At 38.8% G+C, this 125,069-nt stretch overlaps 2 long non-coding RNA genes across 2 annotated transcripts in view; both read right to left on the reverse strand.

Moving 5' to 3' along the window:
- The window catches only part of LOC129632818 (uncharacterized), a 19,469-nt gene extending 17,218 nt beyond the window's left edge, over positions 1-2,251 (reverse strand). The window contains exon 1 of the long non-coding RNA XR_008704677.1: positions 2,196-2,251. This is a non-coding gene — a long non-coding RNA (uncharacterized LOC129632818). The remainder of the gene's footprint in view (positions 1-2,195) is intronic.
- A 3,509-nt stretch (positions 2,252-5,760) lies between these two features.
- LOC129633214 (uncharacterized) lies at positions 5,761-103,355 on the reverse strand. Its single transcript, XR_008704960.1, has 3 exons — positions 103,285-103,355; positions 78,485-78,541; positions 5,761-5,804 (listed from the first exon to the last, which is right to left on the reverse strand). It is a non-coding gene; the product is annotated as an uncharacterized LOC129633214 (long non-coding RNA).
- Between the last annotated feature and the right edge of the window lie 21,714 nt (positions 103,356-125,069).

The raw sequence follows: 125,069 nt of genomic DNA on the forward strand, positions 1-125,069 counted from the left end.
GCAAAGTATTTTTTATGAATTCTGAGAGCTCAATTAGAAGAAATCACCATTCAGAAGTTGTATCATTCCAATTCTCCCAAGCAAGTTCGTTTAAACTGGTGGCTAGATTTTGTTTATTTATTTGGCTGCATCAGGTCTTAGCTGCAGCCTATGAGATCTTTGATGGTACATGTGAGCTTATTGTCCAGTGGCATATGAGATCTTAGTTCCCTGACCAGGGATTGAACGCATGTCCCCTGCATTGGAGGGTGGATTCTTCACCACTGGACCACCAGGGGAGTCCTGACTAGATTTTTAAAAAGGTTTTCTCATAGTCCAACTAGAGAATGAACAGTAAAACTATAGTGAACATATTTTACATCAAATGACTGCAGCTAAACCTTCCTCTTCAGATCCATCTAAGAACGAGATAATTAATTTTGATTCTTCTCATTTTAAGTCAGAAGTTCACCCCATGAAATCATCTGCTTCAGCATTAAACCTGTAAATCCTGACTCAGGGCCATATGTGAGATGTCTGCTCCACAAGCCATGTCATCTGATTCTGGGAGCCTGAGCCTCTGACCCTATTTCCTGTATCAGTCCTCAGAAGTACTTGCTACAACCTGTTCTGCCAACATTCTGAGAAACTGGTCTCATTTGTTCTTTCTCCCCAGAAACCTAACTTCTGCTTTGTAAATTGTAGTAGGAACTTTCAAGCAATAATAAAAGAATAATGCCAACCACCTATTGAAATAAAACAAAATCAGAACAGAGACAGAATTTCTGATTGGGGCTTGAAATACAGCTAACCTTGTTTTTGTTGAGTTGCTCAGTCATGTCTGACTCTTTGTGATGTCATGAACTGCAGCAAACCAGGTCTCCCCGTCCTTCACCAACTCGCAGGGCTGGCTCAAACTCATGTTCATCGAGTCGGTGATATCCTCCAACCATCTCATCCTCTGTCATCCCCTTCTCCTCCTGCCTTCAATCTTTCCCAGCATCAGGGTCTTTTCCAATGGGTTGGTTCTTCGTATTAAGTGGCCAAAGTATTGGAGCTTCAGCTTCAGCATCAGTATTTCCAGTGAATTTCTAGGGTTGATTTCCTTCAGGATTTACTGGTGTGATCTCCTGGCAGTCCAAGGGATTCTCAAGAGTCTGCTCCAGCACCACAGCTTGAAAGCATCAGTTCTTTGGTACTCAGCCTTCTTTATGGTCCAATGTTCACATCCAAACATGTATTTTGGCTAAGATCAAGTGTAGTACAACTAACCTTAACTGTATCCTTAATATGCAATCAGTTAATGGTTACCCTAAGGATAAGAAGGTATCAGGGCCAGTGAGGGCATTTGCAAGCTTCCAAGACTGTCTAATCTATTTTATGAAGCATGTGTTAAGATTTCCAAGGACTTCCCTGGCAGTCCAGTGGTTAAGATTTCACCTTCTGGTGCATGAGAGTGTGGGTTCGATACCTGGTTGGGGAGCTAAGATCCCACGTGCTTCTTGGTCAAAAACCAAAAACATAAGACAGAAGGAGAGTAGGAGACATGGAAACATATGTACCACCACATGTAAAATAGATAGCCCATGGGAATTTGCTGTATGATGCAGGAAACTCAAACCAGGGCTGTGTAACAACCAAGAGGGGTGTGATGGGGTAGGAGGTGGGAGGGAGGTTCAGGAGGGAGGGGACAGAACTATACCTTTGGCTGGTTCATGTTGATGTATGCCAAAAACCAGCACAATATTGCAAAGCAATTATCCTTCAATTTAAAATAAATAGACAATCAAAAAAAAAAACAGAAGGAATATTATTAGCAATTCAATAATTTAAATTTTTTTTCAACATTGACAAGTGTGTTTTATTCCTAGAAGCAATTTTTCTTACCAATCAGTTTGCTAACAAATAGGTTTTATGTGAATTGTGATTAGAATAGATTTATATCAATTGTAAAATATGGTATAACTAAAGCATATTCATATTAAAGTTGACTCTGTGATAAAATGGCCTTTCACTGCCTTGTTGAGCTAATTAAGATACAGAAAATATAAATGTCTTTAATGCCAACTTATTTTATCAGCCTTCTGTACTCATGAGTAAGTCTTTGTTGTTACCAGCAGTCACTTTTAATTCAGGACCTGGTTTTAGGAAAATAATATCAAAAATAGTTATCAGAGGAGACATTGCAGCAGTAGGTAAGTGTAAGTTGTAAGTACCTCAAGACAAGAAATGGTTGTCCTCTTGTCTAAACAATTAATCTATAAGACAACATTTCTGCAAATGAAGAAAATCAAGAATTATTACAAGTTTCCCTTTTGCAGAACTAGGAAATTTTATTAAGAACAATTCAAGGACATGACAAAAGCAATATCAAAATCTCAGCAAGTTAGCAAGTTCTCAGGAAATGAGAGTGCTCTGCTGAGAACACCTGTTTTCTAGGCAGGACACACTAATATGCTCCATTTCTGTTTAAGAACTATTTTCTTCTGAGTTAACAATTTCATTTCTCATTTTTTACAAGTTAGTTTGAATAATAATGACAATATACATATGCAGGTTTTTAAAATATATAAAAACATGTAATCAGATCAGATCAGATCAGTAACTCAGTCGTGTCCGACTCTTTGTGACCCCATGAATTGCAGCACGCCAGGCCTCCCTGTCCATCGCCAACTCCCGGAGTTCACTCAGACTCACGTCCATCGAGTCAGTGATGACATCCAGCCATCTCATCCTCTGTCGTCCCCTTCTCCTCCTGCCCCCAATCCCTCCCAGCATCAGAGTCTTTTCCAACATGTAATAAAATATAAAATTACTATAAAAATATATAATATTTATATATAATACATATTATATAGTATAATATATACTATAAAAATTATATAAAATATAAAACATGTAATAAAATATAAAATTACTTTTAAAATATGCTAATTTTAAGTACATTACAAGTGACTTATAAGTCACGTTGAATTTACCATGTTATATATAATTTAAATTTTTATAAGGAAAACTAAAGATAAGCAGAACACTGCTTTGTGACTAAGTACTTTGGTTTTCTTAGTATATGGATCTTTATCTCCCTTAGAAAGTGTCCAAATACTCAGCTTACTTATTAATCAATTTAAAACAATCCAAAATGTTGGAAATTATATTTTGGTTTGCTATCTCAGAATAACACACCCACTGTTGATAAAAAATTGTGAAAGAAATGACATTTATCAATTTTGCATGGTGACTGAATTACTCCAAAGTCGGATGCTCTGACAAAAGATAGAAGGTCAGATAATTTATTTGGAAAGTGCAGGAATCAAGAGTAGAAGAGGGGCTTCCCAGGTGGCTCAGTGGTAAAGAATCTGCCTGCCAACACAGCAGACACAAGTTCCATCCCTGATCTAGAAAGATTTCCATATGCCAAGGAGCAACTAAACCCATGTGCCACAACTATTGAGCCTGTGCTCTAGAGCCTGGGAGCTGCAACTGCTGAAGCCCACATGCTCTAGGGCCTGTGCTCTTTCCACGGGGAGTCCCAGGTGGCACTAGTGGTAAAGAACCCAGGTACTAACGCAGGAGACATAAGAGACACGGGGTCAGTCTCTGGGTCCGGAAGATCCCCTGGAGGAGGATATGGCAACCCACTCCAGTATTCTTGCCTGGAGAATCCCATGGACAGAGGAGTCTGGTGGGTTACAGTCCATGGGATCGCAGAGAGTCGGACAGACTAAAGCAACTTAGCAAACCATTTGGCTCCCAGTTGCCTAAGGTCACTTGAGGACACAGCTGTGCATTAAGAGTGCATGTGAGGGAGTTGGAGCAGTTCCTGTGGTTAGTTTGTATCCAGTGTGCACCTAGGGGGATAGCACTGGAGTTGGAAAAGTGTGGTTATTGTGTAGCACATGTGTGAGCTCTCCTGGAGGGTCTGGGGTGGGGTTTAGAGATCAGCTTGCACTCTTTTTCAGCTAGGCCACCCCTCCATGCTCATGCCTAACTTCCTATCTAACAAGATAAGTTAAAATGTTAAAGAAACTTTTTTTTTAAATGCACTTCTTGAGAAAAAGCTAAAAATTAAGCATCATAAGCCACTGACAATATTTAAATTTTGGGATTCCTTAGGTACTGCATCAGATGCCAAGCCCTCAAATGGTCTCAAAATTTTTTTTACAAACATTTAGATTTCTTAATAATAATCATTAAAAAAAGAAAAAGGAATTAACTTCCATGTCAGGGACTGGCACACTGAGGCCTGTGATTTTTTTAGTAAATTAAAAATTTCTGAACCACATCCACACCCATTCACTTGTTTGCCAGGATTGCTTTTGTACTATAATGGCAGACTTAAGTAGTTGAGATAGAAGCTGAATGACTGAAAGGTTTAACATCTTTACCCTGTGACCCATTAACCGAAAAAAATTCTGATCCCTCTTCTACCTTAATGATAATTTTTAAAGCTGATGTAAATCATGGTAGGGCTACAAAGAATTAGAGAATTTTCAATCTACTAGAGATGTCATAAATGACAACTGAATAATTTATTATATCCCTTTAAAAAAAGAGTATTGAAGTGTACTTGATTTACAATGTTATGTTAACTTACACCGTACAGAACAGTGATTCAATTATACATATACATTCTTTTTCACATTTTTTCCATTATGGTTTATCACAGGATTTTGAATATAGTTTCCAGTGTTGTACAGTAGAACCTTGCTATTTCTCCATTCCATATGTAATATTGATAGCTTTCATCTGCTAATCCCAAACTTCCAATCCTCCCCTCCCACACTCCTCTCCCCTTGGCAACCACAGGGCTCTTCTCTATGTCTGCTATCACTGTTTTTGGAGTAAGAAAATTTTACTTTGCCTCTTGACTTTCTTTTCCTTGAAATACTATAGTTTTTTTTTGGAAATATTAAAACAAAATGTTCAGGTTATTTGAAAATGGTTTTGACTCATGAACTTTTTTTTTTTTTCCCTTCTGTGATTTGAAAGATGAAACTTTTTTAGAAATTTAAGATCTATATAAGATTTGTCAAGAGCATAGTTATCTAGACCTTTCTTTGGAATCCTACTTTAGTGTGCTCTGGGTACTTCTAAAATATTAGGATGCTTGGATTCCAGCCCTGGAGATTTGGATATTAGGTTTGAAATGGAATCCTGCTTTTTGCTTACGTACCATGACTACAACGGAGAAAGCAATGGCATCCCACTCCAGTACTTTTGCCTGGGAAATCCCATGGACGGAGGAGCCTGGTGGGCTACAGTCCATGGGGTCGCTAGAGTCTGACACGACTGAGCGACTTCACTTTCACTTTGCGCTTTCATGCATTGGAGAAGGAAATGGCAACCCACTCCAGTGTTCTTGCCTGGAGAATCCCAGGGATGGGGAAGCCTGGTGGGCTGCCGTCGCTGGGGTCACACAGAGTCGGACATGACTGAAGCGACTTAGCAGCAGTAGCAGCAGCAACCATGACTACAAAAGTCTGACATGTTTGGTACATTACTTGGTTTACAATCCAACAGTATTCAGGAAACATAATATTCTTCTTGTTAGACAGCTTGCCAATTATACTCTGCTTCTTATGAATTACTTAAAATCAGAGTCAAGGGAGTCTACCAAATAAACATCAGTCATAAGATATACAGAGGTAAGTAGAGAAGCTTAAGAAACGTATTTTTGAGCCCTGCATCTTCAATTAATAAACTGTTGATGACACGTTTTAAGCAATCAGACTTACCTCTAAGTGCAGTGCAGAAAGTAGAATTATCTATCAGTGAAAGCTAGTACAAGTGGCCGTGGACGTTGGGTGACAAAAATGGAATTCTTCCTAAATAGTAGGAAAATGGAATATGATAGCATTAGTAACTAAAATTTGAGTAATATTTTATAATTCACACACAATTACCTTCTCTTTTGATCATCAAAGAAATGCAAATGACATGGTTGCTGTTGTGTTCCCACAAGGTAGATGGTCTAAGATCACAGGGGCTCTACTAATTGCCCTTCTGACCAGGAAATAAAGACACGTGGCAGGAAATGATGCTAGTCCTGTAGTAAAACCTCAGATGGATGCATAACAGAGTCAGAGTCTATTAGTTTTGGCACAGCAAGGGTGAACACCCTCCAGAGTAGCTGTAGGGCGTCTCAAAAGAAGGGCTTGGAAAGGAATTCATAGGGTGTTTGGACCTCTGCTGGATAATTCTAAAGATGGTGGTTTAAGAAAGCAGAGGTCAGTCTTCAATTATCCAGTATTCTTGCTTGGGAAATCCCATGGACAGAGGAGCCTGGTGGGTTATAGTCCATCAAGTGGCAAGAGAGTCAGACATGACTTAGAAACTAAACAACAACAACTAATTATTAATATAAATACATTTTAATAATATTTCTCTAGGACACTGAGGAATGAAATATGGTTAGCATTGTTATGGCAAAAAAAAAAAATTGTTCATGGCAAACAGAAGAGGGGATGTTTGTGCATTTCTGTGGCTGTGGAATAGCCTTGTTTCCATCTCATTCCACATACTCAGAGTCATTTTCCTCTTTCTTGATGGTATTCTTTTATTCTCATTTGGGAATATAAGGGTTTAGCAGCCATATAATGCAAACTGAGTTCTAGATTCTTGAGGCAGGCAATATTTAAAGACCACTGTAATAATAAATGATGCAGGAATCGAACCATTTTTACATGATGAATTATATTGTTAGCAGAACTTAACCAGATAAAAATTACTGGGCGAAAGAATCACTTGTGTGTACTTTCTTTAATTAATGCTGAATATTTTGCAGATTCAAACCAAAACTTAATTTATTTTACTTGTAACAAAGTTGTTCTTTTTGTTTTTTACTTGAAACATATAGTCAAAAGCGGAGAAGACAATGGCATCCCACTCCAGTACTCCTGCCTGGAAAATCCCATGGACGGAGGAGCCTGGAAGGCTGTAGTCCATGGGGTCGCTGAGGGTCAGACACGACTGAGCGACTTCACTTTCACTTTTTACTTTCATGCATTGGAGAAGGAAATGGCAACCCACTCCAGCTTTCTTGCCTGGAGAATTCCAGGGACAGGGGAGCCTGGTGGGCTGCTGTCTATGGGGTCACACAGAGTCGGACACGACTGAAGTGACTTAGCAGCAGCAGCAGCATAGTCAAAAGAGAAGCAAAGAAGTTAGCAACTGGATGTAAGAAGTAAATAAATCATACATTCACTAAGTTAGCCTGAGGCTCTGTGGGGCCAGCAATGTATGGTGAAATCAATAGTTATAAAGGAAGTTGTTAATGTCTTTTCAAAGATAGAATAAGATGACAGACACAATTCAGAAAATCAGGGACTTGAATGACAATGAATCTGAGGAAAGATGACAAAGAGTTTCTAAACATTCTAAAAGTAAACAGATACATTTCTTAATATAAGGCTTAATGTGTAGAGAAAATATCTCACACTGAACAAAATCCAAAACAAATAAATACTATTTACAAGGCCAAATGAGAAAGATGACAAACTTACAACAGAAATTCAGTTTATAAAGAATAAATCAGTTTAATTAGAAATACCTGTAAATGGTCATTATTCCTTATTTTATATAATTCAATATATTAGAAAGTTTGGAAACTTTTAACATCATATCAAGATGTAAAATATTTTGGTCCTTCAAGTTCTTAAAAATTTTGATTTACTTTTTTGATATCCTTTATCTTGTTATAATTTCATCCAAACTTTTTGATTTCTCTAAATAAAAACATTATTATGCACTAAATTAATCAAATCAAATAACTGAATCACTCAGAGTTCTAATTATTTTGATTAGACCCTTAAATTATAGAGTAATTTATAATTTTCATTATAATCAATTAATGTCACCTGTCTACAAAAACAAATATGAAAGGACATTTCAGTAAGCTTATTTCCCTAAATATACTATCATATGTTAATTAAATGAAAATTAGAAACTTTTCCAAGATGACATAATCATATTGAAAGCATAAATTTTTTAGGAAAATAGCTCTTATTCTTTTTGGTCTGATATATTCTTGCTGACACTTGGAGCATCTACATTTGAAAACAGTAACACTATTGAAACACACTGAAACAAGCCTTTGCAGTTTACATTGCAGTATATTTGACTTCTACACAAAAATATAACTCTCTAATTTTTATAACCACTTTTTATTGAATTACAGTGAATTTACAATGTTGTGTTGGTTTCAGTGGTACAGTAAAGTGGTCTAGTTATATATAAATGTATATTTTTTTTCATATTCTTTTCCATTGTAGATATATTTGGATATTGACTATATTTCCCTGTGCTATAGAGTAGGTCCTTGTTCTTTATCTATTTTATTTGTAGTAGTGTGTATGCTAAACCCAAACTCCTAATTTATCTCCCTTTCCAGTAAGTTTTATTTTATAACATGTACTCTGTAAAGAACAGAAGAGGATATTGTACATCATTTCAATAGGAAATGCTTTTCAATTAATCAGTCTCTATACTTTGTACCAAAGAAAATAGGATAGTTGCAGCTAATGAGTGTTTCACAACCCCCACTTCATGTAAGATCCACCTGAATTAATTCTAACCTTCCCTCCTAGCCTCAAAATTATTCCAGGTAAACTCTGCCCCATCTCAATTAATTTTGAAGAGTGGTATTACAAGCTGTTTCTGTTTTCCTCGAGTTGACAACAAGAGTTTACCAGATGAGTTCTAAGGTATTAATTAGTCTGTATTCCAATCTCAAAGGATCAGCCTGCCTGGTAGCTGTCATTCCAGCAGGATCACTGTTAGGGACCCACCTCACCCTCCTCACCTTTCCCAGCTTCTGTATGAATTGAATGTTATTGTTCAAACACTGTGCTTCTCTTCTCTACCTGTTGAGGCCTTGTATACTCCTATTTCTTTCTATTTACTTGTTGTTGTTGTTCAGCCACTGAATCATGCCTGACTCTTTGCAGCCCCATGGACTGCAGCATGCCAGGTTTCCCTTTCCTTCACTCTCTCCTGCTCAAATTCATGCCCATTGAGTCGGTGATACAATCATTTAATGCAAATATTTTTAAAATTTAACCTACATCAAATTACGGCTTTATCCATCATTTTCGTTTTTGCTTTTATGCAATCAATAGTTGCTAAATTTTACTTTCAGTATTAAAAAACATCTTTAGTCAACCTTCCTTCTTTTGTTAGAAACTGTCCAAGGAGGGTGGTTAATAGCAAATTCTGTTTTGTTATCTACAAATGTCCTTATTCACCTACTTTCCTAAAAGATCATTTGTTGGAAATAGCATTCTAGGTTAACACTGAATTCAATACAGATGTAATTTATGCAGATGTAACTCAATACAGGCAAATGTAATTTGATACAGATGTAACTCTACCTTCATTGTTGCCATGGTGAGACTGTCAATCCATCCTTACTCTGAAGATCACGACCCTTCCAAACTTATCCTCCACTTTTTAAGATCTTCTCTTTGGGGGTTTTACAATTTCTCTGGAACGTGAAAAATAATCTAGTCTGGGATATACTTTTTTATTTGTATTGTCCTGAAATCTCAGTTTATCCATTTTCTTGATTATCTAGTCCATCTGGATTTGGAAGGATCCATATCATCCTCCTGAGTGGTAGTGGTGGTTCTCAGTTGCTCAGTCATGTCCAACTCTTTGCAACCCCATGGACTTTAGGCCACCAGGCTCCTCTGTCCATAGGATTCTCCAGGTGAAAATACTGGAGTGGGTTGCCATTCCCTTCCTGACCAAAGATCAAACCTGCATCTCTTGTGTCTCCTGCAATGGCAGGCAGATTCTTTACCACTAGGCGCCCCACTCCACCAGCACTCTTGCTTGGAAAATCCCATGGACGGAGGAGCCTGGTAGGCTGTGGTCCACGGGGTTGCGAAGAGTCGGACACAACTGAGTGACTTCACTTTCACTTTTCACTTTCATGCATTGGAGAAGGAAATGGCAACCCACTCCAGTGTTCTTGCCTGGAGAATCCAAGGGACAGAGGAGCCTGGTGGGCTGCCGTTTATGGGGTCACACAGAGTCAGACACGACTGAAGCTACTTAGCAGCTCCACCTAGGAACCCACCCTTCTGAGTGAAAGTGAAAGTGAAGTCGCTCAGTCGTGTCCGACTCTTAGCGACCCCATGGACTGAAGCCTACCAGGCTCCTCCGTCCATGGGATCTTCCAGGCAAGAGTACTGGAGTGGGGTGCCATAAGGGTTTAATTCTTATTCATCCTATTAGCTTCACCATGTTAAGAAAATGCTAAATGTCACTTGTCATATATGGTAGAGTTAGTATTAAAGTCAAAATCCAAGGTTTTCAGAAACCCTCTGAGAGGAAATTAGATCCAGCTCTTTTGTCCTGGGGATGCTGCTTTCACTATATTTGGGGCATCTGATTATTTCTTATTTTCATGCCCATTCATAAATACAGTCTTCTTTTTAAATTGTATGTAGCATTTTACTTGCTTTAATTGCAGGGTCACTCAGTTTATCTCATACAACATCGCCCAGAAAGTTGACAAACAGAAGTCCCAACTTCTTTATCAAGAGCGTTGTGAAGCAGAAGGGAGATAGGGACTCACTCATTTGAGATGCTCCCTGAAGTGCAGGAAACCTGGGTTGGGAAGATCCCCTGGAGAGGAGAATGGCACCCTACTCCAGTATCCTTGCCTGGAGAATCCTGTGGACAGAGGAGCCTGGGGGGCTACAGTCCATGGGGTCGCAAAGTGTTGGATGTGACTGAGCAACTAACACTTTCACAGTTTTCATTTGAGATGCATAGTTTGCAATGTGTTCAGCCTCTTTCCCTTTTTCTCCAGTTCCCCTCCATGGATGGGTGGGGAGCAAGGTAGAGTGCTAAGTTAGACTTGCTCTCTTTCATTTCAAAGTCCTGACTTGAGATTTCTTACGTAGGATAACAGTGATTTAGAAGAAAAACAAGAAGGAACAATTCCATCCACTCCCTGAGTAGAGCTCATTATTTTCCATTTCTTCTTCTTCTCTCTATCTTTTTTTTTTTTTTTTTTTAAGTACAACCCTAGGAAAAATCCAGGAAGAAGAAAGTATGTGTGTGAGATGATAGACATTCACACACTTATCTCTACTACAGTCCCAATCCAATTAGTGAAGTCACAACTCCCTTGAAACCAAATGCCACAGAGGCACCTAAAATAATAAATTCATTAGCCTGGCTTGGGTTAGATGCCAATCCCTTGGTCAAGGGGAGTGAGTATCTTTGTTGATTTTCCCATCAGGAGTACTTGAAATGGGGAAAGGGTGTTTCTATAATATGCTGGCCACAAAGCCTTGAAAGGCAAAGGGAAGACTTAGCGACATGACCAGCATGGCTCACATTGAAACTAAGATGCTACTGGAACAGGGAAAAGGATAATAAAACTTGTAAGAGAATATACCTAGAAAGAAATAATGGGGGAAAAATACACAAGAAGGGGGGCTTCCCTAGTGGCTCAGTGGCAAAGAAGTCACCTTGCAAGCAGGAGATGCAGTTTTGATCCGTAGGTCAAGAAGATCCCCTGGAGAAGGAAATGGCAACCCACTCAAATTTCTCTTTTATAATTAATTAATTTATTTTAATTGGAGGATAATTACTTTATAATATTGTGGTGATTGTTGCCCATAGATAGACAGGAATCAGCAACAGGTGCAAGTGCCCCCCATCCTGAATCCGCCTCCCGCCTCCCTCCCCACCCCATGCCTGGGAAATCCCATTGACAGAGGAGCCTGGCGGACTGCAGTCCATGGGTTTGCAAAAAGTCGGACACTACTGAATGACTAAACAACAACACAAGAAGGGAGCCCAGAATATTAAGGATTAATATTTAAACATGAAAAAAAAAACTTGGACATAAAATGAATAGTCTAGTTAAAAGGAAAAAAAAATCAATCAAAAGATCACATTTTACATGAGATGTTAAACTTGTGATAAGCACATTAAGCCAAAGAAACCAACACATTTTTGTGGATGAAAAATGTGTGAATTAATTATATTTTCACCATTATTGTGTGTTTTCCCTTAAAGTCATAGTAAACAGTACTAATGGTTTAAGTAACTGTTTTATGTAACACATAGGCCTATATATAGGCATGTGTTTGGTATTTTCAGGTTGCTATTGCTAAGTCACTTCAGTCATGTCTGACTCTGTGCAACCCCATAGATGGCAGCCCACCAGGCTTCCCTGTCCCTGGGATTCTCCAGGCAAGAACACGAGTGGGTAGCCATTTCCTTCTCCAATGCATGAAAGTGAAAAGTGAAAGTGAAGTCACTCAGTCGTGTCTGACCCTCAGCAACCCCATGGACTGCAGCCTACCAGGCTCCTCCATCCATGGGATTTTCCAGGCAAAATACTGGAGTGGGGTGCCAACTGCCTTCTCCGATTTTTAAGTTAGGTATGTATATTTCCTAGAATAAAATATAAGCTTCTTAAAAACAAATAAATTATTCATCTTGAGGAAATAAATATTCTAATACTACATATATCTCTTCATAAAAAATAAATGGGTTGAATAATTAACTGATTAAATTGTGTAGGAGCTCTGATTTGGCCTTTTTAAGCAGCTTTGCTCATAGTTCTAGAAAACCATGAGCCAGTTCAGTCACTGTCAAACAAAAGTAGAAAGGAATATTCTAAAGCCTGTTGTATTTTGTTTCCTCTTTGATTTTCTCCTTCCCTTTCTTCCAAGGAAAAATTGAAAAGCTCTTTTCCACTGTCAGCCATTATTATGCATTTTTCCAGACAGGCAAAGAAGGGGAGGTAATATCATAAAAAGTAATGACTAAATTTATTTTAGAGCCTCTGCTTCTACAGCTTTGGAAAGAAGGTGATTCAGAGCTGAGAAGTCTGGTTAACGCAATAAAAACATCCCTGTGGTACCATTCTTGACCTTTAAAGCCAACACTCATTTGCAGAATGGAAAATTGAGCAGGAAGCCTGCTTTCAAACACTCGCCTACTGATGCTTGGTTTACAAGCTAAACAGTGCCCCTTATCAATATTTCAGAGCTGATGGAGTGGCCGCCCTTTGTAACCAAAGGTCATATTAAGAACTGGAAAGTAGAGTGTCTAGAAGAACAGCAACTCTAGCAATGCTAATGTCAGCTACAAAGATTTCAAAAAAAGGTATTTCTAATAGTGGACTTAGAAACTTCAAAAGCTATACTGTGTTAGTTATTGTTTAATCGCAATAAGAGAAAGACATTCATGCCAATGCAGGTATAGGAATTTCTTTTGTTAAAGTACATAGATGATCTAAATATTTGTGGGAATAGAAAATATGCACACCCAAGGTACATGGATCTGGAATTTGAACGTTAGAAACTAAAACCATCTCTTCTTTTCATCTCTGCTTTTCTCTGTATTATCTAATGCACTAGCCTATGTATGCATTTGCACTTGGTTGCTAAGTCACCTATCTCTCTACAAACACAAATTTCCCAATGAGTTATATCTTTTCTGTTCCTCAAAGACTTTAATATGTCCTAATGTCCACTGTGGCTTTACATCTAAAAGGTTGAACTCAAGTTCAGCATCTGGCTTAATTTAATTGGCCTAGACTCTAAGGTTTCTGGTTCCAATTCTTATAAAATCAGACTTAGTATTGTATATAGATTAGATGGGGGTTTCCCAGGTGGTGCAGTGATAAAGAATCCACCTGCCAAGTAGAAGACTTGGGTCCGAGCCCTGAGTAAGGAAGATCACCTGCAGGAGGAAATGGCAACCCACTCCAATATTCTTGCCTGAAAAATCCAATGGACAGAGGAGCCTGGGGGGCTACAGTCCACGGAGTCACAAAGATTTGAACAGGAATGAGCACGTCCGTACATAGGTTAGGTACCTTATGTCAAAACTTTACTTCTATTAATGGTGTTAAAGGAGTTACAAGTTACAAAAAAAAAAAAAAAACCTAAATAAAACCATGCAGGGATGGTTGGAACTTCATTTGTCTACAGATTACCGGCAAAGAGAGTACAATTAACAGCTTTAATAAGGAAGCAATTATTAGCCTCTCTACTGAAATTAGCAATGTAGATTAAGGGTAGAAAAGAGATTACTGGTCCATCAATTTCAAACCATTGAGCTAAATTTATTTTACTTAATGAGGGACAGTATTGTGACCTCCAGAATAAACAGCCTAATTCTGAAAATACCTATGGATGAACTGTTATCTGGCCTCAGTTTTTAAGGATTATCAAAAAAGCATTGGAAACTAGTGAGACATAAATAACATTACTGACCAGGATTAGAACATCTGACTATTCATTATGGTAGAGGAAAGATATATAAAGTTACAAATAAACTTGAGGAGGAGGGGAAACATCTGGAAAAAACTATAGCAATTAAACTTCCATAGATGACATTATGCTAAAATAGTGACCTTGACCTTTAAGAAATATTTCTCTTTTGATAAGACAGGAAAATTAAACTAGATTCATGTGACAGTCATTTTTTGAGCACTAACTGTGGACTGGGCTGTAAACCTAGAACTAAAATAGCAAAAACAGCAATGATAAACAAAAAACTTCCTTTCTGATATCAAGGAGAGAAAATCTAGAAATTTTCTGTCTTCTAGCTCTAAAACTCTGCTAACTCATGTGTTCAGGGCAATGGTGATATTACAGGAGACAGTATTATAAATAATATCCAAGACCCACGGGTGCCCAGACTTGCCCCAGTGCAAGCTTTCTTCTGGTGTAAGACTGTGAAATCTATTTGCACTAAAGAAATTTCAAACTGGAAATGAATTTACACTTTCTATTAATGGAACTAATGCCTGCAACTCCCATGTTAGGCTTTGGCAAACACTGAATTATGAAATGTGGAATACATTTATAGGCCTGAAATGTCCTTTGTTTAATTTCTTAAACCCAAATGGAAGTTGGGTCTTTCTGCTTTCCAGCCAACAGCATGACATGGAAGACTGAAGCAATGAAGGTTAACGGTCATAAATGAGTTCATTGACCCATGTTGCTGCTTGATTGGTGGTTGTGGCAGATAGGAGAGAGAAAGTGAAAGTGAAAGTCTCTCAGTCCTGTCCAACTCCTTGAGACCTCATGAACTATTTAGTCCATGAAATTCTCCAGGCCAAAATACTGGAGTGGGTAGCCTTTCCCTTCTCCAAAGGGTCTTCCCAACTAGGGATCAAACCCAGGTCTCCCGTATTGCAGGCGGATTATTTACCAGCTGAGACACTAGGGAAGCCCAAGAACACCAGAGTGGGTGCCCTATCCTTGCTCCTGGGGATCTTCCTGATCCAGGAATAGAACCGGGGTCTCCTGCATTGGAGGTGGAGTCTTTACCAAGAGTTATGAGGGAAGCCCAGGAGAGAGAAGCCATGGGTTTCTACAAACATTTGTACTGTTTTTCTAAAAAAAAAAAAAAAGAATGAAAAGAAAGAGGCACAAAAATTAATAAAGAAAACAGAAAATATTGCCCAATCACTTTCTTAGAGCTCAAAGTCAGATTAGTAAACACTTGGGGGAAAAAAAAATAAACAACTCATAGTGGAGGCATGGTGGGATAGGAAAAGATATGGCCTTTCACATAGAAAGGCCTTTCACAAAAGAAAAGAACTTTCACAGTCTAATCCCTGTCAAACTTCTGACTTCAACATCAGCCCTCTCCTCCTGACTGCTGGATATGCTGATTTATTTAGTGGTCCCTGTATGTAGCATACACATCCTCCCCTTTACCCTCTGTATAATGAACTCCTGTTCATCTCTAGCTGGTAATCAAGTCTTTTCATCTAATGAAATCATCCCCTAACCCCCACAGAAAGGGATAGTTCTTCCTTCACCATGATTTCCATAGTGAATTTTGCACAGCTTTTAGACAACCATGATGTATTATTTTTTTCTTTTATCTTTACTGTCTTTCTGATAAACTGAACTTACTGAATGTGAAGCAGATGGTGCTTCATCTTTGTGCGTAAAATATATTACTTGATAGGTGCTCAAAAATAAATAGGATATCAACATGAAAATTAAAAGTCATATAAAATACTTACAAGACATTTCATAGTTTGCAACTAGTAATAAGAATTAACAATAAAGAAAATGTTAAAAATAATGATGTATTGTCTTCTTTAATGCCAATGATAATTGTCTTTTTAAAAAGTCCCTTCTCAATTACTGAATGATTTGTAAGCAACTAAATTAATAAACCATATACTATGTGTTAGGATTAATGTCCAAAAATGGCCTCTATTTTTCCAAGCCTTCCTATGTCCCCTCATCCTTTGCAGCATGACTTTGAAAATTTTCCCTTTGAATCTGGACTGACTGTGTAACTTGCTTTAGCTCTTAGATGCTCACTTCTGCTGTCTCTCTTGAGGTCCTGCCCACAATAAGGAACCAGACTGGGCAAACCCTCTTGACCACATGCATGCATGCTAAGTCAGTTCAGTCATGTCTGACTCTTTGCGACCCCATGGACTGTAGCCTGCCAGGCTTCTCAATCCATGGTATTCTCCAAGCAAGAATACTGGAGTGGCTTGCCATGCCCTCCTCCAGGAGATCTTCCTGACCCAGGGATTCAACACATGTCTATCTCTTCTTGCATTGACAGGTGGGTTCTTGACCACTAGCGCCACCTAGGAAGCCCACAGGAGACCATATAACTCTGAGCAGGGTCCAGAATCTGCCTGATCTTCCAGGCAGACTAGAAGGCAGACCAAAACGTTTTTTGCTACATGTATGGTGGCCTTTGGGTTTCCCCAGTGGCCCAGTGGTAAAGAATCTGCCTGCAATCCAGCCTGGTCTTCCAGAGCAGCCAGCTCCCAGAAATCTGACCACAGATGCATGACAAGCCCATGCCAGTTAGTGAAACCATCAAATTAATGTAGATGTGCATAAAATAATAACTTTCTATGGTTTGAAGATACTAAATTTGAGAGTGATTTACTATTCAACAGTAGTAACTGACACAAAAGAATATAGAAATTTGAATGGAGAAGAAAAAGATCCTCCTACTTTAGAATAAGGTCAAGACAAATGAACTAAAATCAAAATTATAAATGTTTAAATACTTTATATAGAATAACAGATACAAGAATCAGTCAAAACCAGGATCTAAACTAGGTTAAAATTCATATAATTCTTCTTTTTCATGGGGAAGTTCTTGTCAGATTATTTTTTAAAAAACAGTTATCAGTACCTCAGGATCTTATATTCACATAAAAATAATTAAGCATCATAATAAAAGAACTTTATTCATAGGAACATAAACATCATATCAGGATCTATTTTTTATATTGCTACCTGGCATCCAATTTTCTTGTAAAGTTATATTTAGACTCACAAATGTGATTGAAAACATATCTCCTCATTTGAGTGCCTGGCATTTCTATCACTAAAAGTGAAAAACTGAAACACTGGTTTTGTGCTACTGATGCATTCTATTTTTTCTTTTTAATCTCTTGGATGAGTGACTTATTAAGGTCAATATCCATGATTTATAAAGCTATTTCATTATCTGTAGTATTAAACTATTTGAAGATGAGCAATCCTTCTATTAAAACACTACTGTCGATAAATAAATGTGTGGAAAAATTTGTTTATCTTACACATAAAGGTCACCATGCCTGTGTGCGTGCTTAGTTGCTTCAGTCATGTCTGACTCTTTGTGACCCTATGGACTGTAACTCACCCAGCTCCTCTGTCCATGGGATTCTCCAAGCAAGAACACTGCAGTGGGTTGCCATGCCCGCCTCCAGGATATCTTTCCAACACAGGGATCCAACCCATACCTTCTGTGGCTCCTGGATTGCAGGCAGATTCTTTACCAGTGGGCCACTGGGGAAACCCAAAGGTCACCATACATGTAACAAAAAACATAGTTTTATTTTGGATCATCCTTTTTATTGTACAGACTAAAAAAAAAAAATCATATGTTCCTGGTACTATGTGAGGACTTTAATATTAATTTGATTAATTCACTATGTGATTCTTTCTGTTTTTAAAATGAATCTTGAGGTATCTTTTCCTAAAGAAGACAGAGACTCAGGGCTTTTAGCAAAGGTTTTAAGATGGAAAGTTTTAAGGTATAAGGATTTCAAGCTTGATATTTATGTTTGATAACATATGTGTAGTATATGGAATTTGGAAAATTCAGAACCAGGTATGAAACAAAATAATGTATGACTGTAGAAAATGTTACTCTGCATTTAAGGTATTCTCAAAGCTTCAAGTACAGGATCACAGAGCATATAGCTTGAGACTAGAATGACATCACATACAGATAGAATCTCAAAAAGCCAAATTTGTGGAAACCGAAAGTAGAATGGTGGTTACTACAGCCTGGGAGGTGGGGTATTTGGGGAGAGGCGGTTTAAGACACAAATTTTCAACTAGGTTAAATATGTTCTGAGATCTGTTGCACAGCATAACAATTATAAGCAACAATTCTATTTTGTAAACTTCCAAGTTGCTAAGAGACTGGATCTCAATTGTTCTCATTACCAAAAAAAGAAAGAAAGAAAATGATAATTATGTGATGTGATAAAGGTGTTAGCTAACTCTATGGTGGTAATCACATTGGAGTATATAAACTTATCAAATCAACACACAGTACACCTTAACTTATACAATGGTGCATATCAATTACATCTCAATAAAAAGAAATACTAACATCATCTGTTCAGCCTCAAATTCTTCACTGAGGCTTAAACCAAAGTTTCTAAGTAATTATCCACCAGACCTATCAGTTTGAGTACACAGTGGATCAAAACTAACTAAACCCTCACCTCCCTCTTCATGCTTTAATTCTATAAGCAGCATCATAATTTATTTCTTCAGTCAAATTAGAAACCTGGGCAGCAGCTTTGATTTTTGTTTTTTTTGTCATAGTCCTCTCTCTTCAGCTTTCTCTGTTTTAAGACCTACAGTGTGGATCTCATAAATACTTCTTGAACTTGTTTGCTTCACAGTTTTATTCATCTAATTTAAAGTAACGCATCACACACAGACTCAAGCTACAACTCTTGACAAAAGTGTCACTGGAATTTTATTATTACAATCAATTCTTTAATCTCATCATCTCTGGACCAGGGAATTAGGGATTTTAAGGTGATCCACCAGGCCCTGCTGTGTTTCAAATTGTGATAAACTCAACTGGTCCAGATGTGCTGGGTGACTTTCAGGTTTCTTTGTCTCTCTCCCCTTGGAGGTCTTGCAAATTCAGTCCCCTCTTCTTGGAACACTCACATATTTCTCCCTTCAGTGGATAGATCCTACTTGTTTTCAGACATCATTTCCTCTAGGAAGTCTTCCACAAGATTAGGTAAGGACTCTCATGTTATTCACAGAGCACTCTGTGTTTATCTTACATCCAGTCCCCCAGCCTCCTGAGTGACTTTTCAACTATTATCTCTTGTATATCAAACTATACACAGAAAATATAGCCTCTTCATCTCATTCAGTTTAGTAATAGTTTAGAAATATTCTGATGCCTAGTGGAGTTCTTGGCTCAGAATGAAAGAAATTTTCTTGACTACATATAATAATGAATACATAATTGCATAATAACTTTATGTGGATAACTTGGGCTTCTCTGTTGATTATGTACATCTCCAAAGTGGATTTGTTAAATTAAATATTTTTCTTAAAAAACTTCACAAGAGTAAGTACACTGAGTGAAGCAAGGAGGCACTGCTACAATACAAAGATGATTTGAATCAAATCAGAAGAGAAGAAATCCAGTTTTGAACTACATTTACACCTGTAAAACCATCACCACAATCAACATAGTGAACATATCCCAAACTTATTGAATTGCATATAATATTTAAAATAGTGTATAGTGTATTGTATACTGTTTATGATTCAATAAAACTTTAAAAAATAGGGTTAAATTTATTAAAGGAAAATATGAAAAATCATAATTTTAAGCATAAAATATGAATATGTAATATATGGCAGAAAGTGAAGAATAACTAAAGAGTCTCTTGATGAAAGTGAAAGAAGAGAGTGAAAAAGTTGGCTTAAAGCTCAACATTCAGAAAACTAAGATCATGGCATCTGGTCCCATTACTTCATGGCAAATAGATGGAGAAACAGTGGAAACAGTGGCTGACTTTATTTTGGGGGGCTCCAAAATCACTGCAGATGGTGACTGCCATGAAATTAAAAGACGCTTACTCCTTGGAAGGAAAGTTATGACCAACCTAGATAGCATATTCAAAAGCAGAGACATTACTTTGCCAACAAAGATCCGTCTAGTCAAGGCTATGGTTTTTCAGTGGTCATGTATGGATGTGAGAGTTGGACTGTAAAGAAAGCTGAGCTCAGAAGAATTGATACTTTTGAACTGTAGTGTTGGAGAAGACTCTTGAGAGTTCCTTGGACTGCAAGGAGATCCAACCAGTCCATCCTAAAGGAAATCAGTGCTGGGTCTTCATTGGAGGGACTGATGTTGAAGCTGAAACTCCAATACTTTGGCCACCTGATGCGAACAGCTGACTCATTTGAAAACATCCTGATGCTAGGAAAGATTGAGGGCAGGAGGAGAAGGGGACGACAGAGGATGAGATGGTTGGATGGCATCACTGACACAATGGACATGGGTTTGGATGGACTCCGGAAGCTGGTGATGGACAGGGAGGCCTGGCGTGCTGTGATTCATGGGGTCGCAAAGAGTCGGACATGACTGAGTGACTGAACTGAACTGACTGAATATATGCATTCATCCATAGATGGTGGCTTTTGCTGTAATACAATGGAGAGATAATCAGATGGCAGCAGCAGGAGATAAAGTTATTAAAAACACCCATCAGCTGGATTGGTTTCATGCTGTGCTGCTTTCTGCCACACACTCTTCTATCCAGTCTCTCCTTTGAAACATTGCATGAACATAGAGAACCCTCAATATTTTTCTCTGCTACCAAAGAATATGCTGTAAACCATCCATATGATCAATTATGCTAAAATTTTAATCAATAAGAAAATAATAAAATTGCATTTAAACTTTTGAAACTGGAGTGAAGTCTACAGTTTGGTCCACACTCAACACAGATGAGCTATCTGAGATCCAGAAAATGGCCTGGGCATTTTTGTTTTGTTTTTCATTTATTTATTCATTTTAATTGGAGGTTAATTACTTTATAGCATTTTGGTGATTTTTGCCATACATTGACATGAATCAGCTGTGGGTGTACATGTGTCCCGCATTCCAAACCCCCCTTCCACCTCCCTCCCCAACCCATCCCTCTGGGTTGGTCCCAGTGCCCCGGCTTTGAGTGCCCTGTTTCATGCATCAAACTTGGACTGGTCATCTATTTCACACATGGCAATATGCATGTTTCAATGGTGTTCTCTCAAATGTTGAAGAGGGTGTGAAGAAAAGGGAACCCTCTTACACTATTGGTGGGACAGCAGACTAGTATAGCCACTACGGAGAACAGTGTGGAGATTCCTCAAAAAATGGCCTGAGCTTTCAAACAGCATACAGAGGGCAGTTGGAATTGGCATTCCAATCAGCCATATCAAAATTCACTAGTAGAACACACTATCTGAATTATTTTCTGAGTAGCTTTTTAGGTATAATTTATTTTTCAATCAAATGCTGTTATCAGTCACCTTCCCTCAATAGAGAATATAATGATATTGCATAAGGAATTCATTCTATCCACTTAGGTTAAAATTAAGAAATTCTCCTCGCTACATATACCCACTTTTACCATTGCCTTATAGTGTCTCCCATTTTTATTACTTTTATTACTCTCTCATTTTTCAGTAATAAAATTAACTTTTGCTGAACTTTCATTCTTCTTTAAATACCTAAATCATTAAATTAACATGGTAGGCAATTGGCCAATATAAATCTAAATAATGAAATTTTTGATGAAGAAAAGTCTACGAAATCTACTTCTATTTCAACTTTTAGACAAAAGCAGTCACTGAAGGTAACCTCAGTATTACATTTTCTGTCAGTACTCTGAAAACTTATTTATGGCCAACTACTTCTCTTAGGCCTGGGGGTTGGGATTATGGTCTATTACAATGGTTTACTATCAAGTTGCAATATATATGCTTTCAATCACTAGGCAGTATTCTGCTATGATAACAGAATAACTGCTTGGAAAAAAATTTTATATTAGTCATTGCTTTGAATCTTTCATTTTCATGAGCTAAGCCATATTTTACAAGACTGAAAGGCATTTCAAGAATGAAAATGTTGTTGGGTACTATTCTGACTGATTTTGTTTCTCCATAAAATCAAAAAAGCTTTTAAAATGTTATTTTCCTTTTGTCTTTTCCCTTTTCCTTTTTTTCTGTTATTATTGTTATCTCTTTTGACAGGTAGTGAGAAAAAATGTAAAAAGAAAAAATTGATTTTTTTGCTCCCAGTAATCCAAAGAGATTCATGAGGCATTCTGTAAACAGTATGTGTGTCATGATTCTAATGAAATTACAGCCCTAGGTAGGTAATTAAGTGTCAAAGTTTTTTTAACACAAAACAGCTACTGTATTTATGGCCTTTAATTATAACATTCTGGCTATTATCTTTCAATTAAGTTATGGAAAAAAATATGACACAGCAAGTTTAGCCGTATTTGAGAAGCACAAAACATGGTTTCTGTTAACCTCTAGAAATGACCACTTGCAACACCATTGCAACTCATAGCATCCCACTCGCAACATGAAAACATTAATGATTATCACAAGGTTGTAAATATTCACTTATTCACTCAGTTTAGACAATGATTCATGAATTCACATCACCTACTTGCTTCCAATGAGTAAAGTACAATAGCTATCTGTTTTAGTTATAATAGACCTTAAAACAGTAACTCACATATAACCAAAATGTTTGGTGTATCTTTACCAAATACATCCCATTAATCAGGATTCCATTTGGAAACCATAAACAAGACTAATGTGTACCTGTTATATAGGGGTAGCTTAGTAACTTTTCATAAAGTAAACACACTCAATAAGCCAGCACCTCTATCAAGAAACAAAGCATTATTGCAATTCCAGACACACACCTCCCCTTCTAGGTTCTACTTTCACCCATAGGCAATCCACTATCCTAACGTCTAAGACCCTGGTATGCTTTGTGTGTGGTTCACCTTCTGATTAACAGACTAGTATTGTATGCTCACTTTTGTATTTAGTTTCTTTTGCTCAATGTTGACAATACTTGTCTTAGTGTGTGTAGTTCTAATTGCGGGTTCTAATTATGCAGGACTTGTAAGAGTTGAAAATCAGTTCATATACATATATATATATGTATGTAAAATAAATATATTTTGTTCTATAACAGTATGTCCTGTACCAATGTAAATGTACCTGCCAATTGGCAAATAGAAATTTATTGCATTTTCTACTATGTACCATTGTTTGCCTAAAATGCTTTCCCTTTGCCTTTTGATTAGCTAGTGAGAACTATATAGACAAATGAAGCATGAAGGAAAAATCAGAAATTATTGGTTTACCATCCTTCATAAATATCTAAAATAATTACATTTCAAATTTGTAACATTCCTTGGTTTGCATTATATCTGTGTGCAACATTATAAAAGGTTTTATATTTTACATTTGCATGATGCTTGAGAGATCATAAAACATTTGCTATATTTTTTTCATTTATATTCTGTAGAACTCAACTAGTAAAAGCAGTTACATTTTAATCACCTCTTATGTGTCTTGTGCAAGACTAACTATGATGTCATATTTTTTAAAAGGCAAACATCAGCAATCACAAAATAATAATTTCTATCACAGTTGTAGTGCCTAAGGAAAATAGTTTTCAGGGCTGAATATGTCTAAGGCAACCTTGGATGTAAAGGAATAAAGGAAGATAGTTAATGAAATCAGGAGAATACAGTACTTCTTTTTTTTTTTTTAAACAATAGTTGGGTTACCCTGGTGGCTTAGATGGTAAAGAATCTACCTGCAATGCTGAAGATCTAGGTTTGATCCCTGAATTGGGAAGATCCCCTGGAGAAGGGAATGGCTACCCTCTCCAGTATTCTGGCCTGGAGAATTACACAGACTATATAGTCCATGGGGTTGCAAAGAGTCAGATATGACTGAGTGACTTTCACTTCACACTTCACTTAATTCTCTTCCACCATTTTAAATGTATCACTTTCAAGCACTGGCTTTTCTCATGCCTGACTCCTCTGTCATAACACCCAAAATAGAACTTTGAGGCTGAATTTAACCATAACATGGGCAGAAGCAGACCTATTAAGTTAGACACCATAGAAAAACATCCTTCAGACAGATGTTTAAGTCTGAAGATAAAGTTCTCGAAGATAAGTGTCCCTAGATGGTAAGATATTTGTGGAATCCCTTTGGCTTGTTGTGGAGAACCACATTTACATCCAGAAAGGTAGTCCTGACCTAATACTGGTCCACAGATGTAGAAAGACCTTCTCAGAAGAAGATCTCAAAGAAGTTAGGTTGTGAACACCTAGGAGTCTGGGAATGAGTGGTATATATCATTTTTGAGGATGAATTATGGGTCCTTGCACAGGCCATAGGGAGTTTGTGAGAAGAGAGGGACGAAAAGTGAAAAAGACAGGACCAAAGTCTGCAAGACCTTAAACAGGGTGGGGGGAAAAAAGGGAATGATTTAGGTAACTAAATAAAGTCACCCAGTCACTGACTATGGAAATGCACAAAGCAAGGACTTGGCAATAGAGTAAAATCCCAACACTCAGCTGCTAGTGGATAGATATTCAAAATTTCAGTATTAGAAATTATAATTTTAATCTGAATTATCCTTCACTCAGTCTAGGATTTCTAATACTTCCACTGACTTGGGATATAATTGGCCTGGGGTCTGCATTTCTGCTGAAGCAAGGCTTAGAGGATTTGACAGCCAACATTGGAGGGATACAAGTCTAATACTGTGTCACTTGATTGTCCTTTACCCACCTCCCTCTTTATAAACTTAGAAAGTTGAGTAAAATCATCTCTATTTCCTTGGTCTGCAAGAATATATTTTTTTCAGTTTTTTGTCATTTTTTTCACATCATCTTTTTTAAGATTAGCACTTTTTAAGGTCAACCCCACTATATGATTCTGAAAGATTCAGACTCATTGAAATAGAAGAATTAATCTTGCCATAAAAATAGACAGAGGTCAACAGAGTGTCTAAGGCCAAAAAGAAAAAGCGAAGGAAGCTGTGATGAGAAAATTATACCCGACCTCACCTTTCTCTTCCTTTGGTTTTGGTTTTTATTGGATGCTATTATTTCTGGGGGAACCATTCACATTTGCTGCAGGTAAATGCTTATGTTCTGAATTTATTGAGACAGGCAGCAGAAGGTCAAGGTTTAGACCAAGGGTAACTAAAACAGGGAACCAAAGCATTTGAGAAAGATGACCGAGGCAAACTTTAAGGTTTAGACATGTGTTGGAGAGGGAAGTCATCAAAAGCACTTACAGAAAGATGTAGCAGAACTGATTTAATACCCATAAGACAGGGAAAACATTAGGACAGTTTATTGTATTTTATTTATTTCTTCCAATTCTAAAGTTGTCCTGAGTTGATACAAACAATTCTGAAGAGATAAAGTCCTTAAAATTATAATACATTCCATGTATTACTGCAAATAATAAACATAACCCTAATAGTGTTTTATTTCTATGCTTAATCTGTCTTTAAGGGTGGAGGGAACATCCTTTATGCAAAATACAAATTCAGTCTCTAAAATGGACTCTTAGGAATCAGGTAGATAACTGATCCAGACAAATGATATCATTTTTTTTTCTTTTCCCAAATGTGAATGGTCAATATTTTTTATTTGAAATCCATTCCAGTGGGTTTTAGGAAGCAGAGATGTCCTTTAGAAAAATAGAAAAAATAAAAGAAATTAAAAATTATAGATTAAACAAGTATTATACAACTTCCTTTATAGAAGGTATATTCTGCTAGCCCAGATCAAATAGCTTTGCGATGTTTTGCTACTTAATAAATATTAAAAGCACCAAATGAGAATGCTCTTTCAAATTAATTTAATCCTGTATATAATATGTAACTATTTTTACTAGATTCCAGGATGTTTGAAGCACAAAAGTTAACAGATGGCTTTTAATTAAAAGTCAAATAGGCTTTATGAGTTTATAATTTAAGTAAGACGCTCTTACAAATGTGTATATAAGTACTTAACCTGGTTATTAGCTTGCTAAAAGAATGTATTTCCTATGTGTATATAAATTGAGGGGCTACAGTTGGAGAAAAGCAAAATTGCTTTTTCTTTAATTAAATGTTTATTGAGATAATTGTAGATTCACAAGAAGTTCTAAGTAACAATACACAGTGATCTCATGTGTATTTTGAGCTTCCCAGGTGGCTCAATGGTAAAGAATATGCCTGCCAATGCAGGAGACACAAGAGATGAGGGTTTGATCTCTTGGTGGTGAAGACCCCCTGAAGAAGAAATTAGCAACCCATTCCAATAGTCTTGCCTTGGAAACCCCGTGGACAGAGGACCTGGTGAACTATAGTCTATGAGGCACAAAAGAGCTGGACATGACTGAGCAGCTAAACGGCAGCACAGCCGCAGTGTCTTTTACTGGTTTCCTCTGGTGGTGACATCTTGCAGAACTATAGTATAAAATTATAACCATTATATTAACATTGATGCAATCAACATCTGATTCAGATTTTGCTTGTATTAGTGTATATATCTAGTTCTCTTCAATTCTATAATCTGTAGGTTTGTATTTCTACCACCACAATCAAGATACAGAATATTCCCACCATCACAAGGATCTTTCACGTTGCTCTTTTATAAGTGTAAATTATTTTTTTAACTCCCAAAAGACAGGATGTCAAAGGAAAATGAAGAAAAATATTTTAAGAAAAGTTGAAAAAGGTAAGAAAACATGAAGAATTAGTAAGACACAAAATAGAGTAATAGGAAAGAAAAACACAGATAATGAGGTCCTGACGCTGGTTTTTCACCCAGAAAGAAGAGCTTGGATATGTATATGAATATTTATTTAGGAAATTGATGCGGTAGAACACTGGGACAATTAAGACATGGAAAGTGGAAAAACAAATTTAATAGTTTGTCTTTTAAGTTGATCACTACTAGGAGCAACTGGGTCTTGATTCTCCCAGAACACATGTCACAAGGACTCATTAGAACGCATCAGAAAATTCACAAATGATGAGACAGAAAGGTGAGTATTTATCCTCCAGTATCCACTACAATGAAAAAGTTGGCTGAAAACTCAACATTCAGAAAACTAAGATCATAGCAACTGGTCCCATCACTTCATGGCAAATAGATGGGGAAACAGTGACGGACTGTATTTGGCTGGTGGTGGGGGGGGGGTGCCTCTGAAATCACTGCAGATAGTGACTGCAACCGTGAAATTAAAAGCTGCTAGCTCCCTGGAAGAGAAGTTGTGACCAACCTAGACAGCATGTTAAAAATCAGAAACATTGCTTTGCCAACAAAGATCTATCTAGTCAAGTTCAGTTCAGTTCAGTCACTCAGTCATGTCCACCTCTTTGCGACCCCATGAACCGCAGTATGCCAGGCCTCCCTGTCCACCAACTCCCGGAGTCCACCCAAATCCATGTCCATTGTGTCAGTGATGCCATCCAACCATCTTATCCTCTGTCGTCCCCTTCTCCTCCTGCCCTCAATCTTTCCCAGCATCAGGGTCTTTTCAAGTGAGTCAGCTCTTTGTGGCCAAAGTATTGGAGTTTCAGCTTCAACATCAGTCCCTCCAATGAACACCCAGGACTGATCTCCTTTAGTATGGGCTGGTTGGATCTTCTTGCAGTCCAAGGGACTCTCAAGAGTTCTCTCCAACACCACACTTCAAAAGCATCAATTCTTCTGAGCTCAGCTTTCTTTATAGTCCAACTCTCACATCCATACATGACTACTGGAAAAACCATAGCCTTGACTAGATGGACCTTTGTTGGCAAAGTAATGTCTCTGCTTTTGAATATGCTGTCTAGGTTGGTCATAACTTTCCTTCCAAGGAGTAATCATCTTTTAATTTCATGGCTGCAATCACCATCTGCAGTGATTTTGGAGCCCAAAAAAATAAAGTCTGCCACTGTTTTCACTGTTTGCCCATCTATTTGCCATGAAGTCATGGGACCAGATGCCATGATCTTAGTTTCCTGAATGTTGAGTTTTAAGCCAACTTTTTCACTCTCTTCTTTCATTTTCATCAAGAGGCTCTTTAGTTCTTCTTCACTTTCTGCCCTAAAGGTGGTGTCATCTGCATATCTGTGGTTATTGATATTTCTCCCATCTAGTCAAAGCTATGATTTTTCCAGTAGTCATGTATGGATATGAGAGTTGGACTGGAAAGAAAGCTGAACACCAAAGAACTGATGCTTCAGACTGTGGTGTTGGAGAAGACCCCTGAGAGTACCTTGCATAGCAAGGAGACCCAACCAGTCCATCCTAAAGGAAATCAGTCCTGAATATTCATTGGAAGAACTGATGCTGAATCTGAAACTCCAGTACTTTGGCTACCTGATGAGAAGAACCAACTCACTTGAACAGATTCTGATGCTGGGAATGATTGATGGCGGGAGGAGAAGGGGATGACAGAGGATGAGATGGTTGGATGGCATCACTGATTCAATGGACATGAGTTTGAATAAACTCCGGGAGTTGGCGATGGACAGGGAAGCCTGGTGTGCAGCAGTCCATGGGCTCGCAAAGAGTCAGACAAGACTAAGTTACTGAACGAAACTGAACTAAACCCACTACAGTATAGTGATGGTCATGAGCTGGCCCATGGGCTCATGAACAACTCTAGATACCTGCCTGGGTCACTGGCTGGCTGGATCCTAGAGCTCCCAGGACCTATTAGAGAAAGTCAGGGACAAGGAGATTTTGATAAGTGGTATAGGTGAGACATTTCATGCAAAGATGGGCTCGATAAAGGACAGAAATGGTATGGACTTAACAGAAGCAGAAGATATTAAGAAGAGGTGGCAAGAATACACAGAACTGTACAAAAAAGATCTTCACGACCCAGATAATCACGATGGTGTAATCACTCATCTAGAGCCAGACATCCTGGAATGTGAAGTCAAGTGGGCCTTAGAAAGCATCACTATGAACAAAGCTAGTGGAGGTGATGGAATTCCGGTTGAGCTATTTCAAATCCTGAAAGATGATGCTGTGAAGTGCTTCACTCAATATGCCAGCAAATTTGGAAAACTCAGCAGTGGCCACAGGACTGGAAAAGGTCAGTTTTCATTCCAATCCCAAAGAAAGGCAATGCCAAAGAATGCTCAAACTACCGCACAATTGCACTCATCTCACAGGCTAGTAAAGTAATGCTCAAAATTCTCCAAGCCAGGCTTCAGCAATATGTGAGCTGTAAACTTCCTGATGTTCAAGCTGGTTTTAGAAAAAGCAGAGGAACCAGAGATCAAATTGCCAACATCCACTGGATCATGGAAAAAGCAAGAGAGTTCCAGAAAAACATCTATTTCTGCTTTATCGACTATGCCAAACCCTTTGACTGTGTGGATCACAATAAACTGTGGAAAATTCTGAAAGAGATGGGAATACCAGACCACCTGACCTGCCTCTTGAGAAACCTATATGCAGGTCAGGAAGCAACAGTTAGAACTGGACATGGAACAACAGACTTGTTCTAAATAGGAAAATGAGTATGTCAAGGATGTATATTGTCACCCTGCTTATTTAACTTATAGGCAGAGTACATCATGAGAAACGCTGGACTGGAAGAAACACAAGTTGGAATCAAGATTGCCAGGAGAAATATCAATAACCTCAGATATGCAGATGGCACCACCCTTATGGCAGAAAGTGAAGAGGAACTAAAAAGCCTCTTGATGAAAGTGAAAGAGGAGAGTGAAAAACTTGGCTTAAAGCTCAACATTCAGAAAACGAAGATCATGGCATCCGGTCCCATCACTTCATGGGAAATAGATGGGGAAACAGTGGAAACAGTGTCAGACTATTTTGGGGGGCTCTAAAATCACTGCAGGTGGTGATTGCAGCCATGAAAGCATCTTTTAAGACGCTTACTCCTTGGAAGGAAAGTTATGACCAACCTAGATAGCATATTCAAAAGCAGAGACATTACTTTGCCAACAAAGGTCCGTCTAGTCAAGGCTATGGTTTTTCCAGTGGTCATGTATGGATGTGAGAGTTGGACTGTGAAGAAGGCTGAGTGCCAAAGAATTGATGCTTTTGAACTGTGGTGTTGGAGAAGACTCTTGAGAGTCCCTTGGACTGCAAGAAGATCCAACCAGCCCATACTAAAGGAGATCAGCCCTGGGATTTCTTTGGAAGGAATGATGCTAAAGCTGAAACTCCAGTACTTTGGCCACCTCATGTGAAGAGTTGACTCATTGGAAAAGACTCTGATGCTGGGAGGGATTGGGGGCAGGAGGAGAAGGGGACGACAGAGGATGAGATGGCTGGATGGCATCACTGACTCAATGGACATGAGTCTGAGTGAACTCCGGGAGTTGGTGATGGACAGGGAGGCCTGGCGTGCTGCAATTCATGGGGTCACAAGGAGTCAGACATGACTGAGCAACTGGCCTGAACTGAACTGATAGGTGAGACAAGATGTTGTTGAGTTATCTGTGAAGATGGTAGATAGAGCAAAGAGTGAGGACGTGATGGATTCAGTAGAAAGGAGGCACACAGGAAATCTCCTAGCCTGAATTTGATAGATGAGACAAAAGAATCACTACTTAATTATAAGCAAAATCCACTTAGATGAAGTGTCTAATTAAAATTCACTTACTTCCTTCCCCCTGGAGAAGACTGAGCAACTAACAAACACTTCTTTAAACAAATATGGATGAAACAATTTTAAGTAAGGAGGCATGAAAATCTATCTTTTCTAATGTTGTAATTTGTAAAATGGTTTTTGTAAAGACTGATGGATTTGTTTTAAGATGAAGAAGATAATAGATTACATTTTAAAATATTCATTGAAGTCAAAATAAACAATTAGATAGTCCAGTCACTGAATAGTTTAAATGATTTGGTTTTATATTTTTACACAACAAATAATTATTCAGTTCAGTTCAGTTCAGTTCAGTCGCTCAGTTGTGTCTGACTCTTTGCAACCCCATGAATCGCAACACACCAGGCCTCCCTGTCCATCACCAACTCCCAGAGTTCACTCAGACTCAAGTCCATTGAGTCGGTGATGCCATCCAGCCATCTTATCCTCTGTCGTCCCCTTCTCCTCCTGCCCCCAATCCCTCCCAGCATCAGAGTCTTTTCCAATGAGTCAACTCTTCACATGAGGTGGCCAAAGTACTGGAGTTTCAGCTTTAGCATCATTACTTTCAAAGAAATCCCAGGGATGATCTCCTTCAGAATGGACTGCTTGGCTCTCCTTGCAAGGGACTCTCAAGAGTCTTCTCCAACACCACAGTTCAAAAGCATCAATTCTTCGGCGCTCAGCCTTCTTCACAGTCCAACTCTCACATCCATACATGACCACTGGAAAAACCATTGCCTTGACTAGATGGACCTTTAGGGGACCCAAAATACACAATTATTAAACCAAGTAAAATCAAATTTAAAATGATCAGAATATTAGTTGGTCATGAATTTCAATACTTCCTAGACAGGTACCAGATCATATACGTGGAACTGGTGCTGAATTTTACTTTGATGGGAATAGGGTTGGTTGTGGAAAGGTCAAATTCAAGTAACATTGTTAATTATTGTTTCCAGTGACTGAAGTTTATTTTTATTTTGAGTTCCCATGCAGTGCAGGCGTGCTCAGTTGTGCAGTTGCACAACTCTTTGCAACCCCATGGTCTATAACCCACCATGCTGCTCTGTCCATTGAATTTCCCAAATAAGAATACTGGAGTGAGTTGCCATTTTCTTCTCCAGGGGATCTTCCAGACGCTGGGATTGAACCCATGTCTCTTGTGTCTCTTGCATTGGCAGGTGGATTCTTTGCCACTGAGCCACCTGGGAAGCAGTCAAGTTCCCAAGGTGAATGTAGGAAACCCAACTGCCTGAATAAGGCAAAGTTTCTTGATTTTTTTTTTTTTTTTGGAAGGAGGAATTTTGAATAATATTTCAAGGAAATATGCGTAAATAGTCATAATAAGTATGGGAAAATAGGTAACCTGAATACTATTATGATTTCCTTAAAATAAACAGATCCAAACAAACTCTTTGGGCTTCCCTGGAAGCTCAGCTGGTAAAGACTCCACCAGCAATGCAGAACTGGTTCGATTCCTGGTCGGAAAGATCTGCTGGGGAAGAGATAGGCTACCCACTGCAGTATTCTTGGGCTTCCCTGTTGGCTTAGATGGCAAAGAATCCTCCAGCAATGCAGGAAACCTGGGTTGGATCCCTGGGCTGGTAAGAGGGGAGAGGAGAGGAGAAAGGCTACCCACTTCACTATTCTGGCCTGGAGAATTCCATGGACAGAGGAGCTGGCAGGCTACAGTCCATGGGGTGGCAAAGAGTCAGACACGACTGAGCAACTTTCACTTTCACTTCTCTTTCAAACAATCTCAGATGAAATGCTTCCCCTATGGATGAGTCTTAGCAAAAAATTTCAGTGTACTAATCTATTGCTCTTCATATACTTTTCTATGGGCTCCCCCAACGGCTCAGCGGTGAAGAATCCAACTGCAATGCAGAAGCCACAGGAGACACAGGTACTATCTCTGGGTCGGAAAGATCCCCTGGAGGAAAGCATGGCAACCCATTCCAGTATTCTTGCCTAGAGAATCCCATGGACAAAGGAACCTAGAGGGCTACAGTCCTTAGGGTCACAAACAGTCAGAAACAACTGAAGCTACTTAGCAAGCACAAATACTTGTTCAGTTTAGTTCAGTTCAGTTGCTCAGTCGTGTCCGACTCTTTGCAACCCCATGAATTGCAGCACGCCAGGCCTCCCTGTTCCACATAAGGCTTCTAACACATATGTATGTATTCTAAAAAGTAGACATGCATACTTAATCAGAAAAAAGTGAAGTAATCTTCCTTGCCAGCAAAAAGAATTAAGTGTATCAGGCTCATAAATAACAATGTAATTACTTAATATTCTGATATTTGTGTACTGTGACAATAATTTTTACTGGCAATAGAAACCTCTCATTTTCTGGAGTTTGAAAAGTAATTATAATAACTTCAACCAAATGTTAATGTTATACCTTGACATTTACAAAGCATTCCTTAGCGTATTGCTGCATTTAAATTTTGTGGAGGAAATTGACTGGAAACTTTAAGTGAATCAATTTTAGTATAATAAATTATTTTAGTTTTTTACTAAAATGAAGGGTATACATGGAAGTACCATCTATTGTCCCAGGACTCCTGGCAGTAGTAACTTTATAGCAATTAAATTGCTACAGTAATCTCTAAAGCTAAAGAAATTTACTAACATCAAATCCTGTATCAATTCCACTCCAGTGGAGGCTGCATTTCATTCTGTGAAAAGTTTTAGCAGTCTTTTGCTGACTACACCCATGATCTGGAAGATTGTTTATTGCATATAAAAAACCATTTTTTAGTAGTTTCCACTATTAGAGTCAAAAATGTCATATATTTTCTTTTTATATCCTTTTGGTAACATGGCTGAAGCATTACTTCTTTGTATTCAAGAATACATTCATTTTTCCTACGTGTTTCTATGTTTCCTCCTACCTACATTGCGACAATATGTAAAATATAAATATGAAATATAAATAGTTCATCAAAACTCTGATACCTTGTCAATCAAAGTCAGGAAGGCAGCCATGTTTTAATCAACAAAGCTTAAAGAGAAAGAGAGGGAAGGAAAGAGAGAGATTCTTTTAGGATTTGTTGCATACAACTTTTTTAAACACTTCTTTCAGACACTCCAGAATTACTGGTTACATAAGGAAACAGATTAGTCTAATAACTGCAATGATAATATTTTTTAAAATGCAGTTGCAATTTGTACACTAAATGTCTTCAGTACTAATAACAATGAAAATAATTAATTTTGTATTCATGAACTTGAATATGGCTATTCAAAAATGTATTTATGGCATAATATTTCTCTAAAATTAATAAGTTATCTAACTCATTAAATCTAATGTATTGATATAGTGATACAATATACATGTATATTGTAATTGAAAGGAAAAAAGAGATTAGAAGAAAGAAATGAGTGTTTTACTTTCTTCCATGTCTGTCTTTCTTTCCTTAACCCATTTTATTGTTTTATATCATTTCCTTTTTTTATAGTGTTCACTGTAATACTAGATTTGCTTCATTAAAATTCCTTGTGATTCTTTCTCTCTCTGTATACATGTGTGTTCATGTGTCAAATGGGGTGGGAGGAAAGAGACAGAAAGAGAGACAGAGAAAGGTTTGACCTTGATATTGAATACACACTGAATGCTCATTCCAAAATAATGAGACCAGTACAATGAAGGAATTCTTTCCTCTCTCATGGTTAGTAGCAGATTTGAAAGTGACAGGAGTGCAAGGAGTTTTATGATACCAAATTTGACCATTTTCTTTTATTGTCTGATAATTCCATTGTATATATTATAACTTTACTTAATCTATCAATACTTCAATGATGTAAAATGCCATCATACGCATTGGGATCAGTCCTGCCAGGTTCTCAAAAATATATAATTTGGTGAAGACAGCATATACACAAAATAATTGTGTACCCAAGAACAACTTGACATTGGCCATGAGAATGGAAGAGAATAAAATCCCTGCAATATGGGTGAAGGGAATGTAAGAATACTTATTTGCCTAACAGTCTCCTTGGCATGGAACTGGGTTGATGAATTAAGGAAAATATTAAATTGATGCTAGACTTGTTCAGCTTATTTACATTTTGCTAAAAGACCAAGTAAAAATATCAGACAGACAAGTATATGCATGCGAATGAGAATCAGATGAAAGCCTTCACTCAGAACCCTCCTACACAGTCTTAAATGTAATAAAGGTATAGGACCTCATAGCAGTACTGCTTTCTATGGAATTTGTTTTCCACGGATCTAGTGATGATGCGAATAATTCAGTTTATTATACCAACACATTTCTCCACTTCTAAGACTAATTTTTTTTTTCTTATTTTGACATCTTCAAAGTCATGTCGTAAGATTTGTACACATACACCTATATGTATTTGTACGTATGTACACATAGTATATCTTATTTTACATGTCACTATAAAACCAAAGAAATATAGTTACATATTTTATATTTCAAGTTATATAACTTTAAATGCTGATTAGAGGAAGCACTGCTCAGAAAATATCTGGGGTTAAGCTTTTAACTTGACAAAGGTCATCCCACTGCCCATATTATTTTGGCAAGTAGAATTCAAATATTGCAAGAAAAAGGTAGAAATGTGGCCTAAGAAGTGAACAGATTGAAGCCAATATCCTTTTTATTTAGCAACTCATTCAAAGTTGCCGTGACAGCTCCCTAACTGAAAACCTGTGGCGGATTCATTTTGATATTTGGCAAAACTAATACAATTATGTAAAGTTTAAAAATAAAATAAAATTAAAATAATAAATTAATTAATTAATTAAAAAAACAAAAAGACACACCTGCCAGTGCAGGAGATGTAAGAGACATGGGTGGGATCCTCGAGTTGGGAAGCTTCCCTTGAGAAGGGAAAGGGTACCCACTCCAGTCTTCTTTCCTGGAGAATCCCGTGGACAGAGGAGCCTGGCAGGCTACAGTCCATAGAGTCGCAAAGAGTCGGACACAACTGAAGCGATTTAACACACACACACACACACACACACACACACACATGCAAGATAACAGTCTAAAGATTCATTATAAGGGGTTTTAAAGGAATGAGGAGCCTGGAGGAAAAGAAAATTTGTTTTGTTGCACTCAAGTTTCTAGTTTTGGTAATAAGGTGAATGACGCTATTAAATGGTAACAGGGAATGTGAGAGGAACCAGATGAAAAACTGGGAGGGGAGTGCAATTCAGTCTGATTTTTTTTAATTCAAATGGAAAATAAACGTTGCTATTTCTAATAATCTGCAGTAGATTTAGATCTAGGTTGCAACATATAATTGTTCATACTCTATTCTTTTGGAGAAAGTGCACAAAGCCCACCTATGCTGTCTAAACAAATTTTAGAAATATTTGCGTGCATATCCTTTAGTTACAGAGCTATGAATAGATTTTTATCAATGCAATCCTGTCTTAAGGGACTCCGCTGGCAGTCCAGAGGTTAAGAATCTGCCTTGCAATGCAGGGGATGTGGGTTCAATCCCTGGTCTGGAAACTAAGCTTCTACATGCTTCAGAGCAGCTAAGCCTGCCCTCCACAACTACTGAGCCCGCACACAGCATAACACAACAAAGATCCCCTGTGCCACAACTAAGACCCAACACAGCCAAATAAATAAATAAAAAGTTTTTAAAGTCTAGATCGGTACTATCTGTTGTATTCAAATGTCTTATTCCTTACATTCCAGATTCGAGTCTCCAATCTGATAAGGCTATCCTTTAATCAGAACATCTGGCCCATTTGTATTTAACTTTCTATTTGAGTATGAATTCAGCTCCCTTTCCTTTAGTCTTGCCTTTCTATGTTTGCCACGCTTTTCAGTGGTTACCCTGAAATTATAATATACATTCTTGACTATCAATGCTTAGGACTTTTACTATTTCCATGGCAGGTAATGATCCTGAAACACTGCAATTTCATTTGTCCTCTCGGCTTACAAGCTACTTATGTCAAGTGATTTAATTCTCTTTAACTTAATCCCATAAGTCACTGTCAATATCATTTATACTTATTGACACATTTGCCATTTTCAATGCTCTTCCTTTAAAGTTACATCTTCAGCTTTCATTTGGCATTCTTGTGCTTCCCCCACAAAAATACATTTACTCAGTAAAGTTGTGCACATAACAAATCATCTTCACTTTTATTTTCCTGAAAATGTCTTCTTTTAATCTTCACTTTTTGAATGGTATTTTGATGGCTTTGGAATTCAAAGTTGGCAGATATCTGCTTTCCTCCCTTTGAAGGTGTCATTCTGCTGTCTTCAGCTTCCCGGGCTGATGTAAGGAAGTGAGTTGTAGTCCTCCTCTTGTTCATTGGAAGACTCTCTGCCTTTTTTCTCCAGATTCTTTTAAGATTTCTTAAAGCAAACATGTTGACAAAACTTGTGTATCTGCTTTCTGGTTAGTAGTTACTTTGGGGTAAAGTAAAACAAAGCTTTTTAGTTAATTCATAACATAACTTTATCCTGTTTTCAATAAATTACAGAGAGCAACCCAAAGTCATGATACACTGACAAATTTAAGACACCCTTGACCTGCTAGGCTGACTTCTAACAGCACTTTAGTTGACTGCTCTTCCCTGGCCACCAGACCATATACATTTTCTTCCTTTCTGTATCTTATTTGTGAAAGGAATTTAAGCATAACACTGTATTATTTATCTCAACAAGTCTTCTCTCAAGTAGAATGCACTCAATGTTTTTGCAAATAAAATCAAATAAATTAAAATTTATGTCTTTTACACCTTGCTTATTACAACTTCTAGTCATTTTTATAATTAAATTACTTTGATTAAGTATGAGCCATCCACATATGCCTTCTAGGTTAATTTTAACTGAAGTTCCAGATTACAAAACAAGGTATGAAATATCCAAGCTATTGATATTTGACTGGGAAAGAATGGGATTCTGAGTATGCTGATGATCTGGCTTTTCTCTGCATCCTCAGTACGCGCGTGTTGTGTATGTGTGTGTTGTGTCGGTGAGCAGGCACATGTATGTGGTTGTGTGTAGTTTCATCTAACATTTTAAGTTTTTTTCTGAGAATTCCACCATAAGCTTTATCTTCTCTGGTATAAAGGATGCCTAAGAGCAAGGCTAGACTGTCTATGTACAGTATAGTTACTGCAACAAGTGTTTGACTTAAATGTAGAGAGCGGACATTTATAAAATTTAATTTATTGACATTTGTTGAGTTGGTGATGGTCAGGGAGGCCTGGCGTTCTGCGATTCATGGGATTCGGACATGAATGAGCAACTGATCTGATTTGATCTGATAGTGTATATAAGGAAAATGATTGTTCAAATATAAGGAAAATGAGCACAGGACTACTGAGTTGTCTCAAATGTAAATTTTAAAGATCCAGCATTCATTCTACTTATATTTCATGCTGCTGCTGCTGCTGCTAAGTCACTTCAGTCGTGTCCAACTCTGTGCTAGACTTATAATGAATAATATGTCCAATAAGCAAATATTGAACTAATGTGTAATATAGTATTATCATACACTTAACCACCAGGGAAGTCCATACACTTAACACCTATATCTAAACATTTTTTCTTCTGAATTCTTGGCAACCAATGTCTGGTAGTCTCTGACTCTTGCAATCTGCCAGTATCAGCTTCATGACAGCATCCAGAATTTTCCCAAGAGTGATTATTTTCTAGTCATTGATTTTATTAATAACTATGATTATCCTATTTGGTATGCCAATCTCCAGTTGAGGCTGGCCCACACTGATTTTCTTTCATTTTTAAATGACTTAATCTCTCATTATGTCTGCCATGTTGGGCCCATATTCTACTGTTTTTTGTTTGTTTGTTTGTTTTGTTTTTACTGTTATTATTTTTACTTTTTGGTCACACTGAAAGACATATTCCCTTACAGGGATCAAAAGCACATCCCTTTCATTGGAAGCACGGAGTCTTAACCACTAGACTGTCAGGGAAGTCTGCTACATTCTAAACTGATGTAACATAAATGCCTTTTCTGATCTATTCTTTTGTGTGTATGTTCAGTCACTAAGAGAATGGAAACCCATTCCAGTGTTCTTGGCTGGGAAATCCCATGGACAGAAGAACTTGGCAGGCTACAGTCCATGGGGTTGCAAAAGAGCTGGACAAGTCTTAGGCACTGAGTGGGTGGCCATTTCCTTCTCTTGGGGATCTTCCAGATTCAGGGATCTAACCTGTGTCCCATGCATCTCTTCCATTGCCAGGCAGATTCTTTACTGCTGAGCCATTGTGGAAGCTCTATCTATTCTTTTAATTTACCATATATATTGTAGCTTTCTCCTAAATAATCATCTTATTGTTAGAATTAAAACAAAGTTTTATTAAACTTTAGGGGTACAATGCTTGGCAGAGTAAGGATTTTATCCCCAGAGGATGGGGGGATTTTTTATAGATCTAGAAACCTTGTACTTTATGTCATAAATATTTCTTTTTGGGTAAGAATAAAAATCTAATCTTTGTTTCTAAAATTGTATCCCTGACAAGAGGTATTTTTAATCAAAAATAGTAAATGTAAATTTTTAAATTACACTTTATACATTATTTTAAACTGAACTAATTTGTTTTTCCATCTCTGCTCAGTTTTTATACCCTGTGTGCCTGGCTCAATTAAATAATTATATTAATCTTGTTAACTGAACTCAGGTGGGCTGCTTGCTGCATACTTCCCAAGACCAACTCCGAAGATTCTGCTTGGTCACGACAGTGTTTAAAGGGAAGCCATTTCAGGTAATCATTAATGTAGGAGATCAGATTTTTCATTGATTTTTCCATCGCATGCAGATCTGCTACTTCTCCTAATCTTACTTTGGATGTTTATTTGTCTATGTGCTCTGCCTGCTGCAAATGTGCTAAGCAGGAAGCAGAAGATAGAGAGATTTAGCCACTTAATTCTTTATTCTGATTCCTTTTAATCCATGAAAGGAATCAACAGGTTAGGCAGGCATTGCGTACATTCATTAGAGATAAATCAGGAATTCAGTTAAAGGTTATCTAGTGATCTCATTTTGGGAATTAAGGATAAAGGGGAACAGAATCAGGCAAACAGGAAAAGGGCACAGACTGCTTACAAATCCCCACTTGTCAGATATCATTCCGACAAAGGTCCATATAGTCAAAGCAATGGTTTTTCCAGTAGTTATGTACAGATGTGAGAGTTGGACCATAAAGAAGGCAGAGCATTGAAGACTTGATGTTTTAGAATTGTGGTGCTGGCAAGACTCTTGAGAGTCCCTTGGACAGCAAGGAGATCAAACCCGTCAATCCTAAAGGAAATCAGTCCTGAATATTCATTGGAAGGACTGATGCTGAAGCCCCAATACTTTGGCCACCTGATGTGAAGATCCAACTCATTGGAAAAGACCCTGATGCTGGGGAAGATTGAGGGCAGGAAGTAAAGGGGGTGACAGAGGATGGTTGGATGGCATCATCAACTCAATAGGCATGAGTTTGAGCAAACTCTGAGAGATAGTGAAGGACAGGGAAACCTGGAGTCCTGCAGTCCATGGGGTTGCAAAGAGTCAGACACAACTGAGCAACTGAACAACAAAGGGGCAATGGTCCATCTTCTGTAACTTCCTCATATTGACAAGGGCTGCTTCATTCTTAGAGTGGAATATGTAGACTTGGGTCTGTGGCATCACTCTGCTGATAATTTTAGCTGCCCACTTACATATACAAGCAAAGCAAACTACAATTATCTTGATACCCACAAATACATAGATTATTATGAGCAATAAGTAGGTTTGGGCTGTAAAGAACCTGCCGGCCAATGCGGGAGACACAAGAGATGAGGGTTTGATCCCATGGAGAAGAAAATGGCAACCCACTCCAGTATTCTTGCCTGGAGAATCCCATGGACAGAGGAACCTGGTGGGCTACAATCCACGAGGTCACAAAGAGTTGGACACGACTGAAGCGATTTAACACAGGCACAATATTAATCCCATTGTCTTGAGGCCAGTTCTTGGAATTATGCTAGCCATAGATTTATGTCATGGTCATAGTCTGACCAGCATACAGTTAGCATTTTTTTCCCTGGTGACAGTTATAGCATCTGTAAAAATGACTCGAATATTTTTCAGAAGCTGAATGATTCTGTGACTCTCATCTTAATCAGTACAGCTCTTTTGTGACTCCGGGAGCCCTGAGAGACTTAAGATTTTCACCAAACAAGAGGCTGGGAACGTGGATGGGCTTTTGTACTTGGGCAGGGGGCATGGTGCAGAGTTCTGCCAGTCTCAATCTCAGTAACACTTTGGGTGTGGGCATCAGTTTAGAAGCAGGGACTACCTCATGAACTTGATTTAGTCACTAGGAATCGCCAGCAGGTGAATTCTTTATTACTGAGCCACTAGGAAGCAAAACTATTAGTTAACTTTAAACTTAGAAGAATGTTGGTACTTCAACTATGTAAAAAAAAAATTGATCAGGAGATGATGAATAGAATAAAAAATATAAGTATGTGTGCAGTCACCATTATGCAGTTACTGGTTATCTTACCGAAAAATTAAGGGCTATTTTATATAGTGATTACAAATTCAGAAAGATGCTGCCTTTTCCATTTGTTCCTATAACATCCAGAATGTTTTCTCCCTGCTATGTACTCCCTGATGCCTGAGTTTATCCTTGTCATGCAAGATTCACTGAAAAAAAAAAAAGAAAAATGTGTTGTTAGCCAGACTGTAATTTATGTGAGGCCAGAGATCATTCAGTATTCAATAATCTGTCCCTCGATGCATATCTCATATATTAGGACATTGTTTCTTTAACAAACAAATTAAAGAGAAGCATTTCAGAGAGTGCAATAAAACCCTCTGATGACTCTGTGCCTTTCCATAACTCTATAAATTATAGTAATAAACTCACCTCCTGCTCTAACTCATGGTCAGTCATTCATTGAGGGGTAGGCTAATGCTCACCATTAAGGCCACTGCTGCAATTTCCAGGCTGGGGCAGCCTTGAACTAGGTTCTGAATATCCTACTTTAATGAGGCAAAGTTCCAGTATAAGCATTGCACAGCCATAATGACTTAAAAGAAATTTTAATTTTGCAGTATTTATTAAATGTTTACACTACTCTCAAAAGTCTGTGCAATAGCCTTTCAAAATATATTTTATATTCAGACTATGGATTCATGTTAGCTTAAGATCTGTTCTGCAAGTAGATTGAAAATAATATTCAAACTCAATTTTTTTACCCTTACATTATTTGTTTTTGGATGAAACAAGATATGTCATAATCTTCTAGAAATTGTATGAGATTAGAAAGAACAAAATGCACAATGTATAATATTCATGATGACTTAAAATCTGAGTTTCAAAACAGATTTGAATATCAAAATGACAGATTTTGAACAAATATGACATCATGCTGCGATTCATGGGGTCGCGAAGAGTCGGACACTACTGAGCGACTGAACTGAACTGAACTGAATTTTATGATATTCAACACACAACGATCTTACAAGTGTTGAGGTGTTCCTTTGTGATTTATTTTGCTAGATAATTAGAATTGCCAGCTCTAACAATAATTATTATTTCAGCTGTGAAAAGCAATGCTCAAAAGGCAGCTTCATTGGACTACATAATCTCTTCAAGTGTAGGTTTATATTTGTTTCACCTTTGTAATCGCTGCTGAAGTCTGGAATTTTCCAATAGTTCTTGTGAACATGTGCAATTCTGGACATATATCTGCTAAAGCTAATACTGTATGACCACAGGGAATAACAGCCCTTTAATGCAGAAGTATTCCTCTTAGCAGGAAAAAAAAAAAATGGATCGGTTGGTAATTTCAGAACTTCTAATTGCCTACACTTGAATAATTAAATGATTTGAAAGTTCAATCCTAAATTACCATGACTTTTCAAATGACTGGCACTTCAAGTGAAATTAGTCAAAGCTTCAGTGCCACTCCTCTGAGTCTGTGGTTACAACCAGGAATTCTTAGTCATGCTGGGGACCTAAGGGTATCCATAAACAGATAGCTCTGGGAAGAGAGAGTTTTATTAGCAGGCAGCCTAGTCACCTTCTTTAATCAATGAGCCTGGATTATATGTGAACATCAAATGCTTTCTCATCTTTGTAATGTAAGAGCTAAGCAGAAAGTCTTACATTAAAACTGTGGAAAATTCTTCAAGACATGAGAATACCAGACCACTTTACCAGCCTTCTGATAAATATGTGTGCAGATCAAGAACATGGAACAACAGACTGGTTCCAAATTGGGAAAGGAGTACAACAAGGCTGTATATTGTTACCCTGCTTATTTAAATTATACAGAGTATATCATGTGAAATGCCAGGCTGGATGAAGCACAAACTGGAATCAAGATTGTGGGGAGAAATATTAATAACCTCAGATATGCAAATGATGCCACCCTTATGGCAGAAAGTGAAGAGGAACTGAAAAGCCTCTCGATGAAAGTGAAAGAGAAGAGTGAAAAAGCTGGCTTAAAACTCAACATTCAAAAAAAGATCATGGCATCCAGTCCCATCTCTTAATGGCAAATAGGTGGGGAAACAATGGAAACAGTGAGAAACTTTATTTTCTTGGGCTCCAAAATCACTGCAGATGGTGACCACAGCCATGAAATTAAAAGATGCTTGCTCCTTGGAAGAAAAGCTATGACCAACCTAGACAGCATATTAAAAAACAGAGACAAAGGTCTATGTAGGCAAAGCTATGGTTTTTCCATGTATGGATGAGAGTTGGACTATAAAGAAAGCTGAGAGCTAAAGAATTGGTACTTTCAAACTCTGGTGTTGGAGAAGACTCTTGAGAGCCCCTTGGACTGCAAGGAGACCCAACCAGTCTATCCTAAAGGAGATCTGTCCTCAGTGTTCATTGGAAGGACTGATGCTAAAGCTGAAACTCCAATACTTTGTCCACCTAATTGGAAGAACTGACTCATTGGAAAAGACCCTGATGCCGGGAAAGATTGAAGACAGGGAGAGAAGGGGATGACAGAGGATGAGATGGTTGGATGACATCATTGACTTGATGGACATGAGTTTGAGCAAGCTCGAGTGTGGGTGATGGACAGGGAAGCCTGGGGTGCTGCAGTCCATGGGGTTGCAAATAGACATGACTGAGCAACTGAACTGAACTGAAGCAGATCCTCTGTGCCTCCTCTTGGAAGGACTACTTCCCCGACTCCATCCCTTTATGTGGTCGAGTCTTCCCAAGAATAGCAAATTTCCACCAGATCCTGTCATCCATACCAGCAAGGGTGACAGCACAAACTTTAAGAGTCACCAAAATAAATAAGGCAAAGGTAAAACATGAGTTCTAAAATTGTTTTGAATCTATTTGCAGACCACATCTTGAGCTAACATGATTTCATAACCTAAATATAAAGTACGTTTTGATCGACTATTTAGACTTCTCAGTGTATTGTAAACATTTAATGAATAATCCAGAATTAAAATTTCCTTTAAGTCATTATGGCTATTAACCTCATTAAAGTAAAATATTTATAAGAATGGCTTCCCAGGTGGCTCAGTGGTAAAGAATCCACCTGCCAGTGCAGGAGACTCGAGGTTGATTCCTAGGTAAAGAAAAATCCCTTGGAGAAGGGAATGGCAACTCACTCCAACATTCTTATCTAGAGAATTCCATGGACAGAGGAGTCTGGCAGGCTACAGTCCATGGGTTCGCAAAGAGTAGAACACAATTGAGCAACTAACACTTTCACTTTTCATATGGTCAATAATAATACACATTTCATACACAATTAAAATTGAAAATTGTGTAAGTTTTGATGGAAAGGCTTTCCGCATGACAATTTTATCACTTTTATAGGTACTGCTGCAAATCTTCAATATTCTTACTGATTTTTTGACTACTGGTTCCAAAAGATATTCAGAGAGTCATAATATTATTTTTGTATTTGTCTCTTTCTCTTTCATTACGGTCAATTTTCATTTATACATTTGAAGGTATATTTACTGGGTTCATACGATTTGGGAACTGATTTATCTTCCTTGGTGTATGATAATTAAACACTGAAATATTTCTCTTATAACCTCTGTTTGATGTCTACTTTGTTTTAGATTAATACTGCAATATTTCCATTCTTTTGCAAGGGTTATCTTTTTATATTCTTTAAATTTTAATATTTTGAGTAGTTATTTTAAAAGTACAATATGTATTATGTAAACAGCCAAGTATTAATTTAATGTGATATTTGTGCTTCCTTTTATGTGATGACCTGATTATTTACATTTATTATAACTATAAACACTCTTTTAAATCTACCAATTTACTACTTACTATTTGATTTCTATCAGCTCTACATTTTTCTTTCATTTCTTCTCCTCTTTAAGATTATATATTAATTTTTTGTGAATCAGTTACCCTTTGACTGTGTGGATCACAATAAACTGTGGAAAATTCTGAAAGAGATGGGAATACCAGACCACCTGATCTGCCTCTTGAGAAACCTATATGCAGGTCAGGAAGCAACAGTTAGAACTGGACATGGAACAACAGACTGGTTCCAAATAGGAAAAGGAGTACGTCAAGGCTGTATAATGTAACCCTGGTTATTTAACTTCTATGCAGAGTACATCATGAGAAATGCTGGGCTGGAAGAAGCACAAGCTGGAATCAAGATTGCCAGGAGAAATATCAATAACCTCTGATATGCAGATGACAACACCCTTATGGCAGAAAGTGAAGAGGAACTAAAAAGCCTCTTGATGAAAGTGAAAGAGGAGAGTGAAAGAGTTGGCTTAAAGCTCAACATTCAGAAAATGAAGATCATGACATCTGGTCCCATCACTTCATGGGAAATAGATGGGGAAACAGTGGAAATAGTGTCAGACTTTATTTTGGGGGGCTCTAAAATCAGTGCAGATGGTGATTGCAGCCAGGAAATTAAAAGATGCTTACTCTTTGGAAGGAAAGTTATGACCAACCTAGACAGCATATTAAAAAGCAGAGACATTACTTTGCCAACAAAGGTTTGTCTAGTCAAAGCTATGGTTTTTCCAGTGGTCATGTATGGATGTGAGAGCTGGACTGTAAAGAAAGCTGAGCACAAAGAATTGATGCTTTTGAAGTGTGGTGTTGGAGAAGACTCTTGAGAGTCCCTTGGACTGCAAGGAGATCCAACCAGTCCATCCTAAAGGAGATCAGTCCTGGGTGTTCATTGGAAGGACTGATGCTGAAGCTGATACTCCAATACTTTGGCCACCTCATGCAAAGAGTTGACTCATTGGAAAAGACCCTGATGCTGGGAGGGATTGGGGGCAGGAGGAGAAGGGGACGACAGAGGATGAGATGGCTGGATGGCATCACGGACTCAATGAACATGAGTCTGAGTGAACTCCGGGAGTTGGTGATGGACAGGGAGGCCTGGAGTATTCTGTGATTCATGGGGTTGCAAAGAGTCAGACACGACTGAGCGACTGAACTGAATGAAATGAACTGAACTACCTTTTTATTGGGGCTTCCCAGGTGATACAGTTGTAAAGAATACGCCTGCCAATGCAGGAGATGTAAGAGATGCTGGTTCGATCCCTGGGTCTGGAAGATACCCTGGAGGGGGAAATGGCAACCCACTCCAGTATTCTTGCCTGGAAAATCCAATGTACAGAGGAGCCTGGTGGCCTACAGTCCACGGGGTCACAAATAGCTGGACACGATTGAGTGACCACATCCTGTTGGAGAGTACAGACTATCAATCAGAGAAGGGTAAGGGGAGGGTGGTTCAACAGAAAAAAAATCAGCAGACTTTGATCAGGAAATTCAGAAAAACATGTAATGACTATTTAAACTAGAAAGTGATTTCTAACATTATTTAGTTAGGTTCAGCTGCTCCGTTGTGTCCAACTCTCGGCAACCTCATGAACTGAAGTATGTCAGTCTTCCTTGTCCATCACCAAATACCAGAGCTTGCTCAAACTCAGGTCCATTGAGTCTGTGATGCTATCCAACCCCCTAATCCTCTGTCATCATCTTCTACTCCCACCTTTAATCTTTCCCAGCATCAGGGTCTTTTCCGATGACTCAGTTCTTCCCATTAGGTGGCTAAAGTTTTGGAGCATCAGCTTTAGCAACAGTCCTTCCAATGAATATTCAGGACTGATTTTCTTTAGGATGGATTGGTTGGATCTCCTTGCAGTCCAAGGGACTCTCAAGAGTCTTCTCCAACACCACAGTTCAACAGCATCAATTCTTCAGTGCTCAGCTTTCTTTTTAGTCCAACTCTCACATCCATACATGTCTACAGGAAAAACCATAGCTTTGACTAGACGGAACTTTGTCAGCAAAGTAATGTCTCTGTTTTTTAATATGCTATCTAGGTTGGTCATAGTTTTCCTTCCAAAGAGTAAGTGTCACTTAATTTCAAGGCTGCAATCACTATCTGCAGTGATTTTGGAGCCCAAGAAAATAAAGTCTCTCACTCTTTCCACTGTTTCCACATCTATTTGCCATGAAATGATAGGACCAGATGCCATGATCTTGGTTTTTTGAATGTTGAGTTTTAAGCCAACTTTTTCACTCTCCTCTTTCCCTTTCATCAAGAGGGCCTTTAGTTATTCTTTGCTTTCTTCCATAATGGTGGTGTCATCTGTGTATCTGAGGTTATTGATATTTCTCCCGGCAATTTCGATTCCAGCTTATGCCTCATCATATGATGTACTCTGCATAAAAGTTAAATAAGCAAAGTGACAATATACAGCCTTGATGTAGTCCTTTTCCAATTTGGAATCAGTCTGTTGTTCCATGTTGTTCCATTGCTAACATTATTAATTTAAAATGGAAATAATATGGTAACACATCCTTACTTGAAATTTTCAAATATTAAAATTTTGAGGATGTGAAGAAACACAAGCTGGAATCAAGATTGCAGGGAGAAATATCAATAACCTCAGATATGCAGATGACACTACTCTTATGGCAGAAAGTGAAGAGGAACTAAAATGCCTCTTGATGAAAGTGAAAGTGGAGAGTGAAAAAGTTGGCTTAAAGCTCAACATTCAGAAAACGAAGATCATGGCATCTGGTCCCATCACTTCATGGAAAATAGATGGGGAAACGGTATCAGACTTTATTTTTTGGGGGCTCCAAAATCACTGCAGATTGTGACTGCAGCCATGAAATTAAAAGATGCTTACTCTTTGGAAAGGAAAGTTATGACCAACCTAGATAGCATATTCAAAAGCAGAGACATTACTTTGCCAACAAAGGTCCATCTAGTCAAGGCTATGGTTTTTCCTGTGGTCATGTATGGATGTGAGAATTGGACTGTGAAGAAAGCTGAGCGCCAAAGAATTGATGCTTTTGAACTGTGGTGTTGGAGAAGACTCTTGAGAGTCCCTTGGACTGCAAGGAGATCCAACCAGTCCATTCTGAAGGAGATCAGCCTTGGGATTTCTTTGGAGGGAATAATGCTAAAGCTGAAACTCCAGTACTTTGGCCACCTCATGCAAAGAGTTGACTCATTGGAAAAGACTCTGATGCTGGGAGGGATTGAGGGCAGGAGGAGAAGGGGACGACAGAGGATGAGATGGCTGGATGGCATCACTGAATTGATGGATGTGAATCTGGGTAAACTCCGGGAGTTGCTGATGGGCAGGGAGGCCTGGCGTGCTGCGATTCATGGGGTCGCAAAGAGCTGGACATGACTGAGCGACTGAACTGAACTGAAGCATCCATGAGACTTTGAAAATGAATATTAGCAAGCACTGCAAAGATAACTGTTTTAGAGGTCAATATAACAGAGCCCACAAAATTAAAAATCACATAATTTGTTATCCAGAAAATTTTGTTCCAGATATTTACCCCAGTAAAAATGTGTACATGTACATCAAGAGGCACATACAGAGATTCTTCTAGGAGATTCATATGTAAGAATAGAAGCCATCCACATACCCATAAATAAGAGAATTTATAAATATAATTTTGATTCCATATTTTGGACTATTATTTACAGGATTTTAAAGGAATGTACAGTCATGGAAGGGCTTCCCTGATAGCTCAGTTGGTAAAGAATCCACCTGCAATGCAGGAGATCCCCGTTAGATTCCTGGGTTGGGAAAATCCACTGGAGCTGGGATAGGTTACCGACTCCAGTATTCTTGAGCTTCTCTTGTGGCTCAGCTGGTAAAGAATCCACCTGCAATACAGGAGACCTGGGTTCCACCTCTGGGTTGGGAAGATCCCCTGGAGAAGAGAAAGGCTACCCATTCCAGTATTCTGGCCTGGAAAATTCCATGGCATTCAGTCCATGGGGTTGCAAAGAGTCAGACACAACTGAATTACTTTCATGTTTACAGTCAAGAAATTTTTTCTAAGAATTAATGTAGTGATGGTTGGGAGCAGGTGTGTACAAATGAATTTCATAGAGTCCTATTTCAATAATAAATGAATAAAGGAATTGCTGCATTCATTGAACTGTGCTATATATTTCCAAAAGATATGGAATGGGTAGAAGGGAAACACCTGGAAGATATTCAAGTTCACATCAATCCCAACTGGAGCAGGTATGAATAGCATTGGTTAAGGGCTTTGTAGTTCAGTCAGTTCAATTTAGTTGCTCAGTTGTGTCAAACTCTTTACAATGCCATGGACTGCAGCACGCCAGGCTTCCCTGTCCGTCACCAACTCCTGGAGCTTGCTCAAACTCAAGTCCATTGAGTCTGTGATGTTACTGCCACCCAACCATTTCACCCTCTGTCTTCCTCTTCTCCTCCTGCATTCAATCTTTCCCAGCATCAGGTCAGATCTTTTCCAGTGAGTCAGTTCTTTGCATCAGGTGAACAAAGTATTGGAGTTTCAGCATCAGTCCTTCCAATGAATATTCAAGACTGATTTCCTTTAAGATTGACTGGTTAGATCTCCTTGCAGTCCAAGGGACTCTCAAGAGTACTCTCCAGGAACACAGTTCAAAAGCATCAATTCTTCTGCGCTCAGCTTTCTTTATAATCCAAATCTCACATCCATACATGACTACTGGAAAAACAATAGCTTTGATTAAACAGACTTTTGTAAATTACAAAGGACTTCATAAATTGGAGCTAAAGTATTCTAGGTTTCTTTTTATATATAGTTATGTTTTATTTATTTGAAAAGTAAAAATTGTTTCCTATATAAAATAAAGATTGGATATTTTAATACAAGCCACAATGAAAATATTTATTAAGAAATTTATATTTGTCAGACTCTTTTCTACATATTTTAGAAAATGTGCCTCATTTCAATACAACTTCATCAAGTATCTATTCTGATTACGCTTATTGTACCATTAAAGGAAAGGAGGTAGAGAGATAATAAACAAATTGATCAAGGTCATATTCCTGGTAAGTGACAGAGCTTGGATTCCAAATTATGCATTCTGTCTCCAGAACTCTGCTCTTCAACTTTATTCTATATGGCACATTAAAATAATACTGGGATAGGGATCCCATCAAATGAACCATCATGTTTATTTCATTTTAACAAATTAAAGGACATACAAGCAACAAATTATTAAAGAATAAGAATTACCTGACCTTGGGTGAGAATAATTTTATAGGTTCATTTTCCTGAGTTGATGAATATGATGCGGCAATTTTACTTGCAGATTGTGCATAACATGAAATTACTCAGTTAAACTGAGCAAACATTTTCACACACTCTGAATTTCTAGTTTACAAAAATAAATAGTTTATTTCCACTCTCATGAAACTTGCATCATAACAAACTTTCCGTATCCATATATCCAGCAGCAAACAATTAATATTTAATCTTTTTATTTATTCATCTGTCAGACATGATTGAGCAACTAAGCACAGTAATGGTTGGTTAGTGCCCCCCAAAAAGACATGATAAAATGCTAACTCCCAGGACCTCAGAATGTGACCTTAAGAAAAAGGTCCTTGCAGATATTAGCAGCTAAATGAAGATGAGTTCATACTGAGAAGGGTGGACTCTAAATCTATCATCACTACTATAAAAGCGAAACTTAGACACACACACAGACAGACAGAGGAGAAGACGTTGTGAAAGTGAAACAATGGAATGAGTCATGCCAACACAACTTAGGAATGTGTGAGACTATCAGAAGCTGGAAGATAAAAGGAAACATCCTCCCCTAGAGGTTACAGAGGGTGTGTGACCCAGCTGACACCTTGCAGCCTCTAGGACTGTGGAAGAATATATTTTTTGTTGTTTTAAGCCACACAGTTGGAAAGTAATATACTATCCCAAAGAATTCACCACTGACCTAATATTTAGAATAGTAGTGTTAGTCGCTCAGTCATGTCTGACTCTTTGTGACCAGGTTTCTAGCCCACCTGGTTTCTCTGTCCATGGCATTCTCCAGGCAAGAATACTGGAGTGGGTTGCCATTTCTTTCTCCAGGGAATCTTCCCAACCCAGGGATTGAACCCAGGTCTCCTGCACTGCAGGCAGATTCTTTGCCATTTGAGCCACCAGGGAAGCCCAATATTCCTTCTTTAAAAATCAGTTTTTCTGAATCACATAGGGAAATGTAATTTCTTGGTTGAATCAACAGTTTGTTACTTGTTAAAGAAATTTTCCTTGTATAATGGAGACTACACATACATCACAATCCTTGGCTCTTAATTGTAGATAAAATTATATAAGGCAATTTGTAGGCTGATTCATGAACCATTTGCAAACAGACTCATAAAGACTTTGTACCAAGTGATCAGAGATGTAAAACAGTGTATTTTCCCACGTCAGGAAGAGCAAATGGCTGACCAGTAGTAGTCCTGGTTGTTCCTCCAAGATTTAATGTAGTTTTCTAGAATCCTTGTTGTTGTTTTTGTTCAGTGGCTAAATCATGTCCAACTCTTTGTGACCCTGTGGACTACAGCATGCCAGGCTCCTCTGTCCTCCAATAACTCCTGGAGTTTGCTCAAAATGTCCACTGAGTCAGTGATGCCATCCAACCATCTCATTCTCTGCCACCCACTTCTCCTTTTGCCTTCGATCTTTCCCAGCATCAGGGTTTTTCCCACTAAGTCAGCTCTCCTCATCAGGTGGCCAAACGATTGGAGCTGCATCTTAAGCATCAATCCTCCCAAAGAATATTCAGGGTTGATTTCCTTTAAGATTGACTGATTTGATCTCCTTGCTACCCAAGGGACTCTCAAGAGTCTTCTCCAGCACCACAAGTCAAAAGCATCAATTCTTCAATGCTCAACCTTCTTTATGGCCTAGGATCCATCCCTTTAGTCATGTCCAACTCTTTGTGACCCCATGGACTGGAGCCCACCAGGCTCCTCTGGAGCCTCTGCCTGGATTCTCCAGGTAGGAATACTGGAGTGGGTTGTCATCACCTCCTCCAGGGTATCTTCCTGACCCAGAGATTGAACCTGAGTCTCCTGCACTGCAGGCAGATTCTTTAGCCACTGGGAAAGCCCCTGGGATCCTTGGGAGCCTACAAAGACTAACAGCAAGTGATAGGAGAAAACTGGTAGTTTACTGCCTCTCCATTGTGCTCAGCCTAATAGAGTTATTCTATGCACTTTAAAGCACTACTCAAAGAACAGGAAACAGTTGGGTGTATCTTTGGGTTTCAACCGTGGTGATAATTATGTTAAGATTTATTCTCTTTTTCCAAATAATGTAATTTAAAATATCAGAGACTGCTACACTTTCTCCCTTGGAAATATGTACTAGAGATATGAAATATACTACCTCAAGTTTTTTACAAGGGCAGGTTGACTTAAAAAAAAAAATATATGCAGAACTTTAAAGTTGAGAGATTTTATTCGGGGGGTATGTTAGGACTCCAGCCCTGGAGACAGTATCTCAGGCAGCCCTGAGAGAGTTGATTACAAGGAGGTGGAGGAGCAGCCAGTCTATATAAAAGTTTGCAGCCAGGGGCAGGTAACCTGAATATTGAAAGAGTACTATTAATTAGGAGAAAACTAAATCTGTTAATGAGGAGAAAACTAAATCTCTCACAGAAAGAGATTTAGCAATTTTCTATGTTTGGGAAGATATAAGAATCTCTGCTTGCTGAAATAATTTCATTCATATGCATCTAGCTATCTGGGGCCAATTGTTTTCTTTATTGTTCACATATCAATTCCTTGTTTACCTTAAGAGATGGTGAGTGTAATGGATGACCACTTCACACATCCCCCCCTCCGCCAGTTCCTCAGCACTATGTGGGAGGAAGTAGCTGATGGATTCCAAATAGCTGGCTTTGTTGCATCTGCGCTCAGAAATTTGCATTTGGAAAAGGCTTGTTTACTGCTCACTTCTCCTGCATTGAGGTCTACAGAGCTCCAGGGTAACTTTATTTCCCTCTCATTCTATCTCATGTCTGAAAATTCTCATGTTTGGCCTTGCACCCAGGCCATACACAGATGATACCACCCTTATGGCAGAAAGCAAAGAGGAACCTCTTGATGAAGGTGAAAGAGGAAAGTGAAAGAGCTGGCTTAAAACTTAACATTAAAAAACTAAGATCATGGTATCTGGTCCCATCAGTTCAATTCAGTTCAGTCGCTCACTCATGTCCAACTCTTTGTGACCCCATGGACTGCAGCACAACAGGCTTCCCTGTTCATCACCAACTCCCAGAGCTTCCTCGAACTCATGTATACCGACTCAGTGATGCCATCCAACCATCTCATCCACTGTCATCCCCTTCGCCTCCTGTTTTCAATCTTTCCCAGCATCAGGGTCTTTTCCAATAAGTCAGTTCTTCACATCAGGTGGCCAAAGTGTTGGAACCTCAGCTTCAGCATCAGTCCTTCATCAGTGGAAAATTCTTAAAGAGATGGGAATACCAGACCACCTTACCTGCCTCCTGAGAAATCTGTATGCACATCAAGAAGCAACAGTTAGTACCAGACATGGACTGGTTCCAAATTGGGAAAGGAGTATGTCATGGCTGTGTATTGTCACCTTGATTATTTAACCTATATGCAGAGTACATCTGGTCCCAAGTACTCTATTTTCATGGCAAATAGATGGGAAAAAATGGACACAGTGGCATATTTTATATTTTATATTCTTGGACTCCAAAATCACTATGGATGGTGACTGCAGCCATGAAGTTAAAAGACACTTGCTCCTTGGAAGGAAATCTATGACAAACCTCCACAGCATATTGAAAAGCAGAGACATTACTTTGCCTACAAAGGTCTGCATAGTCAAAGCTATGGTCTTTCCAGTAGTCATGTACAGATGTGAGAGTTAGACGTAAAGAAAGCTGAGCATCAAAGACTTGGTGTTTTAGAATTGTGGTGCTGGATAAGACTCTTGAGAGTCCTTTGGACAGCAAGGAAATCAAACTTGTTAATCCTAAAGGAAATCAACCCTGAATATTCACTGGAAGGACCAACGCTAAAGCTGAAGCCTTAATACTTTGGCCACCTGATGTGAAGAACTGACTCATTAGAAAAAACCCTGATGCTGGGGAAGATTGAGGGCAGGAGGAAAAGGGGTCGACAGAAGATGGTTGGATTGTGTCATTGATTCAACGGGCATGTGTTTGAGCAAACTCTGGGAGACAGTGAAGGACAGGGAAGCCTGGCGTTCTGCAGTCTAAGGGGTTGCAAACAGCTGGACATGACTGAGCAACTCAACAACAAACAGCAACTGGTAGAGCATAAAGCAGAAAACGTTTCATTTCACAGGGAATATCTACATGAAAAATTCCAAAGTCCCGTTATACAGATCATTCCTAGGCCTAAACTAAAATATTTCCCTTGTATTGCAAACTAGTGGTTTTGCCATTCCCAACCTACATCATTTCTTAAATAATGTACTGGTCTAAGACTTTTCAACAACTGAGCCAATATCCTTAAATAGTTCAACAATAATTTTGTTGTACATGATATATACTAAAACTCTATATTGTTGTGTTACTGTCTGTGCGAAAGGGCTACTGGCTTGGAATGCATTAACTTGGACATACCAAACTGCACTAAAGTGTAATGGCACTAAAGGCTAAAGCCTTTTAGAAAAGGTTTAAAAAATCAGTCTGAATATATACACAACAAGAATTAAATTGTCTAACATATAACTCTTGTAAAAAGCAAGTGTCCAAATAATTCTGTCCAAAATTAATTGAAATGTACTATCTATCCTTCCATTTCTATGAGAATGCACTTAATGGGCTCATGATCAGAGATTTACAAGTAGGAAAGTACTATCTGATCAAAGATTTTACCTATCACTATTATTTGAAATCATTGTCATTTTAGATAATGATGATTTGAGAAAAAAACACTTTGACAACTGAATTTTTTAATGGATTATTATTTCAATATTATTTTATAACATTCAACTGTAAGAATGTATTTGATGTTTAGATTCCTGGTTAAATCATCTTAGACATTAATTTATTGGAAGTCAAAAGCCTGGTACATAATATGTAAGAATTAGAGTTAAGATCTTCAGACCTTAAGTGATTGTGCTTAATTTTATAGAAGGAATCTGATTTTAGATGAACTGTTAAATCAAAAGTGCCAAGCCTTATGTTAATAATTTATTGATGTGTAGAAATAATGATAGATTTTGAACAAGATGCTTAATTAAACTGAGGCTTAGAAAACCAAACTATTTCTTTAGGTCAGCTGGTAAATATCTGTGGGTGCCTGTGCTTGACATAGAATTACATTGCCTGCTCATTTTAACTGCTCAACTAAAAAATTAACGTAGGTTTATAATTTCCTCTAAAAGTGATTCCTCTTATTGATGTGTGGATGCAGACAACAATCTAAGAAGGCAAAAATGGGTGTTGGGGAGACCAATTAAGAGTCTGCTAGGGGCTTCCCTGGTGGTCCACTGTTTAAGAATCTGCCTTCCAATGCATGGGATGCAGGTTCAGTCCCTGGTCTGGCAATTAAGATCCCACATACCATGAGGCAACTAAGCCCACTTGCAGCAACTACTGAGCCCGAGCACTCTAGAGCCTGTGCTCCACAACTAGAGAAGACCCAGCACAGCAAAAAAAATTTTTTAAAGGCTGCTGTAGTTGTATATGGGCTTCCCACGTGGCTCAGTGGTAAGGAATCCACCTCCCAATGCAGGAGATGTGGGTTCAATCCCTAGGTCAGGGAGATGCCTAAAGGAAATGGCAATCTGCTTCAGTATACTTGCCTGGAAAACTCCATGGACAGAGGAGTCTGGTGAGCTACACTCCATGGGTCACAAAGAGTCAGACATGACTGAGTGACTGAGCACACATAGTTAATATAGCCAAGGGTGATAGACTGGACCAGGACGCTGGTGGAGGCGAGAAGTGAGAAGAAGTGAAACATACTGGGAGGAAGAATCAAAAGAGATTGATGACCAATAAGGGAGACAGAGGAGCTAAGGATTTGTAGTCTTCTGGCTAGTTCCAGTCAATGGGCAGTGATGTCATTCCCTAAAACGAAGGGTACTGAAAGCTTGAATCACCAACTATCACATGTGTAGTTCTAGACCTTCACTAATAATAAGGGGAGACCAAATTGACAGGAAAATGAATTATCCCATCACTACCAGCATCCAACACCTAACCACTTGATGAAAGTAAGGAAAAAGAAACACTCACATACAGTAGGTGAAAGTATCAATTGATAAAGCCTCCTCAAGGAGCAGTTTGACAATTCTCAGTAAATCTGAAGATACAAATAAATACATACCTAAAGACTAAGGAGTCCAGGGGTGTGTGCTAGAGAAACACACATTCACCTAAGAAGACACATTCAAGCATCTCTATAGCAGCTCTGTTTGTTGTAGCAAAGCAGGGAACATGCACCATTCCTTCTCAGGAACTACAGCCACAGCATTTTTTAAACAATGCAATATTTATGTTGTAAACAAAGAGAAGTTTGACCTGTATGTACTAGTGTGGATAAATTACTAAAACAGGATGCTATATTTAAAAGTTGCAAAGGATAGGTCCCTTACCTTACAGCATATGTAACTTCTCAGAGCAGAAGCCAATAGTATAAATTGTTAATAGTCATGCAAATTATAAAATGATAGCCAGGAACAATTAGCACCATTTTTGGGGAGTAATTACCACTAGGGAAGAAAGGCATGGGAAGTTTTATATATGCAATATAAAACATACCAAAGAATTCAAAATAATCATTTCTGGATTGTGAAAATATCAGTGAATTTTATTTCTTTAATTATACTTTTAATTATCTTTTTGTTTTAACAATAAATAATATTAATAATTGATAAAAGTGTTCTGTAAATGTTAGCTAAAATTATTTTTATTAGAATGTAACTATTGCCATCCTTTGTTACATCAAATCATTTAAACATGGTGTTCTCAGAAGTGAAATATACACTATTTCAAGAACTACACATAATTTTTTAGCACCAGTGAATGTAATGCCATGAATGCTTGTGTTCCCCACTAAACATTCAGAAGCTATACACAGATAAAGAGGTATTATTACCATAGTTTTATTTGCTTCTGTTCACCTCCACCAGCTCTGCAAAAATAACCATCAACATTACTTAGCTTCAGTCAAATCTGCCTTCCAAATCTGCAATGTATGGTTATAATACAGTTTAAAAAGTAAAAGGCAAGAAGTTGTGAATAGCCTGAAGTCAAAATTAAAAGTCAAGTTTTGTAATGTATACATTTAGACATTGCCATCGATCCAACAAATCTGGTTATTCATTCTGGCTCTGGTCCTCATACATGATGCAACTTTGCAAAAGTCATTTAATCTTAGCAAGGTAAATTTCCACAGCTAAGACACTGACTTCATCTCTCCACTGCCTACATGTTTCATGTGCTGTTTTTTGTTTGTTATTTAATTCCTAAGCAAATCTAACAGAAGATACTTTCGCCATTATTTGAAACACAGGGAAACATATGCTTCCCAGTCTAAGTCCCCAAGTTGGTTAGTGTCCCAACCAGCACTTCAACCCGTTTCCTGACCACCTGTCTCCTGTTCTTATGATCAAGACAAAGTATTTAGTCTGTTAATTGCATAGGCATATGTAAGCTTTGAGCAGAGAAAATACTCAAAGATCATTAAAAAATTAATGACCTTTAAGTACAGTACAATCCCCCTCATGGATCACAGCCTTGTCATGGTGAAGGGTCTTGCACAGCTCAGTGAAGCTATGGGCCATGCTGTGCAGGGGCCCCCAAGATGAATGGGTCATAGTGAAGAGTTTTGACAAAACGTGGTTCATTGGAGAAGGAAACAGTAACCTACTCCAGTATTCTTACTTAGGGAACACCCTGGACAGTAAGAAAGGGCAAAAAGATATCGCATCAGAAGATGAGCCCCCAAGGTCAGAAGGTGTCCCATATGCTACTGGAGAAGAGTGGAGGGCAGTTACTAATAGCTCCAGAAAGAATGAAGTGGCTGGGCCAAAGCAGAAACTACACTCAGTTGTGGATGCGTCTGGTGGTAAAAGTCTGATGCTGTAAAGAAAAATTATTAGCTTATCCATATTAACAAGCTATTAAATCAGACATAATCTACTGAAAGCCAGAGAAATTAGCCAAATCACAGCCTGCAATTAGCCAGGGGTCTTCACTGGCCTTCCATGGAGAGTCTTAATATAAAAATAGTGTTTTTGTGTCATGATTATTTTTTGAGTACCATTCATTTTGTCTGACTCAATTCTTCCTTCTTTTCTCTCTTTTTTAATATTTCCCCCTGTAAATGTGACTTTGTAGCTGATGGAGGAGTTACACTTCGGAAATAAAAGATGCTTAATATCTATAAATCATTTTGCCCTGTAATAAACCTGGAATCATAAAACTTGCTCTGGGTCACACTTACAAATAAGTAGATCAAAGTATCTGTATGCATAAGTGCTGAGGTGTGAACACTGAGGTTAGATCAAGGACACTCGGTATATAACTATGCTGAATAGCAAACACCAAGGGAAAAGCCAAACAACTAAACGTGTTATGTATTTTAATGGTGGCTCAAATGGTAAAGAGTCTGCCGGCAATGCAGGAGACCCGAGCTTGATCCCTGGATCAGGACGATCGCCTGCAGAAGGAAATGGATACTCACTCCAGTATTCTTGCCTGGAGAATTCCATGGGCAGCAGAGCCTGGTGGGCTATAGTTCATGGGAACACATAAAGTTGGACACAACTGAGTGACTAACATTTTAATGATAATATTATCTTAGGCTTTCTTTATAGAAGTATATGCCATTAGCACTTGTAAAATTATATAACTTCCAACATCACCATAGCTCATATCTATATTTTGAAAACATTTAACCTCATATTTTGCCTCAAAGAATCTTTGAATTTTTGAAAATGAAATCAATATAGGTCTCTGCAGAATGGATCTTCATAATTTATGGGTTCTTTTTTTTTTTAACAATTCCTAAGCAAACAAATTTGGCTCCAGGATAGACATGGTGATAAATTTCACTGTCCCAGAAAATATTGGAAATTTAAGCTCTATGCACTCTGAAGTTCCTTACTGATTTTACTTAACCCTCCAGGATCCAATTTAAAATAAAATTTTCTTTGCTTACAATCAAGACACAATTTTGGAGAGGAGGAATCATGGTAGCATCAATGCAAATAATATTTCATTTTCTTTTATTTATCAGTTCTTTTGTAGTTCTCTTATCTATTGCTTGCCTTTATTTTGGGGGGCAGGAATAGGACTTCAGGTGCCATTTTCAGGATCTTGGGGAAATTATAACAAAACTAGGAGATCCATCCTGACCCTGCAGTTGCAATGCAGAGTTCTCTGGCCTTTAGTAACTCTCAAAAAGATGGAAAGTCTAAGAAAAGTTATTATGTTTGAGGTGCTCCAGGATTGAAGTTATTTCTAGGTGAAAAGGTGGGTCCTGGTTGATTCCTCTTTACACAGTATTTTATTCTTTGAATTTGGAAGCACACTTTTTCCTAGGATGCATTTTATTTTTGTTTACTTAACAGAAACTATGTAGGTACTGTTCTAAGGGCTTTACGTATAAGAAACATTTTGATTATCATGTGCTTAAGATAGATACTATTATAACCCCATCTTCCCAGGTGGGGCTAGTTGTAAAGAACCTGCCTGCCAATGCAGGAGACATAAAGAGATGCAGGTTCAATCCCTGGATCAGGAAGATCCTCTGGAGGAGGGCATGGCAACCCACTCCAGTATCCTTGCCTGGAAAAATCTCATGAACAGAGGATCCTTGTGGGCTACAGTCTATAGGATTGCCAAGAGTTGGACATGAATGAAGAGTCTTAGTGCACATGCATGCATTATAAATCCAGTTTACAGATTATATAAGAAGCAGAAAGGCTGATGATTGCCCCTGGTTTGTAAAGTGAGTTAGAACACAGTCCAGGCAGTCTGCCTTTAGAACTTGTGCCCATAACTACTTGTGGTCCTAAAATAAGGATGGCTCTTCCATGAGTTTTTGGTGTACAACATTGTCTACCATTATATGTTTGTGGTGAGTTAGTCACTAAGTTGTGTCCAACTCTTGTGACCCCATGGACCAAAGTCTGCCAGGCTCATCTGTCCATGGGATTTACCAGGCAAGAATACTGAAATGGGTTGTCATTTCCTTCTCCAGGGGATCTTGCCGACCCAGGGATCGAACCCCTCTCCTGCACTGGTAGACCATCTCCCGCTGGCTCAGTCGGTAAAGAATCCAGCTGCAATGCAGGAGACTGTCTGCTAATTCAGGAGATGGATTCAATCCCTGGGTTGGGAAGATCCCCTGGAGAAGGAAATGGCAACCCACTTCAGTATTCTGGCCTGGGAAATCCCATGGACAGATTAGTCTGGTGGGCTATAGTGGATGGGGTCACAAAATTAGGACATGACTTAGCAATTAATCCACCAAAAAACCTTGTCTACCATATTGGAATGATGTAAAATAAAATAAAGTACTCTCCATGTTTTAGGAATTTTAAAATTTCACCTAATCTTGCCCCATTTGTAAAAGGCATTCCTTATTCATAAGAACACGGTCATGTGCCTCCTTGTCTTTCTGTAGTATTATACTGTCAGCCTTGCCTACCCGCCTCCCAGCCTTCATCATGATCAGAGCATGGGAAATAATGATGCCTGTGTGTCCACAGTGTGTTGAAAATTAATCACATTAGATGTATGCCTGCTACCCAGTATTAGTTCTATTCACTTTATTTTTCTGCTGGTCAAGTCCCCCTCCATCTATCACAGCTCACTCTTATTGAAAGACAGTTTTAAATGCCAATGCTTGATTCCTTCTTGATTCAGAAAAAATGATTGATTTTTCCTAACAAGAGCCGGTAGCACATCTGACCTCACCTTTTATTGCTATTCTTAGCGCTGATCCTGGTAAAGACAATGAACTGTGTAGAGAAGGCTTTTCTTTCAGATCCATGCACCCTGACCCAAAGCAAGCTCCTCAAGACACACAGCACTCAGTGATTTTTTATATTTAATTTTTTATTGGAGTACAATTTCATAATGTACTGTGTTTGTTTCTGCTGTACCACAGCGGGAATCTCCTATAAGTATACATATATTCCCTCCCTCTTGATTCTTCTTCCCACCTCCCCATCGCACCCCTCCAGGTCATCACAGAGCACAGAGCTGAGCTTCCCGTGTTATACAGCGGCTTCCCACTTGCTATCTGTTTTCCCCATGGGAGCACCTCTTTGTCAATGCTGCGGTCTCAATTCGTCCCACCCTCTCCTTCCACCACTGGTCCACACATGTCCTTTCTCTACCTCTGCCTCTCTCTTTCTGCCCTGCAAACAGGCTCATCTGTACCATCTTTCTAGTTTCCACACATATGCATTAATATGCAATATTTGTTTTTTCTCTTTCTGACTGAATTCACTCTGTATGACAGAACTGAGGTCCATTCACATCACTACACCTGATTCAATTTCTTTCCTTTATATGGTTGAGTAATATTTCATTGTATATCATGTCCAACTCTTTGCAACCCAATGGACTGTAGCCTGCCAGGCCTCTCAATCCATGGAATTCTCTGGGCAAGAATACTGGAATGGGTTGCCATTCTCTTCTCCAAGGGATCTTCCCAACCCAGGGATCGAACACAGGTCTCCTGAATTGCAGGCAGATTATTTACCTTTAAGCCACCAGGGAAGCCTTGTAGATATGTCCCACATCTACTTTATCCATTCATCTGTTGATGTACATTTAGGTTGCTTCCACACTCTGGCTATTGTAAAGTCTGTTTCAGTGAAAATTGGGATACATGTGTCCTTTTTAATTTATTTTTTAATTGAAGGAGAATTGTTTTATAAGGAACATGGTCTTTTTTTTCTTATCATCCCATCTTATCTGTCTGTCATCTGGCACTGCCAGGACCACCAGCTAATCCAAGAAACTGGTATCATGAATATATAAATAGTCATGAAACTTACATCCCTTCTAATCCAAATAGAACTCTCCTTCTGACTTTCTCATTTCTCACCATGTTATATATATCCAAATTTAGAGAATGCTGAGCCATTTGGAGGTATTGGTTCTTTCTCTTGATGTGTAGTTAGTTGCTAACTCATGAAGAATATTAATTTAAAATCTCTTTCCACCCTATTTCCAGATGTTACCAGGTCTCTCCTGCCCTATTGTAACAGTTTTCACCTGACTTGTTTCAAATTCTCCTACCCTTATCCAACTATTTAGTACTTTAATGAGAATTGTTGGCATGTACTCTGTGCTTTGCTGTTGTTCAGTTGCCAAGTTGTGTCTCACTGTTTGTGACCCCATGGAATGAAACATGCCAGGCTCCCCTGTCCCTCACCACCTCCTGGAATTTGTCCAAGTTCATGTTCATTGCATTGGTGATGCCATCCAACCATATTGTCCTCTGTCGCCCTCTTTTCCTTCTGCCTTCAATCTTTCCCAGCATCAGTGTCTTTTCCAGTGAGTTGGCTGTTTCAATCAGGTGGCCAAATTATTGGAGCATCAGCATCAGTCTTTCCAATGAGTATTCAGGGCTACTTTCCTTTAAGATTGACTGGTTTGATCTCCTTGCTGTCCAAGGGCCTCTCTAGAGTCTTCTCTGTGCTTACTCAAAACAATGTTCTGGTAAAACTGTTGCATAATATATTGTTCATCTTCTTAGAAAGCTTAATCAACTAATTGTGTATGTGTGTGTGTGTGTGTTATGCTCATACTTAACATTTCAGCCACATTAACCTTCTTGAAATATAGATTTGATTATTATACCCTGCTGTTTAAAATGTTAACCCAATGTATATATACAATTAATTTTTGACAATGAGTGCCAAAAATATGCAATGGGGAATGGATAATCTTCATCATAAAATGGTGTTGGGAAAATTATACAGCTACATGCAAAAGAATGAAACTGGATCAATGAAAGCTTACACCATATACAAATCAACTCAAAATGGATAAGATGTCAACGTAAGACCTGAAAGCATTAAACTTCTAAAAGAAACCATAGGAGAAAATTCTTTGTCATTGGGCTTTGCAAAAGTACTAGCAAGGAAAGCAAAAATAGACAAGGGGGACTACATTAAACTGAAAAGTTTTTTTTTCAGAGTAAAACAAATAATCAACAGTGTGAAATGCAATGTACAAAAATAGAGGAAATATTAGTAAACAATATATTCCTATTGGGGTTAATATCTAAAATATAAGGAACTCATCCAACTCAGTAACCAAACCAAACTAATTTTAAAATGAAGAAAAAGATATGAATAGACACTTTCCCAAAAAAGATATGCAAATTGTCAACATGCACACGAAAAGATGCTTAAAATCAGTAATCATTCACTTCAGTTCAGTTCAGTTCAGTTCAGTCGCTCAGTCATGTCCGACTTTTTGCAACCCCATGAATCGCAGCATGCCAGGCCTCCCTGTCCATCACTAACTCCCGGAGTTCACCCAGACTCACGTCCATCGAGTCAGTGATGCCATCCAGCCATCTCATCCTCTGTCGTCCCCTTCTCCTCCTGCCCCAAATCCCTCATCAGCATCAGAGAAAAGACTCATCTTTTCCAATGAGTCAACTCTTTGCATGAGGTGGCCAAAGTACTGGAGTTTCAGCTTTAGCATCTTTCCCTCCAAAGAAAATCCCAGGGCTGATCTCTTTCAGAATAGACTGGTTGGATCTCCTTGCAGTCCAAGGGACTCTCAAGAGTCTTCTCCAACACCACAGTTCAAAAGCATCAATTCTTCTGAGCTCAGCCTTCTTCACAGTCCAACTCTCACATCCATACATGACCACTGGAAAAACCATAGCCTTGACTAGATGGACCTTTGTTGGCAAAGTAATGTCTCTGCTTTTCAATATGCTATCTAGGTTGGTCATAACTTTCCTTCCAGGGAGTAAGCATCTTTTAATTTCATGGCTGCAGTCACCATCTGCAGTGATTTTGGAGCCCAGAAAAATAAAGTCAGTCACTGTTTCCACTGTCAAAGCAAAGAAATATCACCTCACATCTCCTGGAATAGCTTTTGTCAAAAATCTGAAAGATAACAAGTGTTGATTAGGATGTGGAGAAAAGTCGATCCTTCTAAGCTGTTGATGGGAATGCAAATTGGTTCAGCCACTATGAACAATTGTATGGAGGTTTCCAAAGAAATTAAAAATAGAACTACCAAGTGATTCTGTAAATCTCACTTCTGGGTATATATCCAAAGGAGTGAAACCACTATCTCAAAGAGATACCTGCACTAACTTATTCATTGCAACGTTAGTCCCAGGAGACAAAATAAGAGTGAAGAAACTCAGAAAGGGAAAAACAAATATCATACATAAATGCATATATAGGAAATCTAGAAAAATGGTACAGATGAACCTATTTGCAAAAGAGAAATCGAGACACAGATGTAGAGAACAAACACCAAGGTGGGAAAGGGGGACAGGATGAATTTGGAATTAGGATTGACATATATGCACTCAGTTCAATTCAGTTCAGTCACTCAGTTGTGTCTGACTCTTTGCAACCTCATTGAACGCAGCACGCCAGGCCTCCCTATCCATCACCAACTCCTAGAGTTTACTCTAACTCATGTTCATTGAGTCGGTGATGCCATCCAACCATCCATCCTCTGTCGTCCCTTTCTCCTCCCACCTTCAGGCTTTTCCAGCATCAGGGACTTTTCAAATGAGTCAGTTCTTCACATTAGGTGGCCAAAGTATTGGAGTATCAACTTCAGCATCAGTCCTTCCAATGAACACTCAGGAAAGATCTCCTTTAGGATAGACTGGTTGGATCTTCTTTCAGTCCAAGGGACTCTGATGAATCTTCTCCAATATCACAGTTCAAAAGCATCAATTCTTCAGTGCTCAGCTTTCCTTATAGTCCAACTCTCACATTCATACATAACTACTGGAAAAACCATAGCCTTGACTAGATGGAACTTTGTTGGCAAAGTAAGGTCTCTGCTTTTTAATATGCTATCTAGGTTGGTCATAACTTTCCTTCCAAGGAGTAAGCCTCTCTTAATTTCATGGCTGTAGTCACTATCTGCAGTGATTTTGGAGCCCAAAAAAATAAAGTCAGTCACTGTTTCCCCATCTGTTTGCCATGAAGTGATGGGACCGGATGCCATGATCTTCATTTTCTGAATGTTGAGCTTTAAGCCAACTTTTTCACTGTCCACTTTCACTTTCATCAAGAGGATATTTAGTTCTTCACTTTCTGCCATAAGGGTGGAGTCATCTGCACATCTGAGGTTATTGATATTTCTCCTGGCAATCTTGTTTCCAGCTTGTGCTTCATCCAGCCCAGCATTTCTCATGATGTACTCTGCATAGAAGTTAAATAAGCAAATCAAAACCACTATGAGATACCATTTCACACCAGTCAGAATGGCTGCGATCCAAAAGTCTACAAGTAATAAATGCTGGAGAGGGTGTGGAGAAAAGGGAACCCTCTTACACTGTTGGTGGGAATGCAAACTAATACAGCCACTATGGAGAACAGTGTGGAGATTCCTTAAAAAACTGGAAATAGAACTGCCTTATGATCCAGCAATCCCACTGCTGGGCATACACACTGAGAAAACCAGAAGGGAAAGAGACACGAGTACCCCAATGTTCATCGCAGCACTGTTTATAATAGCCAGGACATGGAAGCAACCTAGATGCCCATCAGCAGATGAATGGGTAAGAAAGCTGTGGTACATATACACAATGGAGTATTATTCAGCCATTAAAAAGAATACATTTGAATCAGTTCTAATGAGGTGGATGAAACTGGAGCCTATTATCCAGAGTGAAGTAAGCCAGAAAGAAAAACACCAATACAGTATACTAACGCATATATATGGAATTTAGAAAGATGGTAACAATAACCCTGTGTACGAGACAGCAAAAGAGACACCGATGTATAGAACAGTCTTATGGACTCTGTGGGAGAGGGAGAGGGTGGGAAGATTTGGGAGAATGGCATTGAAACATGTAAAATATCATGTATGAAATGAGTTGCCAGTCCAGGTTCGATGCACGATACTGGATGCTTGGGGCTGGTGCACTGGGACGACCCAGAGGGATGGAATGGGGAGGGAGGAGGGAGGAGGGTTCAGGATGGGGAACACATGTATACCTGTGGCGGATTCATTTTGATATTTGGCAAATCTAATACAGTTATGTTAAGTTTAAAAATAAAATAAAATTTAAAAAAAAATAAAATAAAATAAAAAAAAAAAAAGAAGTTAAATAAGCAGGGTGACAATATACAGCCTTGACATACTCTTTTTCCTATTTGGAACCAGTCTGTTGTTCCATGTCCAGTTCTAACTGTTGCTTGCTGACCTGCATACAAATTTCTCAAGAGGCAGATCAGGTGGTCTGGTATTCCCATCTCTTTCAGAATTTTCCACAGTTTATTGTGATCCACACAGTCAAAGGCTTTGCCATAGTCAATAAAGCACAAATAGATGTTTTTCTGGAACTCTCTTGTTTTTCCAATGATCCAGTGGATGTTGGCAATTTGATCTCTGATTCCTCTGCCTTTTCTAAAACCAACTGGAACATCTGAAGTTCACGGTTCACGTATTGCTGAAGCCAAGCTTGGAGAATTTTTAGCATTTCTTTACTAGTGTGTGAGATGGGTGTAATTGTACACTAGTTTGAACATTCTTTGGCATTGCACTTCTTTGGGATTGGAATGAAAACTGACCATATCCAGTCCTGTGGCCACTGCAGAGTTTTCCAAATTTGCTGGTATATTGAATGTAGCACTTTCACAGCATCATCTTTTAGGATTTGAAATAGCTCAACTGGATTCCATCACCTCCACTAGCTTTGTTCATACTGATACTTTCTAAGGCCCACTTGACTTCACATTCCAGGATATCTGGCTCTAGGTGAGTGTTCATTCCATCATGATTATCTGAGTCATGAAGATCTTTTTTGTACAGTTCTTCTGTGTATTCTTGCCACCTCTTCTTAATATCTTCCTCTTCTGTTAGGTCCATACCATTTCTTTCCTTTACTGAGCCCATCTTTGCATGAAATGTTCCCTTTGTATCTCTATGTATAAAATAGGTAACTAATGAGAACCTACTATATAACACAGGGAACTCTACTCAGTGCTCTGTGATGAATTAAATGAGAAGGAAATCTAAAAAAAAAAAAAAAAAGAGAGGATGTACATATTTGTTGTTGTTTAAGCAATAAGTTGTATTTGACTCTTTGCAACCCCATGGACTGCAGTATGCCAGGCTTCCCTGTCCTTCACTATTTCATGGAGTTTGTTGAAACTCATGTCCATTGAGTCGATGTTGCTATCCAACCATCTCATCCTTTGTTGCCCCTTTCTCCTGCTGCCCTCAATCTTCCCCAGCATCAGGGTCTCCTTAGACTGAAAGGAGATCAAACCAGTCAATCCTAAAGGAAATCCACTATGAATAATCATTAGAAGGACTGATGCTGAAGCTCCAATATTTCGGCCACCTGATGTGAAGAGCTGACTCACTGTAAAAGACCCTGATGCTGAGATATATGCATATGTATAGCTGATTCACACTGCTGTACAGCAGAAACTAACACAACATGCTGAAGTGACTATACTCCAATAAAAATTTTAAATGAATGTATCAAAAAATTGATATGTATAGATACAATGTAATATTATTAAGCCTTAAAACTGAAGGCAATCCTGTCATTTACAATGACATGTATAAACCTGGAAGACATTATGTTAAGTGAAATAAGACAGACAGTGAATGATAAAAACCACATGATCTCACGTATAAGCAGAATCTTAAAAAAAAATCAAATTCATTGGAAGAGAATATGATATTGATTATCAGGGGCTGGGAAGTAGCGAAAATGTGTATATGCTGGTGAAAGTATACAGACTTCTAGTTATAAGATGAGTAACTTCTGGAGACCTAAGGGACAGCATGTGACTACAGCTGTGTTGTGCTGTGCTCAGTCGCTCAGTCCTGTCCAACTCTCTGTGACCCCATGGACTGTAGCCTGCCAGGCTCCTCCATCTATGGGGACTTTCCAGGCAAGAATACTGGAGTGAGTTGCCATGTCCTCCTCCAGGGGATCTTCCCAACCCAGGGATCAAACCGAGGTCTCCTGCATTGAGGGCGGATCCTTCACCATCTGAGCCATCAGGGAAGCCCAAGAATGCTGGAGTGGGTAGCCTATTCCTTCTCCAGGGGATCTTCTTGACCCAGGAATTGAACCGGGGTCTCCTACTTTGCAGGCAGATTCTTTACCAGTTGAGCTACCAGGGAAGCCTGGGACTATAGTTAATACTACTCCATTGTACACTTGCAATTTGCTAAGTGTACTCAAGTGTCCTCATCTCACACACACACACACACACAAAGGGTGGCTATGTGAGATGATGGATGTGTTAATTAGCTTGATTGTTGTTATCACTACATAACATATACGTATGTCAAAACATCACACTGCACAACCTAAATATACACAATTTTTGCTTATCTATCATTCTTCAATAAAGCTAGAAGGAAACAGTCCTTACTGCAATTAATACTCAAACTAGAGATTTTCCTTGTTCCAGAATGCTCTTTAACTTCCCTGAGTCCATACAAGTGAGCCCATAATGGTTCCTCTTTGTATAAAGCTAAATACTTTTCTCACCGCACCAGAGACTTCTCTGCCCAAGTACCAGTCTGCTGCATTCACACCTTCAAACACCATCATCCACAAAAAAGACTGTCCTGCCTTCATCCTTCCAACTGAAGTGAGCTCCATTCCCTTTACTATGGTCATAATACTGTTTCTTTCTTAAGGCTATAAAACCTGCCTTTGCATATCTGACTGTAGTTTGCATTTTCACATTTCAAGAAAGTAGAACACATGTGGACCTTCCAGGTGATTTAGTGGTAAAGAATCTGCCTGCCATGCAGGAGACATAGGTTCAATCTCTGGGTCAGGAAGGTACCCTGAAGGAGGAAATGGCCATGCGCTCCAGTATTCTTGCCTGAAAAATTCCATGGACAGGAGAGCTTGGTGGGCTACAGTCCATGGGGTTGCAAAAGAGTCGGACATGACTGAGTGACTGAGCACAAAACCTAAAGTTTCCCGGGTGACACTGGAAACGAGCCTCTGTCCAGAGGGCAAGGAGACTGAAGAAGGAGGCAGATCACTCCAGGCTGGTAGGTGGCAATCTCAAGTGATCTCACAAACCAGGCTTGTCTTGGCCTCTGAAAAAGGAGTGGATCTCCAGAACCAACCACCAGAGTCTTAAGATTTTATCTTGAGCCCTTAACTGGGTTTGGTCATGTATGCTATTCAGATGATATACACAATATCTTACTTTTTCAAGGTTATGTCCTTAGAACAGCAACCCATAGGAACAATGGGTAGAATGGACATTCCAAGGACAGGGGAAGGAGTGTGGAAACTCCAGAACTTCCTGGGTCCAGCTGTGGGCCAACTGGTGGTCACACTGTCTAAATGATCTTCTCCATGAAAAGGAAAGGAGGATTGGAACTGGTTAATGAAGGTTCAAAATATCTAGCTTTGTCTCTTGCTCTCCCTGTAATCTGGGCAATTATTAAACCTCTCTATTTATAGCTGCCTTAGCTGCCCCATCTGAAATGGTTGTTCAGAAAGTGTTTGACAGCAGTTAGGTTCTCAATGAAGTCTCTTTCTTCCTGTGCAGCAGGCTTACTTGTCTCAAATTGTATGCTTCTAAGGGGCTTCCCCGGCGGCTCAGCAGTAAAGAATCTGCCTGACAATGCAGGAGATGCAGGTTTCATCCCTGCATCAGGAAGATCCCCTGGAGGAGGGCATGGCAACCCACTTCAGTATTCTTGCTTGGGACACCCCATGGACAGAGGAGCCCAGTGGACTACAGTCCATAGGGCCGCAAAGAGTTGTTCACGACTGAAATGACTGAGTACATATATGCTTCTTTAAATTCAGCCACTGCTTCAGAGAGGTTTGAATGCCCAGGAGTTCTTCACAACCTATTTTGAATATACTGATCGTTCAACACCGCATTATTGATTTAAACTGAATTTAATATTAACCTTAAGAATGTATGTATGAAACCAGATTAATTACTTCAGTAGCAGAAATTTTGCACATCTTAACACGGCAAGGAGAGGAAAGTTTCAGGGTGGAAAAATCTAGCTTTTTAACTTTTAAAGTCCTACCAAAAGAATCCCAACCTATAAAACCACTGCAGTTTGAAGTCATGATTACAGGCACAGACCTTGGGTTTTATGGTCCCTGCCTTTAGGATCCCTCTCCTGCCATTTCCAGAAGGGGTAGATCTCTTTGGCGTTACTCAGAGTAATGTTTTGACTTCTATTTCCTGCACTTGGGGAGCACAGGGGCCCCGTAGAGGACAAGGGAAGCAGGAGGAGAAAGCTAAACTGGCCTGAGGAGCAGCTGTGAGGCTACGGCATGGAGAGCTGGCTTGGATTCTGGTCAGTAGTCTGGAAGAAGCTGGAGGTGAAAGTCGGACTCCTGGAGACCTGGAATAACTGAGAAACCAGCATCCAGACTACAAGAGCATCTCTCCAGGGAAAATGAAAGGCAGCAGAGAGATGCAGAGAGATGGAAACATCACAGAGTTCACCAAGGAACAAGAAGAATGTCGGTTCTCAACTCTGCCTGTTCACGAGGGGCCTGCCACTCTTCTCACCCCTGACCGGTTCCTGGAAAAGTCAGAAACTGGCCTGTAGGCTTGAGGGGTAGAGGGTAGAGGACACTGGCACGTGGAATAACAGAGAAGAGACCAATGACAGCCTTCTCAGGAATGGAGCCCAGTCTCGGATGGCTAGAACTGGCAGAGTAACCACGTGTGGAATCAAGTTCCTGGTTGTTAACATCTCGGAAGGATCATTCTAACTGTGACATGTGGTTGCATTTGTGATGTAAGGTGACCATTGGACATTTTCCACCAATGAGGAAGCAGACAGATGAGGGAGGGGCCCTACATGAGTTTTCATCCTCTGATGGGAGAAGATTTCACCACTGAATAAATATAGCAATTAAGGTGCATTTGGGTTGGATCTCTGAGCCTAATTGTTCAATATGCTACTTTCAGTCTATGCCAGGGCTCCATGTGCCTGAGAGCAGCCATGGTTTCATCGTCTATACTTATGCCATGACCACATAGTCCCACTAAATGGGCCACACACTCAGATAATAAGCAATGGAAGAGAGGAATGAACTAAACTCTTCCAGATTGTAAGGGCACACCATTCATCTCATGCAGCTTCATATTACTTAGCTGCCTCCGAGGGCTGCATGCAAAATCAAAGGCTGAAGAATTGGAATGATTTACTGCAGCCTTCTTCCCCATTTCAGTAAAAGACATTTTATGTTGGAACAACTCAAAAGGGGAAAATCAAGGAGCCACAATTTAATGACACAGCTTTAAGTGTCCTGATGTAAATAATGCCGGGCTCAGTGACTCTGCGGTCTGTGGCCTGAGGGAAGAAATGTTCAGTTTTCAGAGAAAGGAAGTGGAGTGGAGGGTGCAGGAGATCCTTTTAACGTCCAGAGAATCTGGTTCCACCAGGGGCAAGGAATATGCAGGAGCAGAGCTACTTGGCGCCCTGGTGAGGGACTCGCCTTACATCAGCCCCTCCTGTGTTTCTTGATACTGTGGGAATACTGTCAGCAGCTTATCATCTGGGGTCTCCTTAATCACTGAAATCCAATTTCCTACAAAGCCTCTACTCTCTTTCCTATAATATCCTCTGGCTTTCTGCCCAAAATTCTATGGGAATGTTGACTTGCATTAGGTGTATAAAATTCCAAGAAAAAATTATGCTTCTACTTGAAATGCTCAGGTAATCAGATATAAAATCCAATGCATGACTCTAAGAGAAAATTAGGTCAGGGTTCCTGGCATAGACTTGTGGTTATGGGACTACTTTCCCATCCCCACTTTCACTTCCCACACCCTGAGTGGTACTCACACACCTACAAAGGTGCACACACATGTATATGCATGTACACACACGTGTGAACATGTGCTTGGATTGTACGTAGGCTGAAAGCACTAGGGATTGCACGATACATGTCAGGTAATTTACACTAATCTTTCATTTCTGGATTACATAGGGTTGATCACAATCTTCTCCGTAACACCCTGAGGACATTCATAGGCATTAAGAAGTGTATTTTTCCTAACAATCATAATTGCAAGCCCTTTATATAGACATGCCCATTTAAAAGGATTTGCTTCTAGTTTCTGTATAATTTTACTAGTTTGTTTGTTTGTTTGTTGCAAAGCAGAAACAGAAACACGGACATAGAGAACAAACATAAGACACCAAACAGGGAAAGGCAGGGTAGGCTGAGTCAAGAGATTGGGATTGGCTTATATACACTGCTATGGATGGCATCTGGAGAAGGCAATGGCAACCCACTCCAGTACTCTTGCCTGGAAAATCCCATGGATGGAGGAGTCTGGTAGGCTACAGTCCATGGGGTTGCAAAGAGTCAGACATGACTGAGCGACTTCACTTTCACTTTTCACTTTCATGCATTTGAGAAGGAAATGGCAACCTACCTCAGTGTTCTTGCCTGGAGAATCCCAGAGACAGGGGAGCCTGGTGGGCTGCCGTCTATGGGGTCGCACAGAGTCGGACACAACTGAAGGGACTTAATAGCAGCAGCAGCAGCATGGATGGCATCATCGACTCAGAGGGCTTGAGTTTGAGTAAACTCTGGGAGTTGGTGATGGACAGGGAGGCCTGGCATGCCGCAGTAGTCCACGGGGTCGCAAAGAGCCAGACAGGACTGAACGACTGAACTGAACTGAACTGATGTGTATATATGTGTACAGAACCTACTATATAGCACAGGGAACTCTACTCAATGCTCCGTGGTGACAAAGAGGGGATATATGTATATGAAGAGCTGATTCATTTGCTGTATAGCAGAAACTGAGACAACATTGTAAAGCAACTAAACTCCAATAAAAATTATATACATACATATACATATATATACCATCTCTCTTAGAATAAATAACTGAAGGCATAATTACAAAGATACTATTAACCATGTTTCTGAGAATAACAGGCCAGCTGTATTTGTTGATTGTGGGGCCAGATAAGTAGTTCATTGTTAATTTAAACCAGTCCTTCATGACCAGTACCAGAGTTTGGAGGCAACTGTCACAAGAATGGGTTTTTAAAAATTAATTTGACTGTAAATCTGCAGAATCCTTACAGCCAATAGGGAATATAGCACAATCTTCCCATTTTGGGGGAAAAAAATAAAAACAAGTCTCAGACACTGAGGTTTCTTAGCTCAACTGGATTGACTCTAGGCCTCTGGCCGTCTTCTCCATGACTGACTAGTCAGTAATATTTGTAAAACCGGATTAGACACACATTTAGACTGATTCATACACATTGCTATGCTCTGCATAGCTGTTAAATTGTTTTATGAATATTTTTGATGTACATACGTTTTAATCCGTGAATCTGGGGAGTAAATTGTGAAAACAATTGTTTTCTACACGTGTGATCAGAGATTTCCTGTGTAATCTGCTACCAAGATGGTTTATAAGGCTTGTATCTTTTTTTTCAACTTAATCGAATATGCATAGTGAAATGTCAAGCAGACGTTAAAACAGAAACACCTCTTTTCTGAAATTTTTAAATATTCTATCTGCAAAGCAGAATAGATTTCATTGTTATGGAGCCAAATGTCTTAGTTATAAATACAGGATTAAAAGAATTTTAACTGTATGGTGCCTGTAAATGAATGATGCTTAAAAACCAGGCTGGCTGTTTGCATTGAAAGTAAATAGAAAAATGTCGGTGATTGCTTTGTGAAAATTGCAAAGAAATGCAAGTTAAAATTATCTAAGAGCACTAAAACAAAATCAAATGTCAGTATAACTTATGTATAGGCACATGAATAGAGATAACTGTTTCATAGCTGTTTGATCAATTATGCACTGGCTTAGAGTGACTTGTGTAAAGTATTAATGGCTAGGGGTTTAAAAGGATATTGTATTGGTTCTGGTTTTCTATAGATGATGTAAAGCGTCCCAACCTTTTTGGTAACAGGGACCAGTTCTGTGGAAGACAATTTTTCCACAAACCAGGGTGGTGGAGGGGGAGATGGTTTGGGGATGAGTCAAGCATAAAATATTCACTGTGCCCTTTATTTCTAATCTGGGCTTCCAAGGTGGCTCAGGGATAAAGAATCTGCCTGCCAATGTAGGAGACGTGGGTTTGATCCCTGGGATTGGAAATTTCCCTAGAGCAGGAAATGGCCACCCACTCCAGTATTCTTGCCTGGGAAATCCCAAGCACAGAGGAGCCTGGCGGACTGCAGTCCATGGGGCCATAAAGAGTAGGACATGACTGAGCATGCACGCACATATGTCTAATCTAACGCTACCCTTGATCTGACAAGGAGGTACCAGTCTACACCCCAGAGGCTGGGAACATCTACTGTAAAGAAATACAAATGTTGTGACTTAAAACAATACACATTTACTCTTTTACAGTCCTCAGGACCAAAAGTCTGAAATCAGTTTACAGAATGAAGGCAGGGTTTTGAGAAGGCTTGTTCTATTTAGAGGTTCCAGAGGAGAATCTGTTCCTTGCTTCTTCTGTTTCTAAAGGTTGCCCACACTCCCTGGCTCCTGGCTGCATCACTGCAATTTGTTTCCATAGTTACATTGCCTTCTTTACCACGGTAGTCAAGTCTCCCTCTGGTTCTCTCTTTTAAGAACACTTGGGACAGCATTTAGGCACTGAAATAAATTCAACAGAATCATCCTATCTCCAAATGCTTAAATGCATTTACAAAGTTCTCTTTTGGTGTGTGAAGTAATGTTTACAGTTCCCTGCAGTTAGCATGTGAGTACCTTGGGGGTTATTATTTATCTCACCACAGAAATTTTGGAATCATTTCGAATGTACAGTTTGGAAAATGCAGTTGTTATTGTTGTGTAGTCACTATGTTGAGTCCAAACTCTTTGCGGGTCCATACGCTGTAGCCCACTAGATGCCTCTGCCCATGGGATTTCCCAGGCAAGAGTAGTGGAGTGGGTTGCCATTTCCTTCTCTAGTAGATGATCCTGACCCAGGGATTGATCTCCTGTATTGGCAGGCAGATTCTTTACCACTGAGCCACCAGGGAAACCCTGAAAATGCAATTAGAATTCCCTAAAAATCTCTGAAATAGTAGGAAATTGAACCTTCTTTGTGTCCATCCATCCTCAATAGCATCTGTAATGCTAGAACAGGCTACCTTAGGTGTATGTCAATAACTTTTTAACTCTCCTCTTTCACTTTCATCAAGAGGATCTTTAGTTCTTCTTCACTTTCTATAAGGGTGGTGTCATCTGCATATATGAGGTTATTGATATTTCTCCTGGCAATCTTGATTCCAGCTTGTGCTTCATCCAGCCCAGCATTTCTCATGATGTACTCTGCCTATAAGTTAAATAAGCAGGGTGACAATATACAGCCTTGACGTACTCCTTTTCCTATTTGGAATCAGTCTGTTGTTCCAAGTCCAATTCTAGCTGTTGCTTCCTGATCTGCATACAGATTTCTCAGGAGGCAGGTAAGGTGGTCTGCTATTCCCATCTCTTTCAGAATTTTCCACAGTTTATTGTGATCCACACAGTCAAAGGCTTTGGCATAGTCAATAAAGCAGAAATATACGTTTTTCTGGAACTCTTGTTTTTTCAATGATCCTGCAGATATTGGCAATTTGATCTCTGAAATCCTCTGCCTTTTCTAAAACCAGTTTGAACATCTGGAAATTCACTGTTCACATATTGTTGAAGCCTGGCTTGGTTAATTTTAAGCATTACTTTACCAGTGTGTGAGATGAATGGAATTGTGTGGTAGTTTGGCATTGCACTTCTTTGGGATTGGAATGAAAACTGACCTTTTCCTGTCCTGTGGCCACTGCAGAGTTTTCCAAATTTGCTGGTATATTGAATGTAGCACTTTCACAGCAACATCTGTTAGGATTTGAAATAGCTCAACTGGAATTCTATCACTTCCACTAGCTTTGTTCGTAGTGATGCTTCCTAAGGCCCACCTGACTTCACAGCCAGGATGTCTGGCTCTAGGTGAGTGATTACACCATCATGATTATCTGGGTCATGAAGATCTTTTCTGTACATTCCTTCTGGGTATTCTTGCCACCTCTTCTTAATATCTTCTGCTTCTGTTAGGTCCATACCATTTCTGTCTTTTACTGAGTCCATTTCTTTGCATGAAATGTTCCCTTGGTATCTCCAATTTTCTTGAAGAGATCTCTAGTCTTCCCCATTCTATTGTTTTCCTCTATTTCTTTGCATTGATCTCTGAGGAAGGCTTTCTTATCTCTCCTTGCTCTTCTTTGGAACTCTGCATTCAAATGAGTATATCTTTCCTTTTCTCCTTTGCTTTTCACTTCTCTTCTTTTCACAGCTATTTGTAAGGGCTCCTCAGACAGCCATTTTGCTTTTTTGCATTTCTTTTTCTTGGGGATGGTCTTGATCCCTGTCTCCTGTACAGTGTCACAAACCTCCGTCCGTAGTTTATCAGGCACTCTATCAGATCTAGTCCCTTAAATCTATTTCTCACTTCCACTGTATAATCGTTAGGGATTTGATTTAGGTCATACCTGAATGATCTATTGGTTTTCCCTACTTTCTTCAATTTAAGTCTGAATTTGGCAATAAGGAGTTCATGAGCTGAGCCACAGTCTCTCACATGGGCATGAATTTTGCAAGACCCATTGAACTTTTCACATTAGAAAGAAGTTGCAAATTCTGTAGAACATTATTTTTGAAGGTATCTATGCAGGGTCCTGTTACAGCCCCTGCAAAATAACTACATTATCGGAACTGGGAGGCTGATCTACCAAATACTCTTGGTTGCTTTGTAAAGGGGGGAAGAGAAAAAAGAGCCAGAAGGAGGAGGGAGGGAAGAGAGAGAGGAGGGAGGGAAGAGGGGGAGGGAGAAAAGAGAGGGAGAAAGAGACACTCCTTATCATGTAATTAACTAAATTCGAATCTTCCATGAACACATTCACCTGAGTTTCAAGAAATGATGGCATCTTTAATGACTTTAGGCAGCCAAATCCCCAAAGAAGACAGCCTTTTACTATGAGAATGGTAGACAAGTCTCTCTGCTAATTAAAAAGAGGCATGTTTCTCATATTATCCATATGCCAAGTTAATTTTGGAGGTGAATCCAATTAAAATATTCAGGTGAATCATTTCTGTGCATTTACTATATGAAACCTAGCTCTATTAACTGTGATAAAACAGAAATATATAATCAAAGGTAAAGATGATGACTCAGATCACTTACAAGTTAAAGAAAAAATAATAATACATTTCTTCACAATTAGAGCTTTCCCAAGCACACTAACTTTATCAAATTTTGTAGGCACAACATTAATCTGGAGACAAACCTTACTGAGTCCTTTTTTGGCCTGCCTCTCTATTATTAAATGTTTAGTTTTAATTAATTGCAAATAGGAAGTTCCAAGCTACAACATAATAACATGAAAATTATATCACAGCTAAGGTACCACTATGGTCTCAGTGCTCAAAACAATCATTATCAAAAAAAGATTCATATATAAAAGTTGTGCTGAAATATGGAGTAATCTCAAAATAAAATGTATAGAACAGCTTAGCAAAATATGGAGTAATCTTAAGATAAAATGTACATACAAAATATAATTATGAACTCCTACAGTGTTATAAGTAGATTTATACCCTACTTACTGTTTTCCTTCAGTGAATCACCACAAATTACACTTAATTAAAGCTGAATTTATTGCGCCTTATTTTAGAAATGGAAAATGGGGCATTTTTTTAGAAATCAACAACTTCATAATAAAGATAAGCTGAATTATATGTGTTTTTCCTTTTATTTCTCCTACTTACATTGATTAATGCTGTGAACATATGTCAACATATATTCTGATCTAATTTCCTTTCCAAAGACCCTAATATAACCCTCCTTTATCCTACAGAAATTAGGGTCCCCATGGTTCTTGAGCGATTAAATTAATTGTTGGTAAAGTACTCAGATCATAAAAAGCCTATAAGTGCTATTAATTAGTATTTCCATTATAAGTATGACCTTGAAAGACGAAAATTGTAGCTCACACAATTAAATGTTGGCTATACTCAGCAGCTGTAAATAGGTGAAAAATCAGATTTTGAACAAAGAGAAAATATTTTCTAAATTCATTCCATCTTCAGCTTGAGAGGAAGCAAACTGTCCTACATGTACAATATACTTCTGATATCCTACATGTATATACACACATATATAATTTTAGTCATGATCATTAATATTCTGATTGTCTAAGGAGTGGGGTTAAATAGCCGTGCTATAGTTAGCCCAACTTGTAGTAAAAGTGAGGAGGAAAAGAGTATAAATTGTAACAGATATTAATACAAACTCACCTCTACAAAAATATTATTTCATAATTTTCTGTAATCCAGCTTAAGTTCTGTTTTGACCTTTATAGGGTAGAGAAGATATAATTTTAGTAGATTTTTTTTTAATTTAAATTTATTAATTTTAATTGGAGGCTAATTACTTTACAATATTGTGTTGATTTTGCCATACATCAACATGAATCTGCCACGGGTGTACACGTGTTCCCATCCTGAACCACCCACCCCCCCCACCCTGGTCACCTCCCTCCCTGTACCATCCCTCTGGGTCATCCCAATGCACCAGCCCCAAGCATCCTGTATCCTGCATCGAACCTGGACTGGTGATTCATTTCTTATACGATATTATACATGTTTCAATGCCATTCTCCCAAATCTCCCCACCCTCTCCCTCTCCCACAGAGTCCAAAAGACTGTCCTATACATCTGTGTCTCTTTTGCTGTCTCGTATACAGGGTTATTGTTACCATCTTTCTAAATTCCATATATATGCGTTAGTATACTGTATTGGTGTTTTTCTTTCTGGCTTACTTCACTCTGTATAATAGGCTCCAGTTTCATCCACCTCATTAGAACTGATTCAAATGTATTCTTTCTAATGGCTGAGTAATACTCCATTGTGTATATGTACCACAGCTTTCTTACCCATTCATCTGCTGATGGGCATCTAGGTTGCTTCCATGTCCTGGCTATTATAAACAGTGCTGTGATGAACATTGGGGTACTCGTGTCTCTTTCCCTTCTGGTTTCCTCAGTATGTATGCCCAGCAGTGGGATTGCTGGGTCATAAGGCAGTTCTATTTCCAGTTTTTTAAGGAATCTCCACACTGTTCTCCATAGTGGCTGTACTAGTTTGCATTCCCACCAACAGTGTAAGAGGGTTCCCTTTTCTCCACACCCTCTCCAGCATTTATTGCTTGTAGACTTTTGGATCGCAGCCATTCTGACTGGCGTGAAATGGTACCTCATAGTGGTTTTGATTTGCATTTCTCTGATAATGAGTGATGTTTAGCATCTTTTCAGGTGTTTGTTAGCCATCTGTATGTCTTCTTTGGAGAAATGTCTATTTAGTTATTTAGTGGATTTAGATTCTTCTCATCCTACCAAAATTCTGGAAGACCTAACAGATAGCTAAGAAGCAGCATGCTAGGTGTTGTAGGTATATTTTTCTGTTTCTAATCCTTCAGTCTTGGCACTGTTTTTTATTATCTGATTCACAAAGGCCTCTTCTGAGCATGCTTCTTCCTACTGAATGTATCTTATTCTTGACAAGAGGACACAGAGCTTTGCTGCTCTAGAAATCAAAAAACCTCTTTTAGTCAACCATTATTTCTAACAATCCCAAAGATTTTGTTTTGAGAAAATTGAGAAAAATACTATAAAACACAAAAATAGTGTGAAAATTCTATGTACCAGCAATCTCAAATTTATATTTGTTCACATTTTGTTGTATTATCTTTTTAAAGTTTTTTTTAATATATAATATTATAAATAAAGTTCACTTCATTTAGTCTCCAGCCACTAGTTTCATTTGCTTTTCACTTTGCAGATTCAAAACCAGGCTAAATCTATATGCTCACACACAGAAATATAAAACTAACAAACATTTATCATTCTTTTTGTTTACACATGGTATAAATGTTACCCTACTATTTGCAACATTCTACAATTCATCTGTTTTTACTTAGTATACTACTGTTATATACCCTGGATTACCCTGGTTTTTCCAGTGGTCATGTATGGATGTGACAGTTGGACTATAAAGAAAGCTGAGTGATAAATAATTGATGCTTTTGAACTGTGGTGTTGGAGAAGACTCTTGAGAGTCCGTTGGACTGCAAGGAAATCCAACTGGTCAATCCTAAAGGAAATTAGGCCTGAATATTCATTGGAAGGACTGATGCTGAAGCTGAAACTCCAATACTTTGGCCACCTAATGCAAAGAACTGACTCATTGGAAAAATCCCTGATGCTGGGAAAGATTGAAGGCAGGAGAAGAAAGGGATGACAGAGGATGAGATGGTTGGATGGCATCACTGACTCAGTGGACATGAGTTTGAGCAAGCTTTGGGAGTTGGTGATGGACAGGGAAGGCTGGTGTGCTGCAATCCGTGGGGTCACAAAGAGTTGGACATGACTGAGCCACCAAACTGAACTGACCCTGGATTATAGTTGATCCTTGAATAGCACAGATTTGAATTGTGTGGGTCCATTTATACGTAGGACTTCCCTGGTGGCTCAGACAGTAAGCATCTGCCTGCAATGAGGGAGACCCAGGTTCAATCCCTGGGATTGATCCTGGGAAGATCCTCTGGAGAAGGAAATGGCAGCCCACTCCAGTATTCTTGCCTGGAAAATTCCATGGACTAAGGAGCCTGGTAGGCTACAGTCCATGGGGTCACAAAGAGAGGTTTTCTTCAAGTAAATACCACAGTACTACAGCATCTGTGTTGGTTGAACCCATGGATGCCAAATCATGGATACAGAGGGCAGATATAAAGTATATGAAGATTTTGAACTACATGGAGAGTATGTGTACATGCATGCTTGCTTAGTCATGTCTAACTCTTTGCGACCCCATGCCTCATGGGATTCTCCAGACAAGAATACTGGAGTGGGTTGCCAGGGGATCTTCCTGGTCCAGGGGCTGAACCTACGTCTCTTGCATCTCCTGCACTGGCAGGTGACTTCTTTACCACTGAGCCACCTGGAAAGCCCTACCTACAGGGTAGGCATCTCAAACAACCTGTTGTGTTCTTCAAATGTCAACTGTATATATGCATTCATTTCTGTTAGCTACCTATTCACTCTTCCCTCATATTAAGAGAGGAACATTTAGATATCTGTATCATTTTCCATGTTAATGGTCATTTTTTGTTATTATTTCCACAAGCAATTTTATAATCAATTCCACATATAGAAACTCTATTTGATTTAACTCAAATATATCAAGCTTTTTCTTTAAAGCTTACACTTTACATTCTGCATTTAGGAAGTCTTTTTCAGCCTTGATGTAAAAAACAAAGAAAGACATTTTCTTATATTTTCTTTGAGATTTTTTAAAATGTTAACTGTAATTACAGTTTGGATATTTTTGTAGTTTACATAGAAATCTAGTCTACTTTTTTCTATGTAAAGAGTAAATTATCCCAATGCTAGTTGTTTAATAGCTGATCTCTTCTCACTGTTTTGTAAAACTTCCTCTGTCATATGTGAAGCTCACATACATCCATGGATTTATTTTTAGTTTATATTTAATTGATACATCTTTCTATATCTTTTTGCAATCCACTGTATTTCAGCCATTACAGCTTTACAATTAACCTTGACGTTTGAAATAAAAACCTACAAGCCCCCTAAATACCTATATTATTGACAATTTTTAATTAATTTTAGAATTTGCTTTTCAAGTCCTGAAGTATGTCCTGCTGTGATTTGACTAAAAGTTGCATTTAACTTATAGACTCATCTCTAAAAAATTTACATCCTTAAAACAGTGCATCTTCTTAGCTTGTTTAAAGACTTCATATTTTTTCAGCATAAATCATATGCACATATGATTTACACACATTTTAAGCAATTACCTAGTTTTTGTGGCTCTTAAAAAGAGACTTAAAAAGAAAACAATTACCACATTTTTCGGGGGTGAAAATAGTCATGATTCTTGCTTGCTATCCTGTTTTCATATATTATTCATGGTTATCTTTTTAGTATTTTGTACATTTTCTTGGTTTTTATTATTTTCTTGATCTCATGTCACTTATAATTTTATTTAAATATTTTGCTTCATATGGCCTAACTTGTCTAATATTTCAAATGTGTGCTGTGCTAAGTTGTTTCAGTCATGTCTGACTCTTGGTGACCCAGTGGACCATAGGCCACAAGCCTCCTCTGTCCACGAGATTCTCCATGCAAGAATACTGGAGTGAGTTGTCATGCCCTTCTCCAGGAGATCTCCCCAACCCAGGGAGCAAACCTCTGTCACTTAGGTCTCCTGCATTGGCAAGTGAGTTCTTTACCACTAGTTCCAGCCATCTCAAATATTAATTTTAAATAATAGCTTTATGTTTAATAACATAAAATTAGCGGTATTATTAAATGTATAGTATCATTACAAAATGTATAGTGTTAAGCACAATTTTCTGTTTCCAACCTTAATGGAAATGTTTATAGTTTTCTATACAGTTGCTTAAAACTGCTTTAAGAAAATGAACTAATTCATGCATGCATATTTTTACCATAGAATGTAATATAATACCAATATGCTTTTGAAAACTGTTAGAATTATTTACATTTATCCTTCTTATTTTGTGTATACATGTGGCTGTAATAGAACTTCCCAGGAGGCACAGTAGTAAAAAATCCACCTGCCAATGCTGGAGATGCAGGTCTGATCCCTGGGTCAGGAAGATCCCCTGGAGTTGGAAATGGCAACCCACTACAGTATTCTGGAATGAAAAGCCCCATGGACAGAGGAGCCAGATTGGCAACAGTACAAGGGGTTGCAAAGAGTCAGATATCACTGAACACATATGCATGTGCACAGACATACACACGGCTGTAATATGCAGTTTTTATTATACACCTTAAGTAATAAACTACTTAATCAAAAATCCTGAGTGTTTTTGCATTTTTCCATTCATTTTATAGATATCTAAAATTAAATGAAGGTGATTCAAGATGGTAGCATCAGTTCAGTTCAGTCACTCAGTGGTGTCCAACTTGTTGCAACCCCATAAACTGAAGCTCCCCAGGCTTCCCTGTCCATCATCAACTCCCAAAGTTTGCTCAAACTCATGTCCATCGAGTCGGTGATGCCATCCAACCATCTCATCCTCTATCTTCTTTTCCTCCTGCCTTCAATCTTTCCCAGCATCAGGGTCTTTTCCAATGAGTCAGTACTTTTCTTCAGGTGACCAAAGTATTAGAGTTTCAGCTTCAGCATCAGTCCTTCCAGTGAATATTCAGGACTGATTTTCTTTAGGATGGACTGGTTTGATCTCCTTGCAGTCCAAAGGACTTTCAAGAGGAAAGGAACTCCAATACCACAGTTCAAAAGCATCAATTCTTCAGTGCTCAGCCTTTTTTATGGTCTAACTCTCACAGCCATACATGACTACTGGAACAACCATAGCCTTGACTATATGGATCTTTGTTGGCAAAGTAATGTCTCTGCTTTTTAATATGTTGTCTAGGTTGGTCATAACTTTTCTTCCAAGGAGCAAGCATCTTTTAATTTCATGGCTGCAGTCACCATCTGCAGTGATTTTGGAGTCCAAGAAAATAAAGTCTGTCACTGGTTCCATTGTCTCCCTGTCTATTTGCCATGAAGTGATGGGACCAGATGCCATGATCTTGGTTTTTTGAATGTTGAGTTTTAAGCCAACTTTTTCACTCTCCTCTTTCACTTTCATCAAGAGACTCTTTAGTTCTTCGCTTTCTGCTGTAAAGTTAGTGTCATCTGCATATCTGACTTATGATATTTCTCCCTGCAATCTTGATTCCAGCTTGTGATTCATCCAGTCTGGTGTTTTGCATGATGTACTGTGCATATAAGTTAAATAAGCAGGGTGACAATATACAGCCTTGAGGTACTCCATTCCCAATTTGGAACCAGTCTGTTGTTCCATGTCCAGTTCTAACTGTTGCTTCTTGACCTGCATGCAGGTTTCTCAGGAGGCAGGTAAGGTGGTCTGGTATTCCAATCTCTTTAAGAATTTTCCACAGTTTGTTGTGATCCACACAGTCAAAAGCTTCAGTGTAGTCAAAGAAGCAAAAGCAGATGTTTCTCTGGAATTCTTTTGCTTTTTCTATGATACAATGGATTTTGGCAATTTGATCTCTCATTCCTCTGCCTTTTCTAAATCCAACTTGAACACCTGGAAGTTCTTGCCTCACACACTGTTGAAGGAAACTGTTAAAGCTTGTTAACAAAGTCAGGAAAATTGCAAGCTATTGAAATTAATATTTTAAAAGCTTGTGTTTTTATACACTAATAACAAATCATCAAACAAAAAATTCTGAAATCAATCCCACGTACAATTGCATCAGTAAGAATAAAATACCTAGGAATAAATTTAACCAAGGAGCTTAAAGACCTGTGCTCTGAAAACCACAAACACCAATGGAAAAAAATTAAGATGATTCAAATAAATGCAAGAAATTCTGTCCTCATGGATTGAAAAAAAACTAATATTGTTAAAATATCCATCTCACCCAAAGCAATCTACCAGTTCAATGCAATCCCTATCAAAATTCCAGTGACATATTTTACAAAAATAGAAGAAACAATCCTAAAATTTGTAAAGAGCCACAAAAGATCTCAAAGAGCCAAAGCAATCTTGAGAAAGAAAAACTGGAGGCATCGCTATTACTAATTTCAAATTGTAACACAAATCTATAGTAATCCGAACAACATGGTATTGGCATGAGAACAGACACACAGATTAAGGGAGCAGAACAGAGCACCCAAAATAGACCCCTGCACACATGATCAATTAATATATGACAAAGGAGGCAAGAATACATAATGGGAAAAGGACAGTTTCTTCAAAAATGATTTTGGGAAAACTGGACAGCCGTATGGAAAAGAATAAAACTGGACCACTTTATTATGCCATTTAGAAAAATTAATTCAAAATAGATTAAAGACTTGAACGTGAGGTCCAAAATTATAAACCTTGAAAAAAATATAGACAAAAAGTTCCTTGACATTGTTTTTGATGGTATTTTCTGGATCTAACTCTGAAACCAGTCACGACAAAAGAAAATATTAAACAAATGGGACTACATCAAACTAAAAAGTTTCTGCACAGACTAGAAATCATCAACAGAATGAAAAAGCAACCCACAGAATGGAAGAAGTTATTTGCAAATTATATATCCAAAAAGATAATATCTAAAATATACAAAGAACTCAAACAACTCAATAACAAACAAATCAATCTTTTTTTTAAAATGGAAAGAGGATCTGAAAAGACATTTTTCCAAAGAAGATAAGCAGATAGCCAAGAGGCACATGAAAAGATGCTCGACATCAGAGAAGCCCAAATCAAAACCACAATGACATATCACCTCACACTTGTCAGAATGGTTATTTTCAAAAGGAAAAGAAATAACAAGTGTCGATGGGGATGTGGAGCAAAGGGAACCCTCGTACACTATTGGTGGGAATGTAAATTGGTGAAGCCACTATGGAAAACAGCTTGGGGGTAACTCAAAACATTAAAAAATAGGAAGAACTACCATATAATCCAGTAATTCCACTTCTGGGTATTTATCTGAAGAATTCAAATACACTAATTCAGAAAGATACATGTACTTCTACAAAAGCCAAGATATGAAAACAACTTAAGAACCCGTCAGTGGATGATTGGATAAAGATGTGGTATGTATATGTATACACTGGAATACTGCTCAGCCAATAATAAAAAAATGAAATCTTGCCACTTGCAACAACACAGATGGGCTTTCAGGTGTCATACTGAGTGAAGTAAGTCAGACAGAGGAAGATAAGTACCATATGTCTGACTTACATGTGGGTCTAAAATGAAAAAACAAACAAAACTCATAGATAATAGATTGGTGGCTGCCAAAGGGAGCATCAATTCAGGGTGGGCAGAATGAATGAAAGGGTTCAAGAGGTACAAACATCCAGTTATATAATGTCATAGGGAGGTAATGTATAGCATGGTGACTATAGCAAATAATACCATATTGCAAATTTGAAAGTCACCAGGAAAGTAAACCTCAAAAATTCTCACAAATAAAATCATGTGTAATTTTGTGTGGTGACAAGTTCGTTACCACAAGCAGACTCACTGTGGTGATCTTTTCCAATATATACAAATGTCAAATCATATGGTGCACACTTGAAACCAATATAATGTGGTAGTCAATTGCACTTCCATAAAAACATAGAAAAAGCATTAAATTAAGTTCAATGTTAATGCTACTCAAAATGCATGTCAATGTCTAGTTAGTACATTTCAGTGATTTAGTTCAATTGTACATATTCCCAAAAGTGTGGTGCCTTAGGCTTTGTTCCAGATCATGTAAGCTTTAATGTACAAACAAATATACTGCCTGTCTAAAATTTGTGCTAAAATGACATAGTTTTCAAATGGCCTAGTTATAGAACTACAGTGATAATAAAGAGATAAAGAGAGCTTTTTGAGTCTTAAAAACTTATGTCATCAAGCTTCTCAATTTTATGCTTCAATAATGGAAATGTGATACCTTTTGAATTCTGATTTCTCTTTCCTTAAGTACATAAGCAATAAATATGCTGACACAGAATTGCATTTTTAAAACAAAATATGTGTAAGTGTGTTTTTAAAATCGCATTTTTGAAACAGAGTATGTCACATTCATAAAAGTGACGCACATTTCAATGTTGAACACTGAATAACTATCCAAGATGTATTTTGTGTTATAAAACATCAATGTCTTAAATATTCTAAATTGCCTTGAGATGTGTCAATGGTCTTGAGAATATCATCTACCGTGCTAAACCAATTGATGTCTAGGGACTAAAGCTCTGCTTCTAATTATTCTTTGAATATAAATAAGATGATATTGGTCAAAATAAGATTTCTATGCACATGAATTTATAACTCACTTCTAAGATTTTTTAAAGTGATAATAACATGGAAATATATAGCATGCTAGAAAGGGCTTTCTGCTCCTATGTGTAAGGCAATGGTTAAATTATTTACCAAGACAAGTTTAATATTATCTGAAATGATAATATATAGCAAAAATTTTATTATTTAATTTAAATAACCCAAGTTCAAATTCCATTGGTTTGTCCAAATGTGTTTTTCATCTGTATCTTTTTTTCCCTTTTATGTCCTCTAGCAAACCCACAACCAGTCACAATATTAATCATCTTAAGACAATTTCCTACAATTTTATACCTGTGTTTATTTGCTCCCAATCGTATTTCCACCAAAAACACTTTTCTCTGTCCCAAAGCTTCCCAAACAGCCTCTGCCCAAATGTCATATCATCCTCTGAAAATTCATTGCATTCACTAACATTTATTAGGCAACGTTACTGGAATTACTTACATGTAAACTACCTGAGGTCAAGTTTCAGTGAGTAGGCAATATATATATTTTTTATTTTATTTTAGAAAATTATAATATCAAGTAAGTACTCTTTCCCCCAAGATATTCAGGCTTCTTTCAGTTCCATCACTAGCTCCTTTTGTTCTCACTGGGCGGACTTCCAGGATTTCAACTTATTCCCTGGTGGTCCATCTCCAAGTCATTCATGACATTTCCTGAGAGTCCCAGATCATATATCGATCTATATATCCTGCTTGTTGGAGAATTCCACACTAATATCCCAAGAACAACACAAATTTAACAAGCATCCGTCTGAGTTCACCATTCATTACCCATATAATTACTATTGTTGATGGTACTTGCCACTATGGTTTTGATAACCAGAGTCAAATACTTAGAAGTCATTCTTGAAGTCTTCACTTTCCCAACCTTCCCATTCACCACCAAAACCTCTGGTTTTCCTTCATATCTAGTTATGTCATTGTTGTTGTTGTTCTTCAGTCGCTAAGTCATGTCCAAATCTTCGTGAACCTATGGACTGTAGCCCACCATGCTCCTCTGTCCATGGAATTCTCCAGGAAAGAATACTGGAGTGGGTGGCCATTCTCTTCTCCAGGGGATCTTCCCAACCCAGGGATCAAACCTGGGTCCCCTGCATTGCAGGCAGATTCTTTACCATCTGAGCCACCAAGGAAGTCCAATAATCATCTCCTATATATTTGTTTTACTTCATTATCACTATTGTTACTGCTTACTTGAGGAACACACTGTGTGTTTCTAAGGTGACTGTGTTAACTCTTCATTTTATTTTCACTTCATTCTACTCCAATCCATCCTAAAGACTGCTTTCATTTCAATTCATTTCTAAGATGCCAATCTGTCAAGAGATCTGCATCACATTCTCCATGAATTTTCTTTTGCTCTCAGAAAATATTTAACCTCTATTATGCATGATTCTGGAGAAGGCAATGGCACCCCACTCCAGTACTCTTGCCTAGGAAATCCCATGGATGGAGGAGCCTGGCAGGCTGCAGAATGACATGACTTAGCAGCAGCAGTAGAGTAAGAAATGTGGGGTAATTTTTACAAAGCTGTTCATTTGGGGTTCATTTTAATGTATTCTTGCTAAAAACATTTAAAGTCATTTATTTATTGAAGACATTTATTTCTCTTTTAGCAGTTTATACAATAGCAGTTATTTTTGCAATCCTGATAAAAACTGAGTATACAACCACATGCTGCTAAGTGCTAAGTCACTTCAGTAGTGTCCAACTCTTCGCAACCCCATAGACAGCAGCCCACCAGGCTTCCCTGTCCCTGGGATTCTCCAGGCAAGAACACTGGAGTGGGTTGCCATTTCCTTCTCCAATGCATGAAAGTGAAAAGTGAAAGTGAAGTTGCTCAGTCATGTCCGATTCTTCACGACCCCATGGACTGCAGCCTACCAGACTCCTCCGTCCATGGGATTTTCTAGGCAAGAGTACTGGAGTGGGGTGCCAAACCCTAAATCATTTCAAATGACAAAGATGCATACCAAGAAGAGTATAAAAGAAATTATTATAACCTTGAAGTAATAAAGCACTGTATATATTTACTCATCTCCTGTCTGCAAAATATGATAACTACAAGGAAATGAAAAAGAGGAGAATATACAATGAAAATTACAATATCTGCATAGCAGTACTGCCAAGGTCAGTGAGGGATGAAAGACCAAAGGGAGGATCCGTGGCTTGTGGAATCTAATGGACTCTCAGAGAAAAAAGCTCTCCAGTAGGTGGCCTCATCTGAAGGACAAAAGCAAAGACTTCTTGTTTGAATCGGGGTGTGCATACACAGAATGCCATAGGAGCTACCCAGAACCCATTTGGATTGTGTAGCATGTTTAGGGAGGTTGGAAAGAGTGCAGAAACCTCTGGGCAGGCCAGCTGTGCAAGACACAGAGCAGGAAGGCCCCCATGTGGTGGTGCACAGCATTGCATGTCCAGTCTTGGTCCACGGAGGTTTATCTCACTTCCTTTGCAAACTCAATGCATACTTACTGAAATGCATTTTATGTGCCAAGCCTTAGTCTTTGGGGTGACATGAATAGACACAGCAGACAAATATCTCTTTTTATATGATTTCCCTCCCCTACACACACACACACACACACACACACACACACACACACACAGAGTCACTTACACTGTGTCTTAATGAAAAACTTGAAATCTTTCAGCAAGAATTCCTAATATTATTCGGTGGTGTTGTTTAGTTGCTGTCATGCCCGACTCTCTGGGACCCCATGGACTGTCGTCCACCAGGCTCTTCTACCCATGGAATTTTCCAGGCAAGAATACTGGAGAATGTTGCTATTTCCTTTTTATTATTCTTTAAATAGCTGTTTAAATAAGAGCTCCTCTCATTCAATACAAAATGAAATATGAAATAGAACAGGAGATCTATGAATATACTGTAAGGGAAAAAATGACATTGAATAGAAAAAAAAACAAGGCACTTTTTAGGGGGGAAAAACACTTTGTTGTGGAGCCAAAAAGAGTGATTAATCAGTTCCTTGTGGAGTCAAAAAAATATAATAAAAATAACCTCTGTGAGTAGAGTTCAAAATGAAAGCTCAAGTAAGAAATTATAAACAATGTATAATATATATAATGTAAATATATAAACAATGTAAGGGGATTTTAAAATAAGCAGACAGAGCTGAGGGAAAAAGAAGTAATCGAAGTATAAAGCCATCAGAAAACTTTTGGCCACTTTGGAAGCAGTGACAAGGAGAATGGGTACATCAGTTTAAAAAAGACATGGCAGGGGAAACTAAGAAAATGAGAGAAATGCAGCAGAATGCACAAAGAAAACATTCAATATATACTTAACTGATATCCTTTAAACAAAACAAACAAAACCAAAAAATATACAATTCAAAGAAAGTGTCAGAAAAAAAAAAATTAAAGAAGTCAACCCACTCCAGTACTCTTGCCTGGGAAGTCCCGTGGACAGAGGAGCCTGGCGGGCTACAGTCCATGGGGTCACAAAAAGAGTTGGACACAACTTAGTGACTAAACAGCAACAACATTAACTCTACAGATAGAAAGAAACTTCAATATTGGTCACAAAACCTATGTACAACAATCACACCTTGTATGATATGTACCAAACTTAAAAAGTAAAACAAAAATCATTATGAATCTCCAGACAATAAAATAAAAACAAATGAAAGTTAAAAATCTGCAAAAGGATAAAAATCAGACTGACTCCAGGCTTCTCTGCACTAATCACACAACAGTACAAAGAGATGGAGTATTTATAGTGGCTATAGTTTTTAAAAAGTGTTAAGTTTCATGAATTTTCTATATCTTTAAATTGAGGCTGCTGCTGCTGCTGCTAAGTCGCTTCAGTCGTGTCCGACTCTGTGCGACCCCATAGATGGTCTCTTACCAGGCTCCCCCGTCCCTGGGATTCTCCAGGCAAGAACACTGGAGTGGGTTGCCATTTCCCTCTCCAATGCATGAAAGTGAAAAGTGAAAGTGAAGTCGCTCAGTCGTGTCCAACTCTTAGGGACCCCATGGACTGCAGCCTACCAGGTTCCTCCGTCCATGGGATTTTCCAGGCAAGAGGACTGGAGTGGGGTGCCATTGCCTTCTCCAAAATTGAGGCTAGATATCTTAAAGTATATGGCAAAAGACAAATATTCACAAGTATGCATTAACATAGAAACTATGGTTACCAGGAGTAGTTTTGTAAAAAAAGAAAAGAAAAAAAAGAACATTCCCGAAGCAAAGAGTAAGTAAAAAATATTTCTTCAAAGAACTGACAGCAAATTCAAATCTACTTAACTGTAAAATACATTACTGAGAGAATTATTAATATAAAACAGAAAGTAGATGTTGTAAAGCACAGCGGTGTAAATGAAGAAAAGCAACCAAAAGAGTTTTAGAAGGAAAAAAAGGTGTGAGAGAGTGAGCAGTTAAGATTGTGGCTTTCCAACCTGAAAACAAAAACAAAACCAAGCAAACCAATTAAAAGGAACCTATACTGAGTTCAAGCCCAACTAACGAAATCATTCTAATCCTCAAACCTGTATTCTAGAGATGTCCAGAGGCTTTGTGTCATTAATAAGGGGAAAACAGGCTTTATTATTTAATGTTTCTGTAATTTTACATGTATATGAAACCCCATTTATTGGAATATTGAATCCACAAATTTTTGGCTGACGTATTTCATTATTCCTTAACAATGTTGTTCCATATCATCTGTTGTATAAGATTTTTCCTAACTCCCCTTAAAGATAACAGTAGTCACTTTTTCCACTCTAAATGTGTATGTAATTCTCTTATTTTGCATACTGTACTGTATTTTAAAGTACATTTAAACATTTCTCCCTTGTTACATTCATTTGTTCTATTCTATACCAGACACTGATCCAATGCTTCAGGCAGAGCAGTAAAAAGCCCACCTCCATTCATCCCAAAAGGCACATATTACTGATCATGAAGGCCTTTCAGTAGCATCCGTGTGATATTGCTCTCGGCATCTGCAATACCAGCTCATTCATGTGAAAAAGGCAGAAGGAGTGAACACAGGGAAGCGTATCACTTAGTAACATAAATGTCAGCTCTTGTTCATCATTCTGTTTCGTGTTTATGAAACAGAGGGCATCTACTTAGCACTTAACCTACTAATATATATATATATTTACTATCTATTTAGAATTTATTTTCACCTTATCATGTCACATAGTAAATTCTTTAAATAAATATATACTATAGTGAAGAAGGTAAGAGATATATGTATATATATATATGTATATATGTACTGACTGTCTTCTTATATTTTTATATTCTTTTTCCAAAATATGTATGATGTGAGTAGAGAATAAAGAATAAGTGTTAAAGAATTAAATGATACAGACAAGCTATGTTCTGTAGCACACTGATGGAAATACAATGTAGTTGTAAATAATCTTAAGATATAATTTTTCTCTCAAAATTGCATATTTATTTATGGATTTTCTGTGCATTGGCAGTGTGTTTGTTGCACCTCTCCCTCCTATTTGCCACTTAAACATTTCATACTTTCTCAGCCCCTTGAGGACAGAGGTGCTTGGAAAGGTAGGGACATTTCTTCGCTTGCCAGCAGTTCTAGTTAAAGGTTAGGAGGTAGAGACATTTAATATACTGACTAAAATATGACTAGGGAATTACTTGTGAATTTCAATTCATTCTACTCTCATATCTCATTATCTTGGATAATTAGAGTTGGCTGTCTTTTGTGATCAAGGAGAGTTGATTTGGTTGCATTGTTGGTAAAGCTATGATGGAGAATGAGATAGATATTAACAGAATTTGAAACTTGTTATATAAGTTGTATATGCAATACAAACTTATTATGTCAGTTGTATATGTTTATTAATATCTGGAAACATTTTGTGGTCCTTTACATATATTTTTGAATATACCAATAGTGTTTAACTCTCCATATTGTATAAGAAACTGTGCTTCACAGAAGGAAGGATTGGGAATAACACATTGCTTAGGGAAATGAAAGACAAAGAAAACTGAACTACCAATTTATTCAGTGCACTTACATTTTATTCAGTTTCTCCTGGATACCAAGTATTCTTCTATAACATATGGAAATGGCCATAGACAAGAGGCAAAGGCTCTTCAGTTATGAAACTGGCATTCTGATGGAAACAACACATGTATTTGTAGTAAAGCCTCTCCTAGAATAGCATTTGAATGAATAGCAGAAATTCTGGGTGAGATGAGGAAAAAGACAGAGCTTTTGTTATCTGCATCATAACAACACTTTGAGTACTTAAAAATTACAATTACTTAAAATATTAATGAAAGTGAAAGAGGAGAGTGAAAAAGTTGGCTTAAAGCTCAACATTCAGAAAACTAAGATCATGGCATCCAGTCCCATCACTTCACCACAGATAGATGGGGAAACAGTGGAAACAGTGGCTGACTTTATTTTTCTGGGCTCCAAAATCACTGCAACATTATTTTGTCGATAAAGGTCTGTCTAGTCAAGGCTGTGGTTATTCCAGTGGTCATGTATGGATGTGAGAGTTGGACTCTGAAGAAAGCTGAGCGCAGAAGAATTGTTGCTTTCGAACTGTGGTGTTGGAGAAGATTCTTGAAGTCCCTTGGGCTGCAAGGAGATCCAACCAGTCCATCCTAAAGGAGATCAGTCCTGGGTGTTCATTGGAAGGACTGATGTTGAAGCTGAAACTCCAATACTTTGGCCACCTGATGTGAAGAGCTCTCATTTGAAAAGACCCTGATGCTGGGAGGGATTGGGGGCAGGAGGAGAAGGGGACGCCAGAGGATGAGATGGTTGGATGGCATCACCGACTCAGTGGACATGAGTTTGAGCAAGCTCCGGGAGTTGGTGATGGACAAGGAGGCCTGGCGTGCTGTGGTTCATGGGATCGCAAAGAGTTGGACATGACTGAGGGACTGAACTGAACTGAAAATATTAATGAATACTAAGAAAACACGTGGTAACTAATCAGATATATAATAAAACATAATTACAGAATTAGCTTTTTGTACAATGAAATGCTTCCTATAGCTATATAAAAATATTATGCAAAAACAGAAAATACCTATTCATCAGATATGTCCTATTATAAAATGTTAATCAGGGAACAAAATGTAGCAGTGATCAAATTATTTAGGTTTTATTTCATTTTTATGAACATGATAAAGAAAACAAATTTTTTAAAGAAGGACAGATGAACTTATATCAAATATGGCTATAGCAAAATTCATATACCTTTTAGAACAAAATCCAAAACAAATAAATATTGCTTGTGAATAAAATTGTGCTTTCTACTTAGATAACCACAGCTAACAATCTTGGAACACTTAACATGGCCCAAGTATCATTCCATGTTACATGTAGCCATTTCTTTCAACCTTTGTAAATCTAAGATTAGATATTATCTTGTTCCCATTTTATGTGAGAAAATCGAGAATTGATTAATGTTTATAACTTGCCCATGGGATAACAGCTACTAAGTGGAACAGAGTTATTAATTGAAGCAATCTGACCCAAGACCCACTTGTCCACCATTTAAGATTGCTGGCAATGGCACCCCACTCAAGTACTGTTGTCCAGAAAATCCCATGGACGGAGGAGCCTGGTAGGCTGCAGTCCATGGGGTCGCTGAGAGTCAGACACGACTGAGCGACTTCACTTTCACTTTCCACTTTCATGCATTGGAGAAGGAAATGGCAACCCACTCCAGTGTTCTTGCCTGGAGAATCCCATGGACGGAAAAGCCTGGTAGGCTTCAGTCCATGGGGTCGCACAGAGTCGGACACAACTGAAGTGACTTAGCAGCAGCAGCAGCAAAGGTAATGCAATATTGGACTTCCCAGGTGGTGCTAGTGCTAATCTTTTCCTACCTGCCATGGCAGGAGATGCAAGAGACACAGGTTCAATCCCTGGGTGGGGAAGATCCCCTGGAAAAGGGAAACAGCTACCCACTCCAATATTCTGGCCTGGAGAATCCCATGGACAAAGTAGCCTGTGGGTTAAGGTCCACAGAGTTGTAAAGAGTCTCACACAATTGAAGTAATTTAGCTCACACACTCAATGCAATTTTATATCCCAGTGAACATCAGCAATCCCATTACTAACATGTCCCACTTAACTGTCAAAATTGTATCAATTTGAACAATCTATGATATGTTTACTAAAACTAGGGTTCTTTCTTCAAACACATGGATTAATAAAGAACATGTGTCCATGGGAAGTGGACTTTGTCTTAATTATTGATGATTCAGTTCAGTTCAGTTCAGTCGCTCAATCGTGTCCAACTCTTTGCGACCCCATAAACTGAAGCACTCTAGGCCTCCCTATCCATCACCAACTGCCAGAGTCTACCCAAACGCATGTCCATGGAGTCGGTGATGCCATCAAACCATCTCTTCCTCTGCCGTCCCCTTCTACTCCTGCCCTCAATCTTTCCCAGCATCAGGGTCTTTTCCAATGAGTCAGCTTTTCGCATCAGGTGGCCAAAAATATTGGAGTTTCAGCTTCAACATCAATCTTTCCAATGAACACCCAGGACTGATCTCCTTTAGGATGGAATGGTTGGATCTCCTTGCAGTAACAGGGACTCTCAAGAGTCTTCTCCAACACCACAGTTCAAAAGCATCAATTCTTTGGCACTCAGCTTCCTGCCAAGGAATAAGTGTCTTTTAATTTCATGGCTGTAGTCACCATCTGCAGTGATTTTGGAGCCCCCCAAAGTAAAGTCAGCCACTGTTTCCACTGTTTCCCCAACTATTTGCCATGAATTGATGGGACCAGATGCCATGATCTTCATTTTCTGAATGTTGAGCTTTAAGCCAACTTTTTCACTCTCCTCTTTCACTTGCATCAGAGGCTCTTTAGTTCTTCACTTTCTGCCATAAAGGTGGTGTCATCTGCGTACCTGAGGTTATTGATATTTCTCCCAGCAATCTTGATTCCAGTTTGTGTTTCTTTACTACATGTCTAAATTCTTTTCAACCCATGGACCCACCAGTTTCCTATATCCATGGAATTCTCCAGGTAAGAAAACTGGAGTGGGTAGCCATTCCCTTCTCCAGGAGATCTTCCCCACCCTGGGACTGAACCTGGGTTTCCTGCATTGCAGGCAGATTCTGCACCATCTGAGCCATCCAAGGAAGCCCTCCAAGATCACTGTGGAAGGTGACTGCAGCCATGAAATTAAAAGATCCTTGCTCCTTGGTAGAAAAGCAATGGCAAACCGAGACAGTGTATTAAAAAGCAAAGACATCACTGTGCCGACAAAGGTCCATATAGTCAAAGCTATGGTTTTCCCAGTAGTCAAGTACAGATGTGAAAGTTGGAGCATAAAGAAGGCTGAGCACCAAAGAATTGAAGCTTTCAATTATGGTGCTGGAGAAGACTCTTGAGAGTCCCTTAGCCAGCAAGGACATCAAACCAATCAATCCTAGAGGAAATCAACCTTGAATATTCACTGGAAAGGACTGATGCTGAAACTCCAATACTTTGGCCACCTGATGTGAAGAGTCAACTCGTTGAAAAAGATCCTGATGCTGGGAAAGATTGAGGGCAGGAGGAGAAGGGGGCAACAGAGGATGAGATGGTTGGATGGTATTACCGATTCAATGGACATGAGTTGGAGCAAACTCCGGGAGATAGTGAAGAACAGCAAAGCCTGACATGCTACAGCCCATGGGTTTGCAAGAGTCGAACATGACTTAGTGACTGAACCACACATGCCTAGAACTATGCCTTAAATACAGTAGCGGCGTCAACAGCAAAAAGTTGGTTTAATTATCGAGCCCTGTCCTTAAAAATATCCTCAGGCTGGAGTCAATTATAAAGTGCATAAAAATATAGCACAAACATATAGTTTTACACTCGATGTTAACTCAGTAAAAATAAATCTGAGTATGTGCACTTGCCTATGAGGATATGTGTGTGGGTGTGTGCTTCTTTGTATGAGACACAAGAAATTCAGTATCATCCTATTACTCCTTTTTTCACCTGGTTTAATACAGAATTGTACTTTAAATCATCTAGAGTATTAGATGCATTTCAGTCCAATCATCTTAATTATGATTTTTCTCAGCTGAAATTTTGGTTAATAGTGATTGGCAATGACTTCGAGAATTAGGAGTATTGTTCTTCCCTGTGACCAATTGAGTTTGAATGTCTTAATAGAGGATCCATCTAGAATAATGATGGAGTAACAAGTGCAAAAAGCTCTGCATAAGAATCATTTTGGAGAATACAGGAATTGTTTTCTTTACATCCAGAATCAATACTTTGTGTCCTATTATACTGCTGTGTAAAACTAGAGCATTTGGGAATATTTTGTTTGTTCATTTCTTTGTTCATTTGTACACTAGAATAATGAAAGTATTTAGAAGAGCTGAAGCTAATAAGAAAAGGAGCTAATAATAAAAGCAAAAATTATTTCATATAAAAAGAGTAATAAAAATTCAGAGTCAAACCAAATTTTAAGAGTTTTGTTTTCTTAAAACTGGTGGTATTGCTTATAACCAACAAATCTGTTCTTCATCTCATTGGATACTCTGAAATTGTCACATAGAAATATTACTAGGTGTTTAAATATTTATGATTGCTCTTGACAATTGACCCTTTTATCATTAGCCATCCCTCTTTCCATTTTGCTGTTTACATTTATTTGCCACCTTCAATGGACTGGGAACAGTGTTGGTTGCTGAAATTTAAAAAACAAATTTCAGTCTTTCTCTCAAATTATTCGCAATGTAGTTGTGGAGGAAAATAGTCAAACTGATCATCAAAATTTGGTGTCAAAAGTCCTTTATCTTAAAGTATGCTAAGTCATTTCAGTCCTCCCTGACTCTTTGTGACCTTATGAGTTATAGTCCACCAGGCTCCTCCATCCACAGGATTCTCCAGGCGAGAATACTGGAGTGGATTGCAGTACCCTCGTCCAGGGGGTCTTCCTGATCCAGGGATGGAACCCACATCTCCTTCATCTCCTGCATTGGCAGGTGGGTTCTTTATCACTAGTGCCACCTGGGACGCCCACCTTAAAGTATACATTTGTAATTATGTGAACACGAAGAAAAATGCACCTTACAGAGGAGTTAGCTCTTGAAAAGTCTGTAAGTTACCTCCAAGGATGTATGTGCAGTGACACTTTTGTGGACATTTCAGTGCATCACTCTGCCTGATGAAGAAAGCTGCATACATTTTGAATAAAGATGTTTTATCACCAGTATAATCTAATTTAGGGTTTCCCAGGTGGCTCAGTAGTAAGAATCTACCTGCCAATGCAGGACACGTGGGTTTCATCCCTGGTCAGGAAGATCCTCTGGAGGAGGAAATGACAACCCACTCCAGTATTCTTGCCTGGAGAATTCCATGAACAGAGAAGCCTGGTGGGCTATAGTCCATGGGGTCGCAAAGAGTTGGACACAACTGAGTGACTGAGCACGAGCATAATAATCCAATTCTCTAACGTTAGAAGGACTGGTGTATTTATTGTCTTAAACTCTTGTTTAGACACAAACACACTTTATCTAATTACATCATTTTTTAAAGCTTTAATATGTCTGTAACCACATGGCATACCTAATTAACATGCTATGAGGTAATTCTGAATGCTGTTTCCCTCATTTAGGCTAGTATGCTCTGACTAAATTGACATGCATCATGGGTCCCACTTAGGCAGAATAGAGTTCTGATTTAGTAATTGGGGAACTGGAATCTTGTGAATTTACCAGTACTTTCTAGTGGGTAGTATAGCTGTTTTCACCAAGTAGCAGAAAGGCTATTCTAGGAAGAGACATCACTGCATCTTACCAAATAAATGCAATGATGGGTCAGGAGTCTCTCCCACAAATAATGAAAGACAATGCAACCTGATTTTCATCCAAGAGAGGTTGTGTCTGCCTTCTCATTCAGGGTTCCGATTTATGTCTGACCAACTGCAGAAGTATATTGCACGTTTCATTGCTAGAAAAAGAAAATGATGAATATCAAGTCAAGAATTTGTGCCTGTCTACGGGTAGTTATAAACTTGGCAGTTGTACAATGAGTCTGTCCCCCAAAACCATTCATCACCTGTCTCATCATTAAGATATCTTAGTTTCCATAATCACTAAATTACATAATCACTTCTCAAGGCATAATTATTAAATGGAGTTAAGCACGACATAGACAAAGTGGTGGGATCAGCAGCTCCAAGAATTTCAGTGCCTTCAAGGTGAGGCTGATGTCTAGGTCACACAGGCAGCAGCATGTTTCTATGAAGAATGAGCAAATTGAGTGGAGAGGGTGATATCTACATATTATAGATTGCATGGGTTTTTGTAACTTCAAATCGATATATTTTGGTTATTTTACACATCACTTCCTCCTTTCACAACGATTAAAAGTCACTAAACTAATCATTCTACAAATCCCTGGAAAATCCATAGCTCTTACCGGGATGAAAATTTATGTAAACTCATCTTTCAGAAGTTAAAGGTGGTAATAACATATAAAACCTACACATCTTTGAAATTTTAAGGAGTACATGAACATGATTATTAAAATAGATTTGTGATATTACCGTGCTCAAATGTACACTGCATCATAAAAGTAATGTGGCCCATTTCCTTTTATCATGGGATCACATAAGTTCCTTAGACTTTAAAAATACGATGTTAAAGCATGTAGTTTATAGCCTTTACTTTGCAGGACACCACTAGGTTCTTACATTTCTAATCAAGACTGTCATTTCCTACTGACTTTTGATGCTTTCTGAGAAATAAAAATTATTTTTCCTCTTTATTTATTCTGCTTCTCTAATACGCAACCCCAACTCTGAATTTTTATGAGTTTTCTTTCTAACATACATTGCTAAAGTGGATGGTGAGCTGGTGTTTAGAGCAATAATTTTTTTCTGTATATTTATACAAAATTATTGGGTTCTAGAGATTTCTGTTTGGTAAAATACTGAAATATAATGTTCTACATAATAATTTGGGGCAGAGAGAGATATTATGGGAAATGGCTTAAATTAAAGACATCAGCCAAGAAATTCTGTAAAATTCATGTTCTCAGTGTTGTGTGAAACTTCTTACATACCCATGGATAACATCTGGATCTACCAACCCTAATTAAACAAACACAGCAGGATAAGATTTCCTTATTGCTAACCCGTCTGACACCTGCAAATTCCTCATTAAGTCATACATACCAATGAGAAGAAGGTTTTAGACACTAACAGAGCCCACTTCTATCCTTCACTGCCAAATCTCACACAAGTCAGTGAAATGAGAAATCTACTTTGTGTTTTAATGTAGGCTGTCAACTGTCTTGCTTTACTTTTAAAAGTTAGTGCTAACTTCATTTTGTAATCTTCTAATGTACAAAAATACACCACATTTTGCATACTAATTTGATCATGTAGCTGTTAAATTCAGTGTGTAACTTTTTATTCAGATATACACTATTTTAGGCTTTGAGTTTTAATAAAGTCAGAAATAAGGCCAATTATTTCTCCCCTTAGGAATATGTTATCTCTTCCTCAAGAAAAATAATCCATAAAGAGCCCCACATAACTCTATACTTGAGAATATTTCTTAGATGTTTTATTGATAAATAAGGTTTGGTAAACACCACATTCTTTATCTCTCTTGAATGGTAATATTTCATATTAATATCTCTGAGAATTGCTACAGCAAAGACTTGTTTTTTTGTTGATGATATGACCATTTTTCCCACTATACTCTGTTACAACCTATCCTAGAATATTCCCTGATTTTTTATTTCATTTCGTATATTAATAGTAAAGCTAAACAGCTCCTTATGTGATACCAAGTTCCTGTTCAGTGGAAGGACTGGTATGCCAGGAGACTATGCTGAGAAATCATAAAAGGGCCATGATCTGGTAGCTGGGAAACTGAAATGGAAGGTCTGAATTAAATCAGGCCACATCTTTCAACTCTTAACCCCTCTTATGGGTCCGACTTAAAAAAAAAAAAAGAAAATGCCTTTTATTCAAATGTAATGAAGATTAAGGGCAAAAGAAGAAGGGGGTGACAGAAAATGAGATGGTTGGATGGCATCACTGACTCAATGGACATGAGTCTGAGCAAATTCCGGGAGATCGTGAAGGATAGGGAAGCCTGGCATGCTGCAGTCCATGGGTTCTCAAAGAGTCGGACATGGCTTAGCAACTGAAGAAATTATGCCAAGCAAGTGCCTCTCTAAATAACCGTACAGCCCAGTGAAATAGTCCATCAGGATCACTAGAATTCTATCACTTCCACGGGTTTGTTGGGTTGAAAAACTGCAGACGGCTCCTCTGGGGCTGTTTTCTTCACCGATGACACAATCATTTGTCTTCATAATTCTTGCACTGACCTTTTGGTCATGCTATCCCAGTACTTGCTTTGGTGGAGCACCATGGAATTAAAGATTAACTTCTAAATTAAATTTTTATTTTGATAATTTTCTCTTCTCTTGGTTATGATGTACAGACTTTAAGTGTATTATTCAGTTTTACAAATGAATACACGTATGAACAATACACCTATGAAGATTAAAATTTCTTTCTTGCCTTGCCAAGGGCCACAAAGACCACCCTCCCCCCCACTCCGTCACCCCCAGTTTAGTGATTTGCCAGGAAGATGCTAGGACTCAGCACATAGTTAAAAGCAAAATCCGCAAGGGAGAAAGGTGAGCACAGTGGGGACCAGGGGAAACCTGGTGAGAGGTTTCAAGGGTCTTCCGTCAGTGGAGTCACCCAAGATGTACTTCCCCCCACCCCCCTCCCCACCACCACCAGAGCAAGTTGTGAGGACACATGTGGAAGGCTGTCCACCAAGGGGGCTCCCTGGAGACTCAGCATCCATGGTTTTCATTGGGGGTCATCACATAGACACAACCTATCAAGCACGTATAAACATTTCAGAGAAAGAAAAAAAACAAGCAAGCAAGCAAGCAAGCAGGTGTTCAGGCTTCCCTGGTGGTCCAGTGGTTAAGAATCCACCTGCCAATGCAGGGGACGCAGTTTTGATCCCTGGCCCAGGAAGGTTTCACATGCTATGAAGCAACTAAGCCCACACCTCACAACTACTGAAGCCCTCGTGCCTAGAGCCCGTGCTCCACAGCAAGAGAAGGCACTGCAATGAGCAGCCTGCTCACCACAACTAGAGAAAGCCTGAGTGCAGCAACAAAGACCCAGCACAGCCAAAAGAAATAAATAGAAATAAATAAACATTTAAAACACACACACACACACACACACAAAGATGTTCAGAATCAACCAATTATTTGCATAAACAGTTTAGTCCCAAGATCTATTGTTATCAGAGAGGACTGGGAACCCTCCCAAAATGCAAATCCCCAGAAGCCAGTCAGAAGTCAAACTTGCAGGCAGGGCTTGCTAAAGAGCAGAGTCTCAGGTCTGCTATGCTAATTCTTCTTTGCATGTGTGTCCATTGTGTGCCAACCCATCAAGAAGTCACAGGTCTATTTCCCACCAAAATAAACTAGTTTTTGCCTATTCTAGAAATTCATGTAAATGGAATTACATAGAATAACAAAATGTCATTTAACCATTTAATTTTCAAGCATAATCCATAGTTTTAAAAGATTCAGGGTCTGATTTACTCTATGTTTTAAATTGCAGCATTTTATATCTGAGGAATTGTGGTGCTGGAGAAGACTCTTGAGAGTCCCCTGGACTGTAAGGAGATCAAACCAGTCAATCCTAAAGGAAGTCAACCCTGAATATTCATTGGAGGGACTGATGCTGAAGCTGAAGCTCCAATACTTTGGCCAACCAATGTGAAGAACTGACTCATTGGAAAAGTCTCTGACGCTGGGAAGGACTGAGGCAGGAGGAGAAGGGGATGACAGAGAATGAGATGGTTGGATGGCATCACCGACTCAATGGACATGAGTTTGAGCAAGCACCAGGAGCTGGTGATGGACAGGGAAGCCTCGCACGCTGCAGTTCATGGGATCAAAAAGAGTCAGACATGACTGAGCAACTGAACACAACACACGTATCTCAGAAAACAGGGCCCTCTGCAGATTTCGGCTCACCGTTACATAGCTTGGCCAACTGAAAGGAAAATAAAGTCGCCAGTCAAGCACCCATTTGAAAATCTCAGGTCTCTTAGTCCACTCGAATCACTATAACCAAAGGTCACAGACTGGGAGGCTTATAAACAACAGAAATTGATTTCTTACAGTTCTGGAGGCTGAAAGTCAAAGATCAAGAGGCCAGGATGGTCACATTCTGGTGAAGGCTGTCTTCAGGGTTGTTGACTTCTCCTTGTATTATCACTTGGTGCAAATGGCTACAGAGCTCTGTGGAATCTCTCTTATAAGAGCATTAATCCCATCCATGAGAGCTCTACTCTCAGGACTAATCCTGTCCCAGAGCTTCCCCTGAACCCAAACCAGCATCTTGGAGGGTTATTATTTAAAAACAGGAACTTGGGGGAGACACAGACATTCAGGTCACTGGACCAGGGAAGAATTCTGATTGGCCTGGACTGAGGCTCATTTCCGACCAATACCTGGTTCAGCATGTAGAGCTTGAGTAGAGGTTACCAGGGAGAAGCAGTTTTCAGAAAGACCAGGATCCCAGCCGCTAGGAGAGAGGACACTGAGGGAGACCACCATTCCACTGTGACAACAGGATGTTCACATCTTTTAAAATTTGTTTATTTTTTATTGAAGGATAATTTCTTTACAGAATTTTGTTGTTTTCTATCAAACCTCAGCTTGAATCAGCCATAGGTATACATATATTCCCTCCCTTTTGAAACTCCCTCCCATCTCCTTCCCCATCCCACGATTCCTTAAAAAACTAGGAATAAAACCACCATATGACCCAGAAATCCCACTCCTAGGCACAGACCCTGAGGAAACCAATATTAAGACATGTATCCCATTGTTCATTGCAGCACTATTTACAATAGCTAGAACATGGAAGCAACCTAGATCTCCATCAACAGATGAATGGATAAAGAAATTGTGGTATATATACACAATGGAATATTACTCAGCCATAAAAAGGAACACATTTGAGTCAGTTCTAATGAGGTGGATGAACCTAGAACCTGTTATACAGAGTGAAGTGAGTCTGAAAGAGAAAGATAAATGCTGTATTCTAACACATATATACAGAATCTGGAAAAATGGTACTGAAGAATTTATTTACAGGGCAACAGTGGAGAAACAGACATAGAGAATAGATTTATGGACATGGGGAGAGGGCAGGAGAGGGTGAGATGTGTGAAAAAAGTAACATGGAAACTTACATTACCATATGTAAAATAGATAGCCAAAGGGAATTTGCTTGTATGGCTCAGGATGTTAGCATTTTTTTCAAATTTGCTTGGAATGTAACTGCTTTTCAGTGCTGTGCTAGTTTCTACTATACAACAAGTGTACATATATCTCTTTCCCCATCTCCATCCCCCCCTTTCTAGGTCATCACAGAGTACCAAGCTGAGCCCTGTGCTATTCAGCAGCTTCTCACTAGCAATCTATAATGCATGGTAGTGTATATACATCAATGCTACCCTCCCAATTTGTCCCCCCTCCATTTCCCCTCCTGTGTCCACAGGTCCATTCTCTACATCTGTGTCTACATTCACATTTTAAGATGTCCATGAATTCTCAACTCCAAACCAAAGAAATTTTAATTTATTCAACAATGTTGTCACTCTGCTGAGCACCAGGGACAATTAAAAAAAAAAAATAGGAGGAAGATTCTCTGTGTGTGTCCTTGGGCTCAGTTGTGTCTAAATCTTTGCAGCCTCAAGGACTATAGCCTGTCAGGCTCCTCTGTCCTGGATATTTCCCAGGCAAGAATACTGGAGTGGGTTGACATTTTCTTGTCCAGGAGATCTTCCTGATCTCGGGATCAAACCAACTGCGTCTTATGTATCCTGCATTGGCAGATGTGTTCTTTATCACTGCTGCTACCTGGGAAGCCCACACAATCTGGGACAGACAACTCTAGAGAATGGCAGTTGCAGCCAGCCAGGGGAGCATTCGGTGGCTTCTATGAAGGGGACACAAGGCATTCCACTGGAGACAATTACATTGTTCACGTTAGAATCACAAATATTCTCCCCATGGCATCTCCACCTTCTTTAATTTCTTGATAAGGAAATTTATCTCACAATTATTCAGTCAGAAAATTAAATGCCAGGGTTCAATCCCAGTCCAACCATCACTCAGCCTTTCCAGGCAGGCAAGAGACTGAATAGAAAGTTCTCTGTAATCAAAACAGAAAGTAGACTTCATAAGATATGTGTTACAGTTTTTTAAAACTATGGTCCTATTAGTAATATTCATTCTATTTGAGCTGCATCATGATTAGAAGATGGCATGTTGAGTCAATCTTTTCCCAAACTGACTTATATATATTTCCATTCTTATCAAAATTCCAGCAAAATATACATATATTTTGAAAATACTTACAAGCTTGTTCTGAATTTTATTTTGAAAGGCAGATATACTAGAAGGGCCCAAACAAATTTGAATAAAACTTCTCCTTGATTTCAAAACTTTCTTAAAAAGTGCAATAATAGAGTATGTTAATGAGGAAAAGATACACATATCGCTCAGTGTTGCAAAGTAGCGTGTCCAGAAATAGACCCACACATTGATTTTTGGCCAAGACCAAAATCAAAAAGCAATTCAATGGAGAAAGAATAGTGTTTTCAAAAAAATGGTCGTGACACAAATATCCATATGACCAGAAAAATGAACATCGATCCGTACCTCATACATTATACAAAAATCAACACAAACCATTTTTCAGATATATGTAAAACATAAAACTATAAAACTTTTGAAATAAGCACAGAAGAACATCTACTGTGGGTAGGAGAAGATTTCTTAGCTATATAAAAACCACAATCCATACTTGTAAAATTGTTACTTTCTTTTCAAATGATGAGACTATAAAGAAAATGTACAGACAAGACAAGCACAAACTAAAGAAAATATTAGCAAATCACATATCTGACAAAGGACTCAACCAAGAATATTTAAAGATCTCTCAAAGTTCAATAACCAGAAAGCAATTATAGTTGGGAGATTGGCATTGACATATATACACTCAGTTCAGTTCATTCGCTCAGTCGTGTTCGACTCCTTGCGACCCCATGCATTGCAGCACGCCAGATCTCCCTGTCCATCACCAACTCCCGGAGTTCACTCAGACTCACATCCATCGAGTCAGTGATGCCATCCAGCCATCTCATCCTCTGTCGTATGTATAAAATTAGTAATGAATGAGAACCTACTGTATAGCACAGGGAACTCTACTCAATGCTTTGCAGGGACCCAGATGGGAAGGAAATCTAAAAAAGAGGATCATAGGAATACATTTAACTGATTCACTTTGCTGTACACCTAAAGCTAATATGACATTGTCAAACAATCATGTATGCATGCACGCTCAGTTGCTTCAGTCATGTATGACTCTTTGGGACTTTATGGACTGTAGACCGCCAGGCTCCTTTGTCCATGGGATTCTCCAGGCAAGAATACTGGAGTGGGTTGCCATGCCCTTCTCCAGAGGATCTTCCAGACACAGGGATCAAACCCGCTTCTAGGTGGGTCTCCTGCATGGCAGGTGAAATCTTTACCTCTGAGCCACCAGGGAAGCCCAAAGCAACCATACCACAGTAGTAAAAAAAAATAAATAAATAAGAAAACATTGTCTAATAAAAAGTGAGTAAAAATACACAAAATATATTTAGATTCATTAGTTACCAAAGAAATTCTAATTAAAACCACAATGTTATGCCAAAATACATCTAGTAGATTGTCTAAGAAGAGCACCAGAAAAATTTTTGGTATAATGAAAGTGTCCTACATCTTGGTTATAGTGTGCTTTCATGACTCAAAATTCTGTCAAAGCACAAACATTAAACTTTAAAAGGCTGAATTTTACTGTGTCTCAACTATATCTCGATTTTTTAAAAAAAGGAAAACAAAAACATCACTGACAAGACAGTATTCATACATAGATGAAATTGTAAAGCAAGCCTTTTATTTGGCTTTTTGAATATGTTCTCCAATTATATGTCAGAAATTATAACTGTTAAGTAAACTGGCTAGACACAGTTAAGTTATCACATGTGAGTAAAAATTATCTTAGTTTTGTCTATGGATGGACAGATGATTGATGGATAGATATGACTTAGATATGGAGATATTTATTCATCTTCAACATATTTTATAAGCCTTTTAAAAGGCTGAGTGTTAAGTAATTACTAACAAGTTATAATCATTTAAACTAGGTTATGTAACAGAAAGTATAATAAAAATATAACAACTCTAATTTGAAGCAAACTAAATGAGCAAAATCTAATGCTATTTCCCTGACACATCTAAAGGAAATAAGTGATTTCTCAATATTTTCTAACTAAATAAGTATTGAATTTTAAAAAGATGCTTTGACATGTCATGAAAATCTCTGTATTAAATGCAACAATTCCTACAAGTGACTTATGATATGACCTCCATTTATCACCCTTGCAAACTTTATATATATATTTCAGGTTGTTTATACTTTTGCTGCTTCTACTTTAAAAAAAAATCATTTAATTTGTACTTTACATTTGATAGAAATTTTACAAAAGAGTGCAATAAATCAACAGAAAGTTTTACCAAGATCAATAATTATAATTAGTAATGGAGCCAGGCAGTCTGAATCCAGAATCATCCCTCTTAAAGACTAAAACATATCGCAAAGGAAAACTCACTGTGAATTTTGTTATAGATATACTTATATAGCAGGGTATGAATGCTGTTTGATATTTGATACCATGGGGCTAGATCTTAAGGCAAATATATATCCAGTCACACTCATTAAGGACACATTGGGGACAGGTCATGAGAAAGCATTCCAAGAAAGGTTACTGAGTGGTCCTAAAGGGTAGAGGAGACAATTCAAGAATCAGCAGACATCTCCAAAAGCCTGGCCTGTGGGAAAGCATTCAGTCTTGGAGTCGGAGTGGAAACACAAGAAGACCAGGTGTGAGTCAAGCAAAACGCTGCAAAGGGAGAAATCAAACTGGGCCTGGTATTCTTGAGCTCATCTACTTCTAATTTTGTTGTTGTTTAGTCACTCAGTCATGTCTGACTCTTTTGTGACCCCATGGACTGCAGCCTGCCAGGCTCCTCTGTCCATGGAATTTCCCAGGCAAAAATATTGGAGTACGTTGCCATTTCCTTCTCTAGGGGATCTTTCCTTATTTATATATACGTATACAATAATATGAAGAATCACTTTTATTACATCTACTATTATGAATATTTCACATTGAGTGAAATAATGCTGACATTCTTAACACTAATTAGTGATTAAGAAACTGAGGCTTCCTTGTCTGCCAAGGTTATCCATTCCAGAAACAGAGATCAAACTCGGTTCTTTGAACTTCAAATGAAGTGTTCTTTCCCCTGTTCCAAATTGCTTCTTGTTTGATAAATCCTGGAAACACAGACAGCTAATCCTTAACGTAGAATTAATTCATTATTGAGGTGTCTCTGCTGCCACATTTAATTAACTCTGTGTATGCGAGGCACAGAGTGGTAAAATCTTAGAGTGCTGATTCTTTGCAATTTTAACATAGCTAGTGCTTTTTAGGACTTTATATGGATGGCCTGCAGGAGCCAATAGCTTGGAGTGAAGGGTTAACGTTTTGATGAAACTAAAACAGTTTAGACAATCCAAAGTCTAAATTGACTGATGCTCAGTCAGTCAGTCGTATCTGACTCTTTGCAACCCCATAGACTGTAGCCTGCCAGGCTCCTCTGTCCATGGGATGTTCCAGGTAAGAATAGTGGAGTGGGTTCCTATTTCTTCTTCCAGGGGATCTTCCCAATCCAAGGATGGAACCCATGTCTCCTGCATTGGCAGCCAACTTCCTTACCACTGAGCCACCTGGGAAGCCCAAAGTCTAACATGGCTACTTTTATTTTTTCTTTGCTGGGAAATCTGATATTACCTCAAATAGTTCATCTCTCAATTACATATATGTATGAATTTATAATTAATCAAGGGTATTAAATTTAAAATATATATTTATATATGAGTTATATATATGTGACAGATACTGTATTCCCAGTCCTGCTCACCAAATCTGCTCGACTCCAGCCTTCAACATCTTATCAAATGAAAGTGATTGGGTTATTCCCAATGCCTGATTTCTTAAACCCAAAACATCATGCTGCTCTGCCTTCCGAACATATCCTCCTCTGATCACTTGTCACACCTTGGCAGGCTAGTTCAGTATGAGCCAAGGCCCATCATCTCTCACATGGCATCCTCTAGAAACCTTCTTTTTCCCCTTTTCTCTACTCTTTATTCACTATAGTCCTACCTCTACTGTGCATGCTACGTCTCTTCGGTCATGTCCAACTCTGTGCAATCCTATGGGCTGTATTCTGCCAGGCACCTCTTTCCATGGGATTTTCCAGGCAAGAATCCCGGAGTGGGCTGCCATGCCATCCTCCAGGGAATCTTCCCAACACAGGGATCGAACCCTGTCTCTTATGCCCCCTGCATTGGCAGGTGGATTCTTTACTACTAGTGCACCCTAAGAAGCCACAACCACAAAAGGGAACGTTCTAAATTGTAAAATATTGTACATATGTAATCCGATTGCTTGTAACTGTTGAATGGCCTTCCATTATAGGCAACATTATATTTGAAATAAAATCCAAACACATACCCATGGCCAATAAAGGCCCACATCTCTACCCTCCTGATCTTTCACTTCTATTTTCTATTACTGTTGACCTCTCTCAAAATACATCAATAGGGCACCACTTTCTCCATCTCAGGGCCTTGACATTTGCAGCAAACTCTGTAATTCACCCTTTCCCCAGCATCTCCCGAGAGCTGGAAAATTTGCCATCCTTTAAATCTGCTCAAATCTTCCCTTTACAGAGAGATTATCCATAAATAACTTCTGGGAGGAAAATGTTTTCTCAATTTCTAGGGGATCACTACTCAGTTGTGTGTGTGCTAGTTACTCAGTCATGTCTGACTCTTCATGACCCCATGGACTGTAACCCTCCAGGCTCCTCTGTACATGGGATTCCAGGCAAGAATACTGGAGTGGGCTGCCATGCCATCCTCCAGGGAATCTTCCCAACCCAGGGATCAAACTCGGGTGTCCTGCATTGCAGGCAGATTCTTTACCATCTGAGCCATCAGGGAAGCCCAGAACTTGTATTAACTTCACAGTACTTCAACAAAGCTCAGCCTTAGGAAATTCTTTGTAACAAGTCAAGCATTATATATACCAGCTTGTTGTGTGTGTGCTAAGTCACTCAATCGTGTCTGACTTTTTGTGACCCCGTGGATGGTAGCCCACCAGGTTCCTCTGTCCATGGGATTCTGCAGGCAAGAATACTGGAGTGGGTTGCTGTGCCCTCTTCCAAGGTATACTTCCTGACCCAGGGATTGAACCCAAGTCTCTTATGTATCCTGCATTGGCAGATAGGTTCTTGACCAGTAGATCCACCCAGTTACCCTGCTTCATTTTCCTATGTCAATTATCATGGCCTGATTTTGCATTTATTTACTGTCTGACCTTTAGAGATTAGGCTCCAAGAGGGCAGCAACTCATCTGTCCTGCTCCTTGTGAAATACCCGGTGCCTTGGACAAGCACTGGTTTCTCTTAGGGGTTTATACTGGATGCCAGTACTAGCAACCCCATCCTCCCTTCAGGCAATAGGGCGTTCCCCAGCCGCAGTGAATGTTAGCTGGCAATATCTGCCTTCGGAGGACTTCCATCACTCTCCCACAAGAGGCTACACACTCCTTAGCACGTGTGGGACTTGGCCAAGCATGACTGACACACAGGACAGAGATCTGCCGGCCTTGCAGCCACCAACAGGGATGACAAACATTCAGTGCAGCTTGTGCTGCAGAGTTTCTCCTTGGGGTTAGAGTCAAACCAGGGCCGAGCTGAGTCTCTAAACCTCATTCTTGCCTAGCTTCCTCTCTGCCCTTATGCCCTTCTTCCCCTTATGCCCTCTCTGAGTACATGCCCTCAATAAATCACTTAAAATAGAATCAGCATCTCAAGCTCTGCTTCTAAGGAAGCTGAACAAACACAACATTCAGTAAATTTCTTATGAGTGAAAGATGATTGCCCAGCAAGCCCACTTAAGGAAGGCAGCAGTCTTCGTGAGCCAAGATTAATTCCAAGGAACCAGAAGATTTGAACATGGAAGGCTTTTTTATATTGGTGTAACTCAACTTTTCTGAAAGCCTCAAAATGCAACATCTATTTTTTTTAATGGAGAAAAGAAAGAAGAAAAAAAAATAGATGTCCTAGTCAAATATTCTTGAGAAACATTACATAATTTAATCCTACCACAAAAATGATTAGTGATTAATACTGGCATATTAAAGGACTTGAAAAAAAATTAAACCCCTATAAAACATACACTTTATTGACTTTACCGACAAAAGTCATATAGTCAAAGCTATGGTTTTTCCAGTAGTCATGTATGGATGTGAGAGTTAGACCATAAAGAAAGCTGAACACCAAAGAGCTGGTGCTTTTGAACTGTGGTGTTGGAGGAGACTCTTGAGAGTCCCTTGGACTGCAAGGAGATCCAACCAGTCAATCTTAAAGGAAATTAATCCTGAATAGTCATTGGAAGGACTGTTACTGAAGCTGAAGTGCCAATATTTTGGCCACCTGATGGCGAACAGCTGACTCATTGGAAGAGACCCTGATGCTGGGAAAGAATGAAGGCAGGAGAAGAAGGGGATGACAGAGGATGAGATAGTTGGGTGGCATCACCAACTCAATGGACATGAGTTTGAGCAAGCTCCAGAAGTTGGTGATGGACAGGGAAGCCTGGCGTGCTGCAGTCCACGGGGTCACAAAGAGTTGGACATGACTGAGCGACTGAACTGAACTGAAAACATACACACGCTAGTCCTGGAACCCTCTGCTACAGTAGATGGTGAGAGGAATTAGTTGCAGATGGAACTAAGTTTGCTAATCAGCAGATCATAAGATAAGGAGAGCATCATAGATTATCCACATGGATTCAGTGCAATCATAAGGGTCCTTGAAAGTCAGAGAGAAAGGGAGATGAGTTCAAAGTCAGAAGATGATTCTCTGCCTGCTACTCTTTTGGCTTTGAAGATGGAGGAAGAGGCCAAGAGTGCTGAAACGACAATGGTCTCTAGAAGCTTGAAAAAACAATGGGTGGATTCTCCCCTAGAGCCTCCAGATTGTACCTGGGCCTGCTGACACTTTGACTTCAGACCAGTGAGACCCATGCTGCCTTCTGACCTCCAGAGACATAAGATAATACATTGATGTTGCTTAAAACCACCTTTGTAGTAATCTGTTACAGCAGCAATGGGAAACTAATAGATGCAATAAATGAGCTGGCTTAAGCTGTCATTTAATCGCTGAGTTGCCTCTTTGCGATCCCATGGACTGTAGCTCGCCAGACTCCTCTGTCCATGGAATTTCCCAGGCAAGAATACTGGAGTGGGTTACCATTTCCTTTTCCAGAGGATCTTCTCAACCCAGGAATCGAACCCGAGTCTCCTGCATTGCAGGCGGTTTCTTTACCATTGAGCCACCTGGGAAGCCCCAAACAAGTTTATTTACTTTTGTTGATTTTAACATTTATCAAATATAGTGGAGAAAGAACCATATCTCCTTTAAATGCCTATCAACATTTTTGTTAAATTTAACTATCATTATTATTAAAAAAACAGCACAGCAGACCAACCAACATTATTATTGTACCTAAATTCAACCTGATTTTCTGAAATGAAGAAAGCCTTTTTTTTAATTATATAACGCCTCTATTTCTGTAAACTGTTTATAAATTAATAATAGGAAAAAAACATGATTAAATATTTAAAGGCACAAGGCACAAATCTTGGTTTGGTAAATAATGAAAATAGACTTTTTGTATAATTTTTTAAGCATATGTATCTGAATTTACTCCTTTACAAATGAGTATTTATTCAAAAATAATAAAAAATAATTTTGCTCAGAGAGGACGGAGAGGACCTTTAAACAAGTATAACAATGCTATTAGCTTTTGAAGGCTTAAAACATGAAAAAATAAAAGCCTCAGTAGCATGTCCCAAAACATTTACTGCTTTGCCACCAACACACACCATTTTTTGTTGTTGTTCTTCCACCTGACTCCATCTTTCATCCTATTGGACAATAAATACTTGTGTGACTTTCCTAGGGGATAAAAAAAGAATGTCTCTGGACAGGTTTTTAATCTTGGTTTGTTTTCTGGCAAAGAATTATACATAGGGAATTACACCTCTTATACAATGTTTAAAAAGTATTTGTTAAATGATGGAATTCTATAGTGAGCACTTGCTTTATTTTGCATCTGAGCTTAATTCAGTATGTTTGTAGCTCTCAGATTGTGCTGGAAGTTGTATTGTGAAATGCATAATACATTTCCTAGTTCTTTATAAAGCTCAGTAACATTGTTATTGCTGTTCAGTCGCCAAGCAGTGTCTGACTCTTTGTGACCCCATGGACTGCAGCATGCCAGCCTTCCCTGTCCCTCACCATCTCCCAGAATTTGCCCAAGTCCATGTCCATTGAATCAGTGATGCCATCCAACATATATTCTTATGCAATTTAATCCTCAAAACTAAGCCAGTTGCTTAGGTACTCACAGAGATTATTCAATTTATTAACTAATGAATTAAATAAAAAGGAGTATTAATTAAAAAACAGAATTACTAGAGTTTGATAAAATCTACTCATCTCTGGGTTTTGTAAGTGTATGCCCTCTCAATCAATATGAATTTGCACACTATCCTAATTAGCGCACATGTATACTTGTCCAATTTTTAAAAATGTAAAGTGATGTATCTTTATTCCATATATTATTCTTTTAATCAATGTTTCTTTCTGAAATAGTCAAACACTAACTTGCATGAAATTTATATTTTAGAAACTTTAGACATACTTCGAATTTCATGAGAAAAGCTAAATGCTCAAAGGCATCAAAAGTATTGATGTTATATAATGGATGATCTTTGAAAAGACTAAAGCACAGCCAGGCATGTAATTTGAAGCATCCTTGCTCAAAATTAAAAGCCACATCTTTGGCATGTTGTACCTTTTTCACAGTGACATTTTCAAAACAAGTTTCTAAGCTAAAATGTCCAAGCAATTACTCTCTATTACTAAGGGGCTTATTACTTCTTTTTTAATCTGAGTTCATAGTTTTCAAATAAGCAAGTTAGCTTAGTGTAAAATAATTAGTATTGATTAAAACATCACTGAGTACCTGCATTTTATGACCAAGAAAAAAAGCAGATTCCATTTTAGCATGGAAAAGTTATAACTTTTATGGACATTCTAAATTTATAAATGGACATCCAAAATTAGATGTTTTTTAAACATACTGAAATATATGTCCTTTTTTTCTGTGTGAAAATGAGATAAATTTGAAAAATGAGTTCATTCTTTATGGTTTGAATAATAAGATAGATTTCTAGAAGTAACTGGATGAAAATGTGAGACATCTAAGAGAACAGAGGGACTTAATAATAATGAAGTTGTATTTTTTCCTAATTTACATTTACATTTCCTAACTTACGTCTTATTACTTTTGTAGAGAACAGCTACTTAATTAAACATCCTTAAACCTGGCAACATAATTTATAAAAATTTATATTAATATAATTTTTGTTTTCCTAAAATTTTTAGAAAGGAGATGGCAAACCAAAAGAAATATTTAAACCATACCAAAAGAAAATGAGATTCCAAGCATAAATTGGAAAGTATAAAGTTTATAATCTAACAACTCCTGAAGACAACGTGAGAGAGTTTTTGTTCAGCAAGTTTCTGAACTATGCAGTTGTATTCCTGCTGAGCAGGAGGTAAATTGACCTAAATTGTATAGGCTTTCCATTTCTGTGTAGGAGAGAATGGCTTGGGAAAATAGAGTTGGAGAATTGTCATTCAGTTGCTTGGGGTGCCTGGCTTCAATTTGTAGATTTGATTTATTAATATTGATTTTTGTACCAGCTTCACAAAACCACATTTATTTTCCACTCAATAAATTATCCTTTTTTTGGTGGGGGTGCTTTGTATTTTTGCCTTAAGTTTTGCTGATGAACCGCTATCAAGAGAATATTGAGCTAATATTTTATGAAATCTACCCTTTGAGGCCCTAGAGAGAAGAAAATGAAAGGAAAAAGTAATTTCCTATCAAGATGCAGGAATTCTAGTGAGGCAGGCATACATAATAACATGCATAATGGCTTCTAAGTAGAACTAAGGGCCGGGAAGCTTGCTGGAGCTGCATAAAGGATGGATTTTAATTCTGATGGTTGGGATCAGAAAAGACTTAATGGGGAAGGTAGATTTGAGACAAAGCTTGATCGGAGCTTCTCCTTCCTTGCTGTCAGGATGAAGATGGAGTGGCAGAGCATTCTAAGATGAAAGAACAACAGAAAAGAATTTCACAGTGACTGGACATGGTAGGGCAATGTGTATGTGTGTGCCATGTTGCTTCGGTCATGTATGACTCTTTGCAACCTGACAGACTGTACACTGCCAGGCTTCTCTCTGGATTCTCCAGACAGGAATACTGAAGTGGGTTGCCATGCCCTCCTCCAGGAGATCCTCCCAACCCAGGGATTGAATCCCAGTCTCTTAAATCTCTTGCATTGGCAGGCAGGTTCCTCACCACTAGTGCCTCCTGGGAAGCTCTGGTAGGGCCAAAGTTAGTAAATAATCTCAGGTGACTGAAATTAATGGGGGAAATGCAGCAAGAAAGCAGTAGAAAAATAGTGCAGGTGATAGGAGGAAAGGATGAGAATTAAGACAGTGTGACTGGTAAGAGAAAACAGGAAATAGTATAGACACCACTATCCAGAGTTAGAACCTGCTGGACTTTTCCAAGTGGTTGAAGCTACTTTGTAGGATATGTGTTGGGAAACTACACAAACCAGCACCCATCTTATTTATTTATGTATTTATTTATTTTTGCTATGCTGCACAGCTTGTGTACCTTAGTTCCCTGACCAGGGATTGAACCCAGGCCCCTGGCAGTGGAAGTGTGGAGTCCTAACCACTGGATGACTAGGGAATTTGCCAGCACCAACCTTTCGATCTCCTCCAGCTTCTCACAAGTTCGTGGGTGCCTTTTCATCATGTCCCACACATTCAACCTGCTTTCCTCCCAAAGTCCCATGTGTGGGGTCTAGAACTCAAACCCACCTATAATATCTATTCTTCAAAACAATGGATAAAAGTAAATCATGTGAAAATTTAAAAATGAGGAAAATAAAAGAATGTAAACATCTTTCTTTACTCTTTTATTCTGCTTTAACAATAGAAAAGGTATCTTCTGTCCAGGAGCCTCCCTTTCTGGCTTGAAGACTGAATCAGACCAAAAATGCCAGCAAGTGGGTGACCCATTCTTTCCTGTGAGTAGACATCACCACACAGGCCTTTCAGCCATAAGTCCAGTCCCCAGGGCTCTGCTGGTTGAGTAGAGAGCATCTCCTAGATTCACATAATCTACCGGGATACATTCAAAGTTTCAACCCACCATGACTAGGAAGATAGCTCTCAAATTTACCAAGAACAAGATAGGAAGCAAAGAGAAGGAGTGGAAAAGATGTGTAAAACAAGGTGAAGGGAAGATAAAGAAAATGACTGCTATGTGTGTTTGATGTAGACTCTTGTTACAGAGGGCTTCCCTGGTGACTCAATGGTAAAGAATTGCCTGCCATGCAAGAGACTGGAGTTCAATCCCCAGGTTGGGAAGATTCCCTGGAGAAGGAATCTTCTCCAGAAGAGAAATGGAGAAGGAAATGTCAACCCACTTCAGTATTCTAGCCTGGAAAATTCTATGGACTAAGGGACCTGAAGACCTAGAGTCCATGGGGTCACAAAGAATCAGACAGGACTGAGCTACTAAACAACAAAAAACGACTTGGTACAAAATCTGGGTTTTCAGACTCTTGTAAACCAGGCCTGTGCAGTGAGTCTCAGAGGTAAAATGTTCTTATTTACCCAGGGCATCTAAAATATACCTTACATCAGGAGAAAGATACTTGTCTGCTGTTGTGTGACAGAGAAGTCTTTTCCTTTATCTAAATACATACCATGAAATATTAGATTCCTGAGTGTTGGAAATTTTCTTTTCTTTTTTCTTTTTTTTTGGTGGGGGGGGATTGAAATCTACACTTGAAATAAAGTTGAGAGTGAAAGTGTTAGTCACTCAGTCATATCCAACTGTTTGAGACCCCATGAACTGTAGCTCAACAGGCTCCTCGGTTCATGGGATTTTCCAGACAAGAATATAGGAGTAGGTTGCCATTTCCTTCTCCAGGAGATTTTCCCGACCCAGCAATCAAATCTGGGTCTCCTGCATTGCAGTCAGACTCTTTAACATCTGAACTACTAAAAAGGTTAATAAATTTTACAAAGAAATTCAAGGTGATATTCATATTGCTGGTGGTCATGTCCAACTCTTGAGACCCAATGGACTGTAGCCCACCAGGCTCTTCTGTCCATGGGATTTCCCAGGTAAGAAATCTAGAGTGGGTTGCATTTCGTCCTCCAGGTGATCATTCTGACCCAGGGATTGAACCCAACTCTCCTGCATTGGCAGGTGGATTCCTTACTGAATAAGCCACCAGAGAAGCCCTGATAATTACATTACTATTTGAATAAATATAATTTAATATAATTCCATATGAAGTCTTCATACATATGTCAGTCTTAAAATTAATGTCCTCTACCCCATGCCCAAGGTAAGAGAAACCCAAGTAAGATGGTAGGTGTTGCAAGAGGGCATCAGAGGGCAGACACACTGAAACCATAATCACAGAAAACTAGCCAGTCTAATCACACTGGGACCACAGCCTTGTCTAACTCAATGAAACTAAGCCATGCCTGTGGGGCAACCCAAGATGGGCAGGTCATGGTGGAGAGATCTGACAGAATGTGGTCCACTGGAGAAGGGAATGGCAAACCACTTCAGTATTCTTGCCTTGGAATCCCATGAACAGTATGAAAAGGCAAAATGATAGGATACTGAAAGAGGAACTCCCCAGGTCAGTAGGGGCCCAATATACTACTGGAGATCAGTGGAGAAATAACCCAAGAAAGAATGAAGGGATGGAACCAAAGGAAAAACAGTACCCAGCTGTGGATGTGACTGGTGGTAGAAGCAAGGTCCAATGCAGTAAAGAGCAATATTGCATAGGAACCTGGAATGTCAGGTCCATGAATCAAGGCAAATTGGAAGTGGCCAAACAAGAGATGGCAAGAATGAATGTCAACATTCTAGGAATCAGCAAACTAAAATGGACTGGAATGGGTGAATTTAACTCAGATGACCATTATATCTACTAATGCAGGCAGGAATCCCTCAGAAGAAATGGAGTAGCCATCATGGTCAACAAAAGAGTCTGAAATGCAGGACTTGGATGCAGTCTCAAAAACGACAGAATGATCTCTGTTCGTTTCCAAGGCATACCATTCAATATCACAGTAATCCAAGTCTATGCCCCAAACAGGAACATTGAAGAAGCTGAAGTTGAATGGTTCTATGAAGACCTACAAGACCTTTTAGAACTAACACCCAAAAAAGATATCCTTTTCATTATAAGAGACTGGAATGCAAAAGTAGGAAGTCAAGAAACACCTGGAGTAACAGGCAGTTTGGCCTTGGAATATGGAATGAAGCAGGGCAAAGACTAATAGAGTTTTCCAAGAAAATGCACTGGTCATAGCAAGCAACCTCTTCCAACATCACAAGAGAAGACTCTACACATGGACATCACCAGATGGTCAACACCAAAATCATATTGATTATATTCTTTGCAGCCAAAGATGGAGAAGCTCTATGCAGTCAACCAAAACAAGACCAGGAGCTGACTGTGGCTCAGATCATGAACTCCTTATTGCCAAATCCAGACTTAAATTGAAGAAAGTAGGGAAAACCACTAGACCATTCAGGTATGACCTAAATCAAATCCCTTATGATTATACAGTGGAAGTGATAGATTTAAGGGCCTAGATCTGACAGATAGAGTGCCTGATGAACTATGGAATGAGGTCCGTGACATTGTACAGGAGACAGGGATCAAGACCATCCCATGGAAAAGAAATGCAAAAAAGCAAAATGGCTGTCTGGGGAAGCCTTACAAATAGCTGTGAAAAGAAGAGAAGCAAAAAGCAAAGGAGAAAAGGAAAAATATAAGCATCTGAATGCAGAGTTCCAAAGAATAGCAAGAAGAGATAAGAAAACCTTCCTCAGCGATCAATGCAAAGAAATAGAGGAAAACAACAGAATGGGAAAGACTAGAGATCTCTTCAAGAAAATTAGAGCTACCAAGGGAACATTTCATGCAAAGATGGGCTCGATAAAGGACAGAAATGGTATGGACCTAACAGAAGCAGAAGATATTAAGAAGAAGTGGCAAGAATACACAGAAGAACTGTACAAAAAAGATCTTCGTGACCCAGATAATCACGATGGTGTGATTACTCATCTACAGCCAACATCCTGGAATGTGAAGTCAAGTGGGCCTTAGAAAGCATCACTATGAACAAAGCTAGTGGAGGTAATGGAATTCCAGTTGAGCTGTTTCAAATCCTGAAAGATGATGCTATGAAAGTGCTGCACTCAATATGCCAGCAAATTTGTAAAACTCAGCAGTGGCCACAGGACTGGAAAAGGTCAGTTTTCATTCCAATCCCAAAGAAAGGCAATGCCAAAGAATGCACAAACTACCGCACAATTGCACTTATCTCACATGCTAGTAAAGTAATGCTCAAAATTCTCCAAGCCAGGCTTCAGCAATACATGAACTGTGAACTTCCTGATGTTCAAGCTGGTTTTAGAAAAGGCAGAGGAACCAGAGATCAAATTGCCAACATCCGCTGGATCATGGAAAAAGCAAGAGAGTTCCAGAAAAACATCTATTTCTGCTTTATTGACTATGCCAAAGCCTTTGACTGTGTGGATCACAATAAACTGTGCAAAATTCTGAAAGAGATGGGAATACCAAACCACCTGATCTGTCTCTTGAGGAACCTGTATGCAGATCAGGAAGCAACAGTTAGAACTGGGCATGGAACAACAGACTGGTTCCAAATAGGAAAAGGAATATGTCAAGGCTGTATATTGTCACCCTGCTTATTTAGCTAATATGCAGAGTACATCATGAGAAACACCGGACTGGAAGAAACACAAGCTGGAATCAAGATTGCTGGGAGAAATATCAATAACCTCAGATATGCAGATGACACCACCCTTATGGCAGAAAATGAAGAGGAATTAAAAAGCCTCTTGACGAAAGTGAAAGTGGAGAGTGAAAAAGTTGGCTTAAAGCTCAACGTTCAGAAAACAAAGATCATGGCATCCGGTCCCATCACTTCATGGGAAATAGATGGGGAAACAGTGGAAACAGTGTCAAACTTTATTTTTGGGGGCTCCAAAATCACTGCAGATGGTGACTGCAGCCATGAAATTAAAAGACGCTTACTCCTTGGAAGGAAAGTTATGACCAACCTAGATAGCATATTCAAAAGCAGAGACATTACTTTGCCAACAAAGGTCCGTGTAGTCAAGGCTATGGTTTTTCCTGTGGTCCTGTATGGATGTGAGAGTTGGACTGTGAAGAAGGCTGAGAGCCGAAGAATTGATGCTTTTGAACTGTGGTGTTGGAGAAGACTCTTGAGAGTCCCTTGGACTGCAAGGAGATCCAACCACTCCATTCTGAAGGAGATCAGCCCTGGGATTTCTTTGGAGGGAATGATGCTGACGCTGAAACTCCAGTACTTTGGCCACCTCATGGACAGAGTTGACTCCTTGGAAAGGACTCTGATGCTGGGAGGGATTGGGGGCAGGAGGAGAAGGGGACGACAGAGGATGAGATGGCTGGATGGCATCACTGACTCGATGGAGGTGAGTCTGAGTGAACTCCGGGAGTTGGAGATGGACAGGGAGGCCTGGCGTGCTGAGATTCATGGGATCGCCAAGAGTCAGACACAACTGAGTGACTGAACTGAACTGAACTGAATTTCTGTCCAAAGTCATATTTAATATCACTTCAGTTCAGTTGCACTTTATAAGTCTATAGGAAAGTTTCTTCTTTTTTAAGTATTAAGAGTTGGGCATGACTGAGTGACTTCACTTTCACTTTTCACTTTCATGCATTGGAGAAGGAAATGGCAACCCACTCCAGTGTACTTGCCTGGAGAGTCCCAAGGATAGCGGAGCCTGGTGGGCTGCCGTCTATGGGGCTGCACAGAGTTGGACACAACTGAAGCGACTTAGCAGCAGCAGCAGCAGTGAATAGCAAGTGATTGGTAGTCCTATATTCTCCTATTGGCATTTTCACTCTAAGTCAGGAACACATTATTAATGAGAGTTCAGATTTCAGGTGTTCAGATGCACAGTATAGACCTTGACAAAGGAGGAAAATATCAATAAAAATTCATATGCTTTAAATGACTCTCCAAAACTATAAAACAACAGTCTTTAATTGGAATTTTACATTATGTTGTGGTTTCTCTGCTGGTTCAGAGATAAAGAACCCACCTGCCAATGCAGGAGACACAGGGTTTGATCCCTGGGTCAGAAAGGTTCCCTAGAGGAGGAAATGGCAACCTACTCCAGTATTCTTGCCTAAGAATCCCATGCACAGAGGAGCCTGATGGGCTGTGATCCATGGAGTCACAGAGTTGGATAAGACTGAGCACTCACACACATACACACACACACACACGCAAATTATGAGGTAAAGAAAAATTTTGAATATATTCTTCATCATTTATATTTAGTAGATAATGCAATAAACTGTTATTTTTATAGATAGACATATCTGCCACAAATAAGTGCCTATTAAGGAAATGCATGCTAAATTCTCACCATCAGTAAGACAGTGTACTATACCAGTAGTGATAAGGATATTGTTACAGATTACACATACAATATATATTATTTGATAATTGCCAAAGTATGTGGCATACAAATTCACAATGATATCATGAAGTAGGCAATACTAGTATCCCTGTTTTTCAGATGAGAAATTTAAGTTTGGGAAGTTTAATCTGCTTGCCTGAAGTCACACTGTTATTATGTTTGCCAGGATCAGATTTCAGACTGTCTGGTTTCTGAGTCTGGGCCTCTAACCAGGCTCTAATTGCTAGCTCCCTAGCACATCAGGTCTTATTGTGCCTACACTATTTCTATTCCACAGAAAAAAACACCCCAGAATGAGTTCTCATACCCTTTGTTCTAAAACAAATTAAAATACAAATTAAAATTTCTGAAAAGACAGTTTTGATGCTAATTGTCAATAATAATTATATTTTCCTTTTGAGAAGAATTGATATGATTCATTTTAAGAGTTTTGGATAATAACTATTCACATAAATATAACTCAGATTTAGAGAATTAAATCTCATAGACTGCAAGTTTATTTATGAGATTTCTTGTTAATGCTGAATCATTTTCTCATCTAAATCGGCACATGGTAATGGTAGTTGTAGATATTCATTTATTCAAGATTATTACTGAATAATTTTTATGTACTAAGATAATTACTAGAAATAGCCAGCCTGATAGAACAATGGATATTTAAATTTACAGATGGAGAGCAAAGAACTTATTAAATACTTAGGGGGAAAGATGGAACTTTCCAGGTAGCACTAGTGGTAAAGGACCCACTTGCCAATGGAGGAGATAGAAGAGATGTGGGTTCGATCCCTAGGTTGGGAAGATCCTCTGGAGGAGAGCATGGCAGCCCATTCCAGTATTCTTGCCTGGGGAACCCCATGGACAGAGGAGCCTGGTGGGCTAGGGTCCATAGGGTTGCAAAAAGTAGGACAAGACTTGAAGTGGCTTAGCACACATGCATGCAGGAGAAATTATTAAGGCTTCCTTCATAGCTCAGTTGGTAAAGAGTCCGCCTGCAATGTAGGAGACCCTGGTTCAATTCCTGGGTGGGGAAGATTCCCTGGAGAAGGGAAAGGCTACCCACTCCAGTATTCTGGCCTGGAGGATTCCATGGACTATATAGTCCATGGGATTGCAAAGAGTCAGACACGACTGGGTGACTTTCACTTTCACACTTTTCACTTTCACATCAATACCTGACAATCCACATATTGCTTGCCATAAAAATTACAAAAAAATATTTGAGCTTGGACTTATTTTCATTTCCCAGTAACAACAGAAAGAAATAGATGTGAATTCAAAATACAGGGTTTTAAGTTGCCCCTCATCCCCCGTTGAGTGATCATTCTTTCATGTCTTACTGCAAGACAACATGACTGGAAGAGGCTGCTGAGAGACTGACATCACCAAGAGGGTGATTAGGCTATTCCTGACTTCCCTCCCCCTCACAGGAAGAACAACTAGTCAAGAACAGGACACCGCCGAGAGAATTCTAGAACATGGAGGCTGGGCTGAAGCACCTCCTGTACCTTAGAGACCAAGACAGATGGCATGAAGGTAAAAGAAGTGACTGTAAGTTGAGGGCACTGCCCCTCTCCCAAACCAGCACAGCATCACATGGAGAAGCTTCCCTGGAGCTTCCTGTCTCTTCAGTGGGAAAAGAGAATCTGGGAAGACTAACAACACCATCTGCCATCTTGTGGGTCACTCTGAGGGAGCCCCTACTCTGACCTTGCATCATGAGGGTTGCAAGGATACCTCAGTTACCCTTGAACAGAGATCATAGCCTGGGGCTTCTGCTACCAGCCTGAGAATCTAGGCAAATACAGGCACTATCTTACAGCCTCACCAAGTAAAGAACCAGGCCAGCAGTCTTATCCACCTGTTAGTAGCCAGTGGCATCCCCTCCCTGTCCTCAGACCTTAGTTGTCTTGCTGAGAATAGAACTGCCCAAGGAATTACCAGCAGATACAACCAGAGACCCAAACTGAGCTGACTGGTGAAGACTTGCTCCTGCCAAAGAAAACCTGTAAAGTCTGAAACAAAAGTCCCATTATACAAATGTGTAAATTCAAACATAAGGAATCAAGGGTCACAAAAAATCAGATAACCATCACCAAAGGAACTAATAAAGATCCAATAGCACACCCTAAATCTATTTCTGCTTTATTGACTATGCCAAAGCCTTTGACTGTGTGGATCACAATAAACTGTGGAGAACTGTGAAAGAGATGGCAATACCAGACCACCTGACTTGCCTCTTGAGAAACCTGTATGCAGGCCAGGAAACAACAGTTAGAACTGGACATGGAAAAACAGACTGGTTCCAAATAGGAAAAGGAGTACGTCAAGGCTGTATATTGTCACCCTTCTTATTTAACTTATAGGCAGAGGACATCATGAGAAACGCTGGGCTGGATGAAGCAAAAGCCAGAATCAAGATTGCTGGGAGAAGTATCAATAACCTCAGATATGCAGATGACACCACCCTTATGGCAGAAAGTGAAGAAGAACTAAAGAACCTCTTGATGAAAGTGAAAGAGGAGAGTGAAAAAGTTGGCTTAAAGCTCAACATTCAGAAAGTGAAGATCATGGCATCCAGTCCCATCATTTCATGGCAAATACATGGGGAAACAGTGGAAATGGTGACTGATTTTATTTTGGGGGGCTCCAAAATCACTGCAGATGATGATTGCAGCCATGAAATTAAAAGACGCTTACTCATTGGAAGGAAAGTTATGACCAACTTAGACAGCATATTTAAAAGCAGAGCCATTACTTTGTCAACAAAGGTCTGTCTAGTCAAGGCTATGGTTTTTCCAGTGGTCATGTATGGATGTCGGAGTTGGACCATAAAGAAAGAATTGGTGCTTTTGAAGTGTGATGTTGGAGAAGACTCTTGAAACTCCCTTGGACTACAAGGAGATCCAACCAGTCCATCCTAAAGGAGATCAGTCGTGGGTGTTCATTGGAAGGACTGATGTTGAAGTTGAAACTCCAATATTTTGGCCATCTGATGCGAAGAGCTGATTCATTT

This window comes from Bubalus kerabau, chromosome 18 (genome assembly GCF_029407905.1).
Source record: "Bubalus kerabau isolate K-KA32 ecotype Philippines breed swamp buffalo chromosome 18, PCC_UOA_SB_1v2, whole genome shotgun sequence".
In the NCBI taxonomy this organism is placed as follows: Eukaryota; Metazoa; Chordata; class Mammalia; order Artiodactyla; family Bovidae; genus Bubalus; species Bubalus kerabau.